This window comes from Sabethes cyaneus, chromosome 2 (assembly GCF_943734655.1).
Source record: "Sabethes cyaneus chromosome 2, idSabCyanKW18_F2, whole genome shotgun sequence".
Lineage (NCBI taxonomy): Eukaryota > Metazoa > Arthropoda > Insecta > Diptera > Culicidae > Sabethes > Sabethes cyaneus.
Window position 1 is genome coordinate 34,402,947 of NC_071354.1, and position 144,179 is coordinate 34,547,125.

The window sequence follows — 144,179 nt, forward strand, 5'->3', positions numbered from 1 at the left end:
AAATAAAACTTTTAAAACGTAACAGGCAGTGGCAGAGCGTAACAAATAAAAACATAATTGTGTTTTTTTGTTTCAATGTGTAATGACTAATTTGCAGACACATGAACAACCTATCTCAAAACCATAAAACCAAGAGATTTACGATTAGACATATTGTGCAGTTAAAAACTGTAAGAAAAATATTTAAACACATGTAATTACATTGCATGCATGCCACATTCACTGCTTACCTAATCATTTTAACAACAAAAAACTCACCTTTTGTTTTCGATGAACCCTACTCCTTCGCTTATTTTTAACCACAGCTAGCAGAAGAAAAGTCACTCGAATCTGCCCTTCCACAATTTTCTTTAAAAAAAATGAGAAAATCAAAGAAATCCGAACTTTTCCTCCACCTGTCGTTCGATGTGCAAAGAAAATTAATTAATCCTCCTCCCGTTCACCCGTCGTTCTGAAGCCAGACGAAAATATGTGTCACTTGCGATCCCACTTAAACCACCAATTTACGATCGCAACTCTTTCACGCGCTCGGTCCTCTCTTCCTTCCTTTCTTTTTCTAACGTGCCTTTTGCATCACACTCGCGTTTGCTTCCTTCGGAACCTTCCTCCCGGGGCTGTGCGCTGGTTGCTCGGCAGCTTCTTTCGGCACACTCGGTATTGTAAGCTGCCTGCACTCTCACAAAACAATCACGCTCACTGGGAAAAGATCACTGTGCAGCACACATGAAGCCAGCAACTGACTTTTCTCCGAAAGGGAAACACAGCTAAAAAACAAACACACCGACTCTCCACACACGTGTCCAATAATACTTCAGCGTGCAACGGAACCGATCGCGAAAGACACGGGACTGCACTGGCGGACGGGCGAAGCGACGAACCCTTCCAATATCTGAAGATTTCTCTTTTGCCTACAACAACGTTCCTGTACGACGCGTTGGTTGCTAAACGATGGCACCAAAGGTTCTGGAAATGTCAGCACGATCGGTTCTAGTCACGACAATGCTCACCGTTTGTTATTGTGTAGGGACCGCACCTTCCGAAATCATTCGACAGAATTGCAGACGACCTGTTAGGTGGTGGCGAAAGAAAGCAGCACTAGGAATGCTTTGTGCAAAAGCAAGAGAAAAAAAACCACACAAAGTTTCGACTCACTGCAGGACGAGGTACCTGCGCCCAGACCGCGACTTAGTCAACTAAACTTACGCGACTGAATAACATCGCGATCGAGCCATACGGTATTGGATCGTGCTGCAGACCCAGGTACCGCTCACTCACCACATCGCGCCAGGGGTCTGAGCCGATCTGTACTCACCTCAACGTGCGACCGGCGGCCAGCGGCCGTCGTAGATCATACAGTAGCCGCCGTCGCCGATGCTGTTGTCATGGTCACTTTCTCAGCACATGATCGAGCATGCGCAAGCGAAAGTGGCGTCCGTGAAGACCACCATATGATCGGAGGAGCGACCCCAACCACCCACCAGTTCGGAGACGGTCCGAGCGCTTCGGACCGAGAGTTGCTGCTGCTGCTGCTGCAACGAGATCCAGCTGGAGAGTGAGTTCCACTCGAATGTGAGCTGCGGCACGGCGTGGCGCACGTGGTGCACGAAGCAGTGAATAAGCGCGCGCCCGCGCTTTCAAATTCTGCTGAAGAGTGCCGCTGCGATCTCAAGCATTCGAGAGGAAACCATCGGTTGAGTGTTGCGCGGGCTTTTTTGCCGCAGTCACCCAAAGGCTTTCGGTGCTGAATGAAGTAAGTCAACGACGCGTGGAATAATTTTATTTATTAACAGATTTTTTTGTATCGTTCGTTTGCTGTGTATTAGCGTTTGCTATGAGCTTAGCATTTTTGTGGGACGTTTTCTATGAATGCATTTTGACAATGGATTACGTGTTATGTGAAATTATAGCATCATTTAATCTAAAAATGCGAAAACGATCACAAGTTCCAAAAAAATGCTGAAAATGCGGCTGGTTACCGCATCCCTCATAAAATCTTCGATTCATTCGATACCCTGGTGCTCCTTCCAATTTACTATAGATATACAAGAGAGTTGTATGTAATGAATAATGGTAATAGTAATTAAATATATAATTTATGAAATGAATATAAAATATATGATTTATATACATATGGATGTATAACGAATTTAGAATCAAATTTTAGGGTACTATCCTTTACATGCAAAAGTTTCCCTTATTGGTTCAACAAAGCAATGAACAACCTTTCTCCCCCTCCTGATGTGCCATAACTGACTGATGCGCCGCGGCGCGCCGTAGCGTGCAGTTGGTCAGATCGGCCCTCGCCAAAGGCGCTACCCAATAAACATCTTAGTTGTATAACAGCTTATCAAGCGATCGTTACCCGGTATTTAGCTATACAACGGTTGAATAAGCTACTATTCAACAAAAATGTTTGTTGGGTAGCTCTAGGGGGCGCCAAAAACGGCCTGAACCTCAATGAGGCACTCTTGAGGGTAGCGAAATGTTGGATACTGGGAGTCGTACGAATCATGTATGACAGTGTAATTCTCAAAAATAATAAACTTCGAAGGAATACTGATTTGAAAAACGAGTAGGCGCTAAATCGGGTCTTCGCCAAGGCTGCCACAATGTCGCGCTACGACGCACTGGAACCAGGTCTAGAATCTGATCCAAAACGTGATAAAAAAAAATGTGAACCAAAACATGGTTCACAATCTAGTCCAAATCCGAAACAAAATTTGAGATAAAACGTGGTCCACGATATGGTCCAGGTCCAGAATCAGGTTCAACGTCTGATCTAAAATCTGAATAAAAATGTGCTGCAGAATCTGGTCCAAGGTCAAAATCTAGTCTTGGTCTAGTACATGGTTCAAAATCTGGTCCCACACTGATCCAAAAACTGAACAAAAATATGGTCCAAAATATTATTCGAAACCTGGTCCAAATTGTATAAAATGTGTTCTAAATTTTGGCCCAGAAACTGATGAAGGTCCAACATCTCCAAGTCCAAGTCCAGAATGCGGTACAAAATATGGCCAAACTCTAATTAAAAATGTAGCCCAATTTTTTGCCAGAATCAAGTTCAAATCAGTTCCTAAATTTTTTTAAAAATTTGGAACAAAACTTGATAAAAAAATGTGGTTTACAATCTAGTTCAGGTGCAAAAAACTGTCCAGGTCCAAATTCTGGTTGGTGCATTAAAATCTGATCAAAAATGTACCCCAAAATCTGGTTTACAATGCCTTTCAGTTCCAAAGTCTGGACCCAAATTTGAAGCAAAATCTGGCCCAAAATCTGATCGAAAATGTGGTCCAAAATCGGCGCAAGGTCCACAAACTGGTTCTGGTCTAGAATCTAGTCCAAAATTTGTTAAAAAATGTGGTCCAAAATAACATCCAAAATAAAATCTGGTTCAAATCTGATAAAAATGTGGTAACAAAATCTGATCTAGAATCTGATGCAGCTCCAAAATCTGATGTAGATTTTGGTGTAGAATCTGATCCAAAATCTGATCAAAAATGTGGTCAAAAACCTTATTCAAAGTTTGGTACTAGTCTGATCAAAATGTTTACCAAAATTTAGTCCAGAATCTGATGCATGTCCAGTATGTGATCCAGACCATCTGGGTCCAAAATCTAATGCTAACAAGGTAGGAGACACAACGGCTCCCGCCCACCTGAGGATGGTCCCGCCAGCCAGGACAGGGGCCTTAGGCTAACAACCTACTAATCCAAAAACGAAAAAAAGTTAATGAAAATGAAAGAAGAAATCACTCCGGATTATTGGCAACGACCTACGGATTACCGAAGGATCTAGAGGTAGTTCCCATCTGCTCCAGAAGATAAAACGAAAAAGAATACGGTGGAAAACCTGAAAAAACCGGACAAACTGGATAAAAAAACACGAAAGGGAAAAATAAGAGGAAATGGCATGAAAAACGAAAAAATATTGAAGAGATAACGGCAAAAAAGTGGAAAAAGGAAAACGAAAAAAAAACGAGAAAACGAAATCGAGAAACGAGATCAGAAAAATAGGAAAATGGAGTGAGAAAAACAAAAACGGAAAACATACGGGAAAGAAATGAAAAACAGAATGTGATAAAAAATGAGGAAATGCAGAATTTAACAAGAGTACGAACGAAAAAGACGAAAGCAAAATAATAGAGAAGGAATTGACGGGACAGATAATAAAAAAACCGAGACTGCCCAAGTAACTATTCCAAGCTTTATTACAGTCCTCCAGAGATCAATTTCATAAAACCGCTAATAAAACTATGAGCTCCACCAGAACTTCCTAATAAACGCTGTAAAACTGCCTTCCGACCAAGAGGCCCACTCTTCAGAAAGTTTTATAATCTCTTTAAGGGGGGACCCTACTCTGGAAGGTCGAAAAATAAAGGACTTTCGTAAATTTTTCTCGCATATTGTAATTATAGTTAAGTGTTGGGGTATTTTGGTTATAGGTTAAGCTATATTCGAACATGTATTTTCTGTTTTTTGAATGCCAAAATAATGAATATTATGCTGGTGGCAGCTGGGCGCGTGGATGCTCTCTAGAAAATAGTTCCTTACTGGCGGTACGTACCGGTAACCAACGGAGTATCGGAAAACGGATTTCAAGGATGATTTTGAAGCTTTAGATCAATACCTAAATTGTTACGTAAGGGTTTTTGAAAATTCGAAAAATTACCAAAATGGCGGCAATTTTTCCAAAAGAAAAGTGTTTTTTCATCAAAAATCGCCAGTTGCGAGCTCCTAAAAAATTGAAAAATTGAGATATCAACGGCTACGTAACAATTTAGATAATTCATTTTTACATGCTGAAAAAAAAATTCAGCCAGATCGGACCACTAGATTCTGAGATACACGTACCGCCAGTTGAACAAGTATGGTTTCGAAAAAAACACGTTTAAAGTTTCGTCCAGCGATGCACTTCCCTTGAGGTGACCCCACAGTTTTTGCCATAACTTTCTAACGAGATCAGATATCAAAAAATTCTTTTGACGTGACATTTCTGAAGGTATAAACCTCTCGAAAATGCAAAAAAATAAAATTCGATTTTCCCGACTTTCCAGAGTCCCTCCCCAGAGAACCAGATTATAAGCTTAAGTAGTCTTATCACACTCTTCAGAAAGCAGCAATAAAACCGGTTAAGCTTTTCGCTTCTTGACAACTACCGACATGACTTACTGAAGCTTTCCGCTAAAGAGCAATAAAGCATAGAGCTTGCTCTGCTGCAAAACTAAATCAGTTCGCCCGCTTTGTAAACTTGAAAATACCTCCATGAACAGAAAAGTTAAAATTTTACTCTCAAATCATCCTGACCGATATGGTTTGTAGCGACCATAATAAAATATCCCACAGAATAATTAATAAATTTTCAGCAGTCTCCGTTGGTTGGTAGCATATGCGCCTCAAATTTTATCTTGCATATTGATATACGGTGAATAAAACCATCGCGCCATCGAAATTTTGCATTTTTTTCGTAAAGTGGTAATTTTAACAAAAAAGTGCTTTGGCGTGGTACACAAATTACGTAACGCCAAAATTCCGTTTTGTGACCCCCTCCCTCCCCTATGTAATATTAAGTAACGCTTGGCACAACCCCCCATTAAATTACGTAACGTTAACCAAACCTCCCCCCCTGGTACTCAACATTGAATGAAAATGGCATGAACCGCATATTTAATTTAATTTTTAAAAAAAGAGCTTCATATTAAAAACCACAATCGGCCATCGGCCCATGTTAAGCTGACATGGTCTTGAATCGTAATACGTAACTGGAAATTTAACAGGATTATCTCATTCAGCTACAAACCATAATTTTGTACCAGAATTTTCATCAGTATAAACCGATTCACTGTTTTCCACCTCCAACACATCCTATCCTCGTTTGGCAACTGCCTTTGTGGTATTCATAAATTTGTTACGTAACTATTCTCATGACTCCCTCTCCCTCCTATGTAACAAAAAGTAACGCAACCTCGACCCCCCTCCCTCCCTTCTAAGCGTTACGTAATTTGTGTACGAAGCCTTTCTGTAAAAATTACTTCCTGTGACAAAAAAACCGAATTATAATAACTTTCTTTCTGCAAAACATTTTGCTTTGATGCGAGAATAAAACAAACTACTAGAATATGGCAAAACCTCGCATAAAAAAATGATTTCGGTGTTGAACTCTAATACTTTTCATAATAGCTGCAGTAAATCTGATTGGTCAGGTTGTTACCGTTTTAGTAACTCTATAAAACTAACAAATTTATTGCGGTTTGACAAGCAACAGTAATAAGATTAATTTTGATTGGTGCACCATATTGTATTACTTCGTCACACATATGGTAAGTTTATAAGAGACGTGGTGCAGCCAACGAGTTTTATCGTGGTACTATAGGCAACCATAATAAATTTGCTTTAATAACAGTTTTATTATGGTTTTATAGCCAGCTTTGAGTGTGTTTTAATTTGTAATACCACAATAAAACAAGAGATAATGGTTAATACTGCAATATAACCTATATAAAATTCAAGCAAAAACAGGCGGCTTTAGAATTGTTACTTGGATGAAAAAATGGGACTGAAAATGGAAGAAAAAGCTGAAAAACGGAACAGAAAAGTGAAAAACAAGACGAAAATCAGGACTGAGGAGGGCGAAAAACGGGACAGAAAAACAACAACAAGCGAAAACTACGACCAGATAAAAGAAGAAACGAGAGGAAAAGGAGGGAAAACATAACAAATAGAGAGAAGACGAGACAGAAAACAAAAGAGACTCAAAGGAAAAAAAGAATAGTGGAAGAATAAAACGATGACTGGAGAGAACAAGACGAAAAGTATGACATGAAAAGGAAAGCTGTAAACCAAAACAGAAAAAAGTATTGCAAAAATAGAAAAAATCGTGACAGGAGAGAAGAAAAACTGCTCCAAGTAACAATTCCAAGTTTTATTACGTTCTTATAGTGGTTTTCATGACCAGTTTCATAAAACCGCTAATAAAACTATGAGCTCCACCAGAACTTTCTGATGACCGCTATAAAACCGATTTCTGACCAAGTGGCCCACTCCTTAGAATGTTTTCATAACCTCTACAAGAATCAGGTTATAAACTCAAGTAGTCGTATGACTCGCATCACGCTCTGCTGAAAGCAGCAATAAAACCGATTAAGCTTTCGCTGCTTAACAGCCACCGCTATAATTTAATAAAACGTTACGCTTTTCGCTCTGGCAAAAGCTAAATATTATTTCGCCAGCTTTGGCAACTTGAAAATACATCCGTGAGCAGAAAAGTTCAAGTTTTACTGACAGATCATTCTAATCGATTTGGTTTATTGGTTTATTTGGACAGATCATTCTAATCGATTTGGTTGGCGACCACAATAAAATATCCCATAGAAAATTGAATAAATTTTAAGCAATTCCGGTGGTTTACAGCATGTGCGCATTTAATTTTATCGTACATATTGATACATATTGATAAATCATTCAGATCATTCTAATCGATTTGGTTTATTGGTTTATTTGGACAGATCATTCTAATCGATTTGGTTGGCGACCACAATAAAATATCCCATAGAAAATTGAATAAATTTTAAGCAATTCCGGTGGTTTACAGCATGTGCGCATTTAATTTTATCGTACATATTGATACATATTGATAAAATCAACGCGCCACTAAAATTATGCAATTTTCGAAAACTGGTTGTTTTAATAAAATAAAAATATTTAGTTAGTCAAACTCAATTTCTATCAAAATCGTTTTAGTTGCTCCCTGTGGCAGGAAAACCGATTGAATAATAACTTTTTTTTCTGCAAAACACTTTACTTTGATGAATTTTTGTTTGGGAGCTGAAACAAAATACTAGAATATGGCAATATGGCCTCGCATAAAAAAATGATTTTGATGTTGGACTTTGTTATACTTCATAATAGCAGCAAAAAACTGTTTGGTCAGGGTGTTACCGTTTTAATTGGTCTATAAAACTAGCAGATTTATTGCGGTTTGACAAGCAACCGTGATAAGATCAATTTTGATTGGTGCGCCATTTTGTATTGCTACACCACAAGTTTATAAGAGAAGAGAGATGATGCAGCCAACCAATTTTAACGCAACCACATTAAATTTGCTTTATTGACAGTTTTATTACGGGTTTCTAGCTAGTTATAAGTGTGTTTGGTCTCGTATCTTCTTGGTATTGCGTAATACCACAATAAAACCAGAGGTAATGATTAATACCGCAATAAAACCTTTATAAAATCCAAGTAAAACCAGGTGGCTATAGAATTGTTACTTGGGAAATTACACGCCTAACAAATAGATATGAAGAAGTAGATAAATGAACCGCTGATGATATGAAAATTACTTCAAAATACCAAAAGGGCAAACAAATAACTTAAATACATCATCATCATCATCATCATCATCATCATCATCATCATCATCATCATCATCATCATCATCATCATCATCATCATCATCATCATCATCATCATCATCATCATCATCATCATCATCATCATCATCATCATCATCATCATCATCATCATCATCATCATCATCATCATCATCATCATCATCATCATCATCATCATCATCATCATCATCATCATCATCATCATCATCATCATCATCATCATCATCATCATCATCATCATCATCATCATCATCATCATCATCATCATCATCATCATCATCATCATCATCATCATCATCATCATCATCATCATCATCATCATCATCATCATCATCATCATCATCATCATCATCATCATCATCATCATCATCATCATCATCATCATCATCATCATCATCATCATCATCATCATCATCATCATCATCATCATCATCATCATCATCATCATCATCATCATCATCGTCGTCACCTCTCCAAAGTTAGAAGACTCCTTTCTCACGATATTATCACTATAAAAAGGTCGCAATCGGTTATGCAGAGAATCCAATTCAAGGATTTAATTGCATTATTTAGAACGCGTTGGCGAATTACCTGTATTAGGTACAACAAATATTTTAATATTTACAAACATTGAATGATAGTTTCAACTTCAATAGGTAGTAAAGGGGAACAAATGGTAGGGAAAAGCTAGAATGAGAGAGCTTCCTAAATTAATACAAAGTGCTAGCTTTTAGTATTGTTTGATATTGAATACTATAAACTTTATTGCGTACTTTTGAAAAGAAAATTTCTGAAATTTTACTAATTTATCTGTAGGATTTTGAAAAATCACAAGAAAAAATCTGATTAGAGTAGTCAATCAATAATTGCAAGCATTTTGTGACATTGCATGTCAAACCAAAAAAACATTAAATATTTTTCTACGTTTACAAAACGGTGATTAATGTCAAGACCGTTAGTTCGATGGCAGTCAATTATTTCGGTAATAAAAATATTTTTCCCGTTTTTTTCCTTGCAGTTTAGATTTAACCTTGCAACCCACAGTTAGGCTTTAATTGTATCCGCTTGAACTAAATTCTACACAAACTGGCACGTGAGAAGCCTTTTTAATGAAGATGTCATCTATTAGCTGTACGTTAATTACAATCTATCAAAAATAATTCACGTCATTAGAATGAAATTTCAGTGCCAAGAAAATACTGACTGACCGTGTCTATTAGGAAATGGATATTTAACCAATTAATTTACCCAACACTCGACTAATCTATCAAGCAGCCATAAAATGACCATCAATCATAATTGAATTTTTTTTTGCCGGTCGCTCAACCACTGATTGGGCAAAAATAGCAACCAAAACAAAGAGTCGAGCCAAAATTTATCGCCTTTTGTCGTAATCCTACGGGATTAATTTGACCCTACGCAGGAGTACAATACGTTTGAACGATTAACTCATAATGAGAAACTCCCGGCCCCTTCCGCCTGCACAACGCAGCATTCTGCCACCTTAATTACCCCCGCTGCTGCTGGCAGCAGCCTTAAGCATGATTGAACGCACAAAAAGCTCGCGCACACACACGTACAGTGGGCGCATTTCACACAAAAAAAAAATCAGCATCCAAACGAACAACTGCGAAATTTCCGTATTAATGGCCCATTCTGCTGAGCAGCGCATTCCCGCCGAGAGTTGGCGCAAATTTCCAGGAATTGTACATTTTTCACTTTATTATTTGATTTACCTGACGAGATGAGAGGATTGCAATTAAGAATGTTCTGTACCGTCTCGCCGAATGGACACACGGAACGAAACGGGACGGACAGCATTTACGGTCCGGTAGAATAATTAATGGAAAAAAGCAGCAGCATTTTATTATGATTCGACTTTTGTTGTTGGTTCGGTCGGTCTCCCGGTATCACTCCCTCCGGAGGGAGGATGTTTGCTTAGCTCTTTGCTCAGAACTGAGCCCCATAAATGGATGTACATTTGCACGATTCTGCAGACTGCCGTGCCGAGCCAGGGTAGAAGATATGCACATCAAACTTAACGATGATGCTTTTGTGTCTTTGCTTTTCAGGATAAATAATTGTCGAATTATGCAAACTTCATGAACCGTTCGAAACGTGATAGCTTTGGCAAGAATGATTTATTGTCAACTTCTGGCAATGGCTTGTGGAGCCATCATTATATTGTTTGAAGATAAATAATGTTATCCTGAAATATGTAACCACGCAATATAAGGTAATTTAAATGGAGACAGCAACCTGCGCTGCAGCGCAGACGACGAACCTGTGCGAAAGACGACGATCGCTCATATGCGCCAAATGCTCATAATAAACGGTTCAATGACCCGGCGCGGAGCGAAAGCAGTGGATGTCGCGTCAAAACAGAACACCAACCGATCGTGTGCGAAGGCAATAAATAGTGTGAGATCGAATAAAAATATAGGGAAAGAACGAAAAAAAATGTAGGTATACGACACGGTGAAGTTTGTGATGCGACGGAATGTCTGAGTGCTCCGATCCGAGCCGAGATTGACGCCGCCGAATGGCGATGATTGCGCTGAAACGCGGAGAAAAACAACATTTTTTTGCCGTTTCTTGTGATGAACCATCACGATGAAGAAGAATAGTTCGCAAGCGATGGATGAATACTTAATTGAGCAATCAACACGCTGCACACACAGTTTAGCGATTTGCAGTGATTTTTTTTTGCGAGTTGATCGCAGTGCTATTTGTCGGCTGATCTGTTATAGAGAAAAGGAGATAATTACACTGAAATTGATACGACGAATGTAAAGCAAACATTTTTTCGATAATATTGAAGTTTTAACAATTCATTCGACATCAAATAGTGGAAAAACTAAATCCAATACAACATATTTATTAGTTTCTACGGGAAAATCTCAAGTTCCCAGGTAAATTCCTAAGTTTAGCAATTGCCCTCAGCCGTACTGATTTAAATAGTCAATAACTAACTCAATAGTATCGCATGAAAATAACAACTGATTATTTCAACGAAACATTCAGTAATTATACCTAAAAAAATAACTTTCCTGGTCTGCAAATCGATCGTCAGGTTTACTTTCACTTGTAGATTCAGGAAAAACCTTCGCGATAGGCACATCACGTTTGCAGTTGAACATTCATTTTGTCGATTATGTTTACCTACAAATGACGAAGTAAGCTGAAACCTCCACAATAAATATTCGATAAATTCAAATATAGATAAATTCAAATCGCGAATAGAGGAGAATCTCGCTAGTAGGAGAAAAGCACTTGTCCTAAGCTGCTTCCTTGTGGAACCCTCAAAAGGCAGTACAGAGATTCTGATTCTTTCCATTTGAACTTCATGTAGAGTATCACTGTCCATCAAGTATACCATTGTAAAAGATAATTTCTAAGATCAGATCGATTTTGTATGACTGAAGAAAGTTTTTGGATTCAAAACTCAGCAGAACACACAAACAAAAACAGGACCAAGAAAAAAGCCATACTGGTCAACTGACCAACATTTTCGATTCTTTTGAAGTCATTGTTATACATCTTAATTTTGAGATGGACAGGAAGACTCTTCAGTTGTCAAACTGCAGAATACTAGTTTCCAAATTTAAGAGGTCCAATTTCTAAGCACTAATTTCTAAATCTTGAAAACTCAATTACAAATTTCCAAGTATCAGAAGACCAATTCAGATCCGTAGCGTGGCATTGTGGCGCTCTTGATAAAGACCCGACTCCCTCGATTCTTATATTCGCGTTCTTTCCAGATTTATAATTTTAAGAAGATTTTCAACCACCTGCCAGATTCTGAACCTGCACTAAATAGTGGAGCACATTTTTCATCAGATTTTGTTCCAAATTTTGTAACAAATTTTGGAACAGATTTGGACAATATTCTGGAACAGCCTTTGGGTCACAATTTTTTGATTAGCTGTTATATCCACCAACCAGATTTTGGATCAAGTTTTGAATCTCACCTGGACCGTATTTTGGACCTGGAGTAGATTGCGAAACTTTGGTTTCAGATTTTGGAACAGCTTTGGACTAGATTCTGGACCAAATTTTGAACCACATTTTTGATCAGGTCTTGATCCAGGTCCAGGTCAGACTTAAGATTGGATTTTGGACCCAGATTCTAGACCTTATCTGGACCACACACTGGATTCACGTCAGGTTCTGAACCAAATTTTGGGCCACATTTTTATAAGATTTGGACCACATTTATGATCACATTTTGCACCTCATTTTTGATCAAATTTTAGATCAAATTCTGCACCCGAACAAGATCTTGAAGCTGCCATCAAATGTTAGATCAGATTTTGCACCACATTTTTATCAGATGTGGACCAGATTTTGAACCTAATTTTTTAACAAATTCGGGTCCAGATTTTGGCATTGGACCGGAATAGGAACCAGATTTTGGGCCGCTTTTATGATCAAATTTTAAACCACCAAGCAGATTAACCAGATTGTGGTCATCGACCGAATTTTTGACCTGAACTAGATTGCGAACCTTATTTTTCATCAAATTTTATTCCAGATTTCATAACCATTTTTGAAATAGATTTTATCTAGATTCTGTATTAGATTTAGGACTACATTTTTAGTTAAGTTTTATGACCAAATTCTGAACTTGAACCAAATGTTGGACCTTTTTTAGATTCTGGGCCAGATTTTAGACCACATTTTTATCAAATTTGGCCCAGATTTTGAATAATATGTTGGACTACATTTTTGTTCAGATTCTGGATCAAATGAGGGACCAGATTTTAAACCACATACTGGACGAAGATCAGGTTTTGAGCCTGGACCAAAATTTGTAGCATATTTTTTATCAAATTTTGGACCAGATTCTCAAACTAGGTCAGATTAGAAACCAATTTCTGAACCACATTTTTGTTCAAATCTTAAGCCAACAATCAGATTTTAGATCGGATTTAGAACCAGACTCTGAACCTGGATCATATGTTGTGGACCATATCAAATTTTCTTTCAACAAAATTGTGGACCATGTTTTGGACCACATTTTATATCATATGTTGGATCAGATACTAGACCTTGTTCCAGAGTATCGTAGCGTGACATTGTGGTGGCCTTAACGAAGACCAAGATTTGAAACCCTCGCATTTCTTAAATTCATTTTTTTTAGAACTAGACTGTCATACATGATTCGTACAATTCCCTATATCCAGTACTTCACTACGCTCGAGAGTGCCTTACTGAGGTTCAGGTCCTTTTTTGGTGCCCCCTAGAGCAAGCGCGCTTGACGGGGGCCAGTCTGGTCAACTGCACGCTACGGCGCTGTTTCTGAGGACTAATTTCTAAGACTAAAACTAAGTTTCAAAGATCTATTACAAATTTCCACGCTTCAGTAGACCAGTCATTAGATTTTAGAGGACCGATTTCCAAGTTCTAGAAAATTGATTTTTTAATTTTCTGCAAGTTTTGGAAGATCAATTACTAAGTTTCAATGGACCAATTTCCCAATTTTAGATGAACAATTTCCTAGTTCTCAGCGGCCCAATTTTCGATTTGCTCAAATTATAGGTTTGCAGAGGACCAATTCCTATGTTTCAGAGGACGATTTTCCACGAGCAATTCCTAAATTTGAGAGAGACACTTTTCAAGATTGAACGGATCAACTTCCACATTACAGAGAACATTTTTCAATGATTCGACGAACAAATTTACAGATTTCACATGATAATTTCTCAAGTTTCCGAGGATGAACGCTCGAGCTATAGAAGGCCAACTTCCAAGTTTCGAAGAACTAATCTCCAAACACTCCAATAAGGACCATTATCCAAGATTATGTGTACCAATGTTCTAGTTTTATAAAAGCAATTTCCAAGTTTTCAGAGGACCCATTTCCGTGTTTTGGAGAACCAATTTCAATGCAGTGTTGCGAAGCCCACACTCGTGTGGTCTAATTTTCTCATACACGCGTACTCATTCTAACGAACACGACGGCATAAGCATGCCTTTAAAACTCCCGCTCTTATTTCTTCATGCACAGCAACGAATTTTTGCGAGTGTGTGTTTACCTAACAGCCACAGTCGTCGCTCGTCGTTCGTTGCTGCAGCCTGATCTGCTGATACCGATTACCCACGACGGCTAGTACTCCCGCCCGTGATTCTACTCACGATCGATCTACTCACGATCGAGGACGATAAAGAAGAAGAAGAAGAAGAAGAAGAAGAAAAACTAATGCAAAATTTGTATTCCAGGCAGTATTTGTATCACGGGCAGCTGATTTCCCGCAAGTTTTTTGACTCGGAATAAGCTATGCAGGAAGACGAAGTGAGGATATGCGTGCGTGAGTGTGTGGGTAGCAAAATGTCTGCACACAGCACCGGCAACCGTTTTTTTACGTCTGCGTGTGCGGCGTAAGCGTTGAATGCTATGTTTCTCATACTCTTTAGCGTATGAGTAGGCATGGTTGACTTGTTGCTCGATTCGCAACATTGTTTCTAAGTTTCGGAGGAACAATTTCCAAGTTTCTGTGGACCAATGTTTTTGTTTTTATATAACAAATTTTAAGTTTTAGAAACCGAATTTCTAAGTTTAACAGTACTAATGTTGTAAGTTGACAGAGGACCAATATATCATTTTCCCAAAGGATTTTTTCAGAGGACCAATTTGCAAGTTCCCACGGGCGAATTTCCAAATTCCCGAGGAGCAATTTCTAACTTTCAGATAATCAATTTCCAAGTTTTTGAGGCCTAATTTTTAAGCTTTCAGTAGACAATTTCCAAGGTTAGCAGGATTTATTTTCGCGTTTTATAGTACCAATTTCCCAGTTTCAGAAAATGTTTTCAAGGTTGCAGGGGACAAATGTACAAGTTTTAAAAGATCAATTACTAATTTTCAGAAGACCATCTTCCAAGTTTCAGAGGACCAATTCATCAGTTTTAAAGAATCAATTTCCGAGACTCTTTAGACCAATTTCCTAGTCTTATCGTCCGCTAGTGAGTTAACCGTGATTCCAGAAAATTTGAATAATTGAAGACCAATTTTTGAGACCGAATTTCTGCATTTCAGAAAGCCAAGTTTTTTAGTTCTGTGGACAAATTTCTGAGTTTCAGAACGCCAATCCTTAAGCTTTAGAGGATCAATGTTCAAGTTGTGGAGGATTGATTCCATAGTTTCAGAAGACCAATTACCGAATTTTTCAGCGGCCCACTTTCCGAATTTCACAGAACCAATATCAAAGTTTCAAAGGATCACTATTGATGACTAATTTTTATAATTCTGTGGATCAATTTACCAGGTTTTAGAGGCCCGAGTCTCTGAGGGCCTCTTCTCAAGTTTTAGAGTGTGGAAGCGGAAATATTGAAACGAAACACTGTTTTTATAAATAAGTAAACTTTATTACACCTGTTCACGACAATAGTATAGACCGGAATGATTGTCAGGTCTCATTATGTCATTATGTCTAGTCTTTTCTACGCACACAGACAGAACACTTTTGACGAATACGAGCTAAACAAACTGGGCGGTGCATCCAGATTGACACAAATTTGCGTAACGGAACATGTGTGAAACGGACTAAGGTGCATACTACATACTACATGACGTAACGTAACCTAAATTATACTACAAGAGGATCAATTTCCAAGTTTCAGAGAGCATTTTTCAAGGTTTCAGCGGACAAATTTACAGGTTTCACATGACAACTTTTCAAGTTTCAGAGGATGAACGATCGAGCTACCAGGGACCTTTTTTCAAGTTTGTGAAGAACCTATTTTCAAGTTTCAATTACCAACCTCTCGAAGACCAATTTCCAAATTTTAAAGAGAACAATTTCCTAGTTTTTAGAAGCCCGTTTTCCAAGTTTCGAGGGCCAATATCCAAGTTTCGGAGAAGTAATTGCAAAACGTTAGAGAATCAATTTCCAAGATTCTGTGGACCAAAGCTGTAATTTTATAGGTTTCAGTTTAGGATCAATTTGCAAGTTTCAGAGTGACATTTTCCATGTTTGATTAGAACCAAGTTTCGAGTTCTCGAACGACTAATTTCCAAGTTCCGAGAAATTAATTAGCAATTACCAAAACACGAATTTCTAAACCTCAGAAGACCACATCACAAGTTTTAGAGAATCAATTTCCATGTTTTGGCGGCTAATCTCCTAATTTTCAGAGAATCGATTTTAAAGTTTCGGAAGACCATTTTTCAAGTTTCGAAGGACCAATTTTCAAAATTCTACGGACCAACTTGCTAGTTTGTCAGGACAAGTTTTTGAAGATCCAAGTTTTTAAGACCGAATGCCTTAATCTCAGAGGACCGATTTTTAAGTTTCAGAGAACTTCTAACAAGGTTCACAAGACCTTTTCCTAAGCTTGCAGAGAACCGATTTTCTAATTTCAAAAGATCAATAGCTAATTTTCAGAACACCAATTCCGTTGTTTTCAAGGGACCAATTTCCAAGTATTGGAGGTTTCAAACGCCACTTTCCAAGTTACAAAACACTAATTTCTATACTTACTGACTTCTAACAGCATATAACCGGGGTGGCTCTTACCGTATCAAGAATTCCTCTCCACTGTACTCGTTCCAGGGCTAATCATCGCCAATTCGTTGAGCATCTCGATACACGCAAGTCGGCTTCAACCTGGTCGAGCCATCTAGCATGTTGGTTGGGTCCCTCTATTCCTGATGCTGGTGGAGTTGCTGAAGACAACGAATTTCACTGCACAGTCGCCCTTACGACGTGGTCGGTCGACCGTAGTCTCCCAACTTTCACCAGTTGTACGATAGGATTCTCTCCAAATAGTGCCTGCGACTCGTGGTTAATACGCTTACGCCAATCTCCACTTTGCGTTTGTACCAATTTCTGTAATTTAGTGGACAAGATTGCAAATTTGCAAATGACCAATTTCTATGTTTCAGAGAACCAATTTTAAAGGTTTTGGAAAATAAACACTAGACACTAAGTTACTGAGGACAGATTTACAATTCTTAAGTTCCAGAGGGCCTATTTCCATGTTTTAGAGGACCATTTTTCAAGTCTAGGTGGACCAATTTCCAAAATTTTGTGGACCCATGTTCAAGTTTTATACGACAAATTCTCACGTATTTAAAGACCAATTTTCACGTTTTTGAGACCGAATATCTAAGTTTCAGAGGGCCAATTTCAGAAAACCGCTTTTCAAATTTTTAAAGATCAATTACCAATTGCCAAGTTTCAGAGAAGTTTCAGAGTTTTGAGATACAAGTTTCGGAGGACTGATTTTCAAATTTTTAAGCTGTCCAATTTCCTAGCTTTTAAAGCACTAATCACCAAATTTTACAGGACCAATATTTTGTGCACCATATTTTATTACTTCATTTACACATGCAGATGAAGAATGAGTTTACTAAGAAAAAATCTCTAGAAGCGCCTGTGAGGATTGGCACAAAATTTCACTTTCTACAGCCGATTTTCGTTTCCAATTTAATGAACAAATCATGTCAGTCAAATTTGTGTAAAATAACCAAAACCTGCTCCTAGAGTCTTAATAACCTACCTAATTTTCTATCAAACTAACACAAATTACAGCGTAAAGTTTAGAATATCAAACATGATTTAAAAATTCCCTAAAGTTGCAAGAAAGAATATACCGAATCTAATTTCACACAAACGAATTTAGATATATTTCATTGTTTCCGAAATGGATTTCATAAATTTTCTACAGTTTTCGTAATTTATTTCAGGATAGATTCGTATGGATGAAATCTTTTTTCCGACACATAAATAATTTTAATTTAGAGCTTTGATGAGTAACTCTTTCGCATTTCACGCATTTCTCCAAAATCCTGTAAATCCTGTGGAAAAGTGCCAACAGGAATGACCAATACTAAAAATCAGTATTTTTATAATCATGTCTGTAGTATTTTGCCATTTTTCACTTGTAATTAATTTGTGCCATCGATATTCGTTAAATACGAATCAATTTTTCAATCATTTTAGAAACAATTTCCACTTAATTAGAATGTTTTAATTCTGACAAAATACACTGCATATTAAAATTGCTCATGGATATTCACAAAAAGCTTAGCATTTGAATCTTCACCGTTGAGCAGTCCTCGTTTTTATTCGAAAACGATAGTAATTCATTGCTGTACTGAAAACAAAATAATCGCAAATCCATCCACCCGTTCTTTTCTTCTCCGCTGCCGGCAACCCGAACAACGAAATTGCTCAATTTTAATCTCCATCAGAATTTCCCGGCGAGTCATCGGCTTACAGCTTGTTTTTCCTCCGAAGCAAACAAAAGAAGCAAACGTTCCTTCGTCCTTGGAATCACACGGACAAAATTGACACGTCAACAGTTGGCAAAAATTCGAAACAAGCACAAAAGAAAATCCTGAGCAAGAACTTGGCGACATTTTTTTTCCTTCTCTCGTAAGCTGACGACAAAGCTATTGACATGGGAGTAGGTACACGGTTCAGCAGTTTCGCGCGCGACAAAAGGCGGATTAATTTTCCGAGCGCTAGAATTGAACACTGACGATGATGATGATGATAATAATGATAATAATAATAATGATGATGATGGATTACTAGATCGTAATCTCCCTTGCACTTAATCCGGACGTTAAAATGTCACTACCCAAGCGAAAGCGAATGTATTCTTTTTCCAGTTTCATCGTTCTGAAGCGTAATTTCACAGAAACAATATCTCACTCTAATTTTTACGTTGATTATTATGCTTTCAGTAAACGCCATTTCTCTCTCCGTTCACTTCAATTGACTTCCAGACTGCATCCAGAAGCCGCTTTCTTGAACCGTCATTTCACCAATATTCACGCTCGATGAAGCTGATCCAGATTGCAGCTGGGAGTTTGCATTTATGTTTGTCATCTCGCATCTGCAGTAGCAGCAGCTCCGACCGCAGCAATCCGCAGCAAATCTCCACGGGGCGGGAGGAGATATCCTTTCGGTGACCGGTCAGTCAAGTTATTAAACTACACTGATCCGATTATCGGATTTATTCGAGTCCATATTTTCCAGAGTGCACCATCATCATCGTTCAGAATCTTCACCGGAACGGATACAATAGCAAAACTTACGGTACACACTACTGTCTAATGCTGGCACCGAAGCGAAAAGAAGTAGTAAGCAGAAGAGCATCCAGCCGACACCGAGCTGGTCAAATTTGCTTTCCCAGTAGACCAGGGATAGGACGCGCTCCACAACCGGTCGGTCGGTTGGTCGGTGCAAGCCGAGCGCACAGGACAAGCTTCTATTTATTATAAACTATTATTCTACCAAGATCGCAAACCTTCGCCCGCAGACTGAACGGGCCAGCGTCGATGTTCGAACTATGTATATTCTCTTATTGTTGGATTTTTCCCCTGCGATGATGCCGGATTGCCTAACCGGCTTGCCTTGCCTTGCACTGGCACCCTATTTGCAGTGCAGCTAAAACTACCAGGCGAACTCATCGGACTGAAAAACAACGTGGTTGCTAGCATTTTCCGATCTTTTCTTCCCGGCGCGGCGCAGCTGCTCAGGTCTATAATGAGTAACATCATGCACAGCTTCAAGAGCAATTGAATCAGTATGCTTCGCTGTCGTGATGATTTGAAGCGATATGCCTAGTACTGCACTTCACGGACGCATACCGAAAGGAGTGTCTTCTTCTCAATGTGGTTATGCACGGGATGATTCACTATTGTTGGGCTTACAGGCATGAAATCGCGCAAATTTTGCTGCTTGCTTATTGCCCTTTACTTTTTCGATTATTTCTGCTTCATGTGACAAAATTGTATGGTTTAACAGTTTATGCCGTTTCAATCTATTATAAACTTTGTTATTTTTTCTCGAGAATTCTCATTATTTAGGGTCAATTAACGTCATTTTTTAATAATCATACAAAATGGTGTTGCAAATTGTCGTAAAAAAATGTCACTGTATAAGCGCTTTGTCACACACCTGCGGCGAGTGCCGATACTCCGCCGACTGGCAACCGTGACCGACCGAACGTCATCTACATGTCATCCTCTGATCTGGACGATTGAGACCGTCATTTTTCTTTCTCTAATCGCAAGCAGTACATGTGGAGTAAGTGCGGTGAAAAAATTTACTTAAAACCTAGTTTTTTTCCTTATTATTAATTTCAAAAGTGCCTAAAATAGTATAACTTATATTAAATCTAAAGGGGATTTCTTACGCTAAACTATTATCTACTTATCTAAAGACATACAGATCTAATCTACAACGCATACGGTTAATTATAATTGCTGCAACAAAAAGGCACTAAACGGATTTTATAACCCTGTCACACAGTACAACAATAAAGTCGGGTTACGAAACCGGAAAATCGTCGCATTCTTGTTTGCTTACGCAACAATTTTATAAAATCCGTTTACGCGATCGGGTGGCTAGTTCGGTATGTCTAAAAAGAGTGATAGTCAAAAGCGGGGAGTTTCTCCAGCAAATCAACTCGCGGAAATAAACTGCGATATATGCAGAATGCCAGACGATAGTCGGATGGTAGCGTGTGATCTGTGCGGAAAGTGGTACCATTTTGTGTGTGTCGGTGTGGACTCAAGTGTTCAGGACCGTGATTGGAGCTGCGAGAATTGCACCGGAATCGGAGCGGCAGCTCAAGTCCCAGCCGGAACTTCAACACCAGCCGCCACGGGAGGTAAACCAAAATCCGGAAGCACGAAGACACACGATGTTGTTCCGGTTGACAGTCTTCAACGGCAGCTAGCAGAGATGCTGAAGAAAATGGAAAGGCAGCAAAAGGAATTCGAACGGGTTATAAAGGAAAAAGATGATCAACGTCGAGACGCTCTCAGGGAACAACGAGATAAATACGAACGAGAGCTACAGGTTTCTGATCGACGAGTACGTCAACAGCCTGTGACAGCAGCACTTGGTGGTGTACCAACTGCGAATTCAACGAGTAATCCCCTCCCGTCAGTTCATGTCAGCGGTATCAGCCAAGCAGATGTTCTGGTTCAAGAGCTGCAGTTACTAGAGGAGAAGCAAGCGCTAGAACGAAGACATTTGGAAGAGAAGGGTCGACTATTGAAGCGATTTGGAGCGTTCGACGGAGGTGCAGCCGAAGGTGCTTCCGGACTCAACCCTCAGGCGAGTGCAGTTCAACCACCTAATAGTAGTTCGTTCGGAGTTTCTCTGTTAAACCAGAGCCAAGTGTCAGCGCGCCAAGTTGTCAGTAAGGAGCTTCCAAACTTCTCGGGGAGTCCTGAAGAATGGCCACTCTTCTTCGCAAGTTACGAGAACTCAACCCGAATCTGCGGTTACAGTGACGAGGAGAACCTTCTACGCCTCCAGCGAAGCCTGAAAGGGAGAGCATTGGATGCGGTGCGCTGTCGACTGCTGCATCCGTCAAACCTAGCAGGCGTGATCGCTACATTGAGGACACTATTCGGAAGACCGGAAATCATTGTCCACTCGCTAGTTGCCAAAATCCGTGATATGCCTGCACCGAAAGCAGAAAAGCTGAGCACGTTGATTGATTTTGGAGTCGCTGTTCAAAATGTCTGTGCCACTATTACGGCGTCGGGTCTTGATGAATACCTTTGTAATGTAGCGCTTCTACAGGAGCTAACGTAGAAATTGCCACCTACCGTCAGGCTCAATTGGGCATATCATCGTCAAACGCTGGCCAGCGTTACCTTGTCGGACTTTGGTGATTGGCTAGGAAAGTTGGTGGAAGCCGCCAGTGTTGTTACCATTCCATCCATTGGCGTCTCGAAACCGGAGAAACACGGTCGCAGGGAAAATAATTACCTCAACGTTCATTCGGACAGTACCAGTGAAGAACTCATCCCGAAGAATCGCTCTGTGGCTGCTTCGAAAAGTTGTACAGTGTGCTTAGGAGAATGCAGCGGCCCTGAATCGTGTCGTAAATTCCTGAACATGAATATCGGAGATCGATGGACAGTAGTCAAGGCGAAGAAGCTGTGCCGAAAATGTCTACAAAAGCATTTCGGCGCCTGCCATGTTAAAACGCCGTGTGGAAAGGATGGTTGTTCGTTCATGCATAGCAAGTTGCTACATGACGACAAACGGTACAAACCCGCAGTGTCCGAGATGCCAGCTTCGTCGAGTGAAGGTTTGACAACGCAGAGTTGCAATACTCATTCGAATACGGCCGGTAAGATACTTTTTCGCTACGTGCCCGTGACCATTTTCGGAAAGGGAAAGACAGTGAATACTTTTGCCTTCCTCGACGATGGATCGTCGGCCACCTTCGTGGAGCACAGTCTAGTGGAAGAATTGGGCCTCGAAGGGATACCACATCCATTATGCCTCAATTGGACGGGTGGACAGCAAAGGGAAGAGAATGAATCGGTCAGATTAGCGCTGAAGATATCGGGAACATTCGATTCAAGCAAGGTCTACGAACTCTCGAAGGTTCACACGGTACGCAACCTTTCTCTACCGAAGCAGTCGGTCTCAGTGGAACAATTGGCATCCAAATACAAATATCTGCGAGGACTGCCACTAGACTCGTACACTGACGTATCTCCCAGGATCCTGATAGGAATGGACAATTGCCGCCTTGGTAACGTACTGCGGAGTTCCGAAGGAGCCGAAAACGAACCTGTAGCATCCAGAACCCGCCTTGGATGGCTTGTGTACGGACCTTGTACGACGATGTCAACAAACACGACCTATAGCGGCTGCCATAGTTTTCACATTTGTCCGTGCAATACTGAAATAGATAGAAGCTTGGACGGTGCTTTGAAGGAATATTTCTCAATTGAGTCTTTGGGAATATCCGGATCGTTTAAGCCGCTGCTCTCGAAGGACGAAGAGCGAGCGATGAAAATCTTATCCACAGAAACGCATCTGAATGAAAACCGCTATGAGACTGCACTGTTGTGGCGCTACGACAATGTGCGGCTGCCTGATAGCCGAGCAATGGCATTGAAGCGTCTAGCGTGCTTGGAAAAAAGGATGAAACGGGACCCCGAGCTAGCTGTAGCGATGAACACCAGGCTGAAGGAGTATGAAGAAAAAGGGTATATTCGAAGACTTTCAGCGGTCGAGCAAGCGGACAGGCGTCCCAACGATTGGTACTTACCGGTATTCCCGGTTATCAACCCGAACAAGCCCGGGAAGATACGGATGGTGTTTGACGCAGCCGCGAAAGTGAACGGCGTGTCCCTCAACTCAGTACTTCTTACGGGACCGGATCAACTGGTATCGCTACTTACGGTTTTGTTTAAATTCCGTGAATTTCGTTTTGCTGTAGTTGGGGACATACGCGAAATGTTTTTTCAAGTGCGGATGAGGGTGCAAGACCAGCGCAGCCAGATGATTTTGTGGAACAGTGGGAACCCCAATGAAGACCCTGTGACATATGTAGTCAGCGTCATGACGTTTGGGGCGGCATGCTCCCCAAGCTGCGCACACTATGTGAAGAACCTGAATGCAGACAGATTCGTGGAACGGTTTCCCCGAGCGGTTGAGAGCATCAAATACGAGCATTATGTAGACGATATGCTGTGCAGTGTGGAAACCGAGGAGGAAGCCGTACAGCTGGCCAGGGACGTACGTTTTGTTCATTCGCAAGCGGGTTTCGAAATCCGGAACTGGTTGTCAAATTCCAGCAAGGTTACGGCATCGCTACAGGAAGATACCACGACGGAGAAAAATATCAACCCGTGTACAGAGATGGCAACGGAGAAAGTGCTTGGAATGTGGTGGGATACTGCCAGCGACACGTTTACTTTCAGATTATCCCCCAAGCACGATGGGAAACTGTTATCCGGGGCCAGGATGCCCACGAAACGGGAGGTACTCAGAACACTAATGGCGATATACGATCCGATAGGACTAATCGGAAATTTCCTAATGTATTTGAAAATTCTTCTGCAGGAAATTTGGCGCTCTGGATGCGCCTGGGACGATGAGATTGCAGGGAGTTTAGCTGAGAAATGGTTGACCTGGATCGCAGTGCTACCTGATGTACGGAACGTGCGTGTTCCCCGATGCTACCGAGTCATCACGTCCGCTAATACCACGAACGTTCAGCTGCATATCTTTTGCGACGCAAGCGAAAACGGAATCGCCGCCGTTGCATACTTTAGATTCGAGGATAATGGTGTGATAGAATGTGCGATGATAGGATCGAAGACGAGAGTTGCGCCGCTGAAATTCCTGTCGATTCCGCGGTTAGAGCTACAGGCTGCTGTAATTGGAGCCCGGCTGGCCGGTAGCATTGCTGGCTCGCACCGAATTAAAATCTCACAACAGATATTCTGGACAGACTCCCGGGATGTGGTATGCTGGATACGCTCCGACCACCGTCGCTTTAGTCCGTTCGTGGCATTTAGGGTGAGTGAGCTGCTGGAAACTACCAGAGTAAACGACTGGCGATGGGTACCCACCAGATTAAATGTAGCTGACGACGGAACGAAGTGGCAGAGGTTGCCGGACTTACGACCCACAAGTCGCTGGTTCTGCGGGCCAGACTTTCTACGGAAACCAGAAAACGAATGGCCAGGAGAAGGTTGTGACCCAGGGACGACTGTAGAAGAGATGCGTTCAAGCGTTCTTCATCACATGGTGGCAAAACCGTTAATAGATTTCGTACGTTTCTCCAAATGGAAGCGCTTACTGAGGGCGGTAGCATACGTCGTTCGATTTGCCGCGAACCTTCTTAATCGTCGTAACCGAATACCTACTAAACTAGGACCGCTCGAGAAGGACGAGCTTAATCGTGCAGAGCAAATCATCTACCGAGAAGTCCAGCGACAAGTGTACCCTGACGAAGTTCGGCTTCTAAGCAACGTACCTTCGGACAAACCATCCTGGCAATACAATGTTCCAAAGACCAGTCCGCTACACGAGTTTAGCCCGGCCGTCGACGAGCACGGCGTTCTACGAATGCGGGGAAGAATCGATGCATGTGAGTGGGTGGACGAGAGTGTTAAGCACCCCATCCTGCTCCCGAAACAACACTTTGTGACCGATTTGATAATCGCCAGCTACCACGAAACGTACCGTCACCGAAACCATCAGACAGTGTTGAACGAATTTAGGCTCAAGTACTGTGTTCCTCGGTTGCGGTCAGAGTACAATCGTGTACGCAGAAACTGCCAGTATTGCAAGATACACCGAGCGGACCCGGAGCCCCCTGCCATGGGAAATCTGCCTCCTGCACGCCTGGCGGCTTATCAGAGACCGTTTTCATATTCCGGGATAGATTATTTCGGCCCCATGTTGGTATTAGTCGGCAAACGAGTTGAAAAACGATGGGGTGTCTTACTCACCTGCCTGACGACTAGAGGAGTCCACATTGAACTCGCCCACTCGCTTTCGACGGATTCCTGTATCCTTGCTTTGCGCAATTTTATTGCGAGAAGAGGAACACCTCTCGAGATCATTAGCGACCGAGGCACCAATTTTGTTGGGGCTTCACGAGAGTTACGAGAAGCTTTGAAAACCGTGGACGAGGAGAAATTGATGACCAGCTTCACTGGGGCAAACACCAAGTGGATCTTCAACCCGCCAGCCGCTCCCCATTTCGGAGGTTGCTGGGAGAGGCTAGTGCAGTCGTTTAAAAAGGTTATGAAGGAGTTCAAGCCACCACGTCTACCATCCGACGAGATCCTCAGATCAATGCTTATAGAGATCGAGATGATCATTAACTCTAGACCGCTAACACATGTATCACTAGACACCGAAACTGAGCCCCCCTTAACACCTAACCACTTCTTGTTAGGGTGTTCGAATGGAAGCAAGCCCCCGATCGCATTCGACGACCGACCCATGGTGCTGAAGCAGTCGTGGAAGATGTCCCAGCTGTATGCTGACGTATTCTGGAAGAAATGGGTGGCTGAATACTTGCCCACCCTGACCAAGAGGACAAAATGGTTTCAACCTGCAAAACCGATAGAGGAAGGTCAACTGGCTTTGATTGTGGACAACGGACTCCCAAGGAACTGCTGGCCGCGGGGCCGCATCGTGAATGTCGTCCGCTCTAGCGATGGGCAAGTACGACGAGTTACAGTGCAAACTGCAAGCGGATTGCTGGAGAGACCGGCTGTCAAGATTGCCATTCTGGACGTCGATCCAATGGAGAATAAGCCGTTGCAACTCCAACAGCGTACTCGGGGGGAGTGTCACACACCTGCGGCGAGTGCCGATACTCCGCCGACTGGCAACCGTGACCGACCGAACGTCATCTACATGTCATCCTCTGATCTGGACGATTGAGACCGTCATTTTTCTTTCTCTAATCGCAAGCAGTACATGTGGAGTAAGTGCGGTGAAAAAATTTACTTAAAACCTAGTTTTTTTCCTTATTATTAATTTCAAAAGTGCCTAAAATAGTATAACTTATATTAAATCTAAAGGGGATTTCTTACGCTAAACTATTATCTACTTATCTAAAGACATACAGATCTAATCTACAACGCATACGGTTAATTATAATTGCTGCAACAAAAAGGCACTAAACGGATTTTATAACCCTGTCACACAGTACAACAATAAAGTCGGGTTACGAAACCGGAAAATCGTCGCATTCTTGTTTGCTTACGCAACACGCTTTGACGTAAGACTACGTCTTTCAGGAAGGTAGCTGGTATAGGGAGTCATTCCAAAAAGTCTATCTCGAAATGTGGTCAGGTTTGAACGCTAATCACTTAGCGGCTTCCTGATCGATTTTTTAGACAACGACAATATTTTTGCACCAATCGATTGAAAATATCATCCAAAGCATTATTAAGTATGTATCATATATACAATCAATACTACAATACCTAATCTCCATCTAGGGAGCTGCAATAAAATCTCTCCTAAAACCATTGCAAACCGTCCAAACCTGCTGTCTGAAAGTTATACTTAAAAAACCAATGTTGTATACTACTTCCAATTTGTACAACATCAGTCCTCAAAATCTAGAACACCTATCACATAGATATTTACTAAGGAATCTTGCAGTTCTACTTATGGCGCAAACACATATAGAAATGGCGAAGAGATCGGTTTGATATTTTAGAAGAAAGTGTTTCAATTTCTTACCTAGAGCATTGAATTTAGAGCAAAGTGCATAAAATACAAGTAAGCCGTAAGATCGTTGATACGAACACGGATTTGTCGATACTCAATTTAAAACCGTCGTAACCTAGTACTTCGCATATCTCTCCATACCACGAACCATCTTATCAGCTACTCGGATTCGAACCGAAAAGCACGCGACAAGGCACTATGAGAGTCTCTGTTGGCTCAAACCACATCGTGACTCTGAAGACGAATCGCCGCAGCCATACTGTATTCTGCCATTAATATCATCTCAGTCTTGAGGTCGAAGTTGTGGCAGGGGTCTCTCAGCATGTACCTCCAGGCAAGTACGCGTGAATATCCCAGATCTTCCTGAAATGTGGTTTGCCCGCAGAGACATGGTTACGAATTCACTAATTATGCACTTCCTAAAAAGAGTTTCTTACTCACCATTGTACATGCTTAAACAAAATGACAAAATGTCGACCCAAATGAAGAAAAATGTTAATTCTTGAGGTTGCACTGTTCAACCGACTCGTATTGTAATTGGCTGGAACTGCCGTATTCAAAATTTTAACGTGTTTAGAAAAAAAGTAGCAGAATCTTCTTGTTCCAACAGGTCGAATTCATGATCCTGGGTACGAAAGGACATCCTTTGAATAGTGGTATGAAGCTAGATCCGGCCAAAAGATCATAGGGCCCTCGTGTGGTTCAACAAAGGTAAGCAGACGCTTCTGTAGACACTCCTTGAGGTAGATCTGCCCGTTTACAGTCACGGTAGTCACGAACGGTGCACTCCGTTTAAGCATAAGCATAAGCATAGGATACCGCCCGTGTGCTGCTACTCCGTTATTGACCAAGACCGATGAAAATTGCAAAATGATGGCTGGAAAAAGCATACTTGGGACAGCACGCTATTTTTCATTGTTGAACCTTATCAGGTCTCTGCATGCTGATCAATACCGACGCCGGCCACGTCCGAATGCGGGTCCTGGTGGGATGGAAAGGAATGTTAGTCCAATACTTGTTGCTGCTAAAGACCAGGGAATCCTCTGCATCTTCACAAGTATTTCGGGAAAGGAATTGTTGTTAGTAGATGGGCGGAGCTAGATGGATAATGTGAGTATGTAAGCATCAGTCATATGAGACTAACCTGGATATTCGAAAATTTTTTTGTAAAGTCAATAACTACGAAAATTAAGATATAAAAAAATACCTTTTTAACAAATTTAATACAATACCAATGGTGCTTATATACAACCATAATTTAATTTATATCGAAAAATACTATGCACATGCGAGATTTACGGCTCAAAAACCACGTAACAACTTGAACTTATCCGCGATCTGGGAAATCAAGGATAATGAAACGAGCCAATATAGTCCCTAAGTTGATAAGCATTTCCTCTTACCAACGCTAATATGCAGAGATATAGCGCCCTACACGCTTCGACTGAAATTGAACTGCAATTGAACTGAAACTTAACTGAAACTAAACTAAAACTGAACTGAAACTGTATTGAAACTGAACTGAAAGTGGATTGAAGCTCAACTGAAACTGAACTAATACTGAACTGAAACAAGATTAGTAGCCCGTAAATCGGTTTGACCGTTTCTAAGAAACGTTCAATTAATTGTCCTTGAAAAAGCACAAAAAAACATAACGAAGGACATTTAGGACTCAGGAAAAAGGGCTAAAAACGGGATAGAAAAAGAAGAGTAAAAGAACAGAGAAAGTGGAAACAGCGAGCAGAGAAAAGGAAAAACGGGAGAGTTCAGAAGAAAAAGGAATAGAAAACAAGAGAATCAAAAAAGAGAAAAGAAGTGTAAGGAGAGAGGGAAAAGAAAATCGCTAAGGGAAACGAAGTAAACGGAAAAAAGAGGTAAACGAGATATAAATGGAAATATACGGGACAAATAATGAAAAATAGGACGGTAAACGAGGAAAAGTAGAAAGGGGAAAACAGAAAAGAAAAAGACAAAAAATGTGAGATAAAAAAGGAAACGGGACTGGAAAAGAGAAAAGCAAAACAGAAAAGAAGTAAAACGTGTAAAGCGAATAAGACTCCGCATCTAATTTCGTGTTCATGTCTAGTTTGAAAATTTACAGTTCCAAATTCCAAATTCAAGTCTAGATTTTCCCTCTATTTTCTGTAACTTTTTTTTATCATCTTTCGCCTATGTTTTGGTCATTTTTCGATCGTTTTTCGATCATTTTTCTGCAATATTCTTCTCTCGTTTTTCGTCGGTTCGTCACCTGTCTTCTGTTATTTATCGTCATTTCTGTCAATTTTACATCGTTTCTTTTTTTCATTTCTCTATCTTGTCGGTTATATTTTGTCACTTTTCAATCCGGTTTCTTTCATGTTCAGCCTTTTTTACAGTCCTTTTCTGTTATTTTTTCTACAACTTCGATCAATTTGCGATCAGTTTTTGGTAGTTTTTAATCATTTTTCAGTAAATTTGCTGTCTTTTTTTTTTCATGTTCTATCATTTTTTTTACTGTTTTCCTGCTAATTTCTGTTATTTTTCTATCATTTTTCGACCTGTTTTGTCGTTGTTTCTGTCATTTTTGATCAGATTTTCGCAATTTTTGCATAATTTCTCTAAATTTTTGCGTCTTTTAGTTTAAAGACTTTTCTTTTTAATTTATTTGTCATTTTCCTTATATTTATGTCATCGGTTATTTTTATTTGGCATTTTCTGTTTTGCTCTCTATCATTTTACTGTCATATTTTTATCAGTTTCTACTATTTTTGTGCAGCTTTCCTTTCATAATTCAATCGCTTTTTTTTTCATTTTGCGGTCTGTTTCCGGTAATCTTCGTTCATTTTTCTGGCATTTTTGCTTTTTCGGTAGATTTATTTCTTGCCATTTTTAGAGTCTTTTCTGTTATATTTTCTGCATTATTTTATAATAACTTTGTCATTTTTCTGTCCATATTAGCATTTTTTTCGATCATTTCTTGATATTTTTTCTGCCGTCTTCTCGGCATAGTAGTCACGAACGGTGCACTCCGTTTGTTGGCAAACTTTGAAAGTTTCTCCGGAATATCAAACTTGTGCTTGACGGTAAAGAACTGGAGCTCTGGAAGCTGCCGGAAGTCCGCTTTGATGTAAGTCTCGTCATTGATGACGCCAGCGAACAGTTTTTACAACGAAAGTGGCTTTCCTACATATTTCGTCTCCGAGATAGCGTTTAGAGACTAAATAGTTGGCACCTATCTGGATACGCTGAAAGATTCCTGAGTGCTAGCCGTATGAATCTTTTTTGGACACGTCCGAGCCTTAAGTTCTATGCTACGTCGTTTGATGTCAGAATGGAACAACATAACGCTTTCAGGCAATGCGGATCCGTAAAGTCCTTGGAAGTTTTGGAGATGAAGCCAAGTTGTCGAATTTCCGACTTTAGTACGTATGGAAGGTTAGCTTAAGATCCAGTAGAATACCAAGGCCCGTTACATGTTCGACTCGGTTGAGAATAGTACCGTCAATAAGGTAATCAAATGCTTCAATTCAGCAGTGTAAGTTCCCTACTCTATGGAAAGAATCAGTAATGTTCCCTGTACACAAGAAGGGTGATAAGCGCAACATGCAAAACTATCGTGGGATTACATCGTTATGCTCAAGTTCTAAAGTGCTCGAGATAATCGTGAACGACGCTTTGTTCGCTAGCTGTCAACACTACATTTCCTCAGACCAGCATGGTTTTTTTTCCAAAACGTTCAGTCTCCACGAATCTCGTCGATTTCGTCTCGTTCTGCCTGCGCAACATGAATGAAGGGGTACAAATTGATGCAGTGTACACGGACCTGAAAGCTGCGTTTGATCGGGTGGATCACGGCATCCTCCTTGCTAGGCTGGAGAAGCTGGGAGTTTCCGCACCGTTCTGCAAGTGGCTACATTCGTACCTAACACACCGTAGGCTAAGTGTGAAGATCGGATCAGAGTTCTCCGACTCGTTCAACAACATCTCTGGCGTGTCACAGGGGAGCAACCTTGGACCCTTGCTTTTTTCTCTTTTTATAAACGAACTATCAGCTCTTCTGCCACCAGGCTGTCGATCTTTTTATGCTGACGATGTAAAAATCTTTTATGTAATTAAAATGGACTCCGACTGCATTGAACTGCTACACCTTGTGGACAAATTTGAAGATTAGTGCTCGAATAACATGCTTACCGTCAGCATCTCAAAGTGCTTCGCCATCTCCTTTCATCGTATATAAGCTTAAAATAAGCCCATAGCGTCTATCACATTCGTTATTCGTGATCTTGGTGTCATCCTGGATAGCGTACTAACCTTCCGTATACACTACAACGACATTATCTCCAGAGTCAATAAGCAACTTGGATTTATTTTTGAAATCGCCAAGGAGTTCCGTGACCCGTACTGTTTTCGATCTTTGTACTATGCACTTGTAAGGTCTGTTTTGGAATTCGGATCAGTGATCTGGTGTCCATATCAACAAACTTGGATCACTAGAATCGAAGCAGTGCAGACAAAAATTCTACGGTATGCTTTGAGAAACCTTCCGCCATATGAGGAACGCTGCCGTCTGCTTAACTTGGAGACTCTTGAAAGAAGACGTGCCAAGGCTCAAGCCACGTCCCTGGCTAGATTGCTATTAGGAGATATTGACAGCCCCGCTCTTCTGAGTTAACTGAATTTGTATGCTCCTGAACGACCCCTCAGAACTAGGTATTGCCTGCACCTGCAGGGACGGAATGCAAACTACGGACTGTACGACCCTATCCGATTTATGGCAATGCGGTTCAACGAACTCTACGGTTGGTTCGATTTCAACATGACGCCTAATAATTTTCAACGACGACTCTGCTCGTAGACGATAAATTTGTAATTGTACTATTGTATGTATTTACTGTCATATGTGTTTATATCATGAAGACCACCTTGTGTCCGATGATTTTTTTACACATAAACAAATAAACAAATAGAATCAGATATCTACAGCGGTGAAGGGTCATAAGGTTACATTTTGCGATACTGATAACGAGTTCGTTCAGCTGACACCAATTGACGAACACATTTAGCAACATTTGCAAATGAAGGCAGTCCTCGATACAGCGTACCATTATGTAGATTTTCAAATCATCGGTTGTAAATTAGTTTGCACCTATAACCAAGCGAGAATGCAACATCGTTAAAGAAAATTGATGAACAAAAGTGGTCCCAAATTGCTCCCTTGCGGAGCACCAGATATATTAAAAACGGTGAAGAGATGCATGTTTAGGCCCTGTTTGACACGAGGCGTTCTTCCAGTTAGATAGAATGAAAACCACGACACCAATCTGCTCGAGGCTTTGTGGTAAATTTTGTCGAAAGCCGCTTTCAGATCCGTATAGATGACATCGACTTGCGCTCTGCTCTCCATAGCCGTCGAACAAGTGGTAAGGAAATCTAACAAGTTCGTAGTTACGGATCTATCGGGAATGAAACCATGTTGTTCAGTTGAGATAGAAAACTTCATGACTTGTAGGATTCGGTCGCTGAGGATAAACTCGGAAATGAAGACTAGTGGCTCATCAAATACACTAGCATAGTGACAAAAACAACAGCAGGGATCCCATATGGTCCAGGAACGTAAGAGCTTTTCAACTTTTTCTATGCGACAATCATGGTGGGCAAAACTTCAAACGTATCTAGGTCGACAGAATTCTGCGAGACATTAGACGCGGCAAGCTCGCTGTTTGCAAATAGACGATTGTTCCCATAGTTTTAGCTTTAAAAACGATTGCCTTCATGGTAACTTTTCTTAGATGTTCCACAGTGTTCCGCCCTAAGTTGTACATGGTGGGATACCGCATAAATTGAATCACAAAAAATAAGTTAGATTAGCTGGTCATAGCTGCTCACTCTCGATTTACACTCCCTTAAAGATTACATGCAAAAATTAAAAAACCAGTGATAGCTGCTAAAGGGAAAAAGATAGAGCTCTACTATAGCTCTAGAGCTCTAGATAGAGTTATTAAAGAACTAGATCGAAAAAACTGTTTTAAGGGTGTCCCTAAGAGTTTGGCTCCACAACTTCTTTCATGTAAGAGATAGAAATCTTTCTCAGTATTCAACAAAATTTCTCGAAAATAGTTAAGCTAGAACTTTTCTGTAGGTAGCAATCATTTCTGACTTAAAATAGAGAAAATATTTTTTGTATCTGATTAGGGACACCCTAATGTTCGAATATTTTTTCACCACTAGAAAGTGCTTTTTGAATGAAGAAACTTTTCTGAAGTAACTATTATGCTGGGTCTTAAGGTTTCGATGCTATTACTTATGTCTCACTATTTTTGAAGCCGTCCCACTGTGCGGCCGTTGTTGTTCAACTGTAGGTTTACTTGATTTATGTTCAAGTAGTCCATGCCATCGACCAATGCTTTATTTGCCAGAGGTAAATACGAATTATTAGTAAGTATGCCGTTCTCGTCTTTGTACCATACCAGGCGGGGTAGATTGTAGTCACCGCACACGAGGACAATGTCACCTTGAGAAGCGCTGTTGTTGAGTTCACGGACGGTGCTATTACTATATTAGTGTTATATTGTAACATCTATATATCTATCTATCTATCTATATACATAAGAGCCTTGTCTGTAGCCAAAACGAGGAGTGCGATATGTATTTTCGTGGTAATAATCGCCCACATTGCAAAGATTCAAACCAATCATACCAGATTGCATTCAAGACGAGCAAAAGGGGGCCCAAGCAACACAGCTTGTTATAGAACAGTATAATATTACATATATCAGAACTTCTCAACTACCTGAAAAGCGCAAAAAATTGAGGTCTAATGAAACAAGAATTGAAAGAAGTATGTATCAGGTTATTTCATACCAATTTAAAACGTTATTATAGCACAAGCTACAACTTGTTCTTCCAGTAGTTTAAATTTAGTAATGGAGACATAATAAAAACTGCGTGTTGACAAGTTGACAAAACAAACATTATACATTTGATATGAGCTGTCAAAAAAATTCATGTTATCCCAAAACATCTCAAAACCTTAATAATAACGACATATGTTTTCAAAGTACGTTTATAGTATTCTTAAGCGACTATTTTCCACGAATATTATTTTCTAACTTGTTTTGTGTGTTACTTGGGGGGGCAGTCCCGGCGTAGTGGTTAGCATTCACGCCTCTCACGCCGAGGACCCGGGTTCAAAGCCCAACCCCGCAGAAGTCATGAATGACCCAAGCTGTTAAAGTGACTATAATCTGACAAAAAAGGAAAAAAGACGAGCAAAAGTAATATAGTTGCACCTTACAGAGTTACATAGCTTTAGCGTTACATAGCATACCTTCAATTTGCTCTCAATTAGAAGCGAGGTGACGCGCGCGGGTTACAGCTAGTCTATTGATATAAGAGGCTTATGTCTGTATCGAAAACCAGGACTCTGACAGGACGTCATAAGAGGCTTATCGGTAACTAAAAACAGGCTCCTGACAGGACGTCATGCTTTCGTTGCAATGGGATGTATTCTTAGTCACCTCAGTCACTGGTTGATTGCTGGACTGCTCGATTGGACTGGTCGATTAGACTGCTCAATTTGATTGGTCGACTGGACTACTCAACTGAACTGCTCGACTTAACTACTCGATACGACCACTTGACACATTTGTGCGACTTACTACTCGACCCGACTGCTCGACTTACGAGTTACGGCTCGAACCAACTGCTCGACTTAATTGCACGATTGAACTGCTCGATTGAACTGTTCGACTGGACTGCTTGACTGGACAGCTTGATTCAACTGCTCGACAAGACTGCTCTACTCAACTGCTTGCCTTAACTGTTCGATTCGACGCTCGATTCAACTACTTGCTTGCACTGCTCGACTGGACTACTCGACTTAACTGCTCGACTAGACTACTCGACTCAACTGCTGGACCCAACTGCTCGATTGGACTACTCGACTCGACTGCTCGATTCAACTGCTCGACTGGACTACTCGACTAGACTGCTGGATTAAACTGTTCGACTGGACTGCTCGTTTCAACTGCTCGACTCAAATGTTCGACTTAATTGCTCGACTGAACCGCTTGACCCGACCGCTCGACTAGATTGCTAGACTAAATTGTTCGATTCAAGTACTCAACTTAACTGCTCGATTTAACTGCTTGACTGAACTGCTCGACCCAATTGCTTGACTCGATTGCTTAATTCCACTGATCGACTCGCCTGCTCAACTCGATTGCTTGTCGCGATATCATATGGTCGGTTTCAAATCAGACCGGACCAAGTCGTAAAATTTAAAAAAATGAGTTAATAACAACAAACGATTGAGAATTTTCTAAGCAACATTTTAGTCTAATCAAGCTACATAATTGTTGCAAACAACCAGAGTTATAAGATGATTTCAAATGCAGCAAACTTTGGATGCGTTTTTCTCAAAGTCAGAATTTTGTCACTCCGTTCTGTCTGATTTAACACCGACCATATGAATCGGTTCGCGGCAGACAATGGACGGTTCAGAACCACTCACACAAAAAATCCATTTTGCCCACCCATAGGATCAGCACAGTGGAGATAATGTTTTTATTCAGTTAAATAAAATCCAATGCGAACATAAAAACTATTTGTTTCAGTTTCCAGCTGACTCTTTTATGTACAACATCTTAGAGCTATATAATGCAATATAAGAACTCAAAGAACTAATACAAAGATTAATCTTCGCAAACACTGACCAATGGATTGTTTTCTGTCCAATGGATTGTTTTCGCAGTTTTCTGAATTCTGAACAGACATTTATATTTTCCGAATCGTAAGATTCGGGCTCAACCAGTAATGCTATATGAATGCACATTAGAGTGTCCCAAAATAGCACTATGTCAGAAAAGCCGGGGGCTCACCCCTCAAATGATAGCTTAGGGTGTCACAACAAAACTTTTATATGCCGTCAACATTGGTTGCCGCGATTTAGGGGTCGCACATTTGAGTTTTATGAAAAAATGGCATTTTTCAGGAGTTAATTCAGAAAAATATTTTAAGAAACGTTAAAGTAGGTGAAAAAAGGTACTTAACTATTTTTTCACAATCATTGGGATCTGATACATTCATAAAAAAGTTATGGTGGCATGTCTGGAGTCATATTTGGTTACAAAAATTTATTGAATTTGGCAAAAATTTAAAATTTTCGAAATTTCATTTAAATAAACGTCAAAACAGGGTATCGAACAGTATCTCAGAGCAACGTACGTATACTGTATAGATGGGAAATTTTATGACGAACAACTTTGACGAAGAAAGTATGGACGTATCTTGAAATCTCGCTGAGGTATTCACATTTTTCTGAAGGCGGGACCAAACATATTTTCGCAATTTTCAAATTTTAGTAGTTCTACGTGAAAAAGGTAAATAATAAAACTTGAAGTATGTCTTCTAAACGTTACCTACGTGTTGGATAGGAAGAAATATGCAACTTCCACAGAATTTGGCACCATTTAGGCTCAAGAATCACTTTAAAAAAGGGCGTATTTATTTTAATAGGTACTATGTTTGAAAAATCGTATCTCCCGAAACTAGGGTTGCTCCAAAATGATGCCTAAGCGTGAGTTGTAGAAAATTGATTTTAAGCAAACATTGTATCCGTTTACCTATACTAATACTGTATACCCACACATAGATCACGTAACCTTAAGCTCCTATAAAAACTGTAAGAAAACAGACACTGAGGAAGCCTGTAAATCGTAGGCGAAATACGTATCTGTCAAGAATAAAATATACATAGTAGAATGAAATTGGATAAATTTTCTTTTCATTTAATTTCCTGGTTTCGTATTCTACTAAGACGCTCCAAAAACTTCAGTCAGTGATTGATATCTTTTCTCCTCCACTGGGTTCACAATAAAATGTTTATTTTATGCTTTGTTGAAAGGCAGATGGAGAAGTTAGTTCGTTTGTGTGCATTAAATACTCACAATCACAATTTTTTTTTAGGTTATGGAATCACAACACACGCCCCGTCAGAATGTACTTATTATCGAACTTTCATGCACCTCAGATTTCTCTTCACAGGATGTTAGTATTGGTCAAAACAATGAATCCTTTCATTGTCAAAACAATCCTTTGAGTCTTTAATAAAATCCTACCTCAAAGGTTACATAGTTGTCACTCCCTCTCAAGTGATCATACCCGTTGTAATCGACCGTCCCTGATTCCAATCAAAATCTTTTACAGGCTAGGAAGGGCCGAAAAACAAAATGTGTAGGGAAGAGGAGACACGACAAACGAGCACAGGGTGGTCGATAGGTACGAGCAGTTCTTCGATGGGCGTTTTAATTATTTCGTCATTGAAGAAGACGGAACGGCAGTTAACCTAAGGGTGTCTACAAACGATAACAGCGTGCCGGCTTCCGACCTTGCAGAGATCCGGCGGCATGTCGATCAGTTGAAGGATAATCGTTACACAGAACACTACAAAAATGGCGAAGAACCACCAGCAGCGGCAGGATTTGGCAAGAGGAGAACCTACATTTACATTTACAAATAGGGTGATCGGCTCGATTGCTGTAATTACCGCGATTGCGGTGGATCAACGCCGCTAACAAGGTGACCTTCAGGTCTTTTCACGTCGTCTATTTCCAATGGCAAGAGGGTTCGTAGGGCCATACTACGCAGGCCTCATGACAGCCCGTGCTACTAGGAATTAAATTTTCTCACACCGACAAATCCTCCAGAAATGTCGAGAGTACAACGTGCCCACGCATCATATTTTTGTAAATTTCAAGGCAGCATATGATACAGTCGAGCGCGAACAGTTATGGCAGATAATACACGAGAACGATTTTCCGGATAAATTAACGCGGCTGAGGAAAGTTATCCTGGAACAAATAATGTACTAGATACATGCTTCGGGGGCCCTTTCGAGTGGATGGCAAGGGGATCGGCGGTAAAAGGTGTCAACGACCTTGACATCATTGTTAGAAATTTTGCAACGGTGGAGGCAATTTACGCCAGTTTATGCTGGTCAAACAAGCCAGTCCAGTCGTCGTATGTTCGAATCTCGTCTTTGCGGTGCTTCTAATGTCAGTATGATCGTTGCACTTGCCTCATAATTTTACCATTTCTCAAATATTGACTCAACGAGAGTATTATTTGTTAGAGTAGTTTTGACAGGAACAAAACTAGCCGAACAAATAATACTCTCCTTGGGTAAATGTGGCACACTAACACAGGCCAGTCACACTAGGCACGCCAGTGGTTCAGACAAGCTTTGAAAAACGCGAAATACCAAATTTCATAATTGGACAAAGGACCTCATACCGAAAAGTTTTATTGAATGAATGCTGAGAAGGTAATGCCAATCGTGACGATAGTTATGTTGACGCGAAGTTCGCTTAATGAATCATCGCACTGTTTGTACTCACAAAACTCCCATCCTCCTGACAAAACCATTCGTCTTCGATATCTTTATCCACATTTTCTAGAGCCAAATCGTGCTAGGTATATTCTCAACACCGTGTATAGAACTCGAACCATGCGACATCGCTTGCAACGCTATTAGTGGCAAACACTCGCGACATTAAACGCTTCCTTGAGTTTCATTGCGAGAGGCACGGCTCGTCACGAACTCACCTTCATTTGCAGCACCTCGGCATTCGATCCAGCAGCAGCAGCCGCAGCAGCACTAAACTAAACTACCTCCAATTGGCATCCGATGTCGTAATTGAGCCTGATTCAATTAAAAGCGCCTATGCGAGCGCGGGAGTTCGAAAACCCTATCCTCTACCCATATTGATTCATTTTATATTTGAACTTGCGTTTCAAAGCGATTGCGGTGTCAACAACGACGACGACGACGCCGGGGAGGACGGGGATGTGACGGATAGATTTATGAATTAGATTAGTAATCCACGAAGTTGTTTTCGCATTAGTTACAATTTCCTGGTTTCAGAACCAGAACCTGGGAAACCTTCAACCGGTTCAGGGTTTCTCACCCGGGCGGGTGCACAATACTGGCTCTGGCTCCTCGGTGGAATGTGAGAACTTTGACAGCTCGCTGCCATCGTCCCTCCCCGGCCCAGTCAGTGGGGTGCAGCATGGTTTCTCCAGACAGTACTGACTGAATGGTGAGGGTGACTTAATCGAATTTTTCGCCCCCACTAAAGAGAAGGTGACAATTAATAACGACTGGGAATGAGAAGGCAGTCTTTAATCGTTGTTGCCAGACGCGGTAAAAGGAGTGGTCGATATTTCAGTTGAAAAAAGAACATTAGTCCTCGGAAACTTATTGAAAGTTGCCATTCTAACCATTCTAATTAGCCAGAAATTTTCGGCCAGACAACAAATAAATCAGTTACAGCAAACTGTCAGCAGATGGAAATTCTCAAATGAATTTCAACCTGTCGGAACCGAAGCGATGATATGTAGCAGGCAGTCATTTTGCATTGGGAAGCAACAAATCGAACGACAAATTAATCCAATTCTGCGAGTCAGCCAACCGTATGACACGGATCGAAAGTGAGAAAGAGCGACGAGCGGCAGGCTGCTGGTGAAAAATATTGCCTGTCCTACAAATATGTGAATTATCAGCAGCTGCTCGGCGATGTGCGGGTGGTTGCAGTGATTGCAAGGGAAACATTTTCCGTTTCACGGCCCGTTGGACATGATGACAAACAAGTGACACACGTTCAACTGCAATTCCCTACCTCCTCCTGAATGGGGCTCTCCTGCGAGTCCTGCGGCCATAAAACCCCGCAGGAGCACAGCGCAGACTGAGTGAGAAAGTGCCAATTGACAGCCAGCTATGTGACAGCTTTCACAATCGAACACGCGTCAGCAGCTTCGTCCGATGGCCACTGTCACACTAGAAGTCAATGTGAGATGAAAATGCACAAATTGCAAGGATATGTTTGAAAAATTGATTTCAATTTATAGCTGTATCAGTCAGATGAAATCTACTTACTCAATTATAGATGCTTTATTTGGTTCACTTTCAATGGAAATTGAGGTAACGTACCACTCATTCATAATAAAAGTTGATCAAATTATTGACCTTCTTTGGACTTATATGCAGCACAATTCTCTAACCCAATTTATTTATCGATTCTAATCAAGATATTCACAACCTCTCATACTAAAACCTGTAACAACATTTGCAAAGATCGCTGTACAATACAAAACTCCGAGCAGCACTTCAGTCGGCGCCGCAAAACAATACAAGAAAAGAATAAATTTTGCTTGAACATTCTGATACGGTAGCTGAGGCGTACAATATGGAACCTATTTGGACGCACTTAAAATATTTTGCCACTTCAAGTGATCACCAGAACATAAATTTAAATCATACCGACAGACCGAGTCGCACACTTTAACCCTGCACCAGTCAACCGTGCGTGGTCCAGTTTGCGCTAATAAAACAAACCTAAAAACGACAAAAAACCTAAATAAATAAATACTCGTTGGACAAAATGGAGCTACTCGGTTCTTTAAAGTTCGAATGACTAAGAGCTTAAGTAATGCACCACTAATGAATTGACCTTCGCGTTAATTGAAGGCTGCTGCCACCCTGTGGGACGTGGGGTGGCAGGTAGGTACAGCTGCACGCTATGAGTTCCAGCCATCACTACGGAAAGCATGCGGAAACCAAACTGCTTCAAGTGCGCTGCTAAATGACGCACAGTCAAAGTGCGTCGTCGTCGTCGTCGCGTCCGCCAAACCGTAACCACCGCACCGGTCGATTTGATTCAAGTGTTAAATAGAAACCTTACCCCAGTGCCACCGTCCTTCCGTCCATCCGTCGCGTCGTAGTTGTTGACATGATATTGATCGCAGTTACGTTCCCAAAAGTCACCGATTTTAAAAACGGGGATTGGCTCGCAAACGTGTGCTTCGTGATGGTGATCCCTTCCGTGGTCGCCTATTTTGGGGGGCGACAGCTGATGTGCGATAGCTGACAAATCAATTTGCGATCACGCCGAGCGGTTCATGGCTGCTGGCTGACTGCTGGCTTAGGTGCTGCTCGACTTACTGGGTCGACTGGGCATCGGCTCGGTGCGGCGACAGCAACTGCCGGAAGCACCAAAGCCGTGATGAATTGCCAAGGTGGGTCAGAACTGTGGACAATTACTTCAAATTACAGGAATACCGAAGCGGGCTCCCGCATCCGCGGCCGACATGACAGTGCTTTGCTCCGCTCGTGCACGGAATCACCACCCAATCTAATCTGTTTACTGATTTATTGCCAACTTTACTGCACGTTTTGCACTGCATTTTTTCACCCGGGAGCTGTTTTCGCGTTCCGCCTCGTTAACGATGTATGAAATATGAGCCGCGGCAATTTTCTCCACACCGAGCGCCACGGCGCACACATGAATGTAATACAAATTCTGCATGGCATTCTAAATCAGTGCCCTAGCATGGAAACCGCATAAGTCGTTTGATTTTGTTCAAAGCCAAGATGATTGGAAACACACATTGAGGACTTGTTTTTGTTCAAAAAGAATGTAAATAAAGTAAAATTTCACATCAATGCTGTTGCAAAAGGTTCAAAAGGCGGATCCACAAGCAGAAACACTTGTGCGCATTCAGGGGTTATTGGGCTTTCCTTCCAGTATTGAAAGTTGCTTATTTTACTGTGTTCTACAATTTTTGTTACTGAACTTTTCTGGCCGCATTTGAAAAACAAACATTTGTATCACGAAGACATGTCAAATTCTAACTCAAATGACAAATGAGATGATATAACAAAGGTTCGTTTCACCAATAGTTGGTTTAAATTGGATTTTTATATGAATTTTCTATATATGGGTCATTCCACGTTAAGTGACCGAGAAAACGTACAAAGTTGTAATCGACCGTCTGCGATTTGAACCAAATTTTGTCACATTGTTCATTTCAGGTCAGCAGGAAAAAATCCTAAGTTTGGGGCCGATTGGACGTCCCCTCGATTAATGGGAGTACCTCCATTTTTCAAAAAAAGACACGTTTTCGTTAATCCTTCTATTTTCTTTTGCTTGTAACTCTGGAAACAATAGGTTTAGAAAGACAATTTTATCATGTTTCCAAAGGAAATTGCCCAAGGAATCCGAAAAAAATTATTAGTTTTTAGAGACAGTGTTGCCAAATATATTTAAATTTGATTTAAAAACTAAATTTGCATTTTTCTCTCAATGAGTACAATTTGACTTCAAAAATTTCAACTCCATCATATTCCACAGATTTTTTTACATAAGGGTCACTCAAAACCACGAGGTGTTCTTTGCCGATCCAGAGTTATAGCGATTTAAAAAAAGAAATCAGCGATTTTTCATAAATAATTAATTGTAAAATTACATTTCATTGAAGCTGCGAGTCTCTATGCATTGTAAAAACACTATGCGCTACCATGGAAGCATGTATACCGCATATAATAAAGTTTTTTTTAAACAGTGTTGCCAACTTTTTAGTTATTTGTAAAATTGATAACGAGAATATAAGTTTAAAATGGCGTAAAATATTTCAGCATTTGACCGTAACATTGTAAAATGTTTTTCAGCTCGCCTCCGAACAAAGGGGGTAAATAGCCTCCAGATTTTACCCCGTTTGTTTGTTGTTGCTTTGATACTAATATTGGATTAACTAGTGTAGGTAATAATGAGAAAAACTGAAAATTTGGCAACACTGTTAAGAAAACCCTTATTATATACACTGAAGTCGCTTTTTACGCGAAGGATACGTTTCGCGTAAATCAAAATCGCCTGAAAAAACCGTGTAAATTCCGAAATTCGCGTAAAAAACCGCGTAAATTTCAAAATTCGCGTAAATAAAACGTAAAGTTTGCGTAAAAAAAATTGGAATTGAACACTACGCGAAAAAACAAACTAATTGAGCGCATCCGCGTAAATTCCGAAAATTGCGAAAAAAAACACGTACATTCCGAAATTCGCGTAAAAGAAACCGTAAATTCCGAAACTCGCCTAAAAATAGTCGCGTAAAACACAATCCGCGTAAAAAGCGACTACAGTGTACTGTATACATGCTTCCACGATAGCGTATAGTGTTTTTACAATGCATAGAGACTCACAGCTTCAAGAAAATGTTATTTTACTATTAATTGTTTATGAAAAATCGCTGGCTTCTTTCTTCAAATCGCTATAACTCCGGATCGGCAAAAACACCTCGTGGTTTTGAATGACTCTTATATAAAAAAATCTGAGGAATACGATGGAGTTGGAATTTTTGAAATCAAATTGTACTCATTGAATGAAAAATGCAAATTTTGGCAATTTTCTTTGGAAACATAATAAAATTGTCTTTCTAAACCTGTTGTTTCCAGAGTTACAAGCAAAAGAAAATAAGAGGATTTGACGAAACCGTGTCTTTTCTTTAAAAATGGAGGTACTCCCATTAATCGAGGGGACCTACAATCGGCACCAAACTTAGGATTTTTTGTTACTGACCTGAAACGTATAATCTGACCAAATTTGGTACAAATCGGAGAAGGTCGATTACATAGCACATGACCCATATATTGTATATTGTAAGTCACTTTAGAGGGGGGCTCCGTAGCCGCAAGGTTACCGAGTCTGCTTTAACAAGCAAGTGGTCTTGGGTTCAAATCTTAGTAGAATCAAGCCATTCGATGTCAAGTGACTTTAGCATGGGTTTATTCTCAGGCCCCTCCATTTACCCTTCCTTCGTGCTGAATTCTATATTTACCCTCTGAAGCCTCTTGACAGTGCAAATGTCCCTCCTATAATTAAGTGTACTGGTCAGAGGTACGAATGAGTCCTCGCCAGGGACGGCTATAATATGGGATAGTGCTTGGCAGCGAGTAATAAGTGGGTAAAGTAGATCAAGCTTTGAAGGAAGGGTAAATCCCAACACACGCAAGCACGCATACAATTTAAAATAAGCATATCGCTCACTCAATAGCGATTATAGCAAAAAGAAATGCAGTGCAGGTCATACAGCAAACACCCGGGCGATATTACAATAGATCAACTATACTGGTCGCAGTAATGAGTCCACACATGAAAAAAAAGTCACTTTAGAAACCACAAAAAATAACCATATTAAAATTCTTCGTCGTTTTCTTGGCAAACTTGAAGAGTGGCACTTTTGCCCCGGGTGGTCGTCTTGTCCCTCGTTCCCCTAATAATTAACTTCGCTGTTCCCCTTCCTTGATACTCGCTGAAACTGGAGAAAACTGAGACTTGCTATTTTTGGAGCACGTCAGGCGTTCCTCCGGGCAACAATGTAGGACTCTTGCTGTTCGGATCGTGAACGAACTAAATTTATTTGTGCAGCTTAAAACTAAAATAAATTTTCTCGTACATTTTCATTATATAAATCTAATTACGCTTACATGAATAGTTTTTCACGAAATATCTTCTACCGGGCACGCTGCTGAATCTTGTTTCACCTGTTGATTTTAAGTTTCTCGTTACGGATGTTTACATCTTGTAATTCACTAAAAGCTTATTATTTTACAATAGTACTTACAACGTTTCTCGAGAAGAGCTAACTAATGCTAAATTTTATACAAATTTCCTGCCAAAGGCCTCTGACTCGCTTGCCGGTTACGCTGGCTAATTTTGTTCTAACGCACGTAGTTCTGCTTTCTAGCACTTTTCACTTAGACATGACCAGCTCAACGATACGTTAGCTTTTAATTTTCAAATAACTAAATTAATTTACAACTTTGTTGTAATTTTAACTTTGTTTTGGTTTTTCCTCACTAGAACCAAGGTGTTAGTTTTTTGTAGTTGTCTAGGCAACAGCCATTCCCCTACATGACTGTATTGACGTCAATTTACCAATGAGATAGTGGCAGGTGTATCGGTGCCACAACACTTGCTATTCTAGCTGTACTATAACGATGATGTCAGAATCGTGTACGCTAATGGCCTCAAAATCTACCTTGCAGTTCGCTTTGTTGCTGATTGTATCGAATTACAAAAACCAGATCGACTTGTTCCATGATTGGTGTGGGTGTAACCAACTTAGCAAGTATCTTGGTTTTTTTTATTAAAGGTGGAGGAGTGTTTGGCGAAGAATACCATTCTTCTTCGACTGGATGATACTGCGAAACTTCAATGTGGGGCCAAAAATATATCAAGTAGTTCAATTACTGAGGCGCCCGAGTGTTTCGACAATTAAACTATCAGTACACGACACCCTATATTAGATAATCTCACATCTAATTTCGATCATTCCAGTCTAAGCATTCGTATACACACGCGTACGCTCCACCCGCCGACGATAATTATTTTTAAATGATTGCTCTTTCTGTTTTAACCACTGAGAAGATAGACTATTATTGACTGCATTGTGGTAGGACCTTGGCAGTCTGGTGCCGACCATCGATCTGCAGCAGATCCAGGAATACCACCGCAAACGAGGATCCTTTGAAGCATCCAGCCATTCCAAACCTCTACCTAGCGCCTCCACGTAGCTTCAGTCAGCTTCGGTAATGTTCTATTGAGTAGCCAAAGGAGGCGCCATGCTGGGTGCTTCCCGGCTGTCTGATCTCAACACTTTTGGTTTGGGTGACGGCTGATCCAGACGACCTTGTTAGTACAAAAACAACAACAACAAGAACAACAACAACAACTACTACTACTACTACTACTACTACTACTACTACTACTACTACTACTACTACTACTACTACTACTACTACTACTACTACTACTACTACTACTACTACTACTACTACTACTACTACTACTACTACTACTACTACTACTACTACTACTACTACTACTACTACTACTACTACTACTACTACTACTACTACTACTACTACTACTACTACTACTACTACTACTACTACTACTACTACTACTACTACTACTACTACTACTACTACTACTACTACTACTACTACTACTACTACTACTACTACTACTACTACTACTACTACTACTACTACTACTACTACTACTACTACTACTACTACTACTACTACTACTACTACTACTACTACTACTACTACTACTACTACTACTACTACTACTACTACTACTACTACTACTACTACTACTACTACTACTACTACTACTACTACTACTACTACTACTACTACTACTACTACTACTACTACTACTACTACTACTACTACTACTACTACTACTACTACTACTACTACTACTACTACTACTACTACTACTACTACTACTACTACTACTACTACTACTACTACTACTACTACTACTACTACTACTACTACTACTACTACTACTACTACTACTACTACTACTACTACTACTACTACTACTACTACTACTACTACTACTACTACTACTACTACTACTACTACTACTACTACTACTACTACTACTACTACTACTACTACTACTACTACTACTACTACTACTACTACTACTACTACTACTACTACTACTACTACTACTACTACTACTACTACTACTACTACTACTACTACTACTACTACTACTACTACTACTACTACTACTACGGGACTTCAAGGATCCGAACTACCTACAATCATTATGTTGTGCTCTTGTTCGACCGCTGTTTGGGAACTGTAGCTTGTACGGTGTCTACAACAACTGCCCCACCTTATTTGTTCCGCCTCGAAATATTACAGAGAAGATTCATCTGAATACCATTGCGACATCTACCGTGGCGTAATCCTGTGGATTTTCCATCGTAAATGGATCGTTGCTTAACCTTGAATCTCTGGAATACCGACGTTAAGCCCAGCAGGTTGTGCTTGTGGCTAAAGTCATGAATGGTGAAATAAACTCTGCTTTCAGTCTGCCGTAGATTGCCTCCATCGTTCCTGGCTATGACATCAAAGTCTTCTGCAAAACCTAGGAGTTGCCTACCCTTAGAGAGCATCGTGTTTCACCCCCTTAAGCGTGATGTTGAACAGCATGCAAGATATGCCGCCACCTTGTCTCAACCCTCGCCGCGTCTCAAAGGGACTCGAGAGTGTCCTCAAGATGCGAACGAAACACATCACTCAACCCGCTATGATCAGTCACGTCAGTTTATCCGAAAACCGTATTCGTGCATTATCTGCCATAGCTGATCTCGATCGACTGCATCGTATGCTGCTTTGAAATCACTGAAGATGTAATGCGTGAGTACGTTGTACTCCCGATAATTCTGCAAGATCTGTCGGTTAAAATCTGGTCCGTAGTTGCGTGAGCCCCCATGAAGCCCTCCTAGTAATTCCCAACGAGCCCCTGTGCTATTGGATGTACAAATATCAGTACCCAGTAGCCCAGCCCCATAGTTCCCATAGTTGACAATTGCAAATTAGTATGTAAATATAGCACTTTCGACTTTTCGGTGAAAATAAAAACTATGATGATTTCAACAGACCTTTCGACTAACTATGATACAGCTATTGACTACGCGTTTACTCGTTCATCTATTTTCACTGCCGCACAGTGGTCCGGTTTCGAAAAAGTGCGGACATTAGCAATTGGGCAATTTGAAAACATGCGCAATTTTACAAGGGTGGTGTCTTCGGAGGAGTTTAATAATGAAATATAGCGCATCTTTCAACACTATTACGATGACCGTGAATCCACCTATTATGGTGATACAAACTTTTGTAGGTTAAAACAATTTAAAAAAAATCCAAAAAGTTGCAGAACATACTAAAATAAACAACTTTGCGAAACCGGACCACTGTGATATCGCGTACTCTATAACTAAAACTTAAAAATAGATAACAATCGATACATAGCATTTCACGGAGATTCTAACATTTTTTTATAAATGGAAGTGAAGATTCAGACAAGTTATACCAAATTGCATTCCGGACATGCATCAGTAACGTAGTTGCATCTCATAGAGTTACCTAGCAATAATAGGGGTACATTTGAGCGTTTTGGTCATACATTCCGATTTTCTCACTTAGGGTGAATCTAGATTATTATTTCAAAAAGTGTTTTTTCGCCGAAATTAAAGAAAATTATTAGAAAATTAGACGCAAGGCGACGCACACGGGCTACAGCTAGTTGTTAATAGGAACATGTGCTAATTTATATAACTAAATGAAACTTGAAAGATGCCCAAAAAGTTTTTCTCTTGAACAGGCATTCAATTTATCTTCTCAAACGCGCGATAATCTATGAATTTTGCCTACTAGGAATACAAACTGAACAAAAGTGAAACGAGAATGTTTTATACCCATTTATTGTGGTTCGTGAGCGCGGGCTACCTGGATTTTCATTTATCCCAAGGAATACACGATCATGATTTGTTTATTTTTAAATTTTCGTAACATGAGTTTATCCTCTCTTTGTGTGAGAGGATAAAGCTGTATCAGCCGTCTTTCGGAGACGAAAATGCACAGGTTACTATTGAATTTAATAAACAACCAGCCAACAAGAGAGTGAAATAAAACAACCGAGTTTATGTATTTGAGTATAACCATGGTTTCCTGTTATATACCTATTATTGCATTAGATTTTCGCGCCAAGTCTACCTGCGATATTTATTTATCATGCCTTCAGTGAGAGAGGATAAATGTTTTTCAGCGAAAAATGAAACGAAATATTATCAATTCTCTTTTTTTAGCGGAAAAATGTTTTTCTTCCGCTTTATACGAACAGAAAACTACAAAATCTAGTTGTCATGTGAGAAAAATAGGTGAGCGAAATACGTTTATCCCACATATGAGTGAAAATTTTAATCCCTGCTCTTGAACCCTATTTTTTGTGTATATTTTTTTTATAAAATCAAAATTATTGTCTATAACTTTGTTTTAAACATCATTCTGCTATCATCAACAGTTTTTGGGTTATGATTTTTAAAACATTTCATATGGGAATTTTAAAAGTTAGTCTTGAGTCATAATAGTAAGAGTGGTTTACTTCATTGAAGACATGTTCCAAGTTTAACAATTCGGAAAAGGTTTTGCAAGATTACTCAGTTTTTTTACAGATTTCACTCGGAAATGCACAGTAGCATAATAATGTAAATAATGCCATCAGTCAAAAACGCATCAGAGTAAAAGCAAGCAACCATGGAAACCCACAGTCCAACGTTCAAGTCGGCCACCGGCTCGTTTTCGGACGCGATGGTGTCACGCATATAATTAGCTGATCTACTGTTTCCTAGTAATGCCGTAATACCGAAACTATTAGTTGTATAAGTTGTATTTGCTAGTAGTTGTAAGTCCAAATAAGCGGCAACGAAGAAGGACAAGAGATGACCAGTTCCAGACAGGGCTAAGGAGATGAGTTGGGCTTATTATTTTTGAACAAAATCTGATATATCTTAATTTATTTCGAAAAAAATTATTCAAAAGGATTTTTAATCAACATTGTTTTGAAAATTCACTTAAAATCTTTTTCACAAAACCCATTTCATTACACGTTTACCTATTGCCCTCGAAAGCCCTACTCATAACAGAATGCCGGCTTGCGTAGCCAATGGCGACAAATTTCCCGCCAACAGTAATTTATGTTGCATTTCCCCTCTGATCAGAACCGATCGATCATCGGGTCACCTGTTGAGCCGAATCAGGCGCTTTGGGATACCGCACCGCAGTCCGGCAGGGCAACGGTCACCATCAATCAGGCCATGCAAGAGCTGCGTTATGGGCCGCTGACCGAACGCAAGGTCTTTGTCAACAAACCATGCAACCGCTGCCACACCGGGCGGCGGGTGCGGTGTACATCGGGTTTATATTGGAGAGCCTACATTTTATCATCCACCGCAGATCTATACCGATCAGTGCGAATCGTGTACGCAGAAGACAGATTTCCAGACCACTGGCCTCCAAGCAACGACCGAGAGGCACGACGATCCACGGTGGCTTGTCATGGTTGCAGCTGTGCTTGCACAGCCACCAAGCTGTTCAAACAGTTAAGATGGAAAAATAGATAAATCGGGATGAGCATCTTAATTAAATGCTAACTCGACAAAACAACGAACCCGGCATGCTGGGGTGCCTAATGCGGTGGATCAATGAATGATGGTGGTAATTTCATTCAATTTGAGTTACTTAATTTGATCCCAGCGGGGAGGTAAATATGTCACCATTTGGGAGCTGCTATTTCTACCTGCAAGTGAATTAAGCAGGAAACTCTGCTGCACTAACCTTTTCCATCATTGCGCAATCTATGCATGTGTCCAGTAATTTTGCACATTGACTGAAAAACTATACTATCATCGTGTTCACATTGTATAACCCGCAGGTCTTAATGGTATGAAAAACATTGGCACATTTTATTCACAAAACAGTTTATTTGTTGTTCCGTTACGTTATCTCCTCCAGCAGCCACTATTTAATTCAATTACCATCGAAAGCCACCCAAAATAGAGCTATTAGCTCCTTTCACGCTAATCTCTGGTTAATTGAACGCTTTGATTATTGGCTGTATTGAATCACGCGAGCCACGATTTATAGCGGCTGCTTGTCCCCTGTGATTACACAGAGTGAGAGAGACAGACCGGGACGATGTACCGTGAAGTGCGGTGCAACAGAAGGGAGCAACCATACAACTCGTGACAAAATTTGCTCGATTTATCGAAATTGTCGGATCGCCTTTGCAATGCAATTTCGTGACTTTGGCTTTCGAAGCACCTGTGCGAGCGAACTGTCAGCAGAATCCGATATCAATATCTTGAAATCAAATCAATACCCATTCTATGTTCTAATTGATTAAAACATGAAACACGCACTCGATCCAATGTTTTGTCCGCGGCGCTAGTTGACAGCCTAGCTAACAACCATATCGAAAGCAATTTAATCAAACACGTTCAGGTTTATCGTAAAAGCCTAATCATCTGGCTGGTGGTTACAGAGTAGTAGCATTAGGTACGTACGGTGCGAGTACCGCGTCTGCCGCCCACCGTCGACGCGACGGTTTGTTTATTTTGCGTTACGGATATTGTTCGCAATTCACTTGGTGACAATCTACACCCGGGCCAATGCATGGTTTCAACGGGGATACAGAGCCGGCCATACCGGTAAATTTGTTTGGAGCTGCTGGAGAAATATCGGAAAAGTGAGTTTTAGCTTTTAGCATGGGGCAGCTAAGTTCTCACAGTGTTTCTTTTATGAGAATACAACAAATGAATTATTCAAAATTTATTCTTCGTCTCTTGAGGCCATCCGCCATAATCGCAAAAACACACGCCAACTAATAGAGTAAGAATTATATCATAGCACAGTGGTTCAAAAGGGCTAAAAGCGGAACTGTTTTCCTAGTGTCTTTTGCTTTCATTTTATCATTTATGGTCTTCAGCACTTTTGTTCGTATGAATATCCCCCTTAACCTAAAACTATCAAAAGTTAGTCATTGCTTACTATAATGAAAATAAAAAAATAACTTTTTTGTGTTAAGAAATATAGACATAGTTTCTTTGACAAAGTTGTAAATATTGTACAAACAAGCAACTTTGCTGAAGAAATAAAAGTTGTATCTTTATCGAGTGCTGAACTATAGGGCATATTCTTTGAAATTTCTTTGAAAATTGGGTTTTTATACTTAACTTTTGTTAGTTGCATTTTACAAAAATACAATGTTCTAGGCAATTATCGAAGCTCTCAAAATATACGTTTCTGCAGAAGACCGCAAATCTCTTGGACCTTTACTTGCTGAGTTATCGCATACTCAAGCTTTAAATTTCCATAGCTTCACGAGCCTATGGGGTAAAATGGGGCAAGCGGATTTATGAAATCAGCCCTTCATCTTAAAGCTTTAGTCGAGTACCATAAACTTGTATGTGTTCCGCTTGTTTCCAACCACCCAAATGAGAGTACGGCAAGCATACGTTTTATGTTCGCTAAAGGCTCGATGGATGCACGTCTTTTTTTGTGTTTGTAGATAGACACATGGTTGCTTCGGCAAAGTTATGGAAAATATAGAGATAAATAACTTTGCCAAAGAAATGATATTTCTATTCCTATCGAGTGCAGAGCTATAGAGCATTTTCCTTGGAAATTCTTTAAAAATAAATTTTTCTTACTTAGCTTATGTTCGTTGCATTTTACAGGAATATATGGTTCTAGGCGATTATTGAAGTACTCAAAATACACGTTTTTGCAGAAGATTGCAAATCTCTAGGACCTTTCCTTACAAAGTTATCGTTTTTGGCTCGTGAAGTTAAGGAAAAATAAAGCTTAAATAAGCGATATTTTTGTAAGGAAAGGTCCTAGAGATTTTCAACCTTCTGCAAAAGCATGTGTTTTGAGTCTTTCAATAATCGCCCAGAACCAAATACTCCTGTAAAATGCAACCAACATATGCTAAATATGAAAAACTTATTTTTAATGAATTTCCCAAGAAAATGCTCTACAGTTCTGCACTCGATAGAGATAGAAATGTCATTTCCTAAGCAAAATTGTTTGTCTTTAAATTTTCTATAACTTTGCCGAAGAAACCAGGTGTCTATCTACGAACACAAAAAAATGAACGTGAATCGAGCTTTTCGCGAACGCGAAACACATAAAACGTATGCTTGCCGTACTCTCATTAGGGTGGTCGGGATAAGCGGAACCTATACAAGCTTATAGTACTCGACTTAAGCTTTAAGATGAAGTGCTGATTTCATAAATCCGTTTGCCCCGTTTTACCCCATGGGCTCGTGAAGCTATGGAAATTTAAAGCTTGAGTATGCGATAACTCAGAAAGTAAGAGATTTGCGGTCTTCTGCAGAAACGTGTATTTTGAGAGCTTCGATAATTGCCTAGAACATTGCATTCTTATAAAATGCAACTAACAAAAGTTAAGTATGAAAACCCAATTTTTAAAGAAGTTTTAAAGAATATGCCCTATAGTTCAGCACCAGGCTTCATTCTCGGTTTTTTGCTCAGTAGATGCTCATTTGACTGCAGCGCCTCGATGAAACAGAATTCGAAAAAGTAGTGTAAAGGGCAATTGTAGAGCCAATTATTATCTACATTATTGTTGAAGAAAGTATAGTTCTATCTTTTGTATTTACGGCGCTATGGGATTGCTACCCCGTTGGTAGCAAAAAGAGCGCTCATTTGGCTGAGCAAAACACCGAGAATGAAGCCTGTTCAGCACTCGATAATGACAGAAATTTTATTTCTTCAGCAAAGTTGCTTGTTTTTACAATATTTATAACTTTGTCGAAGAAACTATGTCTATATTTTCTAACACAAAAAAGTTATTTTTTTATTTTCATTATAGTAAACGATGACTGACTTTTGACAGTTTTATATTAAGGGGGATATTCATACGAACAAAAGTGCTGAAGACCCTAAATGATAAAATGAAAACAAGTGACACTAGGAAAAAAGTTCCACTTTTCGCCCTTTTGAACTACTGTGCGCTGTGCATTGACCTGATATTGGTTCAAGTAGTCCTTGCCCCGTCGATCAGTGCTGCGTTGACAACCGAAAATTGCGCAGAGTTATGACTCTGTATCACACCGTTTTGTATGGTCCAAGCGATACGTGGTTGATTATAGTCGCTACAAACAATAATAGTGCTAATAGTAGAACTAATAATTGCCACAACATTGCTTTTGTCTGGCGGTATATAGGGTGTTAGGTAGCTTAGAGCAGATGTTTCAGGGGGTGATAGAAGATCATATTTGACGAAAAAATCCTTCTACACAACTGGTAAAATCTCAATTGTTACAGAGTTATTGAACATTTTTAGTTTTCGGTACTGTTTGCCTTAAATTAGCTCTGCTGTAAAAGTCATGCTAGCTGGCTCAATTAGGTTACTTTCATTCAGAAGCTGAGAAAATTTTGTACTGAAAATTGCTATTAAACCTCCTAAGAGATTTAGTAAATCTTTAGAAGCAAAATGCTATGAATTTAGTGTTTCTCAAGGCATTTTTATCGAATTTCTCCTAAAAATGAGTGACAAAACTGATTTCTGTTATTCGCCAATTTAAAGCTCCGGTATCGATCTCCAATTCGTACTTTGACGTAAAACGCCTATCTCTTTTAGTTTCTTTGCAATTTCATTTTAAACGAATCGCATAAGGTGTTAACTTAGTATCTGAAAACTGCAAGAATTCATACTTCACGCGTAGCACACTACATTATAGTGTGCAATGAACACAGTCTGACACGTATGAAAAACAACAATAATGTTTTTCAAAAATTAAGGTTTCGTTTCTACTTTTGCTTGCAAATCTTGCAAAACTCAAGCCGCTTTTGTTTATTCACTGGCAGCAGCTCTTGAACATATAGTGTATAAAGGATGCATTTTAAGCTGGCTCGACACGTTCCACACCTCCATAGTGACAAAGGACCGTTCCGCAATTTGCCTTGAAATCATTTCCTACGATTCGCAAAATTTTATGTCCAATCCCTGACGCCACTTGCTGATGAGGCTGAGGCTTCCCTCGAAGCCTCGCTGAGAACAACGTTCCTTCTCGGGAAAGACGGTGCGTTGTCATAGACGTCCTTGAAATCATTGTGCAACAAAACGAACACTTCTGGATTTGTGTTCACTTACTTGCATTAGGTAGCCGACGATAAGAAAATCTACAACCATACTCCTGTTGGGCTGTCGTTGCTACATAATTAGCGAAGCCACAACAAAGGTGAATATCCGCGAGTCCTTCCGGAGAATACAGCAATCGTTTTCAGAAACGTCTCAGAGAGACCTAAGCAGTCAGTTTCGAAACTGTTTTCCATATGCGTCTAACCGTGTCCGTCGCACGCGTTGATCTAGTGTGCTATGCGCGATGTATATGAGTGCAAGCAGTTTTCAGATACTAATTCAACACCCAAAACCATACGTTTAAAATGAAATTGCAACGAAACTAAAAGAGATAGACGTTTTACATCAAAGAACCAATTGTAGAACGATACTAGAGCTTTAAATTGGCAAACAAAAGCAATCAGTTTTGTCACAGTTAGGAGAAATTTGGTAAAAATGTCTTGAGAAACACTAATTTTAGAAGAAGCTTTTTGCTTCTAAAGAGTTACTAAATCTTATAAAGTAGGAGGTTGCAAAGCAATTTTCAGTACAAAATTTTCTTAGTAACAGAATTGAGCTAGCTAGCATAGTTTTTGTACCAGAGCTACTTTGACGTAAACAGAAAATGTTCAATAACTCTTTAACGATTGAGATTTGGCCATATGCATAGGATTTTTTTCGTCAAATATCATCCTCTATCACCTCCTGAACTATCTGCACTAAGCTGCCTAACACCCTGGATATACAGCGCAAAGTAAAATTCTTGAGTTAACACAAATCTGCGTTCCAAACCTGATTTTTGTGTGTACGTTCTGGTAGTTACTCTCAGGTTGTTCTACAACAGAGCCGGGGGCCGATGTACGTCAGATACCGAAAGCTCGTCATTACAATTATTTATGCCTGACATAATAGGCTGTAAGACCCCATCTTGATAATCAAAAAATTCATGAAACAGCATACTCATTGGCCACGATGACGGGTCGAGTGACTGAGACTTCATATCCCGATCCAGCCCAATTTTGTATGATATAAAGGACATATTGGCAACTTTCTTCTCATTTCTCCGGATCATGATGATGATCGATTTGCCGAAAATATTCGATTTCTTCTTTGTAAAACCAAAATATCAAGCATGTGCATTACTGCAACTTTATTAGCATTAGAAATTGAATTGCGAAAATATAAAACTTGAACTTATCTCTACATTTTTAATGTTTTATGAAAAGATTGCAACATTCTAGAAAAATGGGATTCTATTTTAGCGAAAAAGATACAAATACGGTCAAAAAATGATCAAAATAAAGGTGGACTGCTTGCCATTTAATTTGAAAACATCTTAGATGAAAGAGAATTGACCTTTCGAATTTAAATAGCACAATTCGCGCACCGATTGAATCAAAATACCTTATGCACTTGACACACGCTTGACCTCTACATCGAATCAGTCACTTAAACTTTTGCCTATCCACAATCCAATCCACCACAATTTGACCCTGAACCGACAGTCCATTCGCCACAGCCCATTTGCTTTAATTGAAATCAGTTTGCTCATATTTCAATAGATTTCTAGATTTGATATCGTTTGGCCTAGCCGGCCATACACCACACCGGTCCGGACGCAATGCTAGAATAGCTAGAAGTACCGAAGAAAATCATTGATCTTAAAAAACAATCTAGCAAGAAAAAAAACAGCTCAAGCTTCATTTGCTGCCACCAAGCGCGACCCAACCCAAACCAAACCCACGGCCACGGAGGGACCCAAAAGGCAAACCCTTCAACGCAATGAAGCAACCATTCAGTCGGTTCGCGAGTTCTTGCCGCGCGCCGCCGTTCGGTTGCTATTGGCGAAATGTGTCACTCAACCGAACGGGCGTAGATCTCATGACAGCTCGCACACCAAAACAAGCACAATACCGGTAACAGCCTCCCCGTTCGCGGCTTCTTCTGCCAGTGTCAACCATTTTCGTACCATACAGCAGTGCCTTGTGGCACTGAATTCTTCGGTCGGTAATTTAATTAAGAACCAGAATCGATCACCAACCACACAGGCCGGAACGAGACAAAAGCCAGCTGAAATTGAAATTGTTTATCGTGCAATCGTGCAATTTTTTCGTTCCTTTAACTGTTTACTTGAAGGTAATGGAAACTTCGAGCCTCGCTCTGCTCGGGGGTAGCCAACCAACCGTCATACCAAACCTATATCGACGGCCCTGTTGCAGGCCACGGGGGCCACACCTAACTGTTCTCGGGCGAGAGAACATTCACCAGTTATTTCTTTGAATATGGGACTTGCAAGGCAGAATCCGTTATATCTACCTGCTGCTGCTGCTGCTGCTGTTCGGAACAGAATAGGACGACAAATGGTGGCCAGAGATGAATCGTCAACATCTTGTTCTGGGGACTCATAATTTGTACGATAAAACGATCTCTTCGTAAGTAATGCTTCACGATCTGTCCAACAAGAAGCTTTTTCCGGTTTTCTTAGTTTTCAATCCGACTCTGCTCTCCGATCGCTGCTGGCTGGTTGCAAAAGGATATATGGTCGAAAAGCGCGTTCAAAACCCTCACGGCTTGGGTTCGCATTTTATCTTCTATAACACACGACACTCGGGCACAGACTCCACCCGACGACGACGACGACGACGACGGCGTAGCGGGCAATTGTGGTTCAATAGTCGGAATTTATTTCTGTCTATTTAAAATTCTGATTCTAAGATCGCATACAAATTAGAACGGAGCTTGCACCAGCCTGTTGCTGAGGTTCGTAGCATTTTTTCCTGTCTCTGCTGCAAAGGTGCACACGTATACATACCTACATACAAAGCAAGGCGGCGCAACTCCTACTTGGAATGTAAAACAGGTAAAAGTGAACGCTTTTTTCGCCGATGATTTTTTACGGACGACAGGGTTCTTACTTACAATGCCCGTATGTCAGGGAGGGCGTTTGCATGCTCAGACAAAACCGAGTTCGTTGGCACTTTGGAAATTGATTTCGCCATACTGCGCCCAGAATAATGATGCCAGAAATCTATTGTCGGCAAATATCGCGAACCGGGTTCTGGTTGTACCGTGGCGGTGCTTACATTTTTGTTTGCGAGTTTTTTCCCAAATATTAATCAAATGGGGGCCGTCGGAATGTTACTTGGATAATACAGGCACCTAACTATTATTTGAAAACTAGAATTTTTAATTTTAATTTCTCTAGTTATTTGACGTTTAGGGCGCCCCTTTGAGCTAGAGTTTATATAAATATTTTGCTTTCATAAATTTCATAAGTTTTAAACAACTAAACCGGTTTTATGGATTTTGGTATCAAATCGAAAGTATATCGTGTTCAAATTTATAATTGATCGGAACCCCAAAAATATGGTGTAAGTGGAATGTGTGCTTAGAATCCAGAAAAACACCGAGGTCACGTACATGGTCGGCTTTTTTTAGTTTCAGACATGATCAAATCAACCAAAACTGGCTTTAAATTATGGTGAAATGTCATAACCTCATACTTTGCGATGCTGATTATGAGCCCATTTTTCCGGCACCAGCCAACAAAATTATCGAGCATGGTTTGCAAACGACGGCAATCTTCAACAGTCCGAACTGAAAGGTACAATTTTTGATCATCAGTATATACTTTTTTTTCGTGTGTGGACTCATCACTGCGACCAGTATAGTTGACCTATTGTGATATCGCCCGGGCGTTTGCTGTATGACCTGCACTACATTTCTTTTAGCTATAATCGCTATTGAGTGAACGGTATGCTTATTAAATTTTATACGCACTTGTGTGTATTGGGGTTTACCCTTTCTTCAAAGCTTGACCTACTTTACCCACTTATTCCTCGCTGCCAGTACTATCCCATATTATAGCCGTTCCTGGCGCGGACTCATTCGTTCCTCTGACGAGTACACTTAACTATAGGAGGGACTTTTGCACTGTCAAGAGGTTTTAGTGGGTAAATGTAGAATTTAGCATGAAGGAAGGGTAAACGAGGGGCTTGAGAATAACCCCATGCTAAAGTAGCTTGACATCGAATGGCTTGATTCTACTAATCAGCATATACTAATTTGCAACCAGATGTTAAAAACAGAGTGATGTAGTTAAAAACAGCATGAATATTAATGGTCCTATTTTGCTTTCTTGTGGAACTCCTGAATTAATAGTAAATTACGAAGATATACAAGCATCGAGATTAACGCGTAAGATTCTACCACGTCGCACAATAGTCGGAAAATTTCGATTTTTGGCCAAAATTATTTTTTAGTTTCAAATTGATTCCAGATTATATTTGTAACAAAAGAAATGATTTAAACATATAAGAACTCATATTTATTGTGATTTGGGGAAAAATGATCAAATGTTACCGATATAAATATTTGCTTGACAAAAAAAAATTTTCTTTCTCGCGGGGATTCTCCCATTTTGTCATTGAAACTCTCTTCAGATACTAAATAAATTTAGTAACAAAGATAATCAAATTTGTTGAAAGAGTACTTAAAATTTCAAAGACTTGCTAAAAATATGACAATTTTAAAATTATTTTTTTTCGGAAAACGTCAAATTATAGCAAACTTTCAATTCATGTTTCGATACAACATACTTCGAGCTTTCAGACGCACTGTTAGAAACTGCGGCGACAAGAGGCGACAAAAGTTGTTTTTTTGATTAAAGTTTGTGAAAATTTCATTTTTATTATAAGTAGCCTATGGCGCACCACATTGAGTTTAAATTTGTTTTCATTTCATTTTTTAATAGGCTAAAATATCAGTTTTAAAATAATATATAACAATAATATTTACATCCGCGATAACTATTTAATTTTTTGACTTTTTCAAAATGACTCATTTTTCAAACTTTTGAAATGGGCAACTTTGACGGCTTATTTCTACATGACATTTTTTTTCTTTCAAAATTTTATTCACGAATCATAAAAATATAGACAATTTACTACAAAACCGCGTTTAAGCATGTGCTTAAATGTGAAATTTTACATTCGGCAATTTTGGCCGCTACTTTATATGGAGCCCTTCTTATGTGCGTCGGTAGGAGCTCAACCATTCGACGAATTGACAACAAGCTCCACGTTGCGAAGTTTTGTACAAAAGTATTCTGTGATCGGTACGGTCGACGGCGGCTTTTTGGTCTATATAAAAGACATCAACTTGTGCTTTCAGTTCTATTTGTGAGATACACGATGAGGTAAACTCAAGCAAGTTGGTACAGTAATAGTGGAATTCCTATTTCTGTCATTGAAATTGTTCATCTATGTGTGAATCTTTTATTTTCTTATGCATGCGTTTAATATATATTAGTCTGCCAATAACTTAGCTGTCTTACCACAATTCTTCCAAAAAATCACAAATCTCTTGTAGCCACTATTTCTGGAACAGGGATACTAAAGTTGTTCCAGTAGTAGCGTTAGACTTTTGATTCTCAAACTAAATTAACAAAAGGTCATTGTTATTATGAATTTTAAAAGTATTTGAAGTTAACCAAATCTGAAGCTAACCAACTTATAATTTGAAACATTTAGTTTGTTCAACAGAAAATATCGGCCTAACTTATTATTATGGCATTTGTTTCGTATCATTTTTGTGTTATTTTCGTATATTTTTTTATGTCATTCTAATATTGACGTTGTATTATTTTTATGTCTCTTTTGTATTGTGTGCAATTTTCTTGTGGTATTTTGGTTATGCACCTTTATTTTTGTATTTGTTCATATAATATCTTTATTTTTTTTGTATCATTTGTATATTCCGTTTGTTTATCTTTCCATTATTTTTTTTGCATCTTTTTTGTATCATTTTTGTTAGTTTGTTAGTCTTTCATGATAGCATTTTTTGTGTTATTTTTGTGTAATTTTTTATCCTATTTGTAAAATCTGTAAAAGTTGTGAATTATGCTGTCATTTCTGTGTCAAGTTTTGTATCATCTTCGTACCGCTTTTAAGTTATTTTTGTTTCATTATTATCTCAAGCATGTCTATTAGTTTTGTGGCAGTTCCATGTAATTTTTGTGTAATTTTTGTATAATGTATTTTCATATCGGAGTGAATCTCGCTGAAACGGGACCTCTACTGATACGAGGTCTTCAAATATTGGAGCTTTTGCACTTGATTGGTTGAAAATGGTTAAAAAATAAGAATTGTATTTTTAATACATCGAAACAGTGAACCCCTCATTTGCCAAGGGGCTTGAAAGTTCCAAAAAAGTTAAATTTTTAGCTAACCTTGTCCAGGGCTTGAAAAGGGATCGCAAGTTGAATGTGACTGCCGTGAAAGCGAACTTTCCGCATTCAAACTCCGCTTTTTGAACGATCATTTGACTGTTTTTTGAATCCAGTCAATCTGCCGCTTGCGCTGCTGCCGTCTTACAATTCATGCGGCATCTCAGCAAAAGCAAACAGTCAATCTCCCGTTTTGCTATGTGCTTTGAGAATATAAACTGCAAACTGACTGGAAGCATACGGTGACGTATTTTTTCGTTTATCTTTTTGTCTCCAAATCGGCTGCTCACAGTAATAGTTTGTCACAAATATTCGTTTGTATTGGACGGAGTCCGACCGACTTCTTCCATGCACATGTAGTGGTTGTTTTTTTGTAGTATTGAATCATACGATTGTGCGGTTGCTTTTCATTAGCGTGGTGACTGCCAGTCATTTGACTGTTTTGCAGTCATTCGCTGCTCCAAACGGTAAAGGCAACTTGATCGAAACGAAAATGTTAAAAAGCTTTAAAACGCATTCGTTCTACTGCGTGTAATCGGCGTTTGACTGAGCAAACTACCAGTTGTGTTATGCATAGCGTTCGTACTCCATCACTAAACGGACGGTGTGAACTTGAATGCGCGTTTTTGTGACTGCGGTAGAAAAAAAGGATCGGTCGAAGCCCTGAACTTGTCATCTATATGATGTGACACTCTCCAAGTTTGCGGGCATCTTGGATTTGATCGTCATATTGGATTTTATCAAAAAATCGTCGTTTTTTGCTATTAACCCTCCAATCATTTTTCCTTTGAAGACCACCATTGGAAAGCTGAAAAAAAATGCTACAGGAAACATTCATAAAATGAGGTATGCATTGGCATTAACTAAATGAAACAACCAATTATCTGTAGCAAGGTTTACAATTTTCATATAATGTTAAATCTTGATGCACAAAATTAATTGTTTAATCAGGGTAATTCCATGGTAATTAAAATTAATTAGTGTTGAATACTGAATGAATGAATAGTATTTTTCTTCAGCTTTTCAATGACGGTCTTAAAAAGAAAAGCGGTCAGAGGGCTCATGGTGAAAACGACGCTTTTTTGATAAAATCTAGAATGGCGACCAAATCCAAGATGGCCAAAAATGTTTTACTCCATTCCATTGCCCTGTTTTTTATAGGCAATTCATCTTTTTTTGAAACTTTCGGGCTGCTTGGCGCACAAGGGTTCACTGTTTCGTGGTATCAAAAGTGCCATCCTTATTTTTAAACCATTTTCAGTGTGTAAAAGTTTACTCATCGTCATCGTTTTTATGATAATTTGTCTAATGTTCCTTTCATGAGCTTAACAGATTCCGTAAATTGTGGCAGACAAGCCTTTTTAAACTTCTTAATTATTTTGAAAAATATACGTTTCGATTCGACTTAATCAATTCGATTCAATCAAAATCGAAACAGGCACCGATATTTTTGAAAATAGCAAAAAAAGGATTAGAATCCGACACTTAAATTAGTAATTAAGGAAACAATCTGTATGGCGTAGACGAAGATGGTGAACAAATATATAAATAAAGTAAAAGTAAGTTTTTTAAGTCCTTCGAAAAAATTTCATAAAACTTTAAGAACCTTCGACCCAAGGGATAATTTTGAAAATTCTTCAATTACATTCGTGTCCAGTTCGTAAAGGGTGTCACACATCAAATTGCACCACGTAAGAAACGCTGGAGAAAATTACCTAATTGACCGATGCTTTTCAAATTTTCAGACAATAAAATATAATCCATTAGTAAGCTTTTTGCAAATTTATTTCATTCAACTTCAATACCATAACCATATGCTCGCATCTTACGCTTAACTCCATTCATAAGGCTCTATACAAAATCTGGCTGCAGCTTCTTCTGTACGGAAACCTCCTTTCCTTCATATCTTTCTCAGATTTGACCTCCTTGGGATGCTTCCATAATGCCTGCTTCATAATAGCCCAGTATTTTTCTATGGGTCTTAGTTCCGATGCATTGGTGGGATTCATGTCCTAGGGTACGAAAGTAACCCCGTTGGCCCCGTAGGACCCTCGTGATGCATCAACACAGGAAGCAGACGCTTTTGTAGACAATCCTTGAGGTAGATCTCCCCGTTTAATGTCCCGGTAGTCACGAATGACGCACTCTGTTTGCCACATGAGCAGATCGCTTGCCAAATCATGTATTTCTGGGCAAAGTTTGAAAGTTTCTGCTTCCGTATTTCCTCCGAAACATCTAACTTGTACTGGGCGGTGAAGAACAGTAGCCCCAGAATCTGCCGGATTGACATAAGTCTCATCATCCATGATGAGGCTTCGTCAGCATCTGGGTGTACAGTTTCCGGGCCCGTGACTTCCCCTCCGTATTTTGCCGTTCGTCACGATTTGGAGCCTTCCGAACTTTGTATGCATGCAGTCCCTCCCGTTCCTTGGCTCTCTGAACGAAAGACATGGACAGATTCAACTCTTTATTCACATCCCTGACCGAAGCATTGGGATTCTCAATAAAACGCTGCCACACTCTACGCAATTTTCGGTCGCCAACGCAGCACTGATCGACGGCATGGACTACTTGAACCAATATCAGGTCAATGCACAGCGCACAGTAGTTTAAAAGGTCGAAAAGTTGAACGTTTTTCATAGTGTCTCTTGTTTTCATTTTATCATTTATGGTCTTCAGCACTTTTGTTCTTATGAACATCCCCCTTAATCTAAAACTGTCAAAAGTTAGTCATCGCTTACTATACTGCCCATAAACGCATAACAGTCCCATATGACTTTTCACCATTTTTGAGATAAACCTGGGAATCATCTTTAAATTACCTATTCTTTCAATATTTCAAACAAAAAAGCTATGTTTGTTCCCAAAATGTTGAAAAAAATATTAAACTATGTCAGTCCCATATTACAAATAAACGCATAACAGTCACAGTAGTGAAAATATATTAATAAGCATTTGATTTTGGAAATTCCTGAACCGATTTGACTGCAACAACTACCAAACGAAAGATTTTATGGCCTACAAGAACACTATTGAAGAAAATTTGGAGCGGATACACGGTTCCGAACCTATAGTCGGAACAAGTTCCGGAATATATGGAACTTGAACCACCTTGAATCACAATAATTCCATTATACGACACCTCTAAGTACTCGAATTTGCAAAACTAGACCATTGGTAGTTGTATAAATTGTTCAAGACGTCATTGACCATATCTAACCACATATCCGGTAATGATCCGGATACCCCTACAGGAATCAGTTTCTGAATAGAACTAAAATACAACATGTGACATCTCTAAGTACGCGAAAGTGCAAAACTAGCTCAGAATAGTTCATTTGTCGTCATATAATATGTCCAGGATCACATTGGTCACACTCGTACACGTTCTGGGAGTATTACTGACACAGGAAAGAGACCAGTTTCTGAGTTGAACAAAACCCCTTATGCAACCCCACGATAACAAATTACAAATAAAAGCAGAAAATGCTAGGAACTGGAAGTTTATCTTCAGAGTTATCCTTACTCCCGTAAAATTTCAAATAGTTCAGTAGGGTAACTGGTGGTAAAATGCCCAGTCGGGGCAAAATGCGCCGCTGTCATATTTCACGAATTACTCACTTTTAAACTGTAATTAAGGTGCCAATCGCTTCTATTTTACATTACAAACTTGTGTTGAGCATATAAGCTTTCTAAATTACATAAATCCTTTGAAAAAACAAAAAAATTATTTGCCGTCTTATTTCTTACAATTTTCGCAACTTTTTTCGTAAGACATTACGCCACCAATAAACAATATTACGTATCTGTAAATGGCTCTTGTTTTGAACAATGGTCTCGGTAACCAGCAGCCAATGTAAAATTGCGTAATTGAATTATTATTTATGTGATTTAAACGATTTTTTTAAACCAGTTCTAGCGGGGCAAAATGCGCCGTGAGAAGCATGAATATACTTGCAGTGCAACCAAACGTTAATCGATCTAGTAGCCCATACACTTTTAGGCAAACGTCAAATTGTTGGTAAAAGCAAAAGGCAAAGTGTTGTTTTAATTCTGATTCGCTCCGAAAAACCCGGTTAAGATGTCGCGAAGCTACATAAAAAACCCACCGCCGGTCTTGGCCGGAGCCTGCCACTTGAGGCGGTAGTGAAAACCAGTGAAAAACAGTGAAAGACGCGTTGCCGGCAAGGTATCAAGAAAAGCCCTTGTGTGATATCTTAGCATCGACCGCTCCAGCGAAGATGGACCTGGCGATTGCAAAACCGCGATCCGGAATAACAGATTTAACAAGTAGGTAGGTCCTCACGCTGTTCTGAGTCGTGCCGGGTTTACATTAAAATAAAACAGACAGCGCATTTTGCCAATTTGTTGTGGTGCATTTTGACCCTTTGTTGTGGTTCGTTTTGTACACACCTATGCGCATTTTACCCCTAACGAATCTGAAAACAAATTTTCAAATGCCTTATATAATTTCACGATTTAAACGTGTTTGATTGATTTTTATGCTTCAGGACGAGCATGTTAGGTAGAAAACTGTTCTACTTTAGGGTTTATAGTCTAGTTTCTGGAAATGCATTTCGCATTGATGAATAATATGATATTCTTCTTAACGTGGGCATTATACCCCCAGTCCCCCTACAGACATTTGAAGCAGTTGAATTAAACGTGCACGTGAATTACCAAAACAACAACGACACGTGGTCTTGAAAAGACTCCATCGGCAGTCACCGGCTCACCGGCAACGCAAGGATCAAGGCGTGCTGTGAGTGTGACTGTTATGCGTTTATTCTTGCTTATTCAAGCACAAATAAACGCATATCAGTAACTTCGGTAGTTTTTATAAGTTTTGGAACAAATTGTAGGTCACTTGTGAACAAATTGCTTGTAAAAGTATTCTATAATGTACATTCAAGTAATATTATGATGATTTGGACGATTTGTTTCCGAAATTTACTCAATATTTAAGAAAAAAATGTAGCGGTTTCAAATGCGTTTTTCGCCGCTGCACGTTTTTGCATATGTGACTGTCTTCCATTCATGGGCAGTATAATGAAAATAAAAAACTACAAGGTATACAGCCCTAAGGGGTGTACGAAAGGGTGACGTAGGACTATATCAGACCATTAGATCAAGGACTAATGTAAACTGCATTTCTAGCATATGTATGTTTATAAGAATCTGTTAGTGCCATTGTTTAATTGAATTTTTAAAAGAGAAGAGCGAAATATTCAAATTCAAATCTTTATTGAATGCAATGGTCGCTTTGAAAATACGTGGACGGGGGTTCATAAGTACAAGGCCTGCAATCAATGAGACACATAGATTTCTTTTAAAAATCACTTGTGTGCATCATAAAGGTTTAAATGGTAAAGAATGACCAGCCCACAGATTATTGTATTGAATAGGATTATGCGTAGTTTGACATTTTTAACTTTAAGGGGGCATAGTACTTTTTACACCATATTTTTGCCTTATTTCAAATATTTTTTTTCTCGATAACGCGAAAAGCGAATCGATTCGGGTTTTTTGCATTCAAAACATTGTACTTTATACTAATATTTACAATTTTGTTTGAATATGTGAACCTCTTCCCCTCTCCCCTACGGCTCCTTGAACATGATCATTCGAAAAAAACATGATTTACGGTACCATGGATTGGCGCTGGGGGGCTTATCCGATTTGAAAAATTCCAAAACGACATGAATCTAGTCGACTTAAGCTTTAATATGAAGTGCTGATTTCATAAATCTGCTTGCCCCATTTTACCCCCTGAGCTCGTGAAGCTATGGAAATTTAAAACTTGCGTATGCAATAACTCAGCAAATAAAGGTCCAAGAGATTTGCGGTCTACTGCAGAAACATGTATTTTGAGAGCTTCGATAATTGCCTAGAACATTATATTCTTGTAAAATGCAACTAACAAAAGCTAAGTATGAAAAACCAATTTTTAAAGAAGCTTTAAAGAATATGCCCTATAGTTCAGCACTCGATAAAGATATAAATTTTATTTCTTCAGCAAAGTGGCATGTTTTGCCTTTCTACTATATAAATATATAGTATAAAGGTATAGAAATCACTTGGAAAACCGGAAATGGAAAGAAGGTCCTGCGGGTCGAATGTTATATACCATTCGACTCAGTTTCGAAAACTGAGCATTTTCTGTGTGTGTGTATGTATGTGTGTGTGTGTGTGTGTGTGTGTATGTAACGCTTTTAATCTCACTCACTTTTCTCGGAGATGGCTGGACCGATTTTAATGTTCTTAGTGTCAAATGAAAGGTCTAGGTGTCCCATTGGTCGCTATTGAATTTCATTTTGATCGGACTTTTAGTTCAAAAGTTATGTATAAAAATACGAAAAATATGGGACTTCATTATCTCATAGATCTTTTAACCGATTTGAACAAAATTGATTGCATATGAAAGAGGAGCCTTACAAACCCTTAACTTCCAAATTTCATGATGATTGGACTTGTAGTTTGAAAGTTACATAAAGAAATGTGAAAAAATAGTATTTAAAACATATTTTTGTAACATTTAAGAATTAATTCAATGCAAAACATCACACATTTTATTATTATTTGAAAATTACTGCTGAGATCTATCAAACGAAACCGAGTTATTTAAAATCGGACGGTTCATTCAAAAGTTATTCAAACTTTAACACTTAAGCACCGTATATTAAACCGTTAAAACGTGTGAAATCAAAACGTATCAATCAAATGTTGATTGTATTCAATGTGTGCGATGTATGTATGTATGTATATATGTATGTAAGTATGTATGTATGTATGTATGTATGTATGTATGTATGTATGTATGTATGTATGTATGTATGTATGTATGTATGTATGTATGTATGTATGTATGTATGTATGTATGTATGTATGTATGTATGTATGTATGTATGTATGTATGTATGTATGTATGTATGTATGTATGTGTATGTGATGACAATTTGCAATTTTAAAATTTGCAATGAAATTCAAGAAAAGTGAGAAACATGTCAATAGTCAGCAGTGTTTGAAGCCTCTTAGTGGAATACGAACTCTGAAATAAAAGAAAAGAAAAAAACTTTTACCGACTAAATTCCACTATTTAATATTTATTCGCGACAGTTACGTATACGCTTTGAAATAAGACACTGATGAAGCCTGAACGTCGTAGGCGAACTGTCGCAAATAAATATTAAATAGCGGGATTCAATTGCAAAGTTTTTTCTTTTCTTTGATTTTAGATTTCAATTGTCATTTTCTTCACTTGTTGTTACTCACAATTGTACACGAAAAGCAAAAAGCGGAGAAAAGCAATTAATTTAAGTATATAAGTATAGTGGTGTATAGGATCAAAATACTAGTGAGTTGATTTTTCCAAATAAATTTATACAAATTTCAAACAAATTTTGCGCATCAATATATGCTCTTTTCAATCCATAGATACTAGAGCTTAGAAATGTTATATGAAAAATAGGAAGTAAACGTTGCACGGTAGTAACTTTGTAAGATTTGTTTTCGTTAGTGACATTTTAAAGGACAGATGTCATGTATCATGTTTTAATAAATAAATCAAAAATGACAAGCACTGGAAATCATATCAATCATATTTCTCATTATCAAGCATGTTTATGGCGCAGTTTTTGCACTATTTTTCGACCTCATCTTGTTTTCCTAACCCTCTAACATTGTAAAAACGATGCGATCAAGCTAATGACTATCTTTTCATGAAAGTACATTCAAAAGAAGGTCAAGTTTTGATTTTCATGTAAAAATAATTATCTGAAGGAGCGCCAGCTAAGAAAAAGTTCAATTTCTCTTTTTCATATCTAATGCTCTATTCAGTTATTTTTTCTAATTCAGATATATTGCAAAATTGAAGCCAAGCAAACTAATAGTAAAATTTTGAGATTAATCATTTTGTTTTCGATATCCTTTTTCTTCAAAAGCGAAGTATAATACTAATTTTTCTGAACTCTTGTTTTTCAAAGATGCTAATTTTTGAACGCATGGTGTTAATATCAAAATTTCAAAAAAATCTACCCTTTGAGCTCAAACTACTCAAAAAATAATATCAAAAAATCTGCTATGAAAACATATCTCATATTGTCAGTTCAAAACAAGTTTCGTATGTGGCTCTGAAACCCGAAAGTTAAGGCCGACCGATTATAAAACTAAATAAGGTGTTCATCAAATAACATAAATGACGCTTACAAGTATTTACGCACCCAAGGAAAGAAATTATAATTATTCTTCGCAATACGTTGTGAATTTTACTGGCAAATAAGGATTTTGAAGAATACGGAACGGATATTTAAAAATATAGTCAAGTTAATTATAGATGTTCCTGAGAAATTAAATAATTATTATTGTGGCAGTAGAAAGGCTAGGTCACGCCGCTAGGTGGATTAATTCGGGTTTTATAATATTTAAAACTTTGCCGAAGAAACTATGTCTAAAGTTCCTAACACAAACAAGTTTTTTGTCGTAGGACTACGTCTTTGTTTACTATACTGGGACTGGGTAGTACTTTGTGAAAACGAAAATAGAAGTGTAACGTTTGAATGAAAGATTTGAAATGCTAATAACTACTAAACTACTGAACGAAACTGAACAATTTATATGTCGTTGGATAGATAAAATGACCAGCAATTTTATGGGAGGGTAAGAGACCAATTTTAAGGAGGGCGTAAGAGGGGGGGCTCCCATACAAATGAAACACAAATTTCCTCATAACTCGAGAACTAATCGAGCAAATAGAACCAAATTTGGCATGTGAGGGTTATTGGAGGCATGATTTTATTTTATAATGGTTTGAAGATAACGACTCTCATACAGCAACAGATAATAAATAAAACATAATAATAAAATACATAAAACAGAAATTTTTGCGTATTAGCCAAATCGCCATCTAGGCGAATATTGAAAGACTCAAAACACATGTTTTATTTCGAATGTTTGGATCACCGTTCAATTATATGTTTGGGTTTGGTTGATTTTTTTCGGTGAGGAATGAAACAGTTTTAAATTTTCTGCGTTACGTGTTTCAGCCTACTATATTTCATTCAGCCATCTTCGGACGCAAGAAAACACGTCTTAATCCTATGAGTGTTTCATACTAATTAACGTAACGCGTAACGCAGAAAATCTAAAACTGTTTCATTCCTCACCGAAAAAAATTAACCAAACCCAAACATCAAAACACAAGTTTTTGCAGAAGGTTGCAAATCTCTATGACCTTTCCGTACAAAGTTATCGCTTATTTAAGCTTTATTTTTTCTTAACTTCACGAGCCAAAAGCGATAACTTTGTAAGGAAAGGTCCTAGAGATTTGCAATCTTCTGCAAAAACGTGTGTTTTGAGTCCTTCAATAATCGCCTAGAACCATATGTTCCTGTAAAATGCAACCAACATATGCTAAGTATGAAAAACTTATTTTTAAAGAATTTTCAAGGAAAATGCACTATAGCTCTGCACTCGATAGGAATAGAAACGTCATTTCTTTAGCAAAGTTGTTTACCTTTATATTTTTCATAACTTTGCCGAAGCAACCATGTATCTATCTACTAACACAAAAAAATGGACGTGCATCGAGCCTTCAGCGACCGCGAAACACATAAAACGTATGCTTGACGTACTCCCATTTGGGTGGTTGGGGACAAGCGGAACCCATACAAATTTATAGTACTCTACTTAAGCTTTAAGATGAAGGGCTGATTTCATAAAATCGCTTGCCCCATTTTACCCCATAGGCTCGTGAAGCTATGGAAATTTAAAGCTTGAATATGCGATAACTCAGCAAGTAAAGGTCCAAGAAATTTTCGATCTTCTGTAAAATCGTGTATTTTGAGAGCTTCAATAATTGCCTAGTACATTGAATTCCTGTAAAATGCAACTAACAAAAGTTAAGTATGAAAAACCAATTTTTGAAGAAGTTTTAAAGAATATGTCCTATAGTTCAGCACTCGATAAAGATAGAAATTTTATTTCTTCAGAAAAGTTGCTTGTTTTTATCATATTTACAACTTTGTCGAAGAAACTATGTCTATATTTCCTAACACACAAAAGTTTTTTTTATTTTCATTATAGTAAGCGATGACGAACTTTTGACAGTTTTAGAGAAAGGGGGATATTCATACGAACAAAAGTGCTGAAGACTATAAATGATAAAATGAAAGCAAAAGACACTAGGAAAAGAGGTTCCGCTTTTCGCCCTTTTGGACCACTGTGCAGCGCAATCAACTTGGTCGTCTACTTGACTGGGCATTTTATCCACAGTTCCCTATGTCTATAATATGTGAGTTTATTTGTAAGATTCATGTTCCCATATTAAAAAGATAGCATTGTTGGGGTTTGTCACCGTAAAATTCTATATATTACTCTTGTTGACTTTTTCGGTGAGAAATAAGAACTAAAATGTTTTCAGCGGACGTTTCGACTTACTATGCTTCAGTCATTTACTACGCGTTGAACATCTATTCTCACTGCCTCGTCCTTTATAACTAATAGTTATTAACGCGTAGTAAATGACTGAAGCATAGTAAGTCGAAACGTCCGCTGAAAACATTTTAGTTCTTATTTCTCACCGAAAAAGTCAACAAGAGTAATATATAAAAAGATACCAATTGAAAGTTATGTGAAGGGTGAATTGTGCTTACAATAGGAAAAATTGCATGCAGAAAAGCATGAAACAGCATTATAGATTGAAAGTAGGAAGATTTGTCTAATACCTAGAAGCTATAGTAAATGAAGATGATGACGAAATGAAAGCAAATATAAACAGGATTGAAAGGCCTGAAATCATAGAATGGAATAGGATAATCCTTTATTTCAAAGAGGTGTGACACTCCGGACTTCTGAGTTACACCATGAGAAATCTTTTCCTTTTAGTATTATAGAAAATGTGCGGCACGTGCTCCAGGCCGGGTCATCAGTGGACTTGAAATTAGACTTGAAATTGGACATAAAACTGGACACGGCATTAGATAAGAATTGGTGTATGAATTTGAATTTGACACATGAACTATTTAAACGTCGAGAATAAAATGCCAAAATTATAATCAAACTTTGCTAGTCGACGGCAAAATTGAAATCGAAAGAAAAATACCAAAAGTCAAAATTCAAATCAAAAGACGAAAGTTAAAAGTCAAAGACTAAAATTCAAAGTTGAAAATTCCAACTCAAAAACTAAAAATCAAAAACTAAAGGTAAAAATTAAAATACCAAATGGCAAGATTTAAATGTCAAAGTCAAAGCCGAAAGTCTGAAGTTTATAAGTTGATATTCAAAGGACAAAAGTAAAATGTCAAGGCAAAAAAATAGCAAAATTGGTAAACCAAAGTCGGACTTTTGAATTCATAACCTTAAACTAAAAACGTTCCTCAAAAGTCTAATGGGAATTGGACCTAACTTGAACCCAAAATTGGACTCCATTTAGATATGAAATCCGGACAAAAAATTAGACATGGAATCAAGCTGACAATACAATTTCAACTTTTACCTGAAACTGGACTTCAAATTTTAACTTGAAATTGGATTTAAAATTAGACTTGATAGAAGACTTGACTCGTAGCGCTGCAGGAGGTATGCTGGAAAGGAACGATGGTACGTACGTATAGAGATGGTCATACCATCTATCAGAGCTGCGGCAATACACACGAGCTGGGCACAGCTTTTATAGTGATGGGCGAGATGCAGAAACGGGTGATCGGGTGGTGGCCGATCAACCCCCGAATGTGCAGATTAAGAATCAAGGCCCGATTCTTCAATATAAGCATAATTAACGTGCACAGCCCTCACCTCGGGAGTACCGATGATGACAAAGACGAATTCTACGCGCAGTTGGAACGTGAATACGACCGCTGCCCAAGACATGATGTCAAAATTATCATCGGGGACTGTAATGCTCAGGTTGGTCAGGAGGAGGAATTCAAACCGGTGATTGGACGGTTCAGCGCTCACCCGCAAACGAACGAAAACGGCCTAAGACTTGTCGACTTCGCCGCCTCCAAGAACATGGCCATACGTAGTACCTTCTTCCAGCATAACCTCTACCATCGGTACACCTGGAGATCACCCAACCAGACAGAATCACAAATCAACCACGTTCTGATAGATGGTCGGCACTTCTCAGACATTATCGACGTCAGAACCTATCCGGGCGCTAACATTGATTCGGATCACTACCTAGTGATGGTAAGGATACGCCAAAAACTATCTGTTGTGAACAACATACAATACCGCCGCCCGCCACGGTATAATCTAGCGCGACTGAAGCAACCAGAGGTCGCCGAAAACTACGCGTTATCTCTCGAAACCGCGCTGCCGGAAGAGGGAGAGCTGGATGAAGCCCCTCTTGAAGACTGTTGGAATGCCGTGAAAACAGCCATTAACAGCGTAGCGGAGAACGTCCTAGGCAGTGTGGCACCGAATCGACGTAACGAATGGTTTGACGAGGAATGCCAGCAGATATTGGATGAGAAGAACGCAGCGCGGGTACAAATGCTGCGTAGAGCCACCCGTCAGAATGTGGAGCGATACAAACAGAAGCGGAGGCAGCAAACCCGACTCTTCAAGGAAAAGAAGCGCCACCAAGAGGAGAAGGAGTGCGAAGAACTTGAACAGCTGTACCGCTTTCACGACACACGGAAGTTCTATCAGAAACTCAACGGATCTCGCAAAGGCTTCGTGCCGCGGGCCGAAATGCGCAGAGATAAAGATGGAGGTATCTTGACTGATGACCGTGCGGTGATCGAAAGGTGTAAGCAGCACTACGATGAACACCTGAATGGCGTGCAGGCGGAAGACCATGATAGCGGAGGAAGTGACCACATTGGTGCAGCAAGCGACGAAGGTGTGCCACCCCCATCGATAAGGGAAGTTAAAGAAGCCATCCAGCGGCTGAAGAACAACAAAGCAGCGGGAAAGGATGGCATTGGAGCGGAACTTATTAAAATGGGCCCGGACAAGTTGGCCGGCTGTCTGCATCAATTGATTGTCAAGATTTGGGATACGGAACGACTACCGGAGGAGTGGAAAGACGGGGCTATCTGTTCTATCTACAAGAAAGGTGATAAGCTGGATTGTGAGAACTACCGAGCCATCACTATCCTGAATGCCGCCTACAAAGTGCTGTCCCAAGTCCTCTTTCATCGACTATCGCCAATAGCCAATAGATTTGTGGGAAGTTACCAGGCCGGCTTCATGGAGGGTCGGTCTACAACAGACCAAATCTTCACCCTGCGGCAGATCCTCCAAAAGTGCCGCGAATTCCGAGTCCCCACGCACCACCTGTTCATCGATTTCAAAGCCGCATATGATAGCGTAAACCGACAAGAGCTATGGAAAATTTTGGACGAAAACGGCTTTCCGGGTAAGCTTACTAGACTTATCATGGCTACGATGGATGGGATCCAGTGCTGTGTGAGAATCTCGGGTGGATTGTCGGACCCATTCGAATCTCGCAGGGGACTTCGACAAGGAGATGGTCTTTCCTGCCTGCTATTCAACATTGCGCTTGAAGGTGTTATAAGCCGAGCGGCGATCGAAATGCGGGGCACGATTTTCAATAAATCCAGTCAATTTATCTGCTTTGCTGACGACGTGGATGCTGTCGGCAGAACATTTGAGGCGGTGGAAGATCAGTACACCAGACTGAAACGCGAAGCAGAGAAGATTGGATTGCAGAAAAAACGTCTAAAACGAAGTATATGCTGGCGGGCGGGACCGAGCGCGACAGGGCTCGCTTGGGCAGCACCGTGGTAATCGACGGGGATGAGTTCGAGGTAGTCGACGAGTTCGTATACCTTGGCTCGCTGGCAACAGAGGACAACAATACCAGCCGTGAGATTAAAAGACGTATTATCAGCGGAAGTCGGGCCTACTACGGACTCCACAAACACTTGCGGTCGAACAATCTGAGCCCCCGTACAAAGTGCACACTGTACAAAACGCTAATTAGACCGGTTGTCCTCTACGGGCACGAAACGTGGACATTGCTAGAAGAGGACCTACGAGCACTCGGAGTTTTCGAACGGCGGGTGCTAAGAACCATCTTTGGCGGAGTGCAAGAGAACGGTGTATGGAGGCGAAGAATGAACCACGAGCTCGCGCGTCTCTACGGCGAACCAAGTATTCAGAAAGTGGTTAAAGCTGGACGGATACGTTGGGCAGGACATGTTGCTAGAATGCCGGACAACTATCCTGCAAAAATGGTTTTCGCATCAAATCCGGTAGGAACAAGACGAAGAGGGGCACAGCGAGCGAGGTGGCAAGACCAGGTGGAGCGAGATCTGGCGAGCACTGGGTGCCCGCGGAACTGGAGATCAGTTGCCATGGACCGAAACAGATGGAGAAATTATACTGCGCAGGCCTTGTCATAAGACGTTAGGCCAATTAACTAACTAACTAAGAAGACTTGAAGTTTAACGTAAAATTTGACATGGAAGTAAACTTGAAATTGAACGGAAGTTGAACTTGAAATAAGACTCGATATTATTGGGTTTGAATTCTGATTAATTTCAGCTCAGATGCACATTAACCTTTACGTCCTCGACATCAAAAATTAAGGTACTTCATTTACACTTTTGGCTTTATCTCTACTGATTTTCATTCGATTTTTATGCAATTAGCCTTAAAAGAACCACATTAGATTGGCCTTTAATGAAAAAATATGCTGGCGAATTATGGTTCCATTTTCCCGGAAATATTCCAGATCGCGGTGGGATTTTTTTTTGACGTCATAAGTAACAGATGAAATAAAACTCGAAATCTGCTCGAAGAGAAGAGAATTCCAAATGACCACTTTTGAGTTCCGGTAGAACCGACAACGGATGTTCCGCAGTGTGAGGTGTACGCCAGCGCTCTACAGGATAGTGTTAAAGTCATTATTAGTGACTACAAATAAAATGGATTACTTTTGCGCAGTCAATTAAGCAGATTTCGTGTTGTATTTCATCTGTTACTTATGACGTCAAAAAAAATCCCACCGCGATCTGGAATATTTCCGGGAAAATGGAACCATAATTCACCAGCGATTTTTTTCATTAATGTGGTTCTTTTAAGACTAGTGCATAAAAATCGAATGAAAATCAGTAGAAATAGAGCCAAAAGTGTAAATGAAAGTACCTTAATTTTTGATGTCGGGGACGTAAAAGTTAAATAAGACACAACAGTTTCCTATATTTGAAATCGGACTTAGAATAAAATTTTACTTGAAACAGAACTTTGAATTGAACTTAAAACTAGACTTGCAATTAGTCGGTTGAGCCGTCAGAAAAGTATTCTACAAAGGGCTAATTGAAGTTATTCCTCCCAGTTGAAGAGAGAGAGACAGCATCCACGCACATTGACAGATGAAATTAATCAACTTTACTCCCACACTGTCATGTTCCCGTTGGATTTATCGTGGCCACCCGGCAAGTAACATTTGCACTAATAAATTAACTTGTTCAGTGTCATCGATATAATCTCCACAGCACCGGAACTGCACCCAACCCGGTATGCCCCTCCTAGGAGCCAGTCCTAGGACTCGAGTGCTCTCCAGTAGTACCATTTCATTCCATTCAATCCAGTAATCCAATCACGACCTTCGTGGTCGCTCGCGCCGTGCCCGCCAGTAGTCATTTGTAAAACTGAAATTGAAGTGATGTGTAACAACCACTTTGATTATATTAATAGCATGCAATCAAGATGTGCGCGGTCTCTTCCATGCTCACTTGTTCAATGTTCAAGTAAATGCGGCGCTTAGCTGCAGCGCAGCGGTGGGCGGAAACATTAGCGGGCCGCGGTGCATAATCGATTGTCAGTCCGGTACGGCCTACAATATAAACATGTGGGCGATAGAGACATCTGGAGAATCGTGAATGCGTGCAGTCCTTGCTTCCTGCTAATATGCATACATCTTACCTGGTGTGTGGTACCGTTGAAGGTGCACCGTCGAACGAAGCTGACCGCGGCTGAGGCTGAGACTGAGGCGTCAAGATTGCAAGGATGCGATAAGAACCTAGTCACGATTCCTAGATTTGCTGGATTTCCATTCTGGGCTGCGCTCGTCCGTCCGTTCGACCGTTCGGCCGCAGGCCGCTTAACGGGGAACAGAAGCAGCTCGTGGACTAATTGGCCACCGTGGTACAGACTTGAGAGTTGAGAGTGGTGTCGTACAAATAGACCTGCCAAAGGTAAACCTCCGGTTGGGTTCGGTTCGGTAGGCTTCTGACAAGATTGGCAATCGGGCTGGTGCGGATGGTACGCGCCCAGCCAAAGCTTGTGGATTGGCATTATTCAACTACCGAGATGTAATAAACATGTTAAACTCTGTTTAATTTCTAATGCTGACCACCACCGCGGGGTGCATTTGGATTTCCTGTTCATTTTCAAAATGTCAATTTGTGCTCGTTTCATTCCATGGAATTCGAGTATGATGGATTTTCAAGTCGAGTTATTTCTGGGAATGTTTCAGAATCAATTTGATAGACAAAACACATCACAATCGGTCTAGATTGAATGCCTTTCGAAATCCACGAAGTGGATTAAGCCAAGCTTGAGAAGTCTTCTCTCCGGTCAGTAAAACTGCCGAAGTGAAACAAGATAAGGTAGCTGAATAATCTAAATAAGCTGAACAGGTTTAATGCACTGAAAAAGTAAGAAAGGTAAGTAAACTAAAAATACTGAAGAAACTACTAGAGTTAAAGATGTTAAAGAGTTTAAACAAGCTAAAGAAGTTAAAGAAAGTTAACATAGCGGAAGAAGCTTAACCGGTTAGGTGAAACATTGAAACTATTGACGACGTTTCATTACCGTCATTTTTTTAACAATCACCAATCATTATATTAAATTGATTTAATTTATCCGATTACCCTATCTCAATTCATATGCCAATGTCGGGGATTCGGTTAGAAGTAAACCCGTTTCAATCGAATGAAGCCAGTAATTCGGAAAAGTACAGTCATTATGTTACCTAGCTGGCGGTTAACCTACATATATGCATTCGCTTTGAGCCCAAGTCCCCCTCGGCCTCAGGGTAACGACCTCTCGTGAATACATTTCACCACGCAGCTTTCAAGCGGCAATCGACGAGTTTATAAGTGCAACCACTCGTGAATTCGATAATTGACCCGGACAGATTTCATTTTAATTAATTAGGTCCTGACTGGGCCGGACTGGAACTACCGAGTTCCGTGTACCTGCAAGCCTCGCGATGCGATGTCTGTCGGTCCAGCTGCAGCAATCCAGCAGCGGAGTTTCCGTGTAGCTGTGCGTGTGACTTTCATTGTCCGTTTCGATACGGGTTGACGAGGCAGCAGGTAGCACGGGAAGAGAGCCGTAAAACATGTTTCAATTAATTGGCGTTGAATTGTTTTCGCCATAATTAATTAGTTCGTATTTATCATTTTCCGATCAATCTGTGCGTTAGTTTTGGAAGCTGTAATGGAATAATACGTAAAAATATTATCAAACCATAACATCGCTGGAAAAATTCAATCCGTGAGATAAACATTCCCACCTCAGCAGCTACGATCTTTCTTATTTGCGCACTGCCAGCTATTTCATTAACCAATTCTACCTTGAGCAATTTTCCCATTTCAAATCGAAAACGTTTCGATTAATCTCCGACGAAAATGCCATCCTCTTAACAACAGAGCCAGTGAGCAATCGTAAGGAAAACACCACAGAAACCGTACCGAACCGAAAGTGAAACCACACAAAATCCGATTCATCGCCTGTGGATTAGAGTTCTGTTTTTTACGATGGCAAGATTATCGCACGGTGCCATATGATTCGATTTTCATTGTCTACGGTTCCTCCTCGTCTGTCTTTAGGTCGGTTGGCACACGGAACGAAACCGGTGTCTCCACTAGCTATCTCACGACCTGTACCAGTGGCGGTGCCTGTGAAAACTCCTATCTGGCTGCGGAGTGGAAAATTTACTGCCGCCCGTAATGGCTGTTCAAATTGGTGGGATTAGGTGGTCTTCTTCAACTGTATAGCTCCGATTGCGAGACACAACTCCGTTGCTCCGTGGCACAGGTATGGCAACCCGCCACTACCCGCCACTAAAATTTAATGTGGCGTAGATTTCGGAAAGAGCTTTGAGTCAAATTGGAATGCTTTAATTTTTATATAAGATCACTTGAGACGTTCACACTTGGAGCTGTAAATTGATAGCTTAATTTGTGCGAAATTTTCGTAACATTGTGAACTTTCAATACCAACTAATGGATTATTAACTAACCTCTTCTAATCTACTTATTTGAAAACGGAATACTTTATATACATATTTTTGAAAATTATTTCAACAATCTCAGGGCAAAGTAAGAGACCTTACTTACTTAGGTGGCTTGCCGTCCTAAGACAAAGCCTGTTGAACAAAGTTTCTCCATGTAGCTCGGTTGAGGGCTACCGCTCTCCAATTTCTCCGACACCGAGTACTCTACACCGAGTAAGAGACCTGGTATTGACAAATAAAAAAATAGAATTCCAGTACTACTCAGTGAAAGTCAATCAATCACAGCTTGTTCTGTGGTCTACGAGCAAGAAGCCGAAGATAATTAAATTAAATGTGGTGTTTTGGCCAAATCTGGATTGGTTTATTCAGTTTGCTTATTTAGTTACTTAATAGAAAGGAAGTACAATCCAATGTATAAGAACGACAGGAATAACAGACCGTTTAAGGTCCGTTTAAAAGATCTCAAAAAACGATCATATTGTTTGAGATAAATAGTTCTAGGGGGCCATCCATATACCACGTGGACAGCTTAGAGGGGGGTGGGGGGTGTAAAAATGTCCACGCTTGTCCACGGAATGGGGGGAGGGGGTATGGAAAATGTCCACGTGGACAAGTTTTTTTTCCTACAAAAAATAGAAATTAAAAACATTGACCATTGATCAGTGATTGTTTTTGAGCTTAACGGGAAATTAGCATTAGCTTAGCTTTTCGTCGGAGAGTCCAATTTCGGATGCAGTTTTTGGGCCCAAAAGCGGGATTCTGTTTATACTGCATTCTACTTGCGAATCTGAACACAGCGAATTAATTTTCATGAACAGAATTTTTGTTTCAAACAAAAAAACTTCTTTTGAAATTGGCAGAATCGACGAGGACTAATTATACCTTAAATAAAATTTTATCTTCTGAGGCATATGTTGACCTAAATACATGAACCGAGCATTACGAGAGCACATATCTGACATAAATCTTGTTGAAAAGATTAAGCCTGCGTTAGTACACTTAGATGTTGACTGCCTAGCCTGGATGAATTCACGAATATTGTATCGCTTGCACCAAATGTGGATGGCATTTTGCCTCAACATCAAATGCAGCTCACCACAAAAAAGGTATCCATGGGCAACGTATTTCCAAAAGGATTCGCCTTCAGAAAATTTAACGAATCACATCGTCTCGGAAAGATCTTGTGTTGTGTTGAAGTAGACGGTCAAGCTGAAGTGCTCTGGTTAGACAAAGACCCAGTAGCACACTTTAGGTCCATTTAGTTGAAGCAACCGAATTAAGACTGAAATTAGTCATATTTCGGCTACCACAACAACTTTGTAACAACCGTGCTAGTAGGGGATGCACAAAGAACAAAGAAGAATCGTCAAGCGAAAGTTAAGCTGAAACGGACTTTCTTGTAGTCGATAATAATAATTTGCAGTAGAACATGAATTAAGATCCAAACACCTTACATACGGATTTTAAGACGTTGAGGAAAATTGACGGAAAAACCATGGAAAAACTCAAATTTCCGTAACGACTAAAAATTGGTATGCATTGTGTCGGTGACTTTAGACTGGAGCTTCCTTTCACGTAAGCTTTTTCAATAAATATTGCATAAATGAAGTTGAAAACCAAACTGTAAAAATGTCCACGTGGACAAACAGGGGAGGGGGGTGGGGGTTGAGCAAATGTCCACGCTTGTCCACGGAGGGGGACGGGGGGGTTGAAAATTGGTATTTTTCTGTCCACGTGGTATCTGGATGGCCCCTAGCTACTTGGTTCAACCCCTACTCAGGTAATCATAATCAAACAACAATTAAGGGGGCAGAGTACTTTTTACGCCAAATTTTTTGCCTTATTTCAAATATTTTTTTCTCGATAATGCAAAAGCGAATCGCTCCGGGATTTTTTGGCATTCTAAACATTGCATTTCATACTAATATTTACAATTTTGTTTGCAAATGTGAACCGCTTCCCCTCTCCCCTACAGTTCCTTGAACATGATCATTCGAAAAAAACATGATTTGCGGTACCATGGATTGGCGCTGGGGGGCTTATCCGAATTGAAAAATTCCAAAACGACATGAAAGTATATTAAATTATCTCGTGTTTGGCCCATCCTTTTTTTGAATTCGAACGCATAACAAAATGGCGGACATTCAAACATAAAAGTAAGGTTTTAGTCGAAAAAATTGACTTTAATCATTTCTAAAAAATACAAAAATTGTAATATCGAAAAAAGGATGGGTCAAACACTAGATAATTTTGTTGGCTTTGAAACAAAAAAAAAATATGAGAATTGCTTGAGCCGTTCTTGAGATATTTATGGTACCGACTTTCAAAACCTGGTTTCGAGAAAAACGACGTCGAAGTTTTTATGTAATCGCCCCAGACATGCGCGGGACAAATAGCTTACAATAGTAACTTTGTCAATTTTTGGAATTCGAAATGACTTGAAACACATATGGTCAAAATGTTAGTCTTTCGAAATAATCAATAAAAAAAGTTTCAGTTTTTTTAAATTGAAAAAGTACTATGCCCCCTTAATTTATAATTCATAATTTAATTTATTTGTATTACTTTTCATCGGACCTTCTTGGCCTTTAGAAAAGTTGTAGAACGTACCAAAATCAGCAACTTTATTGCATATAGTACATATACTATATACATATACTACAAAAAAATATTAATGTATATGTAGTATATGCATATAGTGAGGACCATTCACATATTACGTAACGCACTTAGGGAAGCGGGAGTTATGTAACAACGCATTACACGTCGAATATCCATTATGCAAAATCGCGTCATAAAGTGGAGCGGGAGAGTTAAAAATCTTCGATATCTCGGTTATGTCATATATGAATGTTCCTTACGTTACGAGTGATCGTAATTAGACACTGTCATATTGCTGGTCGATTCTCTCAGTGAGGTTATTTTCGTTTTGGCCTCTTCTATGGCCATTTTCAGTATATCCAGAGAAAAACTGGCATATTTCCGACTTACCGAAAGTATCTTACACTCTTCAGTTGTGCTTTAGGATTGTTTGATGTAAAATTAAATGAGAACGTGCCTCTTGAAGGTAACGGAACACAGCTTTTTATATCTACCAGCTGTTGCAAGTTATCCCGTTTAAGTACTTGTTTTACGAATAACGTGGTAACAAGTAAGATAAACAAAAATAGTCATCATAAATAAATTATTTTGTTTCCTTATTGTTCATTTTACTATAACAAATGTATGTTAGGCTTCTTTTATTTGAAGTACCTGTGGGCGACACAAACGTTTTACTGACGAAAAATTTACGATGAATCTGACACCATCTTGTAAGATTTTTTTAAATCACCAAAACAGTAGAAAATCAACATAACAGTATCTATGGCTTTTTTGAACTGTTAACAACAAGATTCAGAGACTGATATAGATTAAAAATTGAAGTAACAGATCAAAAGGTACAGTAAATTGGATCGATATAGCGTTGTTGCGTGTTACCCCGCTGTTGCAAGTTACCCCGTTTGACGGTACGTTATTATTTTCCATGCAAAAATCTACGAAAAAGGACAAAAACGAAAGAAAAAATTTTCGGACGATTTTCGGAAATTCCGTTGTTCGAATTTCCATTTCTGTTTCGTGCTAGAAACATTAACTCAACTCGTACACTCATTTTTCGTGTTTTTCAGGCTGAAGAACCCACAGACAATTGATTTTATGAATAAAAATTAACTCATATCCTACAAATTATTTTTTTGCCCTCCGATTTTTCAAGCCAATTTCCAAGGGGGGAGTGACAAAAACTTTCAAAATTATTTGCAATGGCCTAACTAGTTTTGCATTGTGTGTCATAAAAATGCTGATATTTTTAATAATTTGTAATATTTGACGTGGTTAGCGAATAATTCTTTAGACTTAGGTTTTATCGGCTCATCAGTCAGAAAAAAACAAACGAAATTTAACTTTAAATTTAATTTAAGGAGCCGATAAAACCTAAGTCTAAAGAAATTAATAATTTGTGTCGGATAGGACGGGCATAGGCAATTACGACGAAGCAGCAACATACCCTATGTGGCTGACTTTTCTCGATACATAGCTGAACTTAGGTAGACTACCCGTAGTTGTGCTCCGTGATGGCCGAATCAGTAAGATTGCACAAAGAACCAATTGAATGGTTAGTTTACGAGTAGCATGAGATTCTCATTGTGCAACTTCTACTCTGGAAATTGACCAATAACGACGCCGGCCACAACCGGCTGTACTACATGGGAAAAGGAAGGAATATTAGTTCGATCCTTGTTGTTGCTAGAGACCGCGACACATTAGTCCAAAAGGGTGAAAAGTGGAACTGTTTTCTTACCACCTTTTGCTTTCATTTTAGCAATATGTATAATGACTTCGGAACTTTTGTTTGTGGGAATACCTCCCAATCACACTAGTTAACAAAATAAAACAAAAAGCGTGAACTCAGTAAGCTGAAGGTGATTTTTGATGTAAAATTGGCCGCTGAATCCGAAAATGAGGTCAGAAAAATTTAAAGTAGGATAGTTTTTGAGATATGCACTAAAGTTGAAATGTTGCTTATAGAAAGAAAGTACATGTACATAAATAGTATTGCAAAGTATGGTGTCGATTTTTAAAGCTTAAAAATAAAAATAAAAAGCGATACGTCGGAGAGTAACTGAAAATTTGTTACGATTTTGGTTTGACTACATACACGCCATTTCCTAAAAAAGCATGTACATAAATACAAATTTCTCCGGCGGCGGTGCATCAATTTCAAACCTCTTTTTCTCATATTAAAAAAGATGAGAAAATTTGCTGAAAAAGAGATTTGAAATTGATGCACCGCCGCCGGAGAAATTTGTATTTCTGTACATGTACATGCAAAATTTCAACTTTAGTGCATATCTCAAAAACTATCCTACTTTAAATTTTTCTGACCTCATTTTCGGATTTAGCGGCCCATTTTACATGAAAAATTGTCTTCAGCTTACTGAATTTATGTATTCTGTTAACTAGTGTAATCCGAAACTGTCAAAAGTTACTTATGGCTTACCAAGATAAAAAAAATATCTTTTTGTGTTGGGAAACGCAGACATAGTTTCTTCGGCAAAGTTGTAGAATAGGTTAAGGATAACAAATTTGCTGAAGAAATTATATTTCTGAAAATGCTAAGCATGGAGAGCATTTTCTTTGGTAGTTCTCTAAAATTAGTTTTTCATGTATAACTTTTGTTGGTAGCAATTCGCAAAAACATATTGTTTTAGGCAATTATCGAAGCACTCAAAACACTCGTTTCTGTAAGCGGACACATATCTCTACGACTTTTCTTTACAAAGTTAACACTTATTCAAGCTTTATTTTTCCTTAACTTCACGAACCTATCGGACAACATGGGGCAAAAGCTTCAGCTTGAACAAATTTGCATGAATGCCGCTTGTCCCCACCCACCCATATGAGAGTACGGCAAGCATATGTTTTATGTATTCTGCTTACGCCATAAGCTTGAAAACGAAAGGAAAATAAAACGTTCACAGAAATAAAGATAAAGAAAATAAAGATGATGGGAAAGATTCAGTTTTCGGCTCAGTTTCGAAAACGGAGCATTTTCTCTGTGTTTGTCTGTTCGTATGTCACACTTTTCAATGTCACTCACTTTTATCGGAGATGGCTGAACCGATTTTGATGATTTTAGTATCATATGAAAGGTCTAGTTACTTCATAGGTCGCTATTAAATTTTATATTGATCGGATGAGTTCAAAAGTTATGTATAAAAATACGAAAAATGAGAGACTTTATTTTCTTAAATGTCCCTCAACCGATTTGAACAAAATTGATTGCAAATGAAAGGAGACCTTTTAAAAGCTATAACCTCCAATATTCATGATGATTGGGCTGGTGATTTGAAAGTTACATAAAGAAATGTGAAAAAACCCGGATTAATCCACCTAGCGGTGTGACCTGGCCTTTCTACTGCATCTAAAACATATTTTTGTAACATATTTGCATTAATTAAATGACGAACATCCTAGAACTCATTATTACTTGAAAATTAGCGTTCACATCTTTCAAACGAAACCAAGTTGGACCATTACAAATATTTTATAAAGTTTTTGTCCTTCCGGTGTTCGGCCACTGAAGGGGGGGGGCGAAAAAAACAAAGTGAATTTTTTAATCGAGCAAAAAAAAACATTGATTTTAAGAATTTTTATTTAAGGTTTAAACTTGAAAACCGAATCTTTTCTTGCTTATAATATATACGTTATTATTTTCTATGCAAAAATATACGAAAAAAAACAAAAATGACAAATTTTTTTGGACGATTTCCGGAAATTCCATTGCTCGAATTTTTATTTCTGTTTCGTGCTAGAAGCGTTAATTCAACTCGGAGACTCATTTTTCGAGTTTTTCAGACTGTAGAGCCCACAGACAATTGATTTTATAAAAAGAAATTTGATTCATATCCTGCAAATTATTTTTTGCCCCCCGATTTTTCAAGCCAATTTCCAAGGGGGTTGACAAAAATTTTAAATATGATTTGCAATGGCCTTATTGAAAATCGGACAATTTATTCAAAAGATATTCAAACTTAAACATTTAACACCATATGTTAAACCACTCAAAACGTGTAAAACCAAAATATATCAATTATATTCAACGTATGTGCGTATGTGCGTATATATGCATGTGTGCATGTATGTGTGTACAATTTGCACAATTTTGTCATTTGCATTGAAATACAAGATAAGTAAGAAACATTTTATTTGTCGGAATTGGAACAAACTTTTTTTTGTTTTGAAAAATAGATGCCTGAAAAAATAAAATTTTGTCTTCTTTTTCTTTTTTCTCTAGCTGTGTTTTGTTTACGAAACTGAAAAGTTATAAAAGTCTTTGCCAAGCTACTACCAACAAAACAAAAAAAAGTTTGTTCCAATACGTTGTGTAGTTTCTGAGAAAAAGGTACATAAAGTTTGAAAATCGTGGTTTTCTAGGAGCGGCGTTTTCTTCCGCCGAAGTTGTTCCATGGCGCACTGGAATGCTTATGTGTATGATCGTTTTTCGACCACTTAACATGGTCGGATCATTACAAATTTAGTATCAAAATAAGCGGAAAAGATTGCAGAATCAAAATATGAAATAAAAAAATAATGATTTTTTCAAAAATTTTAGTCGTTCATGTCCCCTTAAGCATGTTTAAGGCACTACTTTCGTATTGTTTCTTTGATCTCATTTCGTTTTCTTAACTTTATAGAGGCCAACATCGTAAAAACGATGCGATCAAACCAATGACTATTTTTTCATGAAAATATTCAAAAGAAGCTCCAGTCTTGATTTTCTTGCAAAAACTATTAACAAAACGAGCGCTAACTAAGAAAAAGTCCAATTTCTCTTTCTAATATTCCATATCTAATGCTCTACCCAGTTATTTTTGCAATTCAGGTATATTACAAAATTGAAATCAAGCAAGTAAGGTAATCCTTGAACATAGAAAATTTTTGAGGCAATCATTTTGTTCTAGATGGCCATTTTCATCGAAAGCAAAAGAAAGGAAAGCAAAGGAAATATTCACGCAATATTTTTTTTAAATTTTCCTGAATTCCTTTTAAAAGATGATAACTCTGACGCATAGTCCTAATTTTGTGACATTAATACCAAAATATTATTACTGGCCGGTAGAGGACCGACCAGAACAAAACCTCGATCGCTGGTCAGACACCGTCGGCGATCTTGAGGGTGGGTAACACTAACCTCTTCTCAAACGGCTAGCACGGCCGTGAGTAGCACGCTTACTCTCAAGGTCGGCTCTGATAACGTAGTGCTGATCAAGGTGTTCGGATATTCGGGGAAAAGCTAGCATATACCTTTTTACAATTTATTCCTTAACCTACACACTCACGCTCACGTTGCTGCCTGCCGGGCTTTTCCTGCTGCTGATGTAGGGTTATGGATGCTGCTTCTGTCGTTCTCCAAACGGTCAACGGGTGCCGTCGCTATGGCTGTTGTCAATGGTGCTGCTATTCGAGGGAGGTTTTTCTTCACCCTGCTCCTAGTAGCGGGTACGGATGGGAATCGGGATCATACAATGCCTATCGCAAGGTCTGCGATCGCCTACCTTCTGCACGTCGCAATATCGCAGGGCCAATGCACAGGGCCACGTTTTCTACCGGAATCGCTCGACGGTATACAGATGAATTTCGTCAAATCGAGAGGGAAAGGGATCGGTTTCACACCTTTTACAGAGGCAAAGCCTGGCGTGCTTTGCAACTCAAACCTCGTGGGTCCTAATTAAAGGAAATCATGGGAAATAGTTGGAGGTTAGGGCTACTGGGTGCAAAGAGGTCGGTTTTTCACCAATTTTCGTGCAATTGTTAATCTACCATACCTGATTCGTGGTTTTAATCAATCCAATACACTTTTCCAATTTAATAGCTCACTTTTAGCTGGACTAAACTTTTAAATAATACTTCGGCCAATTAGCGTTTGGCTATTCTGATGTTGCTTCGATGGTAGCACAATTGGAAAATTTAATTAGCTCATCCCAGTAGCTCCCCCAAATATCCCTCTTCGATCTAAAAATTTCCTCTTATATCGATTCATATCACATCTTCATTCGGCAACTCTAATTGATCCCCATACAGCAGGGTTGGGTACTATGTGAGCAAACGCTTTATTATTTTGCTACTGACTGACTGGAGTGTTCTTTTATTTATTTTAACTTACTAAACTACCAACTGTTATTTGTTCTAAACAAGTTACATCTAATACAAATATACATCAAACAATTAATTACATCATATTTTAACGAGAATAGCTATAGATACATTAAGTTTTGTGCCGCAAAGGTAACAATATCAAGAAATCGGTTCTGAACATATTTTTCGATTTGAATTGTCAATTCAAAACGAAATTCGTATGTAGTTTTGAAGCCTTACCCGATGAACGGTTAATTTATAATTTTCTACATATATTCATTCAAGTTTGCAAAAATTATCGTTTGTTTTTAGATATATTTCTAGGAATCACTTAAGGTGAAACGGTGCTGAATCCAACACGGCCGGATCGATGGCGCCTATATCCTGACATGGACGCCGTTTTTCCGGTCATGTTGGGATTCAGTACCGTATCACCTTAACTGTAATAAAACTAAATAAGGTGTTAATAAAGTAAATTAAATGACCATTACAAATATTTACGCACGCTAGGAGAGAATATATTGCACGCAGTACGTTCCTATGAATTTTACTGTAAAATAAGGATTCTGAAAAATAAGGATCAGATATTTAAAAATATAGTCAACTTAATTATAGATGTTCCTGAGAAATAAAAAATAATTATCGTTGCAGTAGAAAGGCGAGGTCACCCCGCTGGATGGATTAATTCGGGATTTTATAGATGAAAAACGCTGTTGGGTGAAAAAATCCAAATCATATTACAAGGCGGATTAAAACAGACAAGACATAATATACATTCACTTTCATCAAAATAATGAGTCGGAGATAGAAAAGCAGTCAAAGCCGAAAATGATTTTAACGTCATTTTCAACATATTCCGCAAAAACAAATAAATCCTAAAGTTGATAAATTATGCCAGGCAGTCAAATAATAATATTTACTGACACTTTGATATAGGCAACCTTGTAACATAGCGGAAGTGTTTATTAGTTTTGATAAAAATAGTACTTATAATTATTTTGATCGTTTGTATGAAGTCACTTGATGACTTGATTAAAAAAGATATTATAGAGATATGTTGTGAACTATGTTTTTCACTTTTCCTTTCATCCTTAGGAACACATTTTGTTCCACAGTAGGAGACACGAGATCGGATTTGATCGTTATGGCTTGTGGAATGATTTACGGAATCAAACAGCGAAAATAAAAGCATTATGAATCTCCCACTGCGCCAACCGGTTAACTTCCAAATCAAGCTATTAGATCGTAAGGTAACAATCAATATATCGATCACTTCACGTAAAATCCAACCAATATTTATTTAACCGTTATCCAGGAAGCACCTTCACCACACTCTGTTACTAATGCGAAAATTTGTTTGTTTATTTGAACGCCAAAAACAATTGTCACAAGCCTTACACTTACTGCAAAATGATTGACCCGGAGCAAAGCCACTTTCAAGGTAGCGCTAAACTGTAACATAGCAGTGAGCGCTCAGGTGCCCCGACGCTTAGTTCCACTGTTCGACTCGAGAACGCTCGTGGTGACAGTCCAAGTGGATAATTAACCGAGCTTCTCCATTAACCAATCAACTGGAACAAACTTTCCATGCTGTTGAGCACTGCGTTTACTTTGATCTACCGCTGAGTAGTGAAGTGTACCATAGTTAAGCCCCTTAAACAACAAATCGAAAAGAATCTAAAACTAATTAATCACTTAGTGAGTGCCATTCACCGACTGAATAATAAACATCGATCGACAGAAGCTTCAAGCTAATTGTCGCGTGTCAATCATTTACTTTGAACCTAATAACCAGCCAGGCACCCTACCAGATCGTGCTCATCAGTTGACCCGGATTAACGCTTCGCCATTGGCAGCTGATAGCTTCTCACTATTAAGGACGAACAGGGCTAACGCTGAATGACTCAGTGTTCATAAATTAGAACCAGCCGCAATAAAAACCGGAAGGCACGTCTTAAGACAAGTACCTTCCTATTTTATAAGAACCATCAGGCCGTGCGTGAAGGCAGCAAGCAACTCGGCAACGAAGTGGCAAATGTTTGGCCCCGTCCACCATCCCGAAATCCTTAGGATGTCTCAGGCTTTTAAGAATGCGTGCAGCCAGCCGGCGACGAAGACGATGGCGACGACGTGCGGGAATTAATGATACTGTTTATCATTTTAAGGGGACATTTATTGGCGGCAATAATTTTCCAGTGTGTTTTCTGTAGCCTTTTTGAGGCGCTCTGTGCCTCGTTTGGTGTTGTTTATTAGAAACATTCTCTAGCCGCCGAAACGGGAGCAATGGGCCTAGAGACACTTGAAAGAATACACAAATCAATGCGAAATGCGACATCAGTTCTGGTTTTTAAATTATGTTTGTCATTTAAACAAGAAGCATTGCAATATGAGAAAATAAATGTTGGTTAGTTCAGCGGATAACGAACAGTATGACTTTCATTAAAAGTCCGAATTCCTAGAACGGACGCAGTTCGCATTCATTCCATTGAACATTCACACTGAATACCGAACAATGCAATGATAGAAATTGGCCACAACTCAGCAGTAATTGGAAATCTTTTTCTTTTTTTATTTGAACGGATCAACAATTCCACAGGACAGAGTAGCAAAAAAACTCAGTTTAACATCATTGAACTCAACGAGTTCCATTCCGAAACGAAATCCGACCCAAAACCAATTACTGACAGGACATTTCACGCCTAGCCAAGTCATAGCTAATCGTTGAACCGGCAAGTCCTTCCCGTCGCCGTATCACATAAAATTCAAAAGCTCGAAGCGGAGCGACCCGAAACGAAACGAGAACGCGCAGCCGGCATGGTCGGGCAGCGGATTATGGAACGTTATCGTTTTCGCGCAACCATTCAGCAGACCCCGTTGACGTCTCTCGGTCGAGGACGAAGTAACGTGCGGAAGGAACGATTCCTTGGTGTCGATTTTTATAAAGCTTCCACACTCCGTACTGTGCGAGGAGGGGGTGATTTCTGGGAGCTCAATTGATGCCAGGGATAATTGAGAGCTGAAAAATCGGCTCAGTCAACGTTACTGCCGTTCACGGCTTGGCAAAGCTAAAATATTAAAAGAACCTCACACCAAAAATCCAAAACGAAATCAATACGCTTTTGGAACGACTGCAGTACGACAGAGGGGAAGAGTGCAAAGTCTGCGCCTTTTATTGCACTCCATTTTATACGGTCATTGTGGCAGTTTGGAAGCCGGTAAAATGTGCCACCGGGCACTGCAACGGCCATCAAACCGCAACTGGCCATAACCCGGTGAAGTGTGTCGCTAAATCGAATTACCGGACCGTACCGGATCCCGCGGGGGCAAAGTTGGATCGCTTACAAAACAGGTGAGCACAACCGACGTGTGATATTTCAATATTATTTATTGGAGATAAGCATAAACGATCACCGTCATTAAGAACGTTACGCGGTATTGCCTTACTAAGCTCGGACGTCCCTTAAATCAAGAACGTCAACTGCTGCTGGCCGCAGAATTGTGGTTTAAATAAAAAAAACGATAATGTCTTATTGTGTTGAAACCTTTTTGGAGTCGTGAAACAATTTATTTGATACGTGAAATTATTACTTTCCTACAGCTTACTGCTGTACACATGGATCGTGTTTGAATTCTGATTATTCGGTTTCTACAGGTTTCCAATCACTGGTTGTTCATTTTTTACTACCCCGATGATCAATGTTACCCTTTTTACGGTACTAACAAAATTATACAAAAAATTACAAATAAAATTACGAATCAAGTTGAGAGAAAAAACAAGCGAATAGCATAGCTAACAAAATATGAATAAAATATAAACAAAATTGAAACAAAACGCAAACAAAACTAGAACACATTTAAATAAAAAAATATTGTGAAGAAAATTACCTAAATAATATGAACAAAATTACAGCTCAGTTACTAACAAAATTATGGAGAAATTACGAGCGCAATTATAAGCAATATTCGGAACAAAGTTAGAAGCAAAGCAATGAACAAATTTAATTAGAGTCAAAACCAGGAACAAAATAAGGAACAAAGTTTGGTAATAAATGGAACACAACTTGGAACAAAACTGGGAACTAAATTATAAATCAAATTAAAGATAATTTAATTTAACAAAACCCGAGCCGTTGCCACGTAAAATTTTTGACCTGGCATTTGCTCGAAGGCAGCCTTGCCATAGGTTTCATCGTCCATCAGAAGACACCCGTCGAACTTGATTAGTACCCGGTCGTATAGCTTTCGATCGCGGATTTTGGCCACACTATTTTATTTTATGGTTCGGTTTGACTGTTTACTAGCTCGATACGACTTGATTCTCTTGAATTTTCTGGCCAAATCACGGTCCATCAGATTGAATTTCCTCTTGATGATCTTCAAAATCTTACCACGCAGTTTCCGGCCGAGAGTTCCACTCCGATGATTAGCTTGCGGCTTCCGAATCGTCGTCAATCTTTCCTTATACCGTTTGAAAACGCGCCATACAGTATTTCTGGGCAATTTAAGTTGTTTGGCTAGCCTAGATGCAGACCACAATGGATTTTCCAAATAACTGTGCACAATTTTTTCCCTTCTCTCGGCTTCCATGTTGTTTGTTTACAAAATACAACCGTTTTGCAGAATAGATGAAGCTAACAAAATGTCCGATACGTGGCAAAATACGAACAAAACTACAAATAAAATTACAGGCACAAATATGAACAAAATCAGGCCCACAATCCATGAACAAGTTATGAGCAAAATTATGACAAAGAAAAACTAACAACATACAGAGTACTCAACCTTTAATGTCGGTATGTAAACGCTGTATAACTTTCACATTTACCAACCGATTTCTTTCATTAGATATGTTTTGGAAACGCCATTTCAGTACAATTTTTGCCATGTATCGCTTCACACCGAAAGAACGCGCTGAAATAGTGACACTTTACATCGAAAATAGTCGTTCCAATGTGTTAACTCAACGTGCATATCGGAAAAAATATCGCGGCAAAAAGGCACCATCTGACAATTCTATTCGTCGTTTCAAGTCGAATTTTTTTGAGCACGGGACAGTAGGAGTCAACACGTCATTCATCAAAGATCAAGACGTTCCAATGAACTGGTTGAAGCAGTGAGGGAGAGTGTTGCTCAAGTCCCAACTGTCGATGGAAATCGAAATCGGTGGATGTTGGCTCATTATGTCTGCCCACGAATGCGGGAAAAAGGTCTAGAAGGTTACTGGTTTCAATAGGACGGTGCACCATGCCACACTGCGAATTCAATAATTCAATTTCTGCAACGAAAATTTCCGGGACGTCTGGTGTCAACCCCCAACTCCAAAAGGAGTCAATTTGTAATTTCTTAATTGCCACTTAATTGATATTGTTTTCAAAAACTAAACCAAGAAAATTTTAAGGAACCAAACTAAATAAAAATGCATTACTAATAGAAATCGGTTGTTTTTTCTTAAAGTTATTCAATGTTTTCATACCGACATAAAAGGTGGAGCACCCTGTACAAAACAAAATTATGAACAGATAAATTATAACTAATATACAATTACGAATAACATTACAAACAAGGTTCGAGAGACTATTCGAAGAAAGTTCGAAAGCAAGTTTAAAGGAAAGGACAAAGGAAAGTTCAAAAGATAGTTCGAAGCATGGTTCTAAAGAATGATCGATGAAATGAAAAAAATTCAAAAAATCGTAAGAAACTTCGAACGGATCGAGATCGAGAGAAAATTGGAAAGTTCAAACGAAAAGTCGAGCGTAAGTTTAAGAGCTAGTTCGAAATAAAGTTCGAAAAATAGAAATAAATTTCGTGAGAATTTCGAGAAAAAGATCGAGAGAAAGTTCGAGACGTATTTCGAGGTGGTAGAATATTCGAAATCGTAAAAACAAGACGCAACGGAAGCTTGAAAGAAACATCGAACAAAACATTGAAAGAAACTTCGAAAGAATGCACAGTGGGCAAAATAGACCGAAAAAACGGAACTTTTGGTTGCCGCCGTTTTAAAGGGTAAAAAAAGACTTTTCTTATGTAAAAAATCACGAGAAATCGATTGGTGATGGTCTCAACGCGCGGAAATGACGAAAAGTAGCCCATTTTGTTCCATTCACTCCTATTTTCTAAAAGTTTTGAAAGAATCATGTACAAACTCTCTCTAATTTGAGAATCTGTGATAAAGAAAGAAGAAGAATGTTGGGAAAAAGGTAAATAAACAATTTTATTTTAATGCAACATAATCTACAAGTGTGTTTTGCCCCATTTATCTCAACGTATCTGTACTACAGGTAAAATGCCAGTTCGATACTTTTGCCAGAGATTTTCAAAAAGGCATGCCTGTTGGGCAGGTTGAAAAAGTTAGAAGATCAAACGACGATCAAGTTTTTCACAAACATGTCATGTAAGGGAATGTTTTGCCTTGTTTTATCCTACAACTTTTATAGAAATCTGAGGATGTCTTGATAGGAAAAGAGGCAAATGTGAAAGTGCTCAAATGTCGTTCAAATTTGGTGTGTTTGTTCCTAGTTAAAAAAAATTTATACCCATGTTTTTTTAATGGACGCTTAGGGTGCCCTTTTCTGAGTTAGGGGTGGCCACAAAAATCGTCATGCTTTCCGATTATTTTTCATTCAAAACTTCATAACTTTTGAACCACTGAACCGATTTTAATAATTTTGGTTTTAAATAAAAGATATTTCAATCGACTTTTTAGAAAATATATTCGATTGTAGCTCAAAGCATTCTGAACTACAAAAACTTCGAAGCTTTGAAGAAAGAAAGCATGACAAACATGATAATTTTTGAAGCCACCCTAACTCAGAAAGCGGCACCCTAAGCGTCCAGTAAAGTAATACGCAGCAAAAGTCAACCTTCCCAACAAGCATGCCTTCGTGAACATCTCTGGTAAAAGTATCGAATTGGCATTTTGCCTGTGGTACAAACCTTGAGTAAAAGAGGGCAAAACAGACTACAACAGATGGGACAAACAGAACAGAAAATACAATTGTTCATATATCTTTTTCCTATCATTCTTCTTCTTCTTCTATGGTTAGAAACATAGAATCTCAAATTAGATAAATTTTGAGTCATACACAAATTCAAAACTATTAGAAAATAGTGGAAAATGGGGCAATATGGGCTACTTCTCGTCATTTTCGCGCGTTGAGACCATCACCAATCGATTTCTCGTGATTTTTTATATAAGAAAAGTCACTTTTTACCCTTTAAAAACAGCGGCAACAGAAAGTTCCGTTTTTTCGGTCGACTGTGGAATGTTTGAAAGAAAGTGCGAGGAAAATTTCGATAGAAAAGGTTCGAACTCGTGTTTGAAAAAAAAATCGAAAGATAGCTCAAAGCTTAGTTCTAATCGAAGAATAATCGATGAAGTTAAAAAAAAGTTCATAAGAAAAGACAAAAGGAAGTTCGAAAGAGAGTATGAAGGAAAGACCGAAACAAAGTTGAAAAGAAAGCTTGAAAGATCGAAAATAAAGTTCGAAGACAGATCAAAAGAAAGCTCAAAAGACAGTTTGAAAGAGAGATCGAAAAACAATCAAAAGAAAAATCGCTAGAAAGTTCCAATAAATTTCGAACGTGAGACTGACAAAAAGTTCGAAATAAAAATCGATAGAAAGATTAAGACAAACTTCGAAAGAAAGTTTAAAATAAAATTGGAAAGTAACTGAAGTTTTTGGAGCGTCTTAGTAAAATACGAAACGTGAAAGTAAATTAAAAAGAAAATTTTTCAATTAAATTCTACTAACGGGTGACAACTAAAATTTTGGAATTTTTTTCTCAAGCTGTCAAAAAAAGACAAAGATACTTGAAGAAGATCTGATTTACCGAAATTAAAGATACGTTATTCATTGTTGAAAAAAGATCAGTGTACATTTGAAAACGGTCCGTAATCGGCTGTTCGACAAAGCTTTCGATAACGTCAAACAGGAGCGTTGTACGGCCGTCATGTCAACTTTGCGAATGTATCTCTTGATTCTACCAATTCACTGTTTGCAATTCGTGTTTCTCCAGTTATTTTTGCACACCAAGAAACTTAAAATTCCGAAGAAATCTTCGATTGCGCGCATTGAGACAGATTCTCCGGGTCGTGATTATTGGGTAAAAATGGGATCGAATAAGTATTTATGATCGATTGTGTTTTTTGGCGTAATGCGATGATGCTCTATCCGGCCAAAACACGTATTATCCATCGGCATGATGTTTTTGTAGAAACGGTATCAAAATTTTCTTCAAACATTCGTCTGGTGCATCTCAATTGATAGGCAAACCAGAGGGCTTGTTGTTGAAAAAACGAGATAGAGAACTATGTCCTTCTGCGTCCATAATTTAGGCTGCTCTTTTACTGCCTTGCTTGCGAATAGTTGTTGGGCATCTTAGGATATGGTAAACAGTCGAAGCCGCAACATATTCGCTTTTTAAATGTTGTACTGTTTACTTTTTGCCGAGATTTCTGTGGCAGTTCGTAGAAGTGTACAACGCGCTCCCGAAATGCGTCTTGTTTCAACGTCATTTTAAGCAAAACAAAGCAAGCATAAACAAAACAAAAAATATTGACAAAAAGAGGAGAGAGAGAGAGAGAGAGAGAGAGAGAGAGAGAGAGAGAGAGAGAAAGCTAACACATACATACTTTCGTTTCTCTCTGAGCTCGTTTGTTATTGAGTATAGAGGCCGCGAGAAAATTCCAAACCTTTAATTGTAACCCGTTATGTACATTTATTCTTGTCTTTCGTTAATTAACAAGAAAACTTTCCAATTAAATTCTACTATGTATATTTATTCTTGTCACAATAAGGCCATTGCAAATTATTTTTAAAGTTTTGATATACGTCAATTTTTTTATAAAATCAACTGCCGGTGGGCTCTGCAGCCTAAAAAATTCAAAAAATGAGTGTAGGAGTGGAGTTAATGCTTCTAACACGAAACAGAAATGGAAATTCGAACAATGGAATTTCCGAAAATCGATAGGAAAATTTTTCCATCATCTTTGTCTTTCTTTTTGTAGGATATTGCATGGAAAATAATAACGTGTATGTGAAAACAAAGAATGTATTTGATTTCACGTTTAAACTTTATGTAAAAATACGTAAAACGCATATTTTTTTGCTCCAATAGAAAAATCTCTTTGTTTTTTTTCGATCCCCTCCCCTCAGTGGCCCAACACCGGAAGGACAAAAACTGTATAAAATATTTGTAATGGGCTAATAAATATACATAGTAGAATTCAATTGAAAAGTTTTCTTTTTAATTCAATTTCAGATTGGAAAGTAAGGTTGAAAGATTGAAAGAAAGTTGGAAAAAAGTTCGATGGAAAGTCCAAAAGAAGGTTCGAAGAAAATGTGAAAGAAAGTTCGAAGGAAATATCGAAACAAGATCGAAAGAAAGTTTTAAATAAAATTGAAAGGAAGATCGAAAGAGAAATTTTAAAACAGTTTGAATGAAAGTTTCAAAAACATGTTCAAACTAAAATTCGAACGTAAGTCGAAAATTCGACAAAAATTCGAGAGCAAGTTGGAAAAAGAGATCGAAAATTTAGCAAACAAGAATATTCGATGAAAGTAAAATAAAATCCAAATTAATAAGTTTGAAAAAAGGTGGAATTACACATTGAAAGAAAATTCGAAACAATTTTGTAAAGAGAGTTCGAGTAAAAGTTCTAAAGAAATTTAGAAAGAAGGTTCGAAAGTATGCTTGAATGAAAGAACAAAGTTCGAAAAAAGTTTCGAACCTTCGAAGGTTCAAAAGAAAAATTGTAAGAAAATTCAAAAGACGGAATGAAAGAAAGGAGGAAAAAATGCAAAAAGGAGAGAAAGAAAGAAGTAAAGACAAAAAGATGGTAAGAAAGAATTAAGGCCATTGCAAATCATTCTTAAAGCTTTTGTCACCAGTACCCCCCCCCCCCCCCCCCTTGGAAATTGACTTGAAAAATCGGGGGGCAAAAAAATAATTTGTGGGACACGAGTTAATTTTTTTATAAAATCAATTGTCTGTGGGCTCTACAGCCTAAAAAACTCGAAAAATGAGTGTACTAGGTAGTTGAATTAACACTTCTAGCACAAAATAGAAATGAGAACTCAAACAGTGGAATTTCCGAAAATCGACCAAAAAAATTTTCTTTCGTTTTTGTCTTCTTTTCGTAGATTTCTACATGGAAAATAATTACGAATATATTAAAAGCAAGAATAGATTTGCTTCTCGCGTTTAAACTATAAGTAAAAATGCCTAAAATCCATTATTTTTTTTGCTCGATTAAAAAATTCTCTTTGTTGCTCCCCCCCCCTTCTCCCCCTTCACCGGAGGGACAAAAACTTTTTACAATATTTGTAATGTCCTAAAAAATAAATGTAGAGGCATGTAATAATAAATTAGTAAAACGTTTACCAGCCTCAGGCTGAATGAAATAAAGAGTACAATACTTTTAAAGTTGTTGTCTCACCCACTCACCTCTCCCCCCTCTCCTTGAAAATTTACTTGTAAAATCGAGGGGCAAAAAATAATTTGTAGGATATACGTTAAATTTTTTTATAAAATCAATTTCCTGTGGACTCTACAGCCTAAAATATTCGAAAACTGAATGTAAAAGTGGAATTAACGCTTCTAACACGAAATAGAGATGGAAATTCGAGCAATGGAATTTCTGAAAATTGGCCAAAAAAATATTCTTTCATTTTCGCCTTTCTTTCCGCAGGTTTTTGCAAGATAAATAATAATGTCGATATGAAAAGCAAGACCAGATTTGGTTGAACATCAAAGTACCTAGAATCAAAAGGACAGCATTGGATAAAAACAAAAGGTAGGAGTCAAAACGACTACTTGTTAAGCGTAGCAACCAATAACCCCCCACCCCCTCACCCCCGCTCTTTCCCCTCCACACCAAAACAATTTTCATAACTTTCCCCTACCGTCCGTCCATCAATTGTAGAACCACCGTTTCAAAAAAATATTGATGAAAAAAAGTTAGATAAAAACAGTTTGAACGTGACAGAATGGGAACGCATATATGACGATTACAGTTAACAGCATTGCGCCAACTAGCTAGTTAGCAACGAAATTCTGCACTAGAATTGCTAATGATCTTTTACATTTAACCTCGGCATTTACGCGAGAATGTTTAAACTATTATTATTATTGGTTCAATAACGACAGTAATGAAACGTTAAAACCGTAAATGCTTGTAAGTTGCGAAATCCCCAACGTCTAGCAAGTCAGTTTAATTTAGTTTTTTATGATGACTTCCTAAAGCAATGAGAACATGCCAATTGACAAAATTGCCGATTATGTCGCTTGTTTTACTCGTTCTCATGACTGCATGTTAATTATATTTATTAATTCAGTCCAACAATCCAATTTACTTCATCGAATTTACGAAACTGGTACTTATAAGTTACGCCACAGCTAATTGCAAAAACTTTACACCACAGCGTTGAGCGTTGAGGAAACCAATTTCACAATGAAGCGTCCATAAAACGGTAGCGCAACGAGAGCAAACAAATAAATATTAACATCCGAGGTGGCATTCAGCGCCAGCGGTTGACACTAGTTTTCGCAACATTTGAACTTGTCCGGACGACGGACGACGGACGACGGAGCCCACCATCATCAACACGGCACTTTAGTGGTCCTCCGGCTTGGCATCTGCTCTCGGTTTGCCAATTGCCTCTACTGTCGTCGTTCCAAATCCGATGCCCGAACCGTCGATCACCGTTCTATGCTGCTCCACATATAGGCTCTAATGGTTGCTGAGCTGGGAACTGTCGAAAGCATTCGACGAATTCGAACCGACGAACCGGCAATGGCGGCGGCGGCAGCGCATGGTTAGCGAAAAATTTCACAATGCGGTATCTATAAAAAACTATTTCGCCAGGAAGGGTGCTCGTTAGGTTCGCCATTTGATACTTAGCCGGAGCAAAGATTTTCATTTTTGCATAAGCTTGTGAAAAATAGCGCAAACCCGGCACGAGCCTGAGCAGCTTTACCTTTATGATTTAGAATGGGCACTTGCATTGCAAGCGGCAAATAAATAATAGCCAGGACCCAGTGGTTCCAGTGAAAACAGGCGTAACATGGTGCAGCTTTTTTTTTGTTCCTATAGTGAGAAAATATGTCAGGCTAACATAATAGGTCAACATGTAGATAAAGACCTTTCGGTGTAAGTACATCTACTAAAGCAACTATTTGTTCGCCTTCAACAGGTTCAATCAACCGAGTCAGTTGCCCATACCACCGCACAGCATTAGCACGGTTCGAGCCAGTCAGCCCAGCAAGCGCACCACGGCAAGGATCAAGCCGAGATAAGCTAAATTCATTTTCCTCGCCTCCTTTCGGAATCGAGGGCTAGATTATCTTGGGAGCTGTTTTGCTTCTGGTGTGGCCTAACGGTAGGCCGGGGAGCATTGTGTTTGCATTAATAACCGACCATTTTTAGTGGGAGGCAGAGCAATTTTTTGCACCGGCTAATATGCAGAATCGGTTTAATGGAGCTTACGCTAAAGCGTTCGATTAAGTGATGATAACGCTCGGGTGCTTAGGCGATTGGAATCTGATTGAATGGTTTGGAGCAGTTAGGTTTATTTTATTTGAAATGTTTATGATAGTGCCTGCAGTATTCCTTAAACTTATAAAGCTAATCTTGTTATTTTCATCAATTAAAATCATTTGGAATGCATGTTAAGGCCCCTAAGTGATTGTACTCACAGAGAGCTCTTCTAATTTTACGTAAAGGCATCTGTTGTCACTCGTTATGAACATAACATAAAACGTAGGTACATGTTTCCAGTACGAACTAGCATCCGTGATCTCTACTGATGAGTTGTTTTCAACTAAAATAACATAAATTCCCCTCTAAGTAATTCAACTTAATTGGTACATATTTGAAAAATTAAAAAACAATTCATGCCTTCAGGCGTATTGATCATAAAACGTTAATTTATTAACGTGGTAATTATGCATGGGTGCAGCCATCATTGCAGTTCATATTAATTTGTGCCAAACTCGCCTTCCTTTTATGGCTGTCTTAATTAGATACAGCTTTCGAACCACGAACGGACATGGCGAACAGTGCCGGCATGATGGGGGCGTATGAAAGAGATGCTGTGGGAGAACGTTCTACTAATTCTAAACATTGCTGGACAGCAAAATTATTATATTAGGTATGTTGCTGCTTCGTCGTAATTGCCTATTCCCGTCCTATCCAACACAAATTATTAAAAATATCAGCATTTTTATGACACACAATGCAAAACTAGAAATTCCCTAATGTTTCAGTTTGTTGTCTATCATACGCGATCAATCAAAGTGAGCTGAGATCTATTTAAATGCTTTTTATCATTAAAGAAGTTTTACCAGCCAAATTTCCTACGTTTTTTCATGCGACGAAGAAGAAAATGTCGACTAATCGTTTTAATTTCCGTCTTTCATAAATGAAAATAACTCATGCTAGGCATTGTCGTTATTCTACAGCCAGGAAAACTTGCCTGACCTGCAGACATTTTGCGTGTTAGCTTCGTAAACATTGTTGTGATTTTTAGTTCGGACGATGAAAAAGTTTTGATGGACGGATTTTAAAACGGTACGACGAATTTAAGAAATAAAGTCAGTTGCGTAATTTCAATAATATGCTGCAATAATCGCTTTTCAGTGATTTCAAAGTTCACGGATCGGAAGGTAAGTCCACAGGACAATTACGGGGCTAATGCTACGATCCTATTGGCTCAAACTGTCTCTCCCAGCTGCGATTCGAACATACGACGACTGGCTTATTAGACAAGCGTCTTACCTCGAGGCCATCTTGGAGGTCAAATTTCAAATCCAATTACAATTCCCAAGTTAAATTCAATTTCATGTCCAATTTTCCAATTTTAAGTCTAATTTTAAGTTTTAAGTGATGCTGGAAACTCCAAGGAAAAGTAGTAAAATTATGTTCTGTCACACGGAAATTTTTTGAAATATTTTTTCTTGTTTGTCAATTTCTAATCCCATTTTGACTCAAAATTTTTTAAATACGGCAAGTTTTGAGATAGGGTGTCATTCCAAAAATCGAAAAAGGCGAGCGTCACGAAAAAGGAAAGATTTTGAGAGCTAATAGCTTAGCGGTTTGCCGATCGATTTTAAATATTTTTAACCAATCGATCGGAAAATCTTCTACGCATCTACACGAATAAAGAAAACTATTGATTTTTAAGTGCACTATAGAAAAATTGGAAATAATGAAGCCTTGTCCATCTCGAAATCCTAGCTTCATGATTGGTTGCTGGAAATGACGTTATCAAAGTGGTAATGCGTTTTCACGCTTCGGCTTCGGAATTCAGTCAATTCCTAATAGATTTCCAAGCTATTTACACCAATAGATAGGAAAATCGAATTGGAAAATATAGAAAACTATTGATTTTCAATGCGCGCCATTGAAAAATTGAAAATAACTCTAACTCGGTAGTTAGACAGCAGTTTGTTCAACTCTTCGTCGAGGTATAAACTCTCGCTTCGTGATTGATGTTTTGATACATTTCAGGAACCAACGGGAAAGTTGATGGAAAATTCCGTTTAATTCTACTGTAACAAAGTTACAAGAGAATTAAATGTAATCCTACCCTTTCGCGTTGATTGCTAATTGGCTTGATAATTCCTTATTGTGATGTACCACCAACGGCAACACGAGCGGTGCCGCAGCAATTTTAGTTATAATAATCGTCACATTGAAAACTTGTCTGCCGTGAACAAGTGATAGTAATTAAAACCAAGTTAACACCAAATTAAACACCATTGACACCGCAACAAATGCGCAGGAAAACGCATTAAAACTAAACCCAATGTTTTGGTTTAATAATTATTGCTGGCCCAATAAACTTTATTGTGATCAGCGGAGAACAACAATCTTTTATATCTTCATATAAGCAGTATTAGTATCACTAGTTTTAGTGACATCTTTTGCTTCTTCATATAAGAATTTGATCATTCTTAAAAGAACAGTTTTCGGTAATTGATGAAACTTAGGAAACTTGGAACTTAAGGCTTTTCACTAGGTTTTCTTTAGCAACACAAATCTATCTAACACCAATGCTACAGTAATACGTAGCGTAATTTTTCTTTGGCAGCAAAAAGTGAACGTCTTACTGGTAACTTTGCACTTTTGTTCAGACTGAAGTTGAAATGCTCCATTTTCTTCAACGTAGATGATGGAATGACGGATCATGAAAAATAGACGGGACCGATTCTTGTCGCTTGCTCTGGTACATAACACTAGGTAGGCCAGCGAACAGCAATATTTAAACGCTAACTGAGATACTGCTAACATCTTACTGGCATGTCTGGCCACGACAAAGGAGAAAGCATCAAGAGCAAGCGAAAGTCACGCTCGAGTTGTGCACGGTTGCAGTTCCCGGTCGGTCGTATTCATCGGTTGCTGATGAGAGGAAAGTATGCTGAGCGTTTTGGAGCTGAAGCACTCTACAAAAACAGTCGCTGCCGTGATGGAATATCTGGCTGCTGAAGTTCTAGAATTGGCAGGAAATATGCTGCTCGCGACAACCAAAAGACCAGAATTATCGTCAGCTGCTGGCCATCCGCAACGATGAAGAGTTGAACAAATTGCTATCCGGTGTCGTCACTGCTCAGAGAAGTGTCTTTCCGAACATCCAAACTTTTTTGTTGCTGCCCAAGAAGACGGAAAAGAAGGCTTAAATTTCCAACATATAACGTCGAAAACCCGTTCTTTTAAGGACGAAACATATGTTCATGAAGGTTTAAGGAATTTTCGCTCACTGATATTCAATTTAATTCGATTGATTCTAATTGTTCGCTTCATATTGAATAATTTTTAACCGATCACCTCTCGCGCTTCTGTTCGCTTGTTGCTGCCGGTTGAGTTGGCCGTCTCGGAAGGTACCAAAGCAGTCAACAAATATACCAGCTCCAAGTAAATGTGTTCGGTCGAACGTCAAAATGCATTGAAAACTATGGATTGAAATTGTTTTAGTGACATCTATTGCATCTTCATATAAGAATTTGTTCGTTCTTAAAAGAACAGTTTTCGGTAATAGGTGAAACTTAGGAAACTTGGAACTTAGGGCTTTTCTCTCGGTTTTCCTTAGCAACACAAATCTATCCATCACCAATGCTACAGTAATACGTAGCGTATTTTTTCTTTGGCAGCAAAAGGTAAACGGTTCACTGGTAATTTCGCTCTTTTGTTCATACTGAAATTGAAATCCTCCAATTTGTTCAACGTAGATGATGGAATGACGGACTATGGAAAATAGGCGGGACCGATTCTTGTCGCTTGCTCTGGTATACAACACGAGGTATTTGTATGGGTTACGCAATGCAAGCTCAGCTACTACCAACATCTCATCGGCATGTCTGGACTCGGCAAAGGAGAAAGCATCAAGGGCAAGCGAAAGGCACGCTCGAGTCGTGGAATAATTAACTGCGGAAGTGCTACTCGCGACAACAAAAAGAACAGAATTATCCCACGTCGCTTGCAGCTGGCCACCTGGACCGGTATTTTATCGTGACTCATGTCATGACTATACACGAACGGCTTCGTCGATTGCATAGCTGCTGTGGCTTTCCGGTTGGTTCGTTGCAACAAGCCGTGCCTGGTTTGCGGTTATCGGTACTCCAATTTACCGAAAAGAAAATTACGTTATGTGCGCTAGTGCAGGTTTATTGCAAGCTGGAGTTATGATAATCAAACAATCGGTTCTTTTAAGGACCACGCAATAATTGAAGAGTTTAGCATATTTTCTTGCCCAGTTAATACGATAATAACACAGGCAACGAAGGAAAAGTTGAATTATTCGCCGTTGCGGACGACCAACAAATGGTGGGAATAAGTTTTCTGGTCAAGGACGACATTTTCTGCCACTTCCAAAACGTCTGCAACTTGTGAATCAGTGTTCTTCTTTCGAAGCCGCAGAAAAGTTCTGCGTAAAATTTTCAGCTTTTTGAAAACTAGCGCGTACCGTGTACCGATTACCAGAGGAAAAGCCCTATTCAACGTAGAAACAGATCATGAAAACTGATTTACTGTTTAGTTTAGTGTGACTGATTCGTTTTAATAAAATATATTTAATCAATTCATAGAAATAATTCCGAAATCTGCTGATGGTGCTGCTGGTTGGTACCCGAATATTTTACTAGCTAAACTACTGTCGCACCCTTATATTAGTGAGAAGCTTGCCAAAAACAAGTTACAATCGTTATTAGATCATACTTGTTCCCAAATCTTGAGAATGCAGAATTTTTAGGCGATTTGGGTGATTTTTATTTTAATCAATTTTGTTAAAAAAAAACTTGGAATCTCATCATCTAGAGGTTTTGGGCAAAAATTGTAAACTTCCAACCACTGTGGGGCTGCTATCAACGTTGTAATAATTGCTTCGCTATCTAATAAAAGTTAATAATGCTCACTCCAGTAACAAGGACTTCAGTGTTGTTTTCAATCCGACGTCAATATATCTGTTGTAGGTATTTATTCTTTATTACCTTTCCTTTCACCGTGCATGCTGTGAGCATTGCCATACATCAGCATATATCCCGGGAGCTCTAACTACTCCACTTATGTCGTTCAAGATCATCTCTCAAATGATTCCTCGCAATCAAGTGGAATAAATTACATTAGCCGATTACAATCACTCTACTTCTAATGGGCACGAAGGCCGGCAATTACAATCCGAACCCGCACCCGTCGTACGTCACCGAGATGGTTCCACATTCACACAGCCAGCTGGCTGTAAATAAACGTCCACACCGGTGCTGGTTGCCGGCATGGCAATTCAGGAGGTTACAGGTGTGTCGTCCGTTCAGGGTAGCCTTCCCGTGCTCTCATTAATGCGAAGGCAGAGTAGAAACCCGTTCACGTAACGTCGTAACTTCAGCCTTATGGGATAGGATTGGTGCACGCTGTGCTCAAATAGGTTGTAAAACAAATGAAATTCCATACAAATTGAGATGAATGAGTTCTAGCGTGTTTACGTTCTATTGGTACGCGCGTGAAAAGAAGAAAAAGGCGAATCAATGGCGATGTTCTGAGCTGAGCACGAGCCTGTCTGACAGGGCAAGAGGAGTGTTCACCGGCAATGAATGAGAAAAAAAATGGATCTATATTGCTGTCAGTTGGGATGGCATTCAGCGCACGACGAAGCGGCAAGGGTAGCCCACCGGTCGGTCAAATTACCGGCTGTCCTGTTGTGCTATGTCGTTCCGAGTTCCTTATAGACTAATTAGAAACGCCGATGGTTCAGCAGATTAGCTGCGGTTATGCGGATTCAAGCAGCAACTGAGCCGATTCGAAATTGTCATCAGTGGAACCGCGTGTTTGGCCATCAATCATTGCTCGACCCGACATTTGACGTTGTCTATGCCATCGGTGGCGCAAATACTGCGACTATGAATATCGATGTTAGATTCCGCTTCTGTATGAGGCTATTCTCAATTCAGCCGGAACATCCATTCTCACATCCAACCGAGCATTATTTATTTATCACTAAATTAATTGACCATTCGCTGAGGAATACAAGCGAGCAATTTTGTCTACAGTATTGTATTCCGAGTGAGGATGTGTGTTCTACGACCGGCAGGTATGTTCGGAAATTCTCATCGGAAGTGCCCGTTTCGAACGGCATACGTCACGCATAGAATGGTCATAAATTAATGGGACTTATCCTGCAGAAGATGTGACTCTACTCTAGGCCATTATCGGTGCTTCGGCCAAAGTAATGACCCATCAGAAGCATCCAAAGACGATCAATAACTTGCTCGAAACTAGATCATTTATGTACTTTATATATGTTCGTTCTTCTTCCGCCCGCTGAGCATGTGGCCCTAACAATGCAATGGTGAGGTAAATGACAGTTCGCGAATCGAGCGTGAGGTGAAAACTCGACAATGCCATATTAATATATTTTCATTAATTATCTAAAACACATAACACGACGGCCAGGTTCAATTAAATTAATTAATGGCCTTTCGATGCGATGCTAGGGCTAGAGCCTTCGGTTTAACATTCAGCCGGAGCGGTAATGGCCGATGATGGTTTTATTGGTTCTCGGTTCCGAGTAGCTAGGAGGTGTGGTCGAGAAGGAAGAACAACAACACAGCATAGATCAGCGACAGCAGGAATCGAATTTCCGGAGAGCCGCAAATCACAACCGTGTTGCAGGCGTAAACCAATATTTTATGACTGTTGGGGGGCGTGTGGTGTTAGTTAGTGGGTAAACAAGTGAAACCGAATCTGCAATAGTTTAAGTCTCGAAAATGCGAGGAAATACAAAGTAAAAGTATATGATGACATAAAAATTGGTCTAGAACCTTTTAAAAAGCCAAGAGAGAGATACTTTCAAGAAAATATCCGAAAATTAGTTCATGACGGCACTGATATTTTGATAGTTATTATTTTTGTAGGACAATATCATTTACCGAAGCATCTTAGCGATACAGCAATTTGATTTGTAGCACACAGTCTACAAAATCACCCAAAATTGACGTGTCTTTGTTGATTGTGATCCTAAATTTTTTAATTTACCGCTTCTTGTCTCTTCGGCTTGTCGCCTTTTTGGACTCTTTGACTGTTGGTTTATTTTCTATTTACCGCCTTTTTCACTATTCAACTTTTCTAATTTTATAATTTTCATCTTTTAGAATTTCCGGTAATTTCAATTTCCGATTTTTGAACATTCTGAGTTCTCAATTCTTCAATTTATTCATCGGGTTTTTTTACTCAGCTGTTCAATTTTTTAGGATTGATGATCACTAGCGAGCCCAGATATAAATAAATTGTTGGGCACCCGATCTTTGAGAAGAACGCTTTGGCTTGGGAAAACGAAGTAAACGTGGGAAGGCGAATCTAATGGGAAATTGGATTTGAAATTTGATTTGAAAATATACTTGAGTTTGGAGTAATTTGGACTGAAACTTTACATGGAAATAGATATGAAATCGGACTTAATCCAGATTTGAAGTTATTATTTGAAATTGAACTTGTAATTTTATTTGATGTTGGAATTGATTTAAACTTGAAATAGGGTTTAAAATCTGACAAGCAATTGAACTTGAAATTGGACTTTAAATTAGACTTGAATTCGGACTAATTTGAACTTTAAATTTTATTTCTATTCAAATCATCCAAGTCACGAAATTAAACACAAAGTTTAACTTGAAGTTAAAATTGACATTTTCGTCTTATTCTCTCACCTATTTTACCTCTTTTCTGTACAGCGATCTTTTTCAGTCCCGTTTTTCCACTTTTTGTTCCATTGTTCCTCCTTTTCTGTACCATTTTGTGGTTTTTCCTCTCATTTTCCAGCCGTTTTCCCTCTTTATCTCTCGTTTTCCTTATCATCTGTCCCGTGTTTACTGTAGCGTTGTTAAGTTTTTCTGTGTTTCCTGTTTCATTTTTTCTTATTTTCAATCCTGCTTTTCTCTAGTTTTTTATTATTTTCTTTCCCTTTTTCAGTCTTTTCTTTTCTCTTTTTCCTTTGCTTACCCGTTTTCGTGTTTTTCTAACTCTTGTTTCTCATTTTGATCCGTTTTACCGTCTTTTCTGTCTTTTTATTCTATTTTTGGGTCCCTTTTTCCTTTTCCTCGCCGGTTTTTTTTATCATTTTTTATCTTTTTCTCTTCCGTTCTACCTTTTTTTAAATCTGTTTTTCCCATCTTTCTTTTTTCATTTGTTTGTCTGATTTTTGTCCCATGAGTAATTCTCGCTGAAACAAGGCCACTACTGACACGAGGTCTTCAAAAATTGGAACATTTGCACTTAATTGGATGAAAATGGTTAAAAAATAGGAATTACATTTTTAATACCTCGAAACAGTGGACTCCTCGTTCACCAAGGGGCCTAACAGTTTCAAAAACAGTTGAAGTTTGAGCAAACCTTGAGATCTATATCATGTGATATTTCATAAATTTGCCATGAAACAACTAACAAATGACCCGGTTCTGAAAAGAAGAAGAACAAAGCTTTCAAAGGGAGTAAAAAAAATTTTGGCAGCCATCTTAGATTTGGTCGCCATACTGGATTTTATCAAAAAATCGCCTTTTTCACCATAAGCTTCCAACCAATTTGCATTTTAAGACCTCCATTTGAAAACTGAGGAACAATGCTACAAGTAACATTCATAAAATTAGGTGTGCAAGTGAATAAAACAACCAGTTATTTGCAGCAAGGTTCATAATTTTCATATAATTATTATTTTATTTCCAAAATCTGCTATGAAACAAACTACAAACGACACGGTTTTGTAAAAAGGAGAGATAGGGCTTATAAACGAAGTGGAAAAAAATTGGCGGCTATCTTGGATTTGACCGCCATGTTGGATTTTATAAAAAACGCCATTTTCGCCATGTTCTCCCAACCGAATCTAATTTTAAGATCACCATCGGAAAGCTGAGAAAAAATGCTATAAGAAACATTCACTAAATTACAAGGTTTAGAACTCTGACATAATGGAATATCTTACTACAGAAAATTAATTGCTTTATTTAGTTGATGCCGTTGCACACCTAATTGTATGAATGTTTCTTATAGCATTTTTTCTCGGCTTTCCAATGGTGGTCTTAAAATGAAAATCAGTTGGGGGCTCATGGTGAAAAAGGCAATTTTTGATAAAATCCAATATGTCGACCAAATCCAAGATGGCTGCCAAAAAAATTTTACTCCATTTGAAAGCCCTGTTCTTCTTTACAGAACCCGGTCATTTGTTAGTTGTTTCATGGCAAATTTGTGAAATATCACATGATATAGACCTCAAGGTTTGCTCAAAATTCAACTTTTTTTAAAACTGTTAGGCCCCTTGACGAACGAGAGGTCCACTGTTTCGAGGTATTAAAAATGTAATTCTTATTTTTTTAACCATTTTCAACCAATTAAGCGCAAAAGTTGCAATATTTGAAGACCTCGTGTCAGTAGTGGCCCCGCTTCAGCGAGAATTACTCCCATATTTCTCGAGACGAGACGCTTTTCTATCGATTCTTTTGTTATGAATATTTCCCCTTATGGTTATTCTGGTGTTTTGTTCCATATTCCCTTATTTGTCCCGTTTCCTCTCTTTTCCCTTTTCTGCCCGCCGTTTTCTCTTTCCCTTTTTCTTTTCTCTTCTTTTCATATCCCGTTTTTCGCCTCTTTCCAGAGTCTAAAATTTCCTTCGAACCGTTTTTCATCTTTCGTGTTTCGTTTTTCCCTGTTTCTCCTCTTTTCCGGTCTCGTTCTTCATATTCCTTATCGACTTTTCTCAGTTCCGGAGTATTTCGTTTTTTAACTCCTTTTCTATTCCATTTTTCGTTCATTCTTCATTCGTTTTATTCCATTCGTCTGTTCCGGTCTTCCACTAGTTATGTCCTGCTTTTTCTCCTTTTCTGTCACGTTATGTTTTTCTTTTCCATTTTATCCCTTTAGTATTGCATTTTCATTTTTTTTCACCTCATTTTATATACCCGTTTTTCCCTATTTACTGTCCCGCTGTTCCTCTTTTTCTGTTCTAGTTTCTCCATTCTCCTACTATCGAATATTCTCTTTTTCTTTTCTTTCTTTTTTATCCCGAATTTGCACCTATTATGTTCCCATTTTCCATCTTTTCTCTCATTTTTTTTCATCCTTTTTTCATCCTTCCTTCATCTTTTTGTGTCCAATCTCCTCGTTTTTCGCTTCGTTTTCCCTATTTTTCTCTCCCGTTTATTCGCTTGTTTTCTTCTTTCCCACTTTTTTCCCTTTCTAGGTTCCGTTTTGCCTCCCTCTCCGTCACATTTTTTCTTTCGTTTTTCTGTTTTTTATAGCAGTTGTTGTTCTGTTCTCTGTTACGTTTTTCTTCTTTTTCTAACCCCAGTTTGTTCAGTTTTTGTCACGTTTTCTTTCATGCTCTTTTCCGTTTTCTTCTCCTTCTGTCTTATTTTACTTTGGTTGCTTCTCTTTCGGGAGAGTAGCACGAGACGGACTGCCTCTAGATCCACTTGTAATCCATCTGTGAATATGGTAAGGAAATCGACTAACATTTCATGAAAAACTGTTAATTTCATGAGATATGAATTTTTGAGTAAAGTAAATATTCAACAAAACCGAGTTTTTCAGTTGTAAATCAGGAACAACAAAAAATGCTATCATGACAGTTTTACTGAGTTTTAGACATTTTAATTTGAAAATTTTTCTGTTTACCTTTAGACTTTTTGAAATGCTGATTTAGCAACCATCCTACTTCTCTAATGTTTAGACTTTTCGTTATACCTTTTTCGTTGCTCTAATTTACCATTTTACATTTATTTATTTGTTGAGTTAAGGCTTCTAGCACAAAAAAGAAATTAAATTTGAACATAAAATTTTCCGAAAATCGTCCAAAAAAAATTTCTTTTGTTTTTGTGTTTTTTCTTAGATTTTTGATTGGAAAATAATAACGTATATAGCAAGAATAGATTTGGTTTTCACGGTTAAACTTTAGGTAAAAATGCTTAAAACCCATATTTTTTTGCTCGATTAAAAATATCTCTTTGTTTTATTTTCGTTCCCCCTCCTTCAGTGGCACAATACCGAAAGGACAACAACTTTTTAAAATATTTGTAATGACCTAATACAAGTTTAAAAACGTTTTAAATGTCTAAAACGAGCTTGAAAGTTCAAAGAAGATCAAAAGTCGAAATCCATTCTAAAAAAAATTAAAAGTCCAAGAAGGGTTTAAAAAGAGTCTAAACAGAGTCCTAAAAAAGACCTTTACGTGAATCAAAATGGTCTAAAAAGTATCGATACTGAGTATAACAGGAGTCCAAAAATTTTAAAAGAGTAGAAAAGGCGTAAAAAAATCTAATAAGATGTCAAAAGTGCTCAAATAGAATCCATTGAAATGTAAAACTTGCTTACAATCAGGCCTAAAAGAGATTAAAAAGTTTCTAAGATTAGTTCGAAAGGAATCTAAAAACATCTTAACAGAGTCTAAAAAGTGCTCAAAATGGATCTAAAATGAATTCAAAATAAGTCTAATATGAAGTTACATATTACATTCAGTAGAAAAAGCGATTGAAAGAAGCCTTAGAAGAGAAAAATAAGTCTAATAAAATAACGGGTGCTGGTAGTTTAGTTAGGAAAACAGTCGAGAGTTTTAAAAGTCTTTGTCTAAGAAGAGAAAAAGTGTTTGAAAAATCAGAAAAAGTGTCTAAACGATCATAGTTTTTGATTTTTCGACTTCTTTCATTTCAATTTATGCATTGAGCTTTGCTGTTTATTAGTTTTTGGGATTTTTTATCACAGTCTTTCCGATTTTTAGATTTTGCTATGTTTTGCGACTTTTCGATTTTTGTTGTTCCAACTTTTCTGTTTTTCGATTTTTTAACTTTTCAACAGTTTTTGTTCTGTATAGACATTATTACTGCGACCACTATTTCGATCTATTATGATATCGACTAAGTGTTGTAATCCGCACTTCGCTGTTTTTGCAGTATCGCTAAAGACTGAGACCGTGTTTAAGTGTTGGTGTTCTCACCCTGTTTTTCTTTTATCTACTTTTCCATCACTCTCTAGAACAAGCAAGTGCGGAGACTATTATAATTTGCCCTTGGACACAAGGTTTCATTGTTGGTAGAAATACATAATTCAGTGAAATGGAAATATGCAGAGAGGCCTGAGAATAAACCACTGCTAAAGTCACCTTACATTGAATGGCCTGTTGCTACTAAGATTCGAACATACGACCACTCGCTTGTCAAAGCAGACTCGGTAACGATATAAATGCATCGAATTCATTTCATTTTCAAATTTTATTTTTCCTAAGATTTTGATTGATGTCTACTTCAGGCTTGATTTTTAACCTTTTGCTTTTTACTATTCACTTTTCACTTTTTACTTTTTACTTTTTACTTTTTACTTTTTACTTTTTACTTTTTACTTTTTACTTTTTACTTTTTACTTTTTACTTTTTACTTTTTACTTTTTACTTTTTATTTTTTACTTTTTACTTTTTACTTTTTACTTTTTACTTTTTACTTTTTACTTTTAACTTGTTACTTTTTACTTTTTACTTTTTACTTTTTACTTTTTACTTTTTACATTTTACTTTTTACTTTTTACTTTTTACTTTTTACTTTTTACTTTTTACTTTTTACTTTTTACTTTTTACTTTTTACTTTTTACTTTTTACTTTTTACTTTTTACTTTTTACTTTTTACTTTTTACTTTTTACTTTTTACTTTTTACTTTTTACTTTTTACTTTTTACTTTTTACTTTTTACTTTTTACTTTTTACTTTTTACTTTTTACTTTTTACTTTTTACTTTTTACTTTTTACTTTTTACTTTTTACTTTTTACTTTTTACTTTTTACTTTTTACTTTTTACTTTTTACTTTTTACTTTTTACTTTTTACTTTTTACTTTTTACTTTTTACTTTTTACTTTTTACTTTTTACTTTTTACTTTTTACTTTTTACTTTTTACTTTTTACTTTTTACTTTTTACTTTTTACTTTTTACTTTTTACTTTTTACTTTTTACTTTTTACTTTTTACTTTTTACTTTTTACTTTTTACTTTTTACTTTTTACTTTTTACTTTTTACTTTTTACTTTTTACTTTTTACTTTTTACTTTTTACTTTTTACTTTTTACTTTTTACTTTTTACTTTTTTACTTTTGTACTTTTTACTTTTTACTTTTTACATTTTACTTTTTACTTTTTCAAAACGTTCCACTCTGATTGAAACATAAATTCCTGAAAAACGTCACAAAAAATCAGTTATGAGTGCGCAGTAAACCGATAATCGTGATTCAAGCAGCTCGTTCTGAGCAACTTCATCATTTATGCTAATCAAACCAGCCAACAGTTCTAAGCAGCGCCAGTAGCCACGCTTCCAGTGTCCACGCAATGCACTTCAACCCATTTCAGATCACATTAAGTCATGAAAATCACCATCGAGCTCAGCCCATTGCATGTCAAGTTCTAATTGAACTGCGGCGCACATTTCGCCCGAAGGCGACACGGCAAACATCCAATATTGATGTCCTCTCACAGGAGAAGCCCGACGAGTGGAAAACTGTTGCATACTAATGATTACGATACCGAAATCCTAGCCCCGTCTTCTTTACTATACACCACACTGTAGTGTCGTGTAAGAAGTCCTTTGCTGTCTCACAGCACAAGACGTATCGTACCATGTAGCTCAATTATGCTAAGGCAGTTGAGGCGCCCACCATAATGACCGCCGTTATCGTTAATGACAGAGCCTAACAGCAACGAGCGGTTGTTGCTGGTAATCCGGATCCAACTTAGCAACAAGCCCTTGCTGGCAAACGGTAGCATTATCTAAATCAAAGCTTTCATACCGCAATCATCAGATTTCGATAACAGTGATTAAGTCTGATCGCCAGCCACCCACGAAGTACGGAAATCTCCAAAGCGTCGTCCCTTGTAGTTAGTCAGTTACAGATTGGCTTCCCTTTCATCTGGTCCATGACCTTGCCTGCCCCGGAGGCTGCTCGAAGGCCGCAGTCTTTCGCGTGAGAAATCAGTCCTCTAAGACCCACAACGAAACTGATTTGAATATTGAATTGAATGGTCACGCAAAAGCTATAAAAAAAAGTGGACAAAGTGGATGAAAAGGGTACAGCTGCAATGCTCCGAAAATCTAACCACTATTTAAATGACGCAATGGGGAAATCGACAGCAGATAAGCCTCGAATGGAAAGGCAACAAGACACCGTCAGTTTGTCTGTCTGTCTGTCTATGCTTTCCTGTGTATCTGGCTTTAACGATTGGGTTTGGCAGACTTCGACTCGCCACTTCCAGGAGATAACGATCTCTTCTTACCTCGACTTTGAGTCACAGTTACGGTGAAACATCGGCCGAATCGTGAACTTGAAAGTCGGTTTTTTGGTTAACTTTATGTTCACCTAAACCAATAGTGTGCTGAGTTTAATTGCAAATGTAGTAAAACGATTCCGATATTATTTGTAAAATTGCTTCTAGTAAAATTCTTGAAATAGTGCTGAATTTAACCACCACCCTGGAGTTGCTAGCAAATCATAACCAATAATTGAATTTTCACCGAGTACAGAGGCCTCGCTTCGGGAGAATGAAACTATTCTACGGCACAGGTGCACCAACGGAAATCTAATGGCTCGTTCAATGGCCGATTGCCAAACGACCCAATTCAGGAATTCCTGCACGATCATTAACCACCGCCGGGCGAATTGGCCGCCCGAGCACACGGCAAAACCGCGTGGTACGGTGGCTAAATGATTTACTCACTTCAATTAGAGGGAAATTTGGCAATATTGCCTGCAAATCGGCCGGTTTAGAAGGCCCTACAGCAACCCATCGACGGACGGGCGGTTTGCGTTGCCTCTGTTCTGCTACAGTCACGAAGCATGAAAGCCCGGAATACGAAACTTCGAGTCAGCTTGGGACAGACCAACGAATGAGGATCGCTGTTACCAGTTACCAGTATGTAGATCCGAGCAAAAAAATGCGAAATTATTGAACGTGCACACTGTCTGCGCTCGGTGGGCGAGCACCGGACACCCATCCTCGTACCCACACACGAACCACCCCACGCGGAGTCCGAAATCGCGTGAGCTTTAATGCGCTTAGATATAGGGTACAGAGCCACTCACTCCGGTCGGTGGCCGGTGGCGGTCAGTGGGCCAATCTGCAACCGACCGGCCGGCACGGCAGCACCCTGCCAAAACGATTAAATTGTTTTTCACACACCCGCAAAATGCTACCCCGAGTGGCATGGTTCGGTTTTGTAAAATAAAAACATCCGAAAACTGGCCTGGTTATTTATTGATATGGCAAAACACTGTTCAAGCTTGTGGAATGCAATTGTTGGCACGAAGAAAAATTGAACCGAAAATTTTCAGAAAGAAAGGAAAACATTTTTCGTCAAATTGGCTGAATTGAACAATGTTTTAAGTGTTGTCCCTTATCCAGCTTCGAACATTTTTAACCACCGCGACAGCTAGCTTTCCCTCTGCAAACCAGCAGTCCTTCGGATTCACACTTAGTAGGGCAGAATGATCCCTCCGTTTTGACTTCGACATTTGTCCTTCAGTTATCATAAAGCCAGTCCAAGCAAGAGGGCTTCCCAACAAAATTTTGCTGGTGCACCTCGAAAATCGAAACTACTCGCTTGTTGTATTGGCGAAATTGTTAAAAGTGGCCAAATCAACTGCCACCAACTGACTAAGAGTATTCGGTGAACGTTGGTCGACAGCTAGAAAACCAGAATCACCGGAAAATAAAATACAAGACGTCGCAGCGACGACTAAAAAACTGGCCAACCTTTCCGTCCGAGATGAGTAATATAAGCTGGGAGTGTCGTTTACAATCGACTAAAAACAAACTGGACTGTCGACTTGTAGGAAAATAGTAACTCCAAATCGCAATGATATACGAAATAGGATGACTAAAACACGATCCCGCAAGCTGTACATGACGATGCTGACGAAGCTCAATTGCGTGGTGATGTACGATGAAACCTGCAAAAAGGGGAAAGGTGACAGACTGTCGAAATTCACTAAGAAATATCTGGTTTCGCAGGTTATCTGACTTGTAAGACGACATTTTCATTGCCACCGTACCGGGACTATCAACTGTTACGACCGAAATTGTAAGCTAAAGGCGTTCGGATACCACGCTGATAAAGAAGACACGACTGTTAAGTTTTAGAGGTCAGAATGTACTAAACAAATTATAATACCATTATTCTTATATATAATGAGAATTGATCATCGCCTCTCATCTCCCCCTTTAAATTAATATTTACATTCTAATAATTAAAACATTATGAGTAATCGTTTTATAGTAGAAATAGAAATATAATGGTGTAAATATAAAGAAATCTTAATGCTTAGGAATATAAAATGTAACTTACAAGAATGTTCAGAATGAGAATATAAAACAATTTATTCATTGCAATCGATATTTCACATATTAAGGGTTATTAATTTTTTAATTTCCTTTTCTGTATTATTGAGCTTAAATTTCTATACTTAGACTTATTAGTTCTTGTTGATCTGCGTATAGCTTGGTTTACTAATATTCTGGATCTCTTTCTATTCATAGATGTACGCTTGCATTTTGAATTTATTTCTTTATTACTAGTGTCATTGCTTTCTTGATCTGACTTAAGTTGAATATGATTTTTTAAAACAAACGGCTTTTGTGGGATAAGTTTTAACTGATTTTTATGAGCTTTTCGAACATCTCCGTCTATATCAATTAAATATACTAGATTTGATAATTTTTTGACTACCGTTCCCTCTGCCCTACATGCCCTTCCGTTCGACTTGCTGGTATAAATTATTTTACTGTTGATATTAATAGTATTTTGTTGTTGTTCAGAATCTTCTTCAGTGCCGAATGTTGATGTTGGTCTCAATCCCGATATTTCTGAGCGTGGAATAAAAGAAAAGACGCATTCATTTGGTATTATATTGTCCTCTGTTGTCGGTGTTTGATGATGGTGGAACAAAAACCTGTTGATTTCATGGTCGATCTGTAAAGAGGAACAGACATCGTTCCCTTTGATTAATTTCCCCAACACAGCTTTTGTGGTTTGTACTGCCCTCTCCGCTAAACCATTACTAGCTGGATGATAAGGTGGAGACAAAATGTGTTCTATGTTTCGAGAGGCACAGTATTTTTCAAATAGAAAACTATTGAATGGTGGGCCGTTATCGCTTACAATGGTCGATGCGAAACCGAATACGGTGAAAATATTATCCATCTCGTGCATAACATTCTCAGCGTTAGTTTTATTCATTTGACGAATTTCTATCCAACGAGAAAAAGCATCGACTAATATTAAAAAGGTACGATTAAATTTATGAAAAAAATCTACGTGGACGCGTTCGAATGGCTTGTGTGTCGCTGGCCAGTTTCCATATACCCTAGGAGATCTGTCTATTCCTAACATTTGACAATCTTTACATGATTTTACAAAATTTTCTATATCCGTGCTATATCCATACCAATATATATATCTTCGCGCTATTTGTTTCATTTTATGGATTCCTCTATGATTTGCATGAAGTAATTGAAGGGAAGGCGTTTTCAATGTGTGGGGAATTACTATTCGTTCGCCAAAGATTAGGCAACTTGATTCAACATTTAGCTCATGTCTTTTCGCGTAGAAGTTTTTCAAGAATTTACCTTGGACGTGGCTAGGCCACCCGGTTTGAACATAATTTATCACTTGTGATAATATTGGATCTAAAATAGATTGACTAGCAATGATCTTAGCATTGATGTTGACTTTTTGATCGTCTACTAAATAATTAAGCTTGTTAAATGAACAACGTTGGCTTTCTTCTAAGTCCGCAGCACTTAATCGTTGATTTAATGGTGATCTTGATAAGCAGTCTGCTGCCTGATTATCTTTGCCTGCCACATGCGTGATAGTGTAATCAAATATTGATAAACGTAAGAAATATCTTTGTAGCCTGGTGGCGATAACTGAAGGCCCTCCTTTCTTGCCGCCAAATATACCTAATAGTGGTTTATGATCGGTGACTATAAGTACTTTTTGGCCTAATATATATTTATAAAACTTCTCCATTGCAAATACGATAGCTAGCGCTTCCCTATGCAGAATGGGATATTTCTTTTCAGTCTGCGATAGCCGGCGTGAAACAAAAAATATTGGCACATCCGTATTGTTAATTGTGTGGCTTAGAATGCCTGATATTCCTTCGTCACTTGCATCGCATGTCACGGTGATGGGCTTAGATGGGTCAAAATGTGCTAGAACTTGCGCACTACAAATTGCGGATTTACTATGCTCAAATGCTTTTTTATGGGCTATATCCCAATTCCACTTACTGTCCTTTTTTAAAAGATTATAAAGTGGTGAAAGAATGACACTTAATTTTGGGACAAATTTAGTATAGAAAGTTACCATGCCGAGAAATGATTTTAGTTGTGTTTTCGATTTTGGCTCTGGCACGGCCGTTGTCGCTTTCACCTTCTCCGGATTTGGCAATACTCCTGCCTCCGAAAGAATGTGACCCAAATATTTCACTTGGGAAACAAACCATTCACATTTCTCGGCATTCACCTTGACATTATATATTTTCAGTCGCCCTAGCACAATTTTAATTTTATTCAATAGTTCATCATCTGACTCGGCCCAAATGAGAATATCATCAATGTAAGCTTGCACGTTTTTTATGCCCAGTAATATTTTGTCCATGACCGATTGGAAAATTGTCGCTGCTGGCTTTACCCCAAAAGGTAACCTGCGATACGCATACAGACCTTTGTGAGTATTTATTACCAAAAGCTTTTTCGCTGCTTCTGATACTATTAGTTGTTGGTACGCTCCTCTCAAATCAATTAGAGCAAATTTCTTTGCCCCGCTCTTATTTGTAATAAGTTCATCTATAATCGGGAGGGGATAATGGTGTGTTACAATGTGAGGGTTAACAGTTTTCGATCCATCCATGCAAATACGGATATCTTTTTTGTTTGGTTTCACTACCACGACTATGGGAGAAGCCCATTCCGCATATTCTATTTTCTCTAGAATACCCTTAGCTTCGAGTTCATCTAAATGTGTGCCTACTTTTTCACGATGTTTAAATGCAACCGTATACGGTTTATGAACAAAAGGTCTCGTTTGATCATCTATTCTGATATCAACTACTACATCTTTGATAGGCTCGGTTAGATCGTCGTCGAAAACCGATGCGTACTCACTTTTTAATCTCGCGACCGTACTATCTACCCATTGCCTTCGTCCCGACTCACGAATAGTGTCAATAGTAAAAACGTCTCTCCACTTTGGCCAGATCGTGTTCAACCAATTTCGACCCAGTAGAGAAACAAAGCTTTTGGGAGATCTAATTACTAATAAAGGCAAAGTTAACAATCTCTTTCCAAGCTTTACGGTAACTTTTATTTTACCCACCACATTTACGGTCTCTCCTGAGATAACAAAAAATTTTCTCTGCTCTGGCAGAAGTGTACATTTACTAAACTTTTCTTTATATGTGTCAAATGAACAAATTGTCGCGCAAGCCCCCGTATCACACTCCATCAACAGATTTTGCCCATTTACATTTAACTCCACAAAAGCTGGTTGCAAATTGTTTGACTTACCAAGCAAAACGTTGTTTATCCCATTAGGTTGGTTGTAATAATTGCCTGCAAGCTCATCGAGTTGTTCGTTATCGTCAGCGTCAGCGTCATCCCCCAAATTCATTTTGAGATCCTCCACAGCAGCTGCTAGCTGGTTAATTCGTTCATCGAAAGCTCTCTTTCTGCTCCACACCTTCTTAGACCGTTGCGGCTCAAACCGTGGCTTTTTGGCTTTTGGTAAGGTACAATGGTATGACAAGTGTCCTCTATTGTAACAGTTATAGCAAACCGTATCATTGCTAACTTTAGGATTTTCACGGTGAAAAGAAATGTTTCTATTTCCTACACGCTCGGAAAATTTTCCCGGTTTAATGACTGTTTTACGGTATATTTCACTACTCGGTCCCACATAGTTTAACGCCCTTTCATCTGGTTTTGCCATTTTTCGTGATTCTGTAGAAGCTGTCTCTACAGTTTTAGCCTTTTCCAAGAGTTGTGCCAAATTCATGTTATGATTAGCCTCTCGTAACATTGCTTCTCTCGTTTTACCGTCCAGTATTCCGGCCACGAATATCGATTGCACCATGGTAGCTTCGGTTTCGAGACTAACACTACAGTGCTCAACGATATTTTGCAAATCTATTGCAAAATCATCTAAAGATTCGCCTTCATTTTGTTTCCGTTCTATTAAGCGGTGACGTTCAGCAAACACATTTTTATTTTCTTCATGCAATAGTTTGAATTTGTTCACTATTTGTTCAAATGTTTTGTTAACTATTTTATCTGGTTTAAAACTGCCAATTAATCGATTTGCGGTTTCTTGGCCTACGCTTGTAATAAACTCCAATGCCTTTTCATCATCCGGAGTTTTGTTTAATGCAAAAAAAATATCCACGGTCTGCAAATATGAGCTTACATTTAGCCCGGGCATATACACAGGGAATTTCCCTTTCACTCTTTTGTCCATTACTGCGACCTTTGTTTCGGTTGCTTTGTCCGAAATCGACATGCGGTCACGTTATCACCAATCTGGTGTCGATATTAACACTTGTAATCCGCGAATTATTCACTTCTCGAGTACTTTTTTTCTAAACCGCGTTTTATTCTCGTCGCCAGTACTGTTACGACCGAAATTGTAAGCTAAAGGCGTTCGGATACCACGCTGATAAAGAAGACACGACTGTTAAGTTTTAGAGGTCAGAATGTACTAAACAAATTATAATACCATTATTCTTATATATAATGAGAATTGATCATCGCCTCTCATCAACCAGGAAATTTGCGTGAAGGAATGTCTGAAAAATGTCTACTTCCCTCTATGCTGTTTTGGTCGGTTCCCGGGAGTTTCTGTAACATGTCCAGATATGACAAACGTCACCTTCCAGGGTAGTTAATCTGGTTTGCATTGATCTAGTTTTTAAATTCTCCATTAAGTAAGTCCATTGCAAATTATTTTTAAAGTTTTTGTAACCCCCTCTTCAGTCATCCAACATCGGAAGGACAAAAAGTTCGAAAAATATTTGTAATGGCCTAGTTAGAGGTGTCGCATGAGTTTTTTTTTGTGTTCGATACTGGGCGTTTCCCCCGGTGACAACTTAATCCGGAACATTTTCGTCTAGTCCCAATTTAGCTCAAAACTCAATTGTACAATTGTCGCTAATGGACATATTCTGCAAAAAATCAATACATACTGCCCACTTATCAATGCCTATTTACGTTAATTTTGGAAGCATTATTGAAGATTATTTTTAACTAGCTGAGCGCCCGATCTTACTCGGGGAGCCTTTGTCTCATAGCCACTCCATCGGTTATTGTACATCGGTTATTGTAACCGAAATGCTTATAATGCAAAAATACAACGCTTGTTTCTTTTTCGGACGTTCCTCCCCATTTGTCAGCTCCCCCTCTTTTGTCTACCCGGCCACCTGCACACCTGTTTTCTTTACGGAAAACACTATAAAATTCTATAAAGAAAAGAAAACAAAGCCATTTTTCCTATTTGCACCTTCCGCTTTTAACAATGGCCACCCCACCCATAGGAAATGAATAGTTTTGTTATTGTACTTTTCTAAACACAGCTTTTTATTTATTTATTAGTTTATCATTACATGCTATCCTAATAAAAAAAAGTAGAAGGTGCAACAGTGTTTCTTCCATGGGTACAACAAACCTGTCATTCCTTTCATCTCACTTCAAGACAAAACTTGTTTGTAAACAATGTTTTTAGTGTCACCACCAGGAGCAAGTATGCACAAATTATTGGCTGAGCCCACTCTGCAGCATGCCACAAAAAGTTTACCAAGGGAAAAACATGGTGTTCTCAGATGAACTCAACGCTATTTGAATGACTGCCCCTGGGACTCAAACAGAGTCGGCCAACAACAATTAGCACTAATGATCGAACACTTTTTATACTTTGATTCGGTGCATAATTACACTTGACAAATCTACAGCTGCGAGCATTGGAGTTTAGTGTTTTGTATTTTGATTTTTTCTGTTGTACGGATAAATTTTTACAGTCATGTGGGCGTTACTCCCCCCTTCTCGTCAGCAACCTCCGGTCATCAGCTCCTCCTTTTGTCCTGTCCTCATGGGAGAACCGTCTAAACATTTCGGTCCCTCTGTTGTCAACCCCTTCAGTGCTGATTCTCTTATGTCAAGGAACATGTGTGCCAAGTTTGATGAACGGTCAAGGCGTTTCGGAGTTAAGGACTCCCCCTGTTATGAACCCCCCCCCCCCCCCCTCTTTTGTCAACCCCCCAGTGCTGATTCTCTTATATGAAGGAACATGTGTGCCAAGTTTGGTGGAGATCAGTCAAGGCGTTCTGGAGTTATGGTGGAACATACAAACATACAAACAAACATACAAACATACAAACAAACATACAAACATACTCACGCTCACTTTTATATATATACACTAGAATCTCGTTTTACGTCCGTTCATTTCACGTGATTTCGTTTTACGTCACATTTTTTACGTCCAAAATTTGAATTAACGTCCTCTCGTTTTACGTCCGAAATTTTAATTAACGTCCTCTCGTTTTACTTCCGAAATTTAGATTAACGTCTTCGGGAAAGTTACTTAAATGACTGCCGCCTTCAAGATGGTACGAAAAATAGCGCAGAATTGACTCACTACGTGGCGCTAGCGTACATGTCTTAGTAATAAATAATCTTCCCGAAGACCGCAACTTTCTAGATAGTCAGCAGCGCAAGATACAGCTTGTATAAGAGTGCAACATATATATAAGCGCCACGTAGTGAGTCAATTCTGCATTATTTTCCATGCCACCTTGAAGATGTCAGTCATTTGAGTAACCTTCCCGAAGACCGCAACTTTCTAGATAGTCGGCAGCGCAAGATATAGCCTGCATAGGAGTACTACATATACACTAGCGCCACGTAGTGAGACAATTCTATAATCCATGCAATCCGACGAAAAGCCCTTGATCTGCTAAACAACTTTGCCGAAGACGCCAACGTTCTATACGGTCAGGATCACGAGTTATTCCGTGTTGGAACCATTTATATCAATTCGTCCACTTTTTTTACGTACAAAACTTGAATTAACGTCCTCTCGTTTTACGTCCAAAATTTGAATTAACGTCCTCTCGTTTTACGTCCGAAATTTTAATTAACGTCCACTTTTTTTGCGACCGATTTGATTTACGTCCCCCCAATAGTGGACGTAAAACGAGATTTGAGTGTATAGATTTATGTGAGCAATGGGCACTTTAAAAGGTCGTAACTCAAAAATTTGTCAAACGAGGTTATTAAAAATTTAGCACAGAGGTGTAGGATGGCAACGCAAACCAACTAGAATTTATTGTTTCGATGGCATATTTTAAAAAACGGTCAGAAGGGCACTCCCGAGCAGGAGCGAAGAACAAATTAATTTCAAAATGTGTTATGGAAATCGAAAAACTCATGTCAAAATTTGATCTTGTCTTGGCTGACATAGTTGGTAAAATAACAAAAAATAATACCAAAATTTTGTTCCTTTAAGGCCAAAAAAATAACTACTTGTGTTATTTGAATAACAAAGCAATAACATGACTGTATTCAGAGTTTGGAATAACATATTTTAGTATTATTAAGGTATTGAATAACAAATGTAGTAGCACATGACATATTAAAAAATTATTTTATAAAATGTTTATAATTCAAAAACCCTTTTAATCAATAAATTTTATGAAATATATCGAATGTCATTTTAAGATTACAATAAAATATGATAACAAAATCAGTTATTAAACTCATCTTACAAACAATGTTTTAAATATCTACTCAATAACAAAATGTGTTATCAATGTATCTCCATATCTATTCAATAACGAAATATAATATTATACCTTAGTTTGATATAGTTTTGATATTATTTTGCTCTTTGCTCCTGCTCGGGCTGTGCAAGAAGCATGTTAGACCTCATGATGGCGACAGCACTGTATCTTACAAGGCTTTCGCACTACCTACCTATTTCCAAGCAATACCCACACCTTTCAACTTGTTATTTTGACGTTTGATTTGGACAAAAAGTGCGATCAGTTACGCTCACTTATACTCATTGCACTGTACTGCCATATAGAAACAAAATTTGCAATAGTTAGGGTATGTTGCTGCTTCGTCGTAATTGCCTATTCCCGTCCTATCCAACACAAATCATTAAAAATTTCAGGATTTTTATGACACACAATGCAAAACTAGTTATTCCCTATTATTTTAGTTTGTTGACTATCATACGCGATCAATCAAAGTGAACTAAGATCTATTTAAATGCTTTTTTTCATTACAAAATTCCTACCAGCCGAATTTCCTACGTTTTTTCGTGCGACTAAGAAGAAAATATCGACTAATCGTTCCAATTTCCGTCATTCATAAAATGAAAATGACTCACGCAACGCATTGTCCTTATTCTGCATCCGGGAAAACTTGCATGACCAGCAGAAATTTTCGCAGAATAGCATTTGTCATGCCGTTCTTCACAAATACATGCGCACTAATATTACAAACATTGTTGTCACTTTTAGTTCGGATAATGAAAAATTTTGATAAACGGATTTTAAAACGGTAAGACGACTTTAAGAAATAAAATCAGTTGCGTAATTTGAATAAAACGCTTTAATAATCGCTTTTTAGTGAATTCAAAGTGCACGGATCGGAAGGTAAGTGTTTTGAGTCAAATCAGCACAAGTACTTTTGGAGAATTCATTAAATCCATCCAAGAAATGATGCAAATTAGACTTTACTTGCTACGACGGAAATTAGAAATAAACCCTATGTATGTGACATTTGTAGAGTTGAATGTAATTTACAATCTTTCTGAATACAGTACTGTATTGTATTTTGTATTTACGCTGCAGTAAGGTTGTCACCTTTTCATTGGCAAACGAACGTTTACTTCACGATGATAAAGTTTAAATTGCACTCAGTTATAAAAATGCTAAATACATAACGTTTACAAATTCATTTACTTGACTGAATCATGCGCCATCTAGAAATCTACAAAGAGATGATGCACCAGTTAGTTGCACTGCACTCCCGGAACTAATTTAGGATTTATTGCATAATAAATATTTGATCCGTCAGCAGATCCGTTCTGTCGTCGAGAATCAATTTAGTTGTCGTAAAGGGGGCTTCAGATCAGATTCCGATTCAGAGGGATTCCGAATCAGATGTTTACTAGATGAGTACAACTTGCACATTCATTATCTATTGCTTAACTTTAAGGCGCCGTGCGATCCAATCAAGCAAAATAAGCTGTGGCTATTTGCTTTTGAAACTAGTAAGGCCGATTTTTGCGACGCTCGATAGACCAAAATCATGCGTCAGAATTGCGATTTAGACCCCAGTTGCCTTCGTGACGTGAATGGAAGCAAGGGGATGCACTGCCTATCTTGCTATTCAGAATTTTCTCGGAAGTGTCATACGAAGGAGGGAACGATACAATCATCCCGACGAGAAATCTCACATGGTTTTGCGGATGATGTCGATATCATCAGAAACAACCTCCGAGCAGTTTAAAGGCCTTGAGGCACAATTACTTTCATTTCTCCTCATGCCTGATGAATATCCCGAAGCCACGTTACCTTTAAACTGCGGTAAAAATATAACAGACAGAACTGTTTACAAATAATACAACGCTACCAAAAGCTAGCATCTACGGCCACTGGGAGCACCACTATCGCCAAAAATAAGCCATTCAATATGTCCCGCATTCATCCAAAAAAATCTGGTCACTTTAGTTTACGTTGAATGTGAATTGCATGTTACCTCACTTTACTAAACTTTGTTTTTATTTGTGCTCATTAAATTTAAATAAAAATAGTTACTTCGTCATTCACTCTATAAATGTCAATTTTCAGTTCTAAGATTTGAAGAAACGTATTTGCGGGTATTCACAGCAGCCTTTCGGTTAGAGGTATTAAAAATTGGTCGTATTCTCACTAAACTTTAGCATTTGCAAGATTCAAAGTAGGGCGGTAAATGTTAGCAAAGGATAACGACTTCCCTCCGTGCTGTCAAAAGCTAGTGTTGCAGGTACTGAAAATACCAAAAAACTAAGAGGTAGAATCACCAATTGTTGGCCCCTGTTTATAATTCGGGGCTCATTTCTTTGCCATGTGTCGATTCAAACGATGAACATTTAGGGCTTATACAACCACACCCATCAAAATCAAATTTAGCTCGCTTTTGGTGGAATAGGACCAACGTCACCTTCAACCACCACCGATAAAATGTGGCAGTGGCAGCTCAACCTCCTAGCGATTATTTTCCTATCCGCCAGCCGGTACGATGCGTTCGCCGTAGCTTCGGAAAATCTCAGTAGTTTTTAACAAAGTTGTTGAACCTATTACCGTGAACCTTTGAGCCCATATATTTCCAGTTTAATTTTTTTTTTGCCTCCACTTTATGGCCGAACTCCTGTCGAACGTTTTCCATTACTTAGTTTGGGACCGTCCGGTATTAAAATACCCCAAGGGTATGCACGGATGAGCGTGAAAAAATAATCTAGCTCCCCTTTTGGCCGTTCACGTTGGTTGAGCAGTAATTGTTTTAGAGGCGCTACATAGTTCACACTATACTTTTATCAATTTAGGTGCTTTTTTTGACTTTCGCTCGAATAAAGAATGCATCAACAAAATATTGGTGCAAATTTTAGTTTGATAAAGAAGATAAAATTGGAAAATTTGGGCACCGCTCTTCAATTATAAAACTAAATGAAATATTATATTACACTTAAGTGCAAAAACATCCATTAAGCAAACAAAGTGATTAATCACCTGTACACCGATAATGGTGGCAACTGTGGCTAGCACAAAGAAGAAACAACACTAACTTCCTTCTCACAACAACAACGGGACAAACTTATAAGCACATTGCTACTCAACCATAGCCGTAAACTTCAATTATTGCCACGTTATGGCGCTGCTGATGCTTTCTTGTTAGCTAATGTGAGAAAGAGTAACCGCCATCGCCACGTCGCGTTGTCGGCCGGGACCAAGCAAAGCCTGTGTGGTGTACATCAACTGCCATTATTATAAATTTGTTACGTCCATTATAATCCTTAGTTTTCCCTCCGTCCGTCGCAGTGGGGCGTCGCGACGAGAAAAGGCGCTAACAATATCATCGTTCATCCGTCGTCGTCGTCCGGTGGTTGCTCTGTCCCGGCCGGCGGTTGAAGTTTATTCAATTTTCATAATGGATAACAGTGGCAGCCTCGGTGTTACGCTGTTTCCCGCCTTGCTGACGCGCCCCACCAATCAAGTTAAACCATTTACCTACCTGCCGAGCTGTTTGATGCGGTAGGTCTAACTTAGACGCTTCGTCCGTGCGCTCCTGGACAGGTGGATTATCCTTTCAACCAGCTCGAAGTTATTGATAATTTACCTCTAGGCAATTCATCTAGATAGAATCACTAAACTAGGGTTTGTTTAGCGATATTTGCTTATGTTTACCGTGTCTGGGATATATTAGACAGTAAACTATAGATGGCACTGTAAGGTATGACGTTATAGAAAATCTTGTATTTTACGACTGAAATGTTGATTGAATGTTCATGATTTTCATGGCTTTGTGACTTTGTTAGGTTATTGTTATCAAAATAAATCGAGAACACCAGATAAGATGCTAACGATAAAATGGCTTTACTAAGGCTTTACTTTGGCTCTACTGAACTAATCAATCCTCACTTCCCAAAACCAAAAAAGCTAGCTGGGCGGGTTACTACTACTTACTTTTCACTATTATTAGAGTACAGGACAATTACGGGGCTAGTGTAACGATCCTACCCACTCTATAGCAGTACCCCCCAGCCGAGATTCTAACATACGACGACTGGTTTGTTAGGCCAGCATCGTAACCCGAAGCTGTAGCATATAAAGCAATTGGAGTCGAAATAGCGCCCCCGATCCCCCCCCCCTTCCTCTGGCTACGGGGTTGTAACCTATAATTGTGTATGACGTTTAATCATTTTTTAATGTGAATGTATTACCATTAAAATGGGGTTCAAACAGAATATTCCGATTAAAGAAGGTCACATGAGTAGGAGCTCAAAGTACTCACTTTCCATTATTCATTTTTCACTAGTCATTTTCCACTGCATGCTTTCTACTGCTCACTTTCCACTGCTTACTTTCCACTACTCACATTCCACTACTCATTTTCCACTACTCACTTTCCACTACTCACTTTCCACTACTCACTTTCCACTACTCACTTTGTACTCTTCACTACTCACAATCCTCTACTTGCTTTTGGCTACTTACTATCCACTACTCACTATTCACTTCTCACTTTCTGTTACACGCTTTTCACTACTCCCTTTCTACTACTTACATTCCGCTACTCACTTTGCATTGCTTACTTTCCAAGCTCGCCTTCCACTACTCACTTTACAGTAATTACTACTCACTTTCTACTACTCAGTTTCCACTATTCACATTCCACTACTCACTTTCTTCTACTTAATTTCCACTACTTGTTTTCTACTGCCTACTTTTTACTATTCACTTTCCACTACTCATTTTTCACTACTTACATTCCATTGCTCACTTACTACTACTCACCTTCCACTGTATGCTTTCATTTCAACTACAACTACATGCTTTCCATTACCCACATTTCACTACTTACTTTCCACTACTCACTTTACACTAATTACATTACACTTCTCACTTTCTACTACTTACTTTCCACTATTCACATTCCACTACTCACTTTTTACTACTCACTTTCTACTACTTAATTTCCACTACCTGTTTTCTACTGCCTACTTTTTACTACTCACTTTCCACTACTCACTTTTCACTTCTCACTTTCTGTTACTTGCTTTCGACTTCTCCCTTTCTACTGCTTATAATCCACTACTCATTTTTTACTACTTACATTCTACTACTCACCTCACATCTACTACAAGCATACAGTGGCTTTCAATTCAACTACAACTACACGCTTTCCATTACCCACATTTCACTACTTACTTTTCACACTCACATTTCACGTTTTTTGTAATATTTACGTTTTCACAGGTAGTTCGCACGCAAACTAATGTGTTAACGTGAAAATCAGATAGATGCTATTATTTTTTCCAATAACAGTGAGCTGAAAATCACGTAACTGTCTGTAGAGAAATTTACGTAATTTTTCATGTGAAACTTTTCACTTTCCGTTACTAACTTTCCACTACTCACTTCCCACCACTTATTTTTCCATACTTACTTTCCATTACCTTCTTTTCACTGCTTACTATTCACTACTCACTTTCTACTACTCACTCTCCACTACTCACTTTTTACTACTCATTTTCCGCTGTTTACTTTTCATATGCACTTTACAGTACTCGTTTTCTACTACTCACTTTCTAGTACTCACATTCCATTGCTCACTTTTTACTACTTTCCACCACTTTCTTTCTAAACTTACTTTCCATTACTCACTTTCCACTGACTTTTTTCACTGCTCATATTCCGTATCTCACTTTCTAGTGCTTACTTTCGACCGATTACTTTCCACTGCTTGCTTTTCACTACTCACTTTCCCCTGCTCACTTTCCACAACTGACTTCTCATTGCGCTCTTCGCATGGCTCGTCGTTTTCAAGCAAGCTGCTTAAACGCTTTATTGATAATTCAGCGCACGACGACCATAGGTGGCGAGTAATTTCGGAAGTGGAAGCACCGGTCGTCACGGGTCAGAGGGGCACAATGTTGGTCAAACATTTGAACAACGATTTGGTCTAGTTTACAGGTCATGCTTACATACTAAACGGAATAAGGAAATTTTGGTCAACTGCTAGATACAAGAAAATGGCAAGCAGCATTTAATCCTTAATTAAAATTAAGTTTTGTTCTGTAGAGCTTGTCTTACAAATCCATTGCACCGGGCAGCATTTAGCCAGAATTTCAGCCCTTTCGTGTCCTTGACGATCAACTGCTTTTTCGTTTTCAATGCACAATTATTGTTGCAGATCCTTCGTTTCGAGGTTCTTCAAAAAAATTTCTATCGTTCGCAGCTGGGGGACATTGGAAGGGATGGCGGTGTTTGGCATAACGTTTCTTTTAAGCTGGTCCATCTCCTCCTGTGATCTCTTGACTTAACAAACTGACCAAAATCTGGCCAAAGACTATATTCCGCGTCATGTAATGCTTCTTGATGAAGACGACAAGTTCCGGCAGACTACTGTATGTCTCCCGGATTACCGCAAGCCTCGAAGGAAAGAACTGTGGCTTGGACATTTCCTGGTCGTATCGATCGTCAGCCACAGCAGGACCTTCCTCGAAAACTTCTCCTTACCACCTTGGTGAGGGACGTAAAGAGCCCTTGCCCTTGGTCTTGGTCTTGGTCTTGGTCTTGGTCTTGGTCTTGGTCTTGGTCTTGGTCTTGGTCTTGGTCTTGGTCTTGGTCTTGGTCTTGGTCTTGGTCTTGGTCTTGGTCTTGGTCTTGGTCTTGGTCTTGGTCTTGGTCTTGGTCTTGGTCTTGGTCTTGGTCTTGGTCTTGGTCTTGGTCTTGGTCTTGGTCTTGGTCTTGGTCTTGGTCTTGGTCTTGGTCTTGGTCTTGGTCTTGGTCTTGGTCTTGGTCTTGGTCTTGGTCTTGGTCTTGGTCTTGGTCTTGGTCTTGGTCTTGGTCTTGGTCTTGGTCTTGGTCTTGGTCTTGGTCTTGGTCTTGGTCTTGGTCTTGGTCTTGGTCTTGGTCTTGGTCTTGGTCTTGGTCTTGGTCTTGGTCTTGGTCTTGGTCTTGGTCTTGGTCTTGGTCTTGGTCTTGGTCTTGGTCTTGGTCTTGGTCTTGGTCTTGGTCTTGGTCTTGGTCTTGGTCTTGGTCTTGGTCTTGGTCTTGGTCTTGGTCTTGGTCTTGGTCTTGGTCTTGGTCTTGGTCTTGGTCTTGGTCTTGGTCTTGGTCTTGGTCTTGGTCTTGGTCTTGGTCTTGGTCTTGGTCTTGGTCTTGGTCTTGGTCTTGGTCTTGGTCTTGGTCTTGGTCTTGGTCTTGGTCTTGGTCTTGGTCTTGGTCTTGGTCTTGGTCTTGGTCTTGGTCTGCCACATGTACAACCGCCACTCACAGATTACCAAAATTTCGCACGCGAACAGGGTGAGTATAGCTGTACGTCCAAGGTGTAACTAATTATATTTATCTCCGTAGACTTACAGCACACAGCTAAATGGCAGGATAGTACCCAGTTATGACGATTTCATGGACAAAGATTGATCCACTCATGTATCGATACATCGTCTGTGCTTGAGAAGTTGGAAAATCGTGAGGAAAATAAATCAAAAGACGATTAAGAAATGAAATAGTTATAAGCGTCCAAAACCTGACTCTTTCGCTTCTACGGATTTGATTTTACTCTTACAAAGTCTGACGGTAAATTATTATCATCTTCACCAAAGATGCCGAAGTAGAAACTTTCATGCAAATCACTGAGAATCGACGCTTTTCGAGAAATTCCGCACCACGGCATATACTTTAAAGGTATCTACGTATGGTATCTATGCCAAAGCCATGAAAAAGCAAAATTCATATTTTTTTAAGACAAGAAAATTAATGGCCCTAAATGACTTCCATGGGTAACACCGCATGGTGTGGATGGAACCACACCGATTTTGGCTATAGTTTTGCAACCAGTTGAATAAATACCAATATGGTTCCAAAATAAATAACGATGCTCTTTGATAGAACTCCGCAGACACGCAACTCCAACATCAGTGACAACTCTTCGTCTGTTTATCTATGAATTGCGAAATTTCCAATTTACGTTTATGTATGTTATACAACCCAGGCTTGCGTTAGCAGAGAGTCAAAAAATAATTGTTTTAGTAAAGGTTTTAAGAGCCATAAAAATTCAGCACTTATTTACTGGATAATTCCAACAAAGGAGATCAATATTAATGAAATTGGTAGTTGGTCCTCATACCTTTCTGTTCCACTCCCATAAACTGGATAATATTCGACAAGTAGCTTTCTATACACATTGTACCAACTGTCAAGAACATGATTAATTTCCAACAGCTTTGCACACAGCTGTCAACGTTATCAATAGTCTGTATCTTAAATAGGATAACAAACACACCAACACGGGAACGATTGCGATTTACTGTCATTATTGTTCACAATCTGAAATCAGCCAACTTTGAGTAATTTTACTTACTTACTTACTTAGGTGGCTTGCCGTCCTAAGACAAAGCCTGTTGAACAAAATTTCTCCATGTAACTCGGTTGAGGGCTACCGCTCTCCAATTCCTCGGACACCGAGTACTCTCCGCCAGATCTCGCTCCACCTGGTCTAACCATCTTGCTCGCTGCGCTCCTGGTCGTCTTGTTCCTACCGGATTTGAGGCGAACACCATCTTTGCAGGGTAGTTGTCCGGCATTCTTGCAACATGCCCTGCCCATCGCATCCGTCCAGCTTTAGCCACCTTCTGGATACTGGGTTCGCCATAGAGCTGTGCGAGTTCATGGTTCATCCTCCGCCTCCATACTCCGTTCTCCTGTACGCCGCCGAAGATCGTTCTTAGCACTCGTCGTTCGAAAACTCCGAGCACTCGCAGGTCCTCCTCGAGCATTGTCCATGTTTCATGCCCGTAGAGAACAACCGGTCTAATAAGCGTCTTGTACAGGGTGCACTTTGTACGGGGACTTAGTCTGCTCGACCGCAATTGCTTGTGGAGCCCATAGTAAGCACGACTTCCGCTGATAATACGCCTCCGAATCTCACGGCTGGTATCATTATCCGCCGTTACCAGTGAGCCAAGGTAGACAAATTCATCGACTACCTCAAACTCATCGCCGTCGATCAATATACTACTGCCCAAGCGGTGTCGTTCGGCCTCGGTTCCGCTGGCCAGCATGTACTTTGTTTTAGACGTATTTACCTTTAACCCAATCTTTTCTGCTTCGCGCTTTAGTCTGGTGTACTGTTCAGCCACCGCCACAGATGTTCTGCCGATAATATCCATGTCATCGGCAAAGCAGACGAATTGACTAGATTTGTTGAATATCGTGCCCCGCGTGTTGATATCCGCTCGGTTCATAACACCTTGTAGCGCTATGTTGAACAGCAGGCATGAAAGACCATCACCTTGACGAAGCCCTCTGTGTGATTCGAATGAACTTGACAATCCACCCGAAATCCGAACACAGCACTGCGTACCATCCATCGTAGATTTAATCAGTTTGATGTAATTTTATTGAGTAATTTTATGCAGTCTAATTTCCCTCGGATCGATGCAATGTTCGCGTCAATCCGATCCGCCGTAGCACAGTACATACCTACTACATGATTGCTGTTTTGAGCTATTACACTTACAACATACCGACAGTTCGGGCTGTGCCGGTGATTCGCAGGTTGCTTGCCAAAGTTTTGATTTATTGCAGGCTGCACTTTTCATGTGCCCCCGGTTTGAGCGGGCACGTCACACGCGGTTAAAGCGAACTCTTCGATCGACACCCGGGCTGTACCCGGTCGCGGCCATCATGGCGCAGGCCACAGCCAATAACAGTTAACGCCACGTTTGATTGATCTATTTCGTTCACGAACCTGATGACAAGCCTGCGGCTACCGGAGAGCAGGGATATGAATGCGATTGCATGACTGGCAGTGTGTAATTTTCGTGCAAATTCTAATTCGAGAATTAATTGTTCGACTCACTGAACCATGGAATGCCACGGGGGGATGCTGGTCCTCTCAATGACTGTTCGGTATTTAGTTACGAAGCTCTTTTTGTGCTGGATCGTGAGCGGATTGTATAAACCGATAATAAACCTAATTGCGTCCGGGAACAGCTTCCGGAACTGGTCAGCCATTTTCCAGCAAATCGACTCATTTAGCGTAATACGAAACGATCCGGATTGGGTCCCGAAAAGCCGGTTACAATATGGCAGAGCAGGACATTCGTGTGGCATAAATTGTACATTTCATTACAAATTGCTCTTCTGGTCGGCTCGGATTACATGCGGAGGGCAGCCCGGGATGAAGCCATTATTGAAACTGCGTTGTCGCGATTTCGCTGACAGCAGGATACTTTGGTGGAGATTTAGTCTTAATTGGGTAGTTTGGCTGACCGCAGGAAACGCTGCTCCGAAAGTGGTTTTTGCGGGATTTCATAGAGCTTAAGGATACAGGATTTTCCCCGCGTTCTCACCTCGGCGGCACCGTCACTCTGTGGTATTATAATGGAAAATTAACATTTCACATCGGAGCTCGCATCTGAACGGGCGCGTATCGGTGTTGTGTGCAGGATGGTGCGTGGCGATGTTACGTGGCGTTACACTGGACGGTGCCGAGGCCGAACAGCTGTACTCAAATTGGGCGGATTGTAATGACATTGGATGCAATTTAATGGGCCGCCGTGCATGTCGGACAATATTTGCTGTCTAAACGGCATTACATAAAGCCCACCGGGTATTGTTGGTATGGACAGTAATCCAGAGAACGAGCTCGAAATCTGTTGACTTTCCCGTAGAAAAAATAACATTTCAATTTCGGTTACAAAAGCAAATATCCCAATCTGAATGTTCTTCGCGCTCTTTCGAGCAATCGTGCCTCAATGTTCGCGTAATGCGAAATCAGATAGAGCACGCTTTCAATCACGATTTATTAGCACACCTCCGCGAATGGCGTTGAGCAGTTTGCATTTATATAGATCTCTTCGGGGCACCTAGCACATTTAGACGGTTCTCCCTCGCGCCGCGAAAGCCTTCACCGGCAGTCGTCGTCGTCGGTCGTGAGAACCACTCGACAGTCGACGGTTGCGCGTAATGTTGCTCCACACCGCACACCGCCGTCGTAGTCGCAAGTAGTCATTCATAGGGCACCACTCCTTTTCTTCTCAAGGTTGCCGCGGTCCGAGCCTGGCTTGACGTTCCCTCGCTTCTGGTTAAGGCGTATTATTTTTCTTTTCCTCCTAGCTCGGTGCGGTGCAATGCCTAAGCCTGAGCTGTCTGTCGATCGATCGTTCGATTCTATGCACACACAGGGGCGGTAAGTGTTAACATGGCGTGACTCCACCCGATGCGAGGTGGTAGAGCGTTGCATTCGATTGTAGTACACAGAACTGTCGAATTTGAAGTGATCTTCGAGTGTCCACTTCTTGGGCACAAGTACGATACGATGGCGTTTGCTGGTATGATTTGTGGGATCCGCTGGAATGTTTTCCATCGGTTCTTCGGGATTTTTGTTTTTTTAGTGAAATTAATTTAAAGGTCATGAGTACCCATTTTAAGTAAAACGAAACATTGAATTTTTGCGCAAGAGGAAACTTTCAGAATCCAATATATTCGATTCGATATCCGTTCGAAAAAATTGGTGCCACTGATCAATATTGAAATGAAATGAAGCTCGAGTTAGAAAAAATTGAACCAATTGAATATGTTACACATACTAAGAATCGGCTGTAAAGTCTGTGATACAAAAAAGTTCTACATGAGTCTGCAACGGCATCTGTTAGGGCAAAAACTATGGGGTCACCTCAAGGGAAGTGCATTGTTGTACGAAATTTTAAACACGTTTTTCGCGATACCATGTTTGTTCAGCTGGTGGCACGTGTATCTCAGAATCTACACCTTTCTTTTGGAAAAATTGTCGCCATTTCGGTAATTTTTCGAATTTCCAAAATCACTACGTAACCATTTGGGTACCCAGATAACACAAAATCGTAATAGAAAGTTCATATTAAATCGTTTTCATGTCAATTTTACATTGAAGTTATATAATGATTAGAGTATGTCAAAACAAAGTGAACAATAAATTGCTTTGCAGTCGTGTGTGTTTTCATATACAAGTCATGACTGTAAATTAAAAGCAATTAAGTTATATCTCAATCATATATTCAGCAGTTTTAAGTTGCGTGTTATAAAAACCGCTCTATAAAATGCAAGATAAAATTACAAATATTTGTCAAAATTTTCGCACGTATATTGCCTCCACTTTGGAACATATATATGCCGTAAAATATAACTTTTTCGTTCAGATATGATTTCGTATATCACAGTTGCAATCGAGAAGACCAAACCAAATGGTTTACTGGGTATTGACCTGAAACTTCTAATTAATGAATTGGCCTAACATCTTACGACAAGACCTGCGCAGTATAATTTCTCCATCTATTTCGGTCCACGGCAGCTGGTCTCCAGTTCTGCGGGCACCCAGTGCTCGCCAGATCTCGCTCCACCTGGGCTTGCCACCTTGCTCGCTGTGCCCCTCTTCGTCTTGTTCCGACCGGATTTGATGCGAAAACCATTTTTGCAGGATAGTTGTCCGGCATTCTAGCAACATGTCCTGCCGAACGTATCCGTCCAGCTTTAACAGCTTTCTAAATACTTGGTTCGCCGTAGAGACGCGCGAGCTCGTGGTTCATTCTTCGCCTCCATACACCGCTCTCTTGCACTCCGCCAAAGATGGTTCTTAGCACCCGCCGTTCGAAAACTCTCCTCTTCTAGCAGTGTCTACGTTTCGTGCCCGTAGAGGACAACCGGTCTAATTAGCGTTTTGTACAGTGTGCACTTTGTACGGGGGCTGAAATTGTTGGACCGTAAGTGTTTGTGGAGTCCGTAGTAGGCCCGACTTGCGCTGATAATACATCTTTTAATCTCACGGCTGTTATTGTTGTCCTCTGTTGCCAGTGCGCCAAGGTCGACGAACTCGTCGACTACCTCGAACTCTTCCCCGTCGATTACCACGGTACTGCCCAAGCGGGCCCTGTCGCGCTCGGTCCCGCCTTCAATCCAATCTTCTCTGCTGCGCGTTTTAGTCTGGTGTACTAGTCTTCCACTGCCTCAAATGTTCTGCCAACAGCATCCACATCGTCAGCAAAGCAGATAAATTGACTGGATTTATTGAAAATCGTGCCCCGCATTTCGATCGCCGCTCATCTTATAACACCTTCGAGCGCAATGTTGAATAGCAGGCAGGAAAGGCCATCTCCTTGTCGAAGTCCCCTGCGAGATTCGAATGGGTCCGACAATCCACCCGAGATTCTCACACAGCACTGGATCTAGTCTGGAAGTCTAGTAAGCTTACCCGGAAAGCCGTAAATCTTCCTTGAAATCCGTTCTCCGATACTCCGTTGATTCCCTGCAAATACCGCTAGTAAGCAACTGTTTTCTAGAGAGCATCCACGCTAGAGAGCTGCCACAAGCATAATTACCACTATTTGGGCATTAAAAAATACAAAATACATCTTCAAATATACCTTAACCAATAACCAGCATACCCCAACACATAACTTGAACTCCAGCATCCGAAAAAAAAATTTACGAAAATCCATTATTTTTCAACCTTTCAGAGTAGGGTCCCCCCTTACATTAGGCCGTATGAATAAAAGATTTAGAGTTAACTCTCCCATAACATTTACATGCAATTCGAACGCATAACAAAATGGCAGACATTCAAGCATAAAAGTCTTTCTATTACTGGTTCATGACTTCAGAAATTACGAAAGTGTCACTCATCAATCCACAACTACCAAGTGCTTGCCAAGTTCATGAAGTAAGTTTGCAAAGTGAAACCAATATTGATTCAGCTTTGGAAGCTTTGAAAAGTGCTATTATTGAAGCCAGGAACAATTCTGTTCCGAAGGTCCAAATAAAATTAGATACTCCAGTTGTTGATGACAATCTTCAATTGCTTATTAGGCTGAAAAATGTACGTAGGCGTCAAAATTAACGAACTCGAGACCCTGCTATGAAAATTATTTATGAAAATTTGCAAAAAGAGATAAAACAGAAATTTACTGCTTTGAGGAATGAGAAGTTTACGAATTAGATTGAGCAGTTGAAACCTTATTCAAAACCTTTCTGGAAATTGTCAAAAATTCTGAAGAAACCATCCAAACCTATTCCAGCAATAAAAGATGGCGATCATATTCTATTAACAAATGAACAAAAGGCTCAAAGACTTCCTCAGCAGTTGAAAAATGTTCATAATTTTAATTTAAACGTGTTGAGCTCAGTTGAAAACGATGTCTCCCAAAAATATGATCAAATTTCTACTTATAACGTCTCACCTAATGAAGAATTTGAAACCTGACTTGGATGAGGTTCGTTCAATTATCAAAAAATTCAAGAATATGAAAGCAACTGGTGATGATGGGATATTTTACATTTTAATTAAAAAACTCCCTGAAATCACTTACTAAGAAAACTGCTAAGATTACACCTATTTTGAAGCCAGATAAAAATCCAGCGGAGGCTTCAAGCTATAGGCCAATTAGTTTACTTGCATCCATAAGTAAGTTATTTAAGAGAATAATTCTTAACAGAATGATGTCACACATTACTGAACATTCAATTTTTGCAGATGAACAATTTGCTCAGAGTTACTAATATGATACGAGCTAATAAAGCCGACGGCTATTCTACTGGAATTGCTCTTCTAGACATAGAAAAAGCATTCGACAGTGTTTGGCATAAAGGTTTAATCACGAAATTTCTAAATTTTAACTTTCCCATTTACATTGTAAAAATTTTACAAAATTATTTAACTGATCAATTTTTGCAGGTTGTCTATCAAAATTCTAAATCTGATAAATTCCTGTTAAAGCAGGTGCGCCTCAAGGCTCGATCTTGGGCCCAATCCTGTATAACATATACACATCTGATCTTCCTGAATTACCAGCTGGCTGCACTAAGTCGTTATTCTGCGACGATACAAGCATTTCCGTAAAAGGAATAAATCTTCGTGTCATATGTAGTCGACTGCAGAAAAGCTTGGACATTTTCTCCAAATACTTGCAAAAGTGGAAAATTTCTCCAATGCTTCTTGATTATTTTTCCTCATAAGCCAAGAGCTTCTTCCCTCAAGCCAAATAGCAATCACATTATCAATTTGAATGTAGTTGGTCTGACCAAGTTAAATATTTGGGATTATTTTATGATAAAAACTTACTTTTAAAGACCACATTAAAAGTATACAAACAAAATGTAATAAATATATGAGATGTTTATATCCTCTCATTAACAGAAATTCTAGACATTGTCTGAAAAATAAACTATTGATTTATAAACAAATTTTTAAACCGGCAATGTTATATGCCGTTCCGATTTGGTCAAGTTGTTATATTACAAGGAAGAACAGTCTTCAGAGGATTCAAAATAAAATTTTGAAAATGATTTTGAAGCGTCCTCCTTGGTTTAGTACATTAGAACCCCGCTAGCATTTTCATATGTATAAAAAAGGTAAAAATCACCATTACGTACAGATATACATGCTAAATAAATCGTATTTCATGCGAAAAATTGGCATATCCGTACTGTTTCGGAGGCGATATACGTGATTACGAATAATTTTGAGCGTTACGACTATATAAGTATTTATATACGATAATATCCGATTAAGCGCGAGTCGCTCCGTACTACTCTACGATTTTGCGCTAAAAATCGTATGTATGTCAGTCATTATCATTATGTATGACCGAAAATCAACTTGATCCCACTTTATCCAGCTTTAGTTACGATTTCGAGTTTGTTTGGAGATATTTACGATAGTTTTCGTACATTGATATATGAGTTGATGCTAGCTGGGAATTACATAGACTTACTGGTGTTGAAACCCTAGAAGCTATGTCAAACAAAATTATATCAAATTTCCGACAAAAATCGTTGCACTCCTCTATTGCGATGATTAGGTCTCTTTATAGATCATAAGTTACTTAGATATTAGGTTAGTAGGTATTTTATTTTATTTTTTTCCTTATACAGTCGATATTTCTATAACGCGGGTAATTGGGACCGCGTTATAACAAGCGCGTTATACAAGTACACGTAGCATATGGAAAATGAGTTAATTGGGGCTATACCTGAATTTTACGAAATTTTGAATCAACCCGACCATGGTTCCTTTGGGAAAGATGTCAAGTATATATTTTTCCATCTTACAGATGCTTGGTGAGACAGAAAAAATCGCCTCTTGGTCTTCCAGAGCTTCCGGAACATCCGGTAAATTTTCATTTCTGTGAAGTCTTCTCATAGCTTCCAAATTCTTTTTAAAGTCCCTATGGCTTATTATTTGGCGTAAAATAAATAAAGTAAACAATCAGTGCTATTGAGAAGCCAACATACGATTCTCCGACAAATACGGAACATCCGTAAAAGTGGTCAACGAGCGAAAATTGTTGTTTGAGTTCGGAATTATGTTCATTCAACCTCGAATTGAACAATGTGAAATAGGAATATAAATTCAGCGGTTTATGACTCAACCTGGCCATTATGAAATGCATCAAACGATCCGATATTAAATGATTAAATTTGATGATCAAGGGCATCGAACTGCTTATCGCGTTGACGAAAGCAACAAAGTTTTCGTAGCCTGTTAGCTCTTACAAGAAGCCCCATTCTGAATTGTCCAGGAAAAGATGAAAACAAAACCAATAACAATTCTCTCTCACTTTTTCTCAGGCAAAACCCATAAAAATATTAAATACCGTCAACGCGGATTTCGGAATGGCCATGGCTAACTACGATGGTTAGATTTCTGTTTAAATTTTCCCAGAAGAGTACAATACCTGGTGAAGAGCTTATACAAAAGTTGATATATTTGCCATTAGATTTGTAAGTATAGTAAATGTTACCGGTAGTTCAGTTTACTATACCACATCTATCAAATTACACTAGCATTATTGAATTGAATTATTGTTCACTTTGACGGCAAATCCTAATTTTCCAGTAAACGTTTTGACGGCCATGTCGAGTCGTGAGCGGCCTATTTAGTTGAGGATTGCTGATATTCCATTTCATTTTGATCTGTTACAAATTAAAACATTTGCATTTCCAGTGACTTGATCTTGACAACATAGCTATAGTAAAATGGGGGATATATCACAATAGATCAAACAAATGGTCGCAGTGATAAAAATACCCAACATGGAAAAAAAAAGTTTTGAATTTTCTAAACCAACCAATACCATCCAATGGCCAAATTGAATCACAAATAGTCGAAATATACTTCTAGTGTAGTCAAATTACACTCAAAATATTCACGATATGTTCTGAATTTTCCGGAGGACCACCACCTTATGGCTTTCTAAGGTCGTTTATTTATTACTTTTTTTTTAATTCGTATTAATTACCCGACTTTAGTTACTTCAAAAATATTTTAACCAACTTTACCAATACGAAAATTTCAACGGATGTTCCGGCCCAGCAGGCCAACCCGTAACTTTGTGGTTTCTGTATATCACTTAGAGAGTCAACTGTCAATGTGCCCTACAACTTCTTAAAAGACACCACGGTCGTATCTGTTCAAAATCGCTCAAAATTCGACTTTAGCCCCAATTAACTCAATATCCATATGCTACGTGTATTTGTTATACGCGGAAAACCGCGTTATAGAAATATCATGGTACCCGCGCTATAGAAATCCGCGTTCTACAAATCCGCGTTATACAAATCTCTACTGTATGTAGGTTAATTGTCGTAACAAGTCATAAGAAATCATAATAATAGTATATAATACAATTCTAATAGTGTTGAAAAGTCACCACTTGTGATTGGACACACAATCACCTTTCGATGGCATCAGCAGCTTTTGCTCTTCTCTCACAGCCCGACTTCTGGCTGGACGTTCTCTCAGTCGTTTTAGGCCATCACCATTGGCGTACCTAGAGGGGGTGCCTGGGGGACCAGGCCCCCTCCAGAAATTTTCACCATTGGAATTTGAAAACAGTAAACAAAAATCAGTGTATATTCTGCCAAAAATATTTCCCTTCTAATTTTTCTCACACAAAAACAAAACGAATATCAACTGCTTTGTAGATGCGATATTACGCAGCGAAATCTGACAAGTGTAGGGACGTGGTACATCGGGAGTACCACGTGCCCATGCATCATATCTTTATTTAATTCAAAGCAGCATACGATACAATCAATCGAGACCAGCCATGGCAAATAATGCACGAACACGTTTTTCCGGACAAACTGACGCGACTGGTCAGAGGTACATTGGATCGAGTGATGTAAATCGTGCGCATCTCTTAAACATTTTCGAGCAGGCTTCGTTTTGCTCATCTGTTGCATACAGAGGCAGAGCAATCTGCTTCACACAACAATCAAGTTGCTTTCGTTTTCTGTTCAACCGTTTCCTCTCCCTGCGGACTCCAGAATACTGTTTTCTCTTACGACCACCCATCTTGCGTAGAAGGAGCATAACGACAAGCAGAGCTAATATTTTCTTCGTACACTGGAGACACGAGACTATTCGCTTCGTGTCCCAAAGAGAATACGCGATAGGCAATTATATGGACTGGCACGATTTGCCCCGTGACCTTGAGAGCATGCATTCGGTAGCGGTTCGGCAGAAAAAGAAAGATGATACCAAACTGATGCTCACTCGCCGGCAGAGCAAATCAGCAAAGCACTGCAAAACCAAAACATAACTGGTCGCTTCGGAAAAGGTAACATCCGACTGAGAAAGAGCTAATCGATTCGTCTTCTGTGCTTTGCCAATAAAACGCCGAGAATTGAGATATTTTGCAGAGCACGACAAAAGCCTGTTCTCGAGTCCCTTTGAGGCGTGGCGAGGGTTGAAACAAAGTGACGACTTATCCTGCATGTTGTTCAACATCGCTCTTGAGGGGATGATCCGACGAGCGGGCACCGAAACGAGAGGCATAGTTTTCACCAGAGGTAGCCAACTCTTGAGCTCTCTAAATGACTGATATCATAGCCAGAAACTAGGAATCTAGGAGAATTGGGATAAAAATTAATGCGTCGAAAACCCAATACATGAAAGGAAGAGGCTCAAAGGAAACAAACGCGTGCTTCCCATGGGCAGGAACCGTTAATGGCGACGAACTAGAAGCTGTAGATGAGTTTGTGTATTTAGGATAGCTGGTGACCGTGGACAATAACACTAGTAAGGAGATCCTGCACGCATTCAAGCAGGATATCGCACCTACTTTGCCCATCGCAAAACGCTATGATCAAGATGTACAAAACTCTTATTAGGCCGGTGATTCTTTATGGACTTGAAGCCATGACGCTGCCCACGAAAGACATAGGTACAAAGGTGGCGAAGTACAAACTGAAAGCAAAGAGTGGCGGAGGCGTATAAATCGCGAACTACAGGCACTGCTTAGAGATTCTCATCGTACTTCTGCCGAAAGTCGGTAGGCTACGGTGGAACGGACACGTCGTAAGAATGACGGACGATAATGCAACGAAAATAGTTGTTTTCAACAACCAAACGGTATCCACCAGGAACAGGGGCACTTAACGTGCAGGATGACTTGACCAGGTCGAAAGTGATTTGCGACTTTTAAGCCACCCATTCTCATTTCTCTTTACATCTATTCTCATTTTTCTTTACATCGACGCGACTCGGTAATATAAAACAAACATAACATTCATGCTGAAAACATTATATTTATGTAGCTACTAGTAGATCGATATTTTCATACAAACTAAAACTTTTTTTGGAAGGCACGCCCTAGCCCCTGGACGCCTGCCTTTTTTCAGCGCTTAATAAAAGGGGGTTACCTACGAATGGCCGAAACACAAATCGCCGAATCACGAATAGCCGAAATGATAAATGGCATAAAAATCTAAATGGCCGAAGCACAAATGGCCGAATGCCATGTTCGACTGAAAATATTTATGGCCTTCAACAACTGTTACACAAATGTTGGGTATATACTGTCCTTACTAACTGTCGATGGTTCAGACTCAACTAAGGGATAACCTCAGTAAACGACGGAAAATGCATGCACCTAAATATAAGTGGTTTTCAACGGGGGGCTTCCCGTCTCGGCCTGAATCATCTAGGAAACATGTACTACTGACGCGGTAGATAGGTCTCGCATCTTATAAGGGTTCATCAGGAGACCGTTCCA

At 39.1% G+C, this 144,179-nt stretch overlaps 2 protein-coding genes across 2 annotated transcripts; one reads left to right on the plus strand and one right to left on the minus strand.

Moving 5' to 3' along the window:
* The first annotated feature begins 20,841 nt into the window (after positions 1–20,841).
* Positions 20,842–26,571, plus strand: LOC128735255 (uncharacterized). The gene is made up of 2 exons (XM_053829750.1): positions 20,842–21,950; positions 22,011–26,571. The coding sequence occupies exons 1-2, from the start codon at positions 20,842–20,844 to the stop codon at positions 26,569–26,571; spliced, it is 5,670 nt and encodes a 1,889-aa protein (XP_053685725.1).
* A 1,014-nt stretch (positions 26,572–27,585) lies between these two features.
* On the minus strand, positions 27,586–120,875 carry LOC128735256 (uncharacterized). Its single transcript, XM_053829751.1, has 3 exons — positions 117,941–120,875; positions 41,088–41,269; positions 27,586–27,732 (listed from the first exon to the last, which is right to left on the minus strand). Exons 1-3 carry the CDS (start codon positions 120,873–120,875, stop codon positions 27,586–27,588), a joined length of 3,264 nt encoding a protein of 1,087 aa, XP_053685726.1.
* Between the last annotated feature and the right edge of the window lie 23,304 nt (positions 120,876–144,179).

What these genes read in the sequence shown, in the direction of transcription:
- LOC128735255 (XM_053829750.1), top strand. Translation starts at nt 20,842, where the DNA reads ATGCCAGACGATAGTCGGATGGTAGCGTGTGATCTGTGCGGAAAGTGG. An exon ending in GCGCTTCTACAGGAGCTAAC is followed by an intron (nt 21,951 to 22,010) that starts GTAGAAATTGCC and finishes AACGCTGGCCAG; the next exon opens with CGTTACCTTGTCGGACTTTG.
- LOC128735256 (XM_053829751.1), bottom strand. Translation starts at nt 120,875, where the DNA reads ATGTCGATTTCGGACAAAGCAACCGAAACAAAGGTCGCAGTAATGGAC. An exon ending in GTGGCCTAGCCACGTCCAAG is followed by an intron (nt 41,270 to 117,940) that starts GTAAATTCTTGA and finishes TTGATTTGTCAG; the next exon opens with CTATCGCACATCAGCTGTCG. An exon ending in GGAAGGACGGTGGCACTGGG is followed by an intron (nt 27,733 to 41,087) that starts GTAAGGTTTCTA and finishes ACCACATTTCAG; the next exon opens with GAAGATCTGGGATATTCACG.